We start from the raw sequence: 138304 nt of genomic DNA on the forward strand, positions 1-138304 counted from the left end.
TCGACCACCGAAAAACCGCTTGTTTATAACTTGAAACAATCTTGTCAGTTGTATATACAAAAAGTAAATTGTTCATTATCTGATAAATGTAGTGTTGCCACCTTTACAAAATCGCTGACCCGGACGGCAGGTCAGGCTTGTTCGAACAGAAGTTCCTGACGCATGCGCAATGTCATTTTACAATGCGAAGAATAAAGTGCATGTCAGTTCTAAGTCAGTTACAGTTAGGGACTAGGATTTGCGTAGGAGTAACATATGTAACCTAAATTAAGAAAGAAAGAACAGATAATTTAGCTCTATAGAAGACGTGTACGGACGTACAGTACAAGCAAAAAAAAAAAAAAAAAAAAAAAAACAAGGTCGAGAGGCAGGTTGCGCGTCACACGTCGGCGTAAACAGCGTAACATGGCGGAATGGCAGATGAGTTTCCAGTGAGTGTAACGTCTTTCGCTGTTCAAATGGTGTAAATTTATAAAAATATTTTAAAAAACTTTGTTTCATCGTAATTTCACAATTTCTACGAAATTCTCGGACAAAATTAATAGTTCACCCGGACAGTGAGGCAATTCCCGGACTGTCCGGGTGAAAACCGGACGGGTGGTAACACTAGATAAATGTATACTTTTATTTCTTCAATTGTTCACGATAGCAGATGTTTTTTTTTGTGTAGAATCCAAGTCGGACGTATGTAAGCTAATAAATATTCTCGTTAATTTTATCTCGTCTTTTGATTCGTTTTTTTTTTTTTTTTTTTTTTTTTTTAACTCTTTCCGCCCTGTGGGCACTAAGAGGGCCTCTTTTAGTAGGCCCATTATGGGTTCGGCCAGGCCCACAATGGGGCGACCGGGTGGTGAGGGACGGGGCCCGACATATCCGAACGGACCACCCCCCGAAAAATTCCTGGGGATTATTCGACCCGTTCGGATTCGATCCCGGGTCCCCCAGAGCGGTAGGCTGCCACCTTTACCGCTCGGCCATCCGGCCGTCTTTTGATTCGTTTACGGTTACAAGAAATCACTACAGATTCATTAAAAAAATCTTCTTTTAATTATTGCGCGCTTAAAAAGAGTATATTTCTGGCGATTTCTGTTATAATGTAAGTAGTGATTATGTTACTACATAATAGAGGGCGCTAAATAGATCGGCAGAAATAACTTTGTATTGCAATAAAGTCTTTTATATATAAGACAATATATAAGAAATGAAGGTGCAAAGAAATGTTTTATTGATAATTTTTAGATACATTGAAAATAAAAAATTTCTTTCGTGAATTATCGCCAACTTTTCGGTAGATTTGGTGCTTCAATCGATAGACCGGTAGACCAGACCCAAAATCAGTAGATCTACCGAAAATTCGGTAGACATGGCAACAGTGCGCGCCCAGTCGCTAGACGCTTGTCAAAATTACTCGGTGGGGGCCGGGGAAAAAGCGCCACCGTCTATTTCGCGCGGTCGATCTGGCAACACGGTAGTAGCAGCTGCGCCGACATCTCGGGCGCAGGAGTCGCGGATCGGTCGGCGCGCCGTAGTTTAGCGGCAGTTTCGATCGCGACGTTGTTTCCGTTTTTCGTCACCACGGAAGAGAGTCGCCCGGAGGAGAAGAAGAGGGCCCGGCAGAAGGGCCCCGGGCCGACGGAGGTCCCGGTGAGTTGCCTGTCGGTCCTCTGCCTGCTTCTATTAACCGGGGTGAGTTTCTTTCTTTCATTCCTTCGGACGGCGCGCGGAGACTTTTCGGATTCCGCCGCGTCCACGTCGCCGTCACGTGGCTGTCCCGCTCTTCCGGGTCCAGAAATACCAAAACGCATTTTCTTCGGGGGCCGACGGTCGGGCTTTCTCCGTCTACGCGGCTTCGGTCTTTCGAAAGAAACCGACGGGAGTCGGGCGACGCGGCCGATGACGTCTTCCGTCGCGCTCCAACGGTGTCGACCCGGTTTCTTCGCCGGGGGAAGAAATTCTTTCATCCCCGAGAAACCGTTCTTTTCTCGTCCGATTTCCGGCCCGCGGCCGGAAGAAACCTGGGGGCGGGGAGGCGGCGGGCCACCGTCGACCGGGAGAAAACCTAGGGCTACGGGGTTAAGAGTGGCCCGGACGGAAATCCGGTGCGCGATTTGGGAGGGAAGGCGAAGGACAGGGAGAGAAATCCTTGGGGAGGGAAAGGAGTGCGAGGTCGACCGGTTAATAATTAGAAAAGAAACTGGTTTCTCGGGCGGAAAGGAATGCGCGTGACGGCCACCGGATTCCCGGCTCTCCACCGGTGAGAAGCGCGCCGGTCGCGAGCGCAATGCGTAGCGGCGCAGCTTCTTACGTAAATTCGACGTTGTTGTTTGGAACGGACCGAACCGAACCCCGGAAAGGTGGGCGGCGGAAGACACGCCTGACCTACTTCTCGCCGTTGGCTCCTGGGCTTCGGGTCGAGGGATGTGCCACCAGGCAACGGAGGGGTTTTTTCTTTCTCGGACCGCTTCCGACTCCCGCCTCCATCTGATCGTCCGCAATTTCCTCAAATATTTCCCGTCTTTCTGTCGTTTTCTTCCGGCGCGCCGGGAACTTATTGACGGAAGAATCCGGTATCTAAGCGAAGGGAAATGTCGAATACCTTTACGCGCCACCCACGGGAGCCGGAGAAGCGGAGATGGCGGGTTTATAAATCTTACGTCGGCCGCGAAAAGTAGGCGACGACCAGGTGGTAAGCGCCGCGCTCCGGACGGCGTTTAATCCCCATCCCCATCTCCATCCGCCGTTTCCCGGGTGGGCGACCGGTATATTTTTCGCAATTGGCGCCACGCCTATCAAGAACGGCCGTTATCGACTCGTAATTAAAATTAATCCGGGGAGGTATTTTCCTGACGTGACGTTTTGCTGTAGAAGACAGAGAACCGGAAGGGATAATTCGAAAATTAAAAATATACCAATTCTTTTTATTTATTAGGCCATAACCTTTTCTTAACGCGGCGGACGGACCCACCAACCGTATTTATCGTCGTAAACGTTTTTAAAAACGACGTTTTCCGGTCGGAACCTTTAAATTTTTCGTCGGGGGAAAGGACCGGCCTGGTTTCCGTTCGTCGTCCCCGGTGACGGGTGACGATGCACACAAGAGAGGCTCCGTTTCTAAGAAAAAGGGAAATGGCACGAGCCGGGTGTATTTGGTATATTTATCGGAGGAATTACGGGAGGAGGGCGAATAATTATTTGGGGGCGCCGCGATCAAGGAACGGCCCGAGTAGTTTTGACGCATTCCCACGAAATTCTGCGGTTAATAGAAAAAAATAAGTTTAGAACCGATTTCCGTTTATGGCAAATCCAGTCTTCGATTTAACTTCGGAAAAAGATAAAACTAAGGATTTCAAATAAATCGAGCGCGGCCGGATAAGAGTTAGGGAAACGGATAAAGCAGTTTTCGCGTTATTTATTAAAAGTTCTTCGGTAAATTATAAACAAAGTAATAAGGTTATCCACACCGGAGATGGCGCGCCCTATCTTTTGACTTAATTAAGTCGACGCCCACAAAATTCGGTGGAAAATTATTTTTATTTTAGAAATTGTTTACGCTGCAGTTTACGGAATTAAAAACTAAAAGAGAGAGGACGGCGTCTAATTTACCTACGACTTTTTGTCCGCGGGTAATAATTGCGCCGAGAGGAGTCCGGTGGGGGAAATACCTCCTGGCTAGGGTTTTTCTTAACGGAACCCGGAATCCCGCTGCTTTTTAACCCAGGAAATATCTCTGGAGATTCTTCTTATCCCGAGAAATCCCGTAAATTTCTTAAAACTTCACTTTTTTCTTATTTCGTGTTAAGATGGAAGAAATTTTGCCAATAGAAAGTCTCTCATAAACAGTCAGAATAATTTGTATTTATTAATTTTAAGTCTACTTATTCGTTTTTTAAATTTTTGCTCGTTATGGCATGTCACGATTGTTAATAATCAATATGTAGCCTATTTTTGGCAGGACTCGGAAAATTTTTTACTTGTCAGAACCTGTAATATCTGGAATAATTGCGCTTTTGCTGACTTAATTTTAAATAGCTTCGATAACTGCATTACGTCAGGTTGTACAAATTGGGCCAGGATACAAACCAGTATGAAGTATGCAAGTATGGAGGTTTTTTTCATAAACCTGATTATTAAAGCCAAACGAACTGCCGAATTATCGGGCTATAAGCCCGATAATTCGGCAGCTCGATGTCGCTATTAAAGTAGCCGAGGTAGACATATCAAGATTACTAGAGAGCAAAAGCAGCACTGTAACGCATCTCGCAAACGAACTAGAAATCTTCCAGGCTACGGGTGAAAAAACACATAACACTTGTCTTCTCTTAAATGCGTCAACGGCGATACCACCACATTAATTGAATCGGAAAGGGCGTCGTGAGTTTGATTACTTAAAGATGAAAATAATTTTTCTGCAGCAATTACAAAATATTTCATACTTTTGTTCAGGGATGGTATGTCGCCGAGTTCAGAAGCAACAAACATTACTTAATTCGTAAAATTATCAGGATATCTGACGTTCACATTAACTTTAGATGTTTTTTTAAATAAGATTCTGTCCAATTGAAAAAAAAAATTCGAAAGCAAAATATGATTGTGATAAGGCATACTTATATTTTTTGAAATATGTTTTCTGCAGAGTTTAGTTTATCTTCAGTCACAGCAAGTAATAAATAATCGAATTGAATCTGTCAGTACTTCAATACACGAGAGTTCTGGCGTTACATCGCCACGAAAACTCCGCTAGCCATTATAGAATAGGTATGACATATGCGTTTAATAACGACAATTTTATCATTGCTAGCCAATAATGTATTGCCAAGAGAATTGTGAGATCGAACGGTGACACTCGCATTGCGTTACACATGCCCACCGCATTCGATACGGAATTTTGTAATCATTCTTATCAAGTAAATATTTTCGACATTTCTTCTGTGAACTTCACAGGATCTAAAAGTTGCGTCGCGACAGACTCATTAACACCAATATTTTTTGTTAATACACACAAACATCTATTTAAGGAAATGTCTTGTACTTTGGTCAAGCAAGATCGAGAAATTTTTAATCGTAGATGTTCACTTGAAATGTTCCCAGCGATTGAAATTGTGTTTCAACGTGGTACGATCTGTTTAAGAAATAGTCCGCTGTTGGCAAAGCGAAAATTTTGCTCTGCAAAGTAGTCTCGTGTTTCTAAATTTTTTTACTTGCTGAGGTTCCTGTCTCGTGTATGATGATCCCAGTGTTTTTAATCACTATTTAGACTTTTCACTTTGTTTTGTTTTTCTTCATTCGCATCATTTATTAATTTTAATTTCGGAATGCAATTAGGCTACATGCAATACAAAAACGTTACTTTTAGGACGGATGCGCAGGCCGCGTGGCAACGAAAAGCGGCACAATGAAGTCACGTTTTTCGCCGCAGAAGCTCAGTTCGCGCTATTTTTCTCGTACCGCGAAAATCGGCCGAATTCTGCCTTTGCGCCGCCGCGGTATCACTTTGCTAGCGGCCAATTACGGTTGGTTTGGAAGTCGCGAGAAAGTAGAATCACGTTATGTTTCAATGACGGAAAGTTCAACGCAGTTAACCGAGATAAACGACATCAGAATATAAAGAAGAGAGGATAAATATGGCTTGCGATACGGAAGCATATGTTCAAATGGTGGAAAGTTATTCATTTTTGTGCATAAAAGTAGAAACGATAAAACAATGAATCTTACTCAAAATAGTATTCTTTATCGAAAGGTCTTAATTAAGGAATAAGTGTATTTTCACACCGGTTTTTACTCGATGTAAGAAAATATCTCTAATCCAAAATCTTCGGTCAAATCATCTTCGACGACGTCTTCTAGCAAAATAAAGCAAGCCATACAAAACTAAATTTGTAAGCGCGGGGACAGCTTTAGTGTCGGTATCGTTCGCCATCTTGAATATTTTACGCATATGCTGACATCTAAACAGTATGCTGTTTGCCACTTGTCGTGCTGTGGCGCGGTGAAAATGCGTTTTGCGATGTCGCTTTTCGTTTTCGCAACGCGTGTGCATCCACCCTCACTTTTCCGCAGCGATCGTTTAAAAATGTTCTTATTTGATCTTTTACCGTTGACCTTTTCTCTGCTGTTTTCCTAACAATTCGAATTCTCGTCCTTATTAACATTTCCTTTATTATAACGTACTGTACTTTTTGTGCAACGAACCGACTTCCACTTTCTTTCTACAATAAAGAGAGTAGATAAGTTATAACGCGTCACGTAACGTAATCATGCAGTAATAAATCCCAGGTGCCTGGGAAGAGAGGATAAAGTGTAGGGCCTCGAGTCGCACTCGCCTAACGTCGGCTCCGAATTGCTTTCGTGCAAACCGATGCCATCTATCTGGACGGAAAATGTGGCGTTTGCGCGATTCCACCCGTCAGAAACGGCCCGAGATCGTTCTGATGTCGTTTCGAGTCATCAAATGCGATAAAAGCAGGCTTTACGGATGTTTGCAAAAGATGGTTTACGGCAATGTTTCGTAAGCTGTGAGAGCGCTGGAAAAAGTGTATTGTCACTCGAGGGGATTGTTTTGAAGATGGGTTTTAAACTATTCGACGCAAAGAACTATACGCCAAGTCTCCGAACTTTTGGATTCGACAATGTAGGTGTGTATAGTGTCTATATGTATACATAATAATAATAATAATAATAATCTTTTATTAACGTATATTGTATACACGCTTGGCTCCGCTATACATAACCAAGCTGATAATCAAAAATTAACATAGTAAATCAGGTACAGACCAAGTTGTAGGAAATAACAAAAAAATAAAATTAAGAAAGAGTGAACATATTTATAATAATGCGGAAACCAATTCGCATCGGTTATCTACCTCGGCAACTCGCTGTGGTAGTTAACAAAGGAGGTACTGTACAACTTGTACAGTACATAAAGTGAGACGGCCGGATGGCCGAGCGGTAAAGGTGGCAGCCTACCGCTCTGGGGGACCCGGGATCGAATCCGAACGGGTCGAATAATCCCCAGGAATTTTTCGGGGGGTGGTCCGTTCGGATATGTCGGGCCCCGTCCCTCACCACCCGGTCGCCCCATTGTGGGCCTGGCCGAACCCATAATGGGCCTACTAAAAGAGGCCCTCTTAGTGCCCACAGGGCGGAAAGAGTTAAAAAAAAAAAAAAAAAAAAGTACATAAAGTGTAGAGAATAGGTTAAGATTGATCTTCAGCTGCTTGCAGTGACTTTGAAAGCTCCGAGTATCGTTTGACCAAATTTTTGAAGAGATGAAAAAGGTCTTTGCTTTTGATCAGCAGGCCGGGCTCACAAGGCCAGGTATTGCCAGTGTCGTAGGTCAGGAGTGGGAGTTCATTTTCAATCATAATACATTTTTTAGTATAGTATTGGTACCCGTCTTCCATTCCACATATAGGACAAAGCTTGTCAGTTCTTTCGGTAAATCTGAAGAAATACGAACTAAATTTTCCATCGTTAGTGAGAAATTGTGTAAGGAAAATGTTAGGACAAAACCACTTATAGTTAAGTAAGTCGAAGATGTTAGGAAGAAATTTGTCGGTAATGACATTCTTGCTCTGATTCCACATTTCTTGCCGAGTAGTAATCACGTCCTCCAAAAGAATTCTCTTGATCATAGTAGTACCAATTTTGTAATAAGTGATTGGTAGTTTGAGATTACTAGCAGCTTTCTTTGCCAAGAAATCCGCCCCCTCGTTGCCGACGGTGCCCTCGTCCAATTTGATAGTTGTGTCGAACGCTTGAATAATATTATGCATGTCACTTAAATATATTATTTTTCTTATACTTTTTCTTATTCTCAAAACACAGTTTAAAACGAAAAACCTTACTTTTTATTATTTAACTGCGATACGAGACAAATCATTAGTATTAAAATGTAACTATAATAATACACATTCTTATTTTATGTATCAACTGTGAATAAATAATGTAAAGAAATGTTGTTAATTTACACGTGAATAAATTCACTAAGGTGCAATAAGCGACTTAAAAGTAATGGCAAATGGCGTGGTCGTCTGTTTTATTCGAGGAAGCGTCGGTTCACATTACCTCGGTTAATAGGGGTTCAGTACGAATACTGTATATTATATATATATATATATATATATATATATAGTAGAACCACGATTTTTCGAGATTATATATGTATATATCATTCGATTCAGTTCAGCGTGAAAAATTCACATTTAAATTTAATTTGGAATGCTAAGGTCGAGATATTGAGAAAGACTGGAAACAATACAAACTTCGAACGGCAGAACCGGTAACTGGTCGTAGCCAGGGTGGGGCTGGCCACCTGCCAATCTTGAAAATGCCGGAGGGATCGATTAACGGGCATAATTTTTAGAAATGTCTTGTATTAAATTTTTTTAGCTTAATATTAACGAAAGACGTTCATAACGACTAAAATATTATACTAGAATTATCAATAATTTGTTTTATTTTTCCCTTTAATTGAACGAGGTTTTCGTCGTTAATACTAAGCCAGAACCGAATTTTGTTTCCAATCATGCCCTGCTTCTAGCGCTAATTGAATTTATTATAATATGCCCGCGACGTTGGCTCCCAACAGTTTGTACCAACTACAGTAGACTCCAGCCATTCGGTTGTTCTATATCTGTACCGAATTGATTCTTAAGAATTTTTGTTTGTGTGGCATTAATTTTTTGGAAAAATCCAAAAACATTTGGGGGACAACTTCACGCTAGTCCCCGCTATTGTTTATCGTTTTGAAAATGTGTCATTCGATTGTTTGTCTGTACCGCATTGTTCTGTGAAAATTTTCGTTTGCATTGTGATATTTTGGGAATTAGAACTGAATTAATCTAATCTTCACATCTATGCGCTTTCTGCGAAGATGCCCCTCGGGTGTTTCTACCCAATAAGAATTACTGCGAACAGCTTACTCTTCGTTTGTGTTGGATTGTTCCATGAAAGGTTTTGTTTGTACCATAACATTTGGGAGATAGGCCAGTGTTACTTCAATTCTAATTTATCAGTTAGATGCGAATTTGCATCCAGACAGAGTCGTCGTGAGTTTATACGGGCCCCTTAGAGTGGTCTTCTTTAGCCATTAATTTTTTGAATAAATGAAATAGAATGTTGCTTTACTGATAAAAAGCAATCTTAAAGGTTTTATTTTCTATTAGCAAATACGACATTCATTTTATAGGCTAGGAACCACTAAAAATCCCGAAGTTTCCTCAGGGCAGGGGGGAAAAATCTTCATCTTTTCACTAGACGATTCCGAGATCCTAGGTGTTTGTACCGGGACAACGGTTAATTATTGTATATCGGAAGCGGTTAACAAAGCGCCTGAAAGAAAAGCGGTTCTTGGAAAACCAATTCTTTCGTAGAATTTTTAGACATTTTTTGTGTTAATTTATATTGTATTTAATGTATAATGTAATGTATTCTTAATTTTAAGTAATTGTCGTCTTTGTTTTTATGTATATTTGTTAGTTTTGGAGTAGATATGAAGGGACATCGTCAACTGGGTTACCGCTAAGTGGGCGTAGATGAACAATAGACAAAATACAAGTTTTTTTTTTGTTTTTATAAAAGTCATCGTTCTTTTCTATTGTTTCCCTGCCCTGTAAATTTAAATAATATTTAAATAAATAAATATAGTTGCCTTACAATCCTTAATTCCAATTTATCATTAATTGTCTACTCGGACACCACTTATTATTAGCACCTTACTACTATTACTAAATTACTACAGGTGATATAATAAAGAAATTTTGATTTTTCTGAATCAGATCTTATCTTTGTGTCAATATCCAAAAACACCAGTATAAGGTCCTAATAATAAGTGGTGTCCGAGTAGACAATTAACACCCGGACTACTGCGTTGAGTTTAGTAATGATTTTCCGACCTTGCTTCATTGAATAGAATACAGTGACATTAAGTTAACTTAAATAACATATCGTTGAAGCAACACATCAATAAAATTATTTGTTCTGTTTTTTTTTTTCTCTCGGGTTTCCCTCTGTTTCGGGCCCGAAGGCTGTACTAGTCAGACAAAAAAAAAAAATCTCTTTTTCGTTACAGTAGACCAAAATAACGCCCTCCTCGTTCCTTCTAGTTACGCTATTGGACAAGACGACAATGGAAGACAATAGCTAGTGGTTGTTTCATTAACGAAGACAACTGGCTTTTAAACGTTTTTCAAAGAAGACAAGAACGCTCGATTGCTTTATGAATTACTTGTGAATTCGCATAGGAAGTCAATTAACCTGGTTTTTAGTTTTCCGGTTGTGTTATACGTATTTTTGTGTGTGGGTGGATGGCACGATTTTGTTCACCCTCTTTGAAGCTTAATAACTTGTGCTTTTTGTCGAAAATTTCTGAAATTTCGCTAGGAAGTTTATGTATTAGGGAGATTGACGTTATTCAATTTTGGTGATTAAAAGTCGAGTACTGTCTGACTTAATGAAGATTTTACTCGTTATTATCATTTACGACTTTTTATAAACCCATCCGTATCCTGAAAATGAAGTTTTCGCCATTTTATAATACAGTATAACCTCCGAATAGCGGACACCGTCGGGACCGAAAAGTTTGTCTGCTATTTAGAGGTAAATATAATGGATGTCTTATTTGAAGGGTAAAATTGTCCGTTAAGTAGAGATATTCGCAATTCGGGAGTGTTCCTTAATGGAGGTTTCGCTGTAATTAAAAATACAAAAAGTTTTAAAATAAAATATCCAACAGATGGTTAAGCAACTCGTTGCTGGATGTTTTGATTTGCCAATACTTCGGGTGCGGTAACCTACCTGCTATTACTCGCTCGGCTGGAAAATAAATCGATCATCTTACCTTCGGCACAAGCACGAAGAGAAGCCAGAATAAATAGTAGCAGGCAAAAGGCGGCACGACGCGACACGCATCGTAATTGTAATCGGTTTCATTTGTATACGGCAAGGCCACCGGCGTGCCACGTGCCGAGGAAAATTCCTCTCGGGAGATGTTTTACGGGAAACCAGTCTCTTTTTATGCTTTACTAACGCCAAGAAAACCCAGTGGATAAAACCGGCCCGCGGTAACTATAAAGCGAGCGCGGTAAGTAACGGCGTCGACGAAAGACAAGCCAATCGACTATTTTCACACTTTCGTTATGGCCAGACTCCGATGTCTTTTTGGATGATCCGATGTCGTATTACTTAAGACTGCGACGCCCTAGGCGATTTCTCGCCCGGAGACAAAAACCCGTCGACGTTCGACAACGTTCGCACACACGAGAAGTCGCCGGATGGTACGATCGACATTCTACCCGGTAATCGTAAATTTTCGCCAACGGCGCGAAAGCGTGTATTTTTAGGTACCTGGTGGCGATGTTCTTTAATAGTGTGGCTATTGATTTTTACATCGAATTAATGAAATTAAACGTATTCCGTCAACCGGCGACCATCCTCCATTTTCATTTTTGTCTCGTAAACGAGAACTACTCTCGTGATAAATTATACGCGCTCGTCAGTTACGGCCAACGACCGGAGACTTTTGTCTGGCAAAAGTTAAAGCCATTTGGCTCCCTTACACTGCCCGAGAAACGGGTTTTTCTGTGGCCCGGCCACGTGTCTCCCCCCGAAAATCTCCCGTTGTATTACCACTGCCTTTGCTAGTTTAACCACTACCAATAAAAATAACACATTTCCGGAAGGACGGAATTGTTGCAGCATCAGTATTAAATTGCCAACGCGATCCCAAGCAAACCCATGTTACCCGGCAATCACAACTTTTCACATGTCAATCGAAAAATAATTTCCCTCCACGGGGGTTTCCCTCCGCAGATGTAAATGCGCCTATTTGCCACCCAGTCTCGCATTTTTTGCCTCGAGAATAAAATTCGGAAAGGGAGGCGCCTACTTTTCTGTGCGATTTTGGTCCTAAATTTTTGTTTGGACCATAGTGAAAGGTCTTTCGTCGGTTAGCCTAATCCCTTCTTTTCTTTTTTCTGACAGAGGTCGTGGGCCGGGAGCATCACCCTGCAGCTGCCTCCGGAAGTGCTAAACATTGACGACGCTCCCCTGCATTTGGACTATTCACCGGCTGGCGGTTCGCCCGCCCCCAACCTGACTTTCTTCACGGCCGACAAGAGGGATGGGGTTGTGGTCCAAGACGTCCTTCCCGGCACCGAATACACCTTTCATCTCTTCTACACCAACATCTCTTCCTACCGGGTCTGGACCACTAACGTCTTCACCGGTGAGTGAGCTTCCCACCTTTCCTTCTTTAAGAGCTGATGCCAGTCTATCAAGAATGCCGAAAACACTTGTTTTCGAAGTTACTAAAAACTAAAACTGGGAATACTATAAGAAAAGAATAAACATTTCACTAAATTTTAATATTGCTGGAATTTAGTGAATGGTTTATTCTTTTTGTATAGTAATCTCATGTTGTTTATTGATTTGCTCTAACTTCTGTGTGAAAAGTTTTTAAGTGTGGGACAGGAAAAATGCCAAAAAAATCTATTCGTATTGGCTGTGACTGATGATATAAATTTAAAAAATTTTTCATTTCAGAACCAGACCCACCCATCAATTTATCAGTGGATGCCAGAGAAGGAAAGGTAGCAGAGCTGTTTTGGGATCCTCCTCGAAAAGGGAACTACACGGGATTTAAAGTCAAGGTGATCCCTTTGTCGGATGACGACGAATCTGCCTCTCGGGACTTTGACTCCATCAAATCTCCCTTTTCTCTTCGAGATTTGGTACCCGGAGCCAGCTACGAAGCCAGACTCTACTCGGTCTTCCATGGAAAGGAATCTCCAGTCTTTGTTTCCTCCAATTTCACCACCAGTAAGTGTCTTTTTCTCTCATTGTTTCCTTGCAATTACTGCTTTACCTTTCTTTTGGCCAGAAAGTTATCTGATTGATTCCACTTGTTATCCTGTGAGCAAAAGGCTTTATTCTATGCATGCAAAATTAATAGTTGGTTTAAGAAAAATGAAATTTGATCTATTTTTGTCTTAGACAAACCATTGTTTTCTTTTGCCTGATGCAAATTGGTTGATGTGGTTACTTTAACTTGTAGACATAAAATGGTTTTTATGGTCAACTACATAGCCTGATAGTTCAATTAATGTTGACTCGCTTAAAATTAAACTTTTAAAAAATGTTTACAAAGTAGCCAAATTTACAAAACTAAAATTAATGAAATTACTAAAAATTAAAAATAAATTCAAATTTGATTATCTTTTGTGTGAAACAACACTACAACATTTTCTATAGTTATGTCACAAAAGAAAAAAAGTGTTGGAAGTAATTTAAAAAAATGATGCAGGCAAAATTTAATAAATAATAATAATAAATTAATTTTTAAAAATAAGTATGAAAACTGAAACTAAATTAATAATAAATAAATTAAACCTAAAAATAATAATTAAATTTAAAAATAATGAAAACTCTGGTCTTTACACTGAAACTGAAATTAAAAATAAAATCAAAACTAATTAAAATAAAATCAATTGAAAATTGAAATGCTTGTAAAAACTGTTTCAATTTTCAAAATGTAATTCAAATTAATTTTTAAATTTACATTATTTGTGTGTCGTGGTGACTGAATACAGGTATACCTCGCCTTATATCGGTAATTAGTTCCAGAAGATGCGACATAAGTCGAATTTACTTGTCACTAGGCTAAACCACAAATTACCATTCACAGTTCTGTATTTTATTTATAAATACATTTTTAATAATATATGGTTAATAAGAATACATTTTAAGCTTACAAACAAATAAATTTTAGTTTTTAATATAGTACAGAAAAAAGTAATCTAAATTTACGAATACATGTACTGTACGTACGTGCAGTACATGTAAATATACGTGTTTACAATTCGGCGATGTTTACAGTACATCGCGGACTCTTGATTTGTGAATGTGGTTTCTGTAAGATATTATAAAATAAGATGATTTTTTAAGGTTAAATAACAAATACAGTTATTAAAATTATACAACACTGTGAAATGTTTTTAGACTGTGTCTCTGTGTTACGCACTACAGTGTTACTAGAAAAAGTCGTTATTGCATTATTAAAATTATTTTGCGATAATAGAAAATAAACTAATTTATGTTAAATTTAAATTTACCAATATCGAGTGGCGCTGACAACAACGCTAAATGGTAGATATTGGAACTACCGTGGAAAACACCAATAATGAGCACTTAAAGACCGCTAAATAATACAACACAGAAACACAGATGTTTTCATGTTTTGTTCTCTAGGATTTATGATAATTATATTTACTGTAAATGGACACATTTTAATATGATTTTATGTGCTTTTAACGCTTTTCTAGTGATATTACGACTTAATATTCGTGGCGGACTTAAATAAAATGACTTAAACTTGATTTTTATTTTTCCATATACTTTTTTGACAAACGACGTATAATTGAGAACGACGGTATACCTGTATTTTGCTTTTAATATATACAGGAAATCTTCGTTAGTTCAAAATTCAAGAGACAAAATAGTTACGACTTCAAACTTTTAAGTTTTTAATATTGGAGATTTACATATATCTACACAATATGACAAATACCAAGTAACTGACATAATTATCAGGTCAGTCCATAAGTCCATGGCATTTTTATGACCTTGAGAAAAACTCTTGTTTTGCTGTTAAAAATGTCAGTCTAATGTGATAATGTTTACACTGAAGTGTTAAATTGGATCTCATTCATATAATACTGTTCAGAATTGTGAACATTTCAGTTGTTTATTTTCGTTAAAATGGAAGTAACCCATGAATATAAAAGACATGTTTTATACTTTTTATTTTTAAGTCGTGAGAATGCTACAAATGCAGCCAAAAAAATAAATACTGTACATAATCAAATTGTAATTAGTGCAAGGACTGCGCAGAAGTGGTTTGAAAGATTAGAATTAGAAACAATGATTTTAGTGTGGAGGATAAGGCTCGTACTGGAAGACCCGTTGACTTTGATGACGATGCTCTCTCTGCACTAGTTGAATTTTAAAGTTGCTGTATTTTGAACTAATAAAATTCCTTAATGTGTAAATCTTTATATTCCTAGTTGAGACAAAAGTACAGTTACAAACTAATGGAATTTTGAACTATCTGAGTTTGAATTAACAATGATTTCCTATATTACTTATTACTTCAACAAAATCTTTTTTTATCTACAGAAATGAAATCAACTAAGATCTTATCTAGAAGATGTGTAAGAGTTAGAAATTTTTGATTTTTTGTACTGAGTTTATAATGATGGATGGGCAATGCCATTTTACTGATAAGATTAGAAATCAATTTCCTATAAAAATAATCATTTTAAAGAAAGCATTTCTGAATTCATCTTTGCCTATTGACCCGAGTTATTTAACGTATTTATTTGAAATTTTTTGTTATACTTCCATCTAGTCCCAAAGATCATAACGTATAATCAGTTATTCAAAATTACTGTCAGTTTAATTATTTTGATTGAGAATGGCTGAAGACAGACTACTTTTTAAAACTGTGTTTCATAATCTGGCAATTTTAATGATTAACTGATTAAATATTGGTCTAAAACTTTGTTATTCATTGCAGAACCAAGTCCGCCGGGTCGTTTCATTGTTTGGTATCGCGACAACACTACACTTTTGGTGCTCTGGCAACCTCCATATCCAGCTGGCGTCTTTGATCGCTATCAGGTGAAAATCTCTCCGCCAGATTCCAACCAAAGTGTATTGTATGTTGAAAAGAAAGGAACACCTCCTGGGCCAGCCCAGGCTGCTTTTTATGGTCTGGTTCCTGGCCGTGCTTATAATATATCAGTGTACACTGTCAGCCTTCATACTTTTAGCGATCCTACTGAAGCTCAATACAGAACTAGTAAGTACTATTTTCACTTTTTTTAAAATAAGTAAAAATGTTAATAAAAATATTGTTGCATTATTATAATTTTTTCTTTTTTAATCTTTAATATGTAATTACTGTCAAAGCCTATTAAGACAAAGTAAAAGGAAAAATTGGCACTGTATTTACAAGATTTGTATAAAACAAATGTAACAAAGTACTGAAACTGGGGTAAATGTTGGAAAATAAATTCACACCTTAGAAATCAATTCCAGCAAAAAGTTTAATGAAACAAAAATACTATCAACCTAATTTGATTCATAATTTATTTATTTTTTTTGAAAAAAGCAAATTGCATAAAATCAACTGTCATACCATTAAATGGCAAAAGCTAAATCATCTAATTATTTCATTATATTTTAGTTTGTTTGGATATTGTTTAAAAATAAAGATTAGAAATATTTTTTGCACTGAACCTACACTTTACTGAGATATGATGACTTGAAGAAAGAAATCACTTAATCATTGTAAAAATATGCACATTTTTGACAGTGGCCTGTAGAAACCATCAGTTGTTGTTTTACATTGGCTAGAATTGATAGAACAACAATTAAAGATAATGGATACTATCTAACAGGCTGATCTAGACTTCAAATTGAATCTAGGAGTTGGATTCAAAGCACAAAACTTTACAAATTTAAAAATGAATGATTTGCTTGAATTTCAATTGGAACAGTTCGTTTTTTATTTCAAAATTTCAAATTAATTACTGTATTTAATATTATAATTCAGTTGTGTCGTTATTTCTGTTAGTTCTTATTTTTAATTAATTTAATATTTCATAAAACTATGGATTTTTAATCAATAATCTTGTTAACATCTAGTTTCCAATGTTTTAACTAGTTGTTCAGCATTGTCACAGCATACAAAGAGCTGACTATAAGAAAATGTGGAATTTTTCAAATTGGTGTGATGTGTATCTGCATTTCCAATAATGTCAATAACATTGACGACATAAGAGTTGTGGCCAGCATTAAAGTCAAAAGGTGCACTCCTGATCACCTTTTGACTCATCCTGATTTGGTTTGTGCCTTGGCTTGTGTGACTGCTACTAGTTTGGGAAGTTGGAAGCAGAGTGCTTTGTATTAAATGATGTATGATTTAATTCAATATAATTGTTATTGAAATTATGAGACCACAACACATTTTGTATTACATATTAACCAAAATTTCGTCTGAATCAAATTTGTTAAGATTGAAATTCTTAGTTCAAGGAACTGCAAATCTACTTTGCGCTAATGTAGCTTTTGCATAAACCAATAACAATAACAATCTTTGACTGTGTTTATTTTGTATGCACCTAACTATGGCATTAGATTTTTATGTTTATGTAATCAAAGGAAACAAAGTTGTTTACTTAAGCTGAGCGATCATGACATAACATTTAACACCTTTACATATTAAAATGAGTTAAAATGTTATTGTAAACACTTTGTGTTGATTAGAATTGTCTGAAATGAAATATCCTGTCTTTTTTTGCAAAATACTTTTTTATTTTATATTATCTGGTTTGATAATTATGTTTACTTAATTCGTTTGTTCACTTAAACATATGTTTACTTAATTTAGTAAATAGGCTGTTGATCATTTTTAGAATATTAATTCTTAATAGAAAAGTTTAGCTTGACTTTTTTTGATAGTTTTTTACTTGATGGAATCACCAAGGAAAGTCAGTTTGAGCCAAGAAAAAAAGATGTTAAAGATTGTTAATTTTGTAATTTGGTTTTGTGTAAGGTGTAGCATTTTTATTTGAAATGGTATGGCATTATTCAGAAAGAACATTACTAGTATGCCATATTAAACCCACAAAATATTCTTCATAATGTGAGGTTGCCGAATTCGAGATTTCCAAATGTCAGGACTTATCGTATGTGGGGTGAAGGAAAGTGAGGCAAATAGCTGCAGTGACAAACAAACCCGTTTATTTACACTAAGTCTTACAATCTAGTGTGTCTTGCGTGTCTTGTCTTCTGGTTGCTCTTGATGGTTCGGTTGTTGGCCCCGGGGCAGACAGTTGATGCTCGACCGTGGGAGGTTGTGACGAATGGTGAAAGCCCGAAGTTCAATCGGATGGTGTCCACTTGTAGAGGCAGGGAAAAGTCTGGACAGTTGATTATAGTTGTTAGCTGGGGAAAGTCTGAACAGTGGTTGACACGGACAGAAGCTGGGAGAAGTCTTCACAAGGGGAGGCAGAGAAAAGTCTGCTTTGCCCTTGAGATCCAGATTTTTATAAGATCTTTCTCCCCTGGATCTCCAGCTCCTGATTGGTCGGTTTCCTGTCTCTAGGCAGACGACCGACCATTTCGAGCTATCAAAGGTTTAAATTCGACACTGTGTTTTATTCCGATCAAGGGAATTTAATCGCAACTTGAAACCTCTGCTCGTATTCAATTGTTTCGAATTCTTATAAGTCTGATACATAATATCAGCGCTGCATCTCCTTTTAAGGTTAAAAAAAGAACATTTTTCTCTCGATTAATAGTTTTAATATTTCCCGATTTAAAGTATCCTTCCAATTTCTACGAGCATCAGAATCAAAAGCTTGTTCCCTTGATTTGACATTTTTATGATATCAAAAACACATGAGCTCGAGTATCGCTCGGGCTTCACAATATAAGCAGCAAAATAACTTTTAATCACGAATGTTTTCAGTCATTTTCAATGACTACCTTCAGTAAACATAGAATAAAATTTAACAATAAAAATATAATGTAAGTGTTTAGAACAATGGAATGCCAAATTGAAATTAAAATTAAAACAAACTGTAAAAAAATAAAAAAAAAACATAAGCAGGAAAAAATATGTGAAACATACAAAAATAATATATATAATAAGAATACATAATAAAAACAGGATAATATATATATATAAGCAAAATTAACAAAAATACAGGAACAAATAGAGGTAAGGACCCCAATTCAGTGAGCATAGACGAAAAAATGCCATCCTAGTTAGTTTGTACCAGGCTCTACATGCTGTAGTGTTGAGATCTTTGTAGTTTATAGAATGTTACTGTTGTACTGATTTGTGGATGGCATTTTTCATCTCTGCTCATTGACATTGGGTGTGCTTATTTGTTTGTTCATATATTTTTGTTAATTTTTTTTTTTTTATCACACCTTTGCTTCAAAGTGAAACAAATAAAAAATGTAGGTTTCTAAAAACATACAAGAAATTGTTTTTAACAAGAAAAATGACAATTAATCCTGGTTTTATTAGCATTATTCTTATTGCTGAATAATTTGACTAACAATACAGTCAATTTGTATTAATATGAATCATTAGAGGAATAGTAGTAAGTTTGTTTTATCAAAAAATTGTGTTAACAATTTACGGGTCAAGATCAAGGTTGCATAATTCAGGCTTAGTAGACAATCAAAATCTCTAAATCATAATATTTGAATTAATTTACTAAGTAAAGTTAAATAAAATTAAATTTATTTACAAAAGGAAATTAATATTTAAAAAAATTTTCAAATCCCACAAAATGAGGTGGAGATGGTATTTGCCATTTAAATGTGGAGCATTATATCAGAGTGATTAAACAAAACAAAGCTAAATGAAATCCGTGATTTTTTGAAAACGTAGAAAATATTTTTGCACTGATTTTGTCTTCTTTTTTATTCTTTTAGCATCAAAAATAGCCATACCTGGCATCACTATATGAATGCCCTGATATGCAAACTAACATGTTTGCATGGGACTGCATCCATTTAAAGGGGTGGACATCCTTAAAGTTTAATCACTATTTTCTGAGTACAGTGGAATGGTTCACTTAAACCAGATACTTGAATTGCTCTACAATTAGAGGTAGAACCTGTCTTTGTTAACTAGGAAAACAAAGTCTATTCTATTCAAAATGGAACATTTATTACAATATAACTTTTTATTGTACACATCAAACAATATAGAAAGCAACCATTATTGGAAATAGGGTTATTTGTGCCATATCTGATAGCAATTGCATCCATGTGGTGATAGTATTTCCAATTAAAGAAAGTACATAACCCTTGGCCTTTCTATCATTATACTGTGCCTTTCTGTTCCCACACATATGATATTTTTGCAAATGTTTGTGTAACTTGCATACTCTTTTGAGAGGTTGAAACAACAATGTGTTTTCTGTCACCAGATGCAAGAATAATTATCACTTCCATAGAAAAGTTCTTATTCTTTGAAACAAGAAGCTGAAATATCAACAAAGATTGAAGGAGGTTTAATCCTCCCTTCATACCTGTTGGCACAATATATGACAAAGGCCAAGGGTTATGCACTTTCTTTAATTGGAAATACTATCGCCATATGCAATTGTCTTCAGATATGAAGGAAGGATTGAACCTCCTTCAGTCTTTGTTGATATTCCAGCTTCTTGTTTCAAAGAATAAGAAGGCCCCCTTTTCCCTTGAGAAAAAACTTTGTTTTCAGATGGGAATAAAGGTTTTGTCAACCTTTATTCCCAAGTCGTTTTGAGTAGACATAACCTCTGCCAGCTTGTCTTTACTGATGGCCACATAGACATTGAAAATTATAACTCGCGAAATGTTGCTTCTTGGGCGATTGACACATGATTGCCATATTCAGTGCCTTCCTTTCTGTCAACTCCTCTTTGAGTTCTTGGATGTCTTTTTGGAATGCAACCTCAATAAGGACTCCTCATAATCAGGTGGATGTTTTCCACCCATACTTTTAGCTTAGTAGAGTTGATATTTCTCTTTACGTGGTTTTGGACTGCGCCAATTGCTTTCCTTCCCATCCTTTGGGTACATGAGAATGTATTCTGTCAAGGGTTGGGTAGGCTGCTGAGATCCCCACTTTGGCATCTCAGCAGGATGCTGAGGAGGTTTACTTGCACCCTATTGCGTATGTTATCCTTCTTTGCCGTAATTCTTTTGTCTCTACTTTAACTAGGTCTTGAATGATCTGTTGTAGGGACATGTGCCACCTCCTTGTCAATAAGGGCTTTGCCTGTTCTTAGAGCACTGAGATTTGCCAATCATTTACTCCGAAACCAATTATAGGTGCACATAAAACAAAACAAAAACAAACAGTTTCAAACTCCACCCGAGTTCTTCATCAGGCTTTGTTACGATTACCTGATGGATCTCCATAAAAGCTTTTGGAATAAAAATTTGAATGCTTGTCCAAATTTTATTAAAAGTATTTTATTAAACTGAAAAATTAATGTTTCAGTTATATTTAATGATTTTCATTAGAATCAACCTTCATGAGAACCTTCATCATTAAATATGACTGAAAACATCAATTTTCATACTTCGGCTGTTGAAAGAAACATCAGTAATTACATTTTTTACTGCATACTATATGAATAAAAGGAAAATAACTTTCCAGTCATCAAAATAATGGAAAAATATTTCATGATAATTTAAATAAAGCCTTCAAATTTTGTTCAATGAAAAAATTTCTTTTCAGATAAACTGTTTATTTTAATTTAGAATAAGTATTATAAGTATTATAAATATGTAAGTATTTAAACTGTATTTTGTCATTTGTTCAATAGAAGTTTAACACCAAAGATTTAAAAGTTTTGGTTCTCTGGTGTTAAAATGGTATAGTGGGCTATATTCTCTCCCAGTACAATAAAACCTCATTATTTTGATATCAGGTAATTCAAAGTAAAGTCTAGTCCACAGCCAAGAGAATAGGATTTTGCATATATTTTAGTTTGGATAATTCAAAATATGCATACAATGAAATTTGAAGTCATTATCTGTTTCGTTGACCCACAAAAATATTGTTTAATTTGAAATCTTCCATCATATTACGTGTTTATAGAAAATTTCCAAGTGGTGATTTCGATTTCAGTTTTACGAATTATACATTGTTGATTTATTGGATGTTCATTCAAGGTCATTCGGACATTGTATGCATTGACAATGAAGAGAGAATTTTTCTATTTTTATGGAAGAAATCTGTTTGTCATTCAATTATTTCGGACATTTTTCACAAAAAATCTATTGTTTCAATAATTTCAAAGTTTATTAAATACCCATGTGTATTCGTGATAGAATGTCTACATATAGCTTTAGATGTTAATAGAGCTTGTTTTCATCAGATCACATAATTTTCGTAGTCTGTAACTCAAGACATTTGCAGTACTTCATATTGAAGCACTTAAGCTTCTTTCGTATTTTATTTTCAGGTCTTGCTTTGAATGTAATTTGATTACATTTTCATTGTTTCCATTAAGTGCACTCTAACTTATAAATTTTTTGAAATAACTTAAATTACTAAGAATAACTTGTAATATTAATGCATTTGTAAATGAACAGGTAAAATTATATAAGATAATGTCATAATTTTATTCAAGAATTACAAAAATATTCGGATAATTGAACCCAGATAATTTGAAGTTTTTTTTTTGGTCCTTTCAGTTTCAGAGTAATGAGATTTTTATATTTTTAAATTATTCAGACAAAATACTTGATTTGGAATTTTTAAAACTTTATTTAAATTTATCATATTAATTTTGAAGATAAAATAAATATATCTTGACTTTTTGTAAAATCGTAAATAATTGCTTCTCATTTATTTATGAGAATATACTTTGATAATATAAGAATATACATTAAACTTAAACATTGAAGTTAATGACTAAAATTGTTTGTTAGTTTCAGCTATTTTAAACTTGCAAAATATATTAATTTAAAACTAATATCACTTATTAATATTAATCGTAAATATTTTTTCATTATTTAGTTCCATTGCCTCCGACAAATGTCACTGTTAATTTGGAATCCATTACTCCATATTCTTTTACTGTTGAATGGTCACCACCAAAATCTTTATCTGAATTTGATAAATACCAAGTATCTCTTGGATCTCGGTCACAGATTGGACAGATGATTGATCGTAATGAAGAATGTATGGTAGTGTTTGATAAGGATTTAGACCCTGGACATACTTATGAGGTTATTGTGAAGACAATTAGTGGCAATGTTAGAAGTTGGGAGATCACTAAAAATATCACTACTAGTAAGTTAAAATGTATTTAAATTTGCATTTCAGTTAAAAAATATAAATAAATGATATGTTTTATATATTTGTTATAGTATTGTTTATATATTAATATTGAGTGAGAAACATCAAGATTATTTTGAATATATATAATACAAATAAAAAATTTACCCTAAATTTTGTTATCTGTATAGAAAATTTAGAGTAAATCTGTAGAAAATAAATGATAAAAAATTTAGAGTCATTTATTTTCTGTGAACAGGAACTTTCAATCCTTTTAAAGAATCATTTTCAGGTTCAACAACATTGTAAAAATTTTATTTTACAATATTTATTGATGAACCTGAAGATAATCTTGTAAAAGGATGGAAAGTACTTGTTCACACAAAATAAATGCTGGAAAACTAAAGATGAATTTTTTATTATAAATTTAAGTTAATTTATTAATTATATCATACAAATGAAATGGATTTGAATTTATTAATTAACAGTCTCTATAACATTAAATATTATTTTACACGTATACTTCACATTATCAATACAAGCCATATGTCTGTTTTGTTCTTTGTACAATCTTTCCTTGTTTTTTTGTTCTTTCTTCTTTCTAAAACTTTCTAATCTCTTTAATTCTTCCTTCTTGGAGGTTAGGCCCACTTCTGGGAATAATCAGTATAATGAGTGAGAGGTTACCTGAGGACATATGAAGTGAAGAAATGTGACTTTTGAGCTGGTGCTGAAAGAGAGAGAGGATGAACTTGAGGGAGAGACGAGAGAGAGGATGAAAGATAGAGAGGATGAGGCACACTTGAATCTATAATTAAATTTCCACAGCACAAATTTACACAGAAAAAAAATCATGTGATTTAAAGATGTCTTTGTAAACATTCTATTGCCATATTACTTGCCACTTAACCTAATTCTTTTCTCTATGTTTTTTGTAAATTAAACAAAAGATTATTGTTGTTCACTAAAATAGCAGCAAGTTACAACCATAGTTATTTAAATTAATAATTTTCATTTACATAAGAAAAACAATTAACAATAAGTCTTAGTTTGCATTTAAAAGTGGCACAATAACTGCAGTTAGAAACCTGCCCACTGTCCTAAGTTAAAATAATTTGAATTAAATATGGACAATTATAGATATATTTTTGATTTAAAGAAATTTTCATTTTAATGAAATAACCTAGTGTTATGCATGTATAATTTTGCTCATGAATATATTGTTTACTACATTATGTACAGTGGGTGATTAGTTAACGAACATAACCCGTTCCAAGACTTTGTTCACTATTCGAATTGTTCGTTACCCGATTATGGATTTACCATAGGTTTTTATGGGAATTTGATTAATTTGTTCTGGAGACCCCAAAAAATAAAAAATATACAATAATAAAAATACCTATATACACAGACTTGCATTTTTATTAGTCATGTTTATTCTGTTTATGGGGGTTAAAGAATCTGTCCAATGTTGGTTGCTTTTCTCTCTTCTTCAGGATTTTTCAGAAGTAATTAATAGCATTGTAATTGTAGAGATCCCCAAGCGTATTAACCTCAACCTGGTTTGGATGCCATTCTAAGACTGTTGTTCTGACATCGTCCCACTTCTTCAAAAGATCTTTAATAGCAGATATCAGCATTAATCCTCTTTTTCAGAAGAAAACATATCTTGCCGCGTTTCTTGGTGTTCTTCTGTCATCAGATCAGTTTCAGGTTCCATTATGAGCTCTTCAATGTTATTTATTTCTCAGATGTGATTTTTCTTGTTCCTTTAGCTGCTTGAGTCTTCTTGATTATACTGTATCTTTCTTAGATAAGATTGAACTGTGGCCTACTATAGACCTGTTTGAACCATACTGCCTGGTAACATCAGACATCTGCCCACTCTCTACCTTTGCTGTTATACTTTCACCTTTTGAAAATAAAAACCGATGCAAAACTTAACGAGTGTCCGCTTGACAGTCTCGCGAATACTATAAAAGAATTGTTTCTGTGAGAAAAATAAAAGGCTGGAATTACAAGGGTGAGTTTGAAAGTTTGGAGAAGTACTATTTGATCAGTATATACCGGGTTGAGCGTCGATGTCGACATCTTCCCGCTCCAAAAAGTTTCAAATTATTGCCCGAAGACAAGGGAAGACCAATCGGTATTCATTATTTTACGTTGCTTCTTGTGTTTGTTCCGTGAGGTGTTCTTTATTGGAACATGTGTTTGTTGTCAGAACATAAAAATCTTTCGCGAAAGCGTTCGTTATTCGATTTGTTCGTTAACTGATCACACACTGTATATGTTTATTTATTATAACAATGAAAAACTTATATAATCAATTTAAAGAGGTTTTAATTAATTTTGACAGGTACACTTATTGTTCTTTGGGCTTCTTTTGAAAAGAATTTATTTAATAACTTTCAAAAATTTTTTCCTTTAACATACTTCATGCAGAATTCTATATGCAAGAGAGCTTTTATATTCTGATTTTCTAATAAACAAATAAATTCAAATTTTTAAGAGCTTATAATTTTTTTATTAAGACTGTTCTGAGCTTTAGTTTTTCATCTCCCTATTTTAATTATTTCAATTTATAAATTAAAAGTTTAGAAAATCTGAATACAGTACATTTGTATTTAATTTTAATTATGAAAGAAATAATTATTTTTCTCATACCAGATTCTTGCTAGAAAAAAGTTTATTAGCATTGTCTATCAGTGTAAATAAAGTTTTAGTGAGTAAAACATGAAAGCAGAAAAATAAACACAAAATATCTTGCAAACACTTTCAACATGTATTAGAATGCCTTCAGGTGAAATAAAAACAAATTTTAGAACATTGATATAAATTTTACCATTAACATGTTCTAATTGGAACACCTGTTATTTTTAAATGCTTAATGTTATTATGTTTTAATTGGAATGTATGTGTTAAATTTAAATGGTTTGCTATCAAATATGCTTTCGTTTCACCCAAAGAAGACATTTTATACATGTCGAAAGTGCTTGTGAGATATTTTGTGTTTATTTTTGGTTTTTTTATGTTTTATTCATTAAAACTTTATGAGCACTGTCTATTGCCATTAATAAACTTTAGTTTTAATTTAATAATAGAAAAATAAAATATGATTTTTAAAAAATTTTTAAATTTTTCTAATTTCTAGGACCTCTTCCAGTTATGTCAGTTAATTCTTCACTGTTAGCTACAAATGTTTTAGTAGAGTGGCTTCCTAATAATAAAAGCAAACAAGATTCTTATATGGTATGGTCTCCAAGTTTATTTTTTATGCTAAGATATAAATAGATTATATGACTTAACTATCAGCAATCGTGAGCATTTGAAATGAAAACTAAAATCTTAATACATTATTAAAAGAAAACAATTATGAGTTGGATAAACATAACAGAAAACTACTAGTATAGATACCAACAACCTTGATTTGGTCCAACAACAGGTACAATTTTTAAAAAAATTAACATTTTGATCTTCTCATAAGATTGCTTCAAGTGAAATGTAAATTCACTTAAATAGTGTATTTTATATTATGATTTATTTTTGTAATTTTTAAGTTTTATAGTTAAAATTAATATGCCTTTGTGTCCTTAACTTAATTTAAACTTATCTCGCATACTAGTACTTTATCAATTAACAGGAGTTATTATACTGGATTTATGGATGCAGCAATTAGGTCTTACAGATCAGAAATGATATTGTTTATTTAATATAACCTTCCAACCAAGCTCCTAGATAGCTGTTTTTTTCATGTTATTGGAGTGTCAGTGTGCATTATTGTGTTACAGCAGCACTTGATACAGTCTTTCTGGATGTTTTCAAATGCAAATGCTGCTTAATGGTTGACTGGTTACAGTTCATCACATTTGCCAATTCTCAGGTTGACTGATATGGATCATCATGGATGAAAGCATTTAAATTGTTTTCATCAAAGCCCAGTGATTTTCCTGAATGTGGAGAAACACTCAGGTCAAAGTAGTTCTGTTTGAAATGACAAGACCATCTTTTTGCTCTGCTTTCCCCTGTGGCATTCTCCTTTCACAGCAAAATGTTTTGAGCTACTTCTGCTGCTTCTACACCTCTGTTAAACTCAAACAGAAGAATATGTTGGAAGTATTTTTTATCCTACTTGACACTCCATCTTCTTTAGCCCAGAAATAGCATCAACTTTCTTTAAAGCTGTAAAATGCAGGGTGTATTCAAAAGCACAGCATTGTTGCTACAGTGACAAACAATAAACGAACTTTTAACATTGCAGTGTTGTCATGCCAAAAACAAATGCTATGAACTTAAGCATTAACCCAATATTACTTACATCACAATAATTTTTGATTTTCTTATTTTCAGGTGAAATATAGTGAATTTGATACATTTAACAGTGATAACAACATTAAAGTTGTAGATGAATCACACATTAGTCTTATGGATTTATTACCAGGAAGAAATTATTCAATTCATGTAATAGCTATGAGCAAAGGAATATTAAGTGATCCAGTTGTTGTTTATCAAGCTACAAGTAAATCCTTATTAATTTTTATTTTTAATTAAAATAAATTATAAATGCTTTAAATTATATTTATAATCAACTTTTTCTGAATTAACAGAACCAACTCCACCTGTCATTGAAAGTTCAGATTCACTCAAGCAAAGTTTAAATATTTCATGGAAAGCAGATGTCACAAGTCTTCAAGAATGGTATTCAGTTATATATAGTAGAAATGACACAAAAGAAAAGGAAGAACACACCACTACTCAAACCTGGATGATTGTTGATGATTTATATCCTGGTGCCACATACAAGTTTAATGTTTATGCTGTTAGTAATGGTCTTTGGAGTGATCCAGTTACTTATATGCAAACAATTGGTTAGTTTAAAATTTTACTTTTATTTTCTAGTTTACAAAAATTTGCAAAATACGATGTTAAAAACAAAAATTGTACTTACTTTAATTAAATATTGTAAATACTTTCATTCATAATTAGATATTCATACATTCAAATAACTGGACTTGTCCAAGCTTTTGAAAATTACAAAAAAACTTTCAAACGAATTTGAAGAGAATGTAGAACATGTACATGTTTACAGGATACATATTAAAAACCCTTCCACTCATCCAATGCATTTGCTTTTACATTTCATTTCAGATGCACACAATAGATCCATCTTCCTTTCATTCATCATGTTCAATAGCTGTTGCTCTTTCAACTTAGAGAAGCCCTGAACATTCCATACAATAAACTTCATCTCATATTTACATCTTAAACATGAGGCATAGTTCATCCACTTTAGTCCATCTTTAACAAGAGCTTTGTTTTTTGCGGAAGGGATTGTTAGCACTGCCCAATTCCCAGACTGGAAGATCAAGGTTCTCCTATAGTCTGACTTCTCACTTACAACTTTTCTGGCATGCGTGACTCAGTCAGTAGCTATGGCTATCACCAGTTAAGCCCTCAGGGTCATCATGGCACACAAACCCCACCACCAGGATAAAGTGGAGATACCAGGATGGGGACAAATATGATATTGACAATAATAAACTAATAACTACTTTGGCACAATTTTCAATAGAGCTCAGGATGACCATGATACTAAATGAAGCTAAGATTATGAAATCAGCCTTGGATGAGCAACATTTAAGATTACTTGAAACACTAGAGATCTACAGAGCAACATTAAAAAATGAATGCATTAATTATAAAGACACTTATTTCCTTTCCAGTGGCTGGAGGTCATTCTTCAACAATCCCTAGATACAAAGGTCAAGTTTATATGGAGAGAGAATGTAAATTATTAGGGCTCAGTTGTGCTTAATTATATTCAATAATAATTTTGCAGTATATAAATTATATGTTTTAAAATATACTTATTTTTATGGATTGAAAATTTTAAATATAAACATTAACATCATGTAATGCATTTAAAATTTGTTTGTAGAATTTCAGAATGATAAATGTGAGGCCCGGAAATAGCCCCCCAAAGGGGATATGTACAAGTTTGTTAAGTCAAACCCTAAAATTATAACTTTTATAAGTGTCGAGTCAGCGACACCGGACTTTGATGCCGACGCTCATAAAGAGTAACGGAAAAAATAAAATTTTAGGTAAAGAAAATTTAGAAAGAAAAATATTAAAAATTTAAGACGCAGTTTAGAAAGCAAAACGAAACTAGAAAGAAAAAAATATCAAAATGAGCGTAGGTGTCATAGTCAACGATTAAACGCGATCATAGTCTAAAAGACGGTGTCGGGTAAACCTTCTCTTGTCGACCTTTCCTGCGACCTAACGAAGCTCCATTTACACCTGGAGACAGGTGGGATACCAATTGGGAAGCGAGGAGGAGAAGAGTTAGCCAATTAGCGATGATTCGATCCCGAGAAAATTATAAAGCCTTCGATGTCAAGGACAGAAGAGCTTCCTCTAGACTACCTGTTGTGTTCATTTACCTCCAATAGTAGTGTTTCCGTTCATCTTTTGTGCACTGTCTCTTCAGAATTTCGAACTTTTAACTTGACGTTGCTACGGGGCCCCTACAGCGTAGGACCAGACCGAAACCGAAAACAACCTAAAGCTCTGAACTCAAGGACCATTGCTAAATTTATGTAAGCATTTTCGGCTAAAATAAATGGTTTCTATGTGAAACGCTTGTTTTTCTGCCTCCTCAAAACCGCCACCCACATGCGAAAAGCCCTTAGCCATCCCGACGGTTGGGAATAAAAACTCCCCCCATTTCGGCGAACTTACATAAATGATCAAAAGCACACTGCAATAAATAAGACTTACGTCCACAACAAACCAAAAATGGTGCGTAACTCAACTATACAGCTTTCAGTAACGTTTTTGAACCAACGGTTCTTCTTCGGGTGAAAAAACAGACAAAAGAAATAAAATTTGATGAAACAGTTCTTTTTGAAAGAGTTCTGAAATGGAATTCGGAGGAAACCTGTGCAAGCGTCGTCATCGTTTGGGCATGTGCCTTTGTCAGAAGTAAAAAATTCTGTCTTGTCATCCATCATATGTAAGAGTTTGCCATGCTACTGATAAGAATAACTCATCTTTACTGTTAATACACTTATTACCCTGGGCTGTTTTGTGTATATAAATCGTTTCCATCCAGTGCAGTTGGTGTGGCTGGTGCATGGTGTGGAGGAAGCCAAGATCATCCACACCACACACCAGCCACACCATCTGCACTGGAAACAATTTATATACACAATTTATATACAATTTATATACAATTTATAAACAGCCCAGGGTAATAAGTGTATTAACAGTAAAGATGAGTTATTCTTATCAGTAGCGTGGCAAACTCTTACATATGATGGATGACAAGACAGAATTTTTTACTTCTGACAAAGGCACATGCCCAAACGATGATGACGCTTGCACAGGTTTCCTCCGAATTCCATTTCAGAACTCTTTCAAAAAGAACTGTTTCATCAAATTTTATTTCTTTTGTCTGTTTTTTCACCTGAAGAAGAACCATTGGTTCAGAAACATTAGTGAAAGCTGTATAGTTGATTTATACACCGTTTTTGGTTTATTGTGGACATAAGTCTTTTTTACTGTTGTTTATAGTTTATATACATATATATATAATTGTTTTAATAAAATACTTTATAATTTAAATTTTTGTTTCATTTAATTTTTGTATTAATTTATATTTAATATGTTTGAAGTTTTCAAAGGTAATTAATCTTATTTATATTTTCTTTCAGCTCCAAAAGCACCAGAAAATGTAAAAGTTATTTCATTTGACAATTCTTCTTTGTATCTGTCGTGGGATTTTCCATCAGAGTCATTAGTAAACTATTTTATTATCAGATATCGTCCTTCAAATTTTTATATTTGGAGTAATTCAGGTAGGAACATAAAAACTTTGATAAGCCTTGAAGTTTTTATTTAATAATAATGATAATTTTTTAATACAAATGTATATACAGTGGAATATATAATTTATATGTTTCTCAAGAGACAGAATGACTGGACAATAAAATAATAACTAAAAAGACATATTCAGGTCTGGTGCAAGCAATTACGATTAATGTAACATTGATAATAAATAATTGAATTGTAATGTATTTTATTACAGCATCTTTAAGCAAAGCACAAATAAATCCATTTTAACAAAAAAAAAAACATTTTAGGTTCAGTTTTCAAAAATATATATTTCATAATTCAAGTTGCTGATTTGAGGCTTTGTAAATATTATTTTGGTAAATATAATTTTAAAAATGGCTCTTTGTGAAAAAAGGTTGCCGACCCATGGCCTAGGGGCATCAAGATATGGGGGTGCCAGCCTTATACATAAATGAAGACAAGATAGATCATCAAATCTTTTTGATTTTTTAATTCTAGCAAAGTACTGTTTAATTTAATGCTAAATAAATATTATTTGAATATTATAAATAACTGCACTTTAATATTAATTTAATTTACTTGTACAGATTCTCAGAAATAATAGCAAGGCAAATTCCAGAAAGTACTTTATTAGATGTCCTGTCATACACATGAAAATAATGTAGAATGTGTTCTAAATGTGTTTATTGCTCAGAATTTTTGTGCATTGCCAGTATTGGTAGTCAGTTCAGAAATGAGTTTTTCAAAATTAAAACTTGAAATAGTATACTTGCTGTATGATGGCTCAGAAACAACTCACTAGTCTAGTAGTATCATCTTTAGAACATTAATTTCATGTACAATTGATGTAAATCAATTAATTTAAAATTTTGCTGAAGCAAAGGCCCAAAAACTTAATTTTTCACTTTTTTAGTGACATGAGATCTTATGGGATGAACCCAACAGTATGTAAAAACACGATGTTAAATGATTGGAACTTATCTCATTATTTCAGCTGGTTCTAATTCATATATATATAGATGTTAAATGATATGAAGTTATACAAACATCTCTAAACCAATATATTATTAATAAGCCAAACAACTACTGGATTACATCAGGTTATTTTTTCCATGATTATTTAAAATTAATTTCTAAATAATTTTTCACTAGAGGGAGGTATTAGATGCCATCTCCAGTAATCATTGGATATAAACCAAAGCGTTTGAATTGTTTTAATCTGTAACATCTAAAATTAAATGATTTGAATAGATCTATAAATTCATTTTTAATGTTGTACAGTAGACTCCCCTATAACACGGAACTTATCTACCGTGTTATAGGGGGGTCTACTGTATTAACAAGTCCACTGATATCATCTTATATCTACTGTATTCCTACAATTTTGCATCATTTTATTTATGTCAAATGATGTCATTTGATATTTTTATTAGGAAAATATTATTTATATTTTACATATGTAAATATTTATTTAAAAAGTAAGATTAGTGATATAAAAAATAAAATCTAATTTTATTTTATTTTCATTACTATGAACTCAAAATAATAATTTGTTTTTCAGAACAGACTAATACAACAAGATATGAAATAAAAAATTTGACAGCTGGAGAAGAATATGAAATTGAAGTGACATCTGCAAGTGGTCATAGTGAAAGTGTTCCAATAAAATTGAAACAGACCTTATGTAAATAATATTTCTTGATAAATATTAATTTCAATATCAAAAATATCTAGAAATTAAACATATTAATTGGGATTTATTTTTATTAAAATCTTTATTTTATAATCAGTCAATAAACTCACTTTGATAGTGTTCATTCTTAGTTAACATCATCAAACTGAATTTCTTAACTGATTGTTTTCATACTCGTGTAAGCTATCATTATTTTATAATGTTATAATAGCATTGGCTCTATCCCCATCCAACTTGTAGATCTTCCATGCCACCAAGAGGGCATTAATAGCATTAAGCACGTAGAAAAAATAGAGATACATAGAGTGCAATTAACCACACAATGCATCAACCACAGGGATGCAGATGGCCTATCTTCTGCCTGGAAGTCCCTTGTTGAATAACGTAATGTAAGATCTTACACTTCGGCACAAAAAACTACACCTATTATGGTTTTTTATTAGGTTTGTTTGTTTGTTGCCTTTGGGTTTTTAATAGTTTTTGTATGTGTGTAGCATAGTCCCGACTATGCGCAGTTGCAGTTTTGTAAATTCAAATTTGATTCATTTTTTGTTATTCGATTATCTGAAGAAGGCTGATCAACTCAGTCGAAAACGTTATTAAGCAATTAAATTTATACTGGAAGTTTTAAAGGTGTCGTTCGTTTTATTTATCAGTTCCAGTAAATTTGTGTTTTATTAATATCATTATAGTTGATGGAAAGTGTATAGAGCTTCCAAATAACATATGTGATTTCTATTTCCAATACTTTAAAAAAATTGGTCTTTAAAAATGACCAAACACATTTTTATAGTTAAATTGTGTTTGTTGCTTACAAAGATTTCTTGAGTGCCTAAATTTTTGCACCCCTGGAGACAATCCTTGTAGACGTGTCCAATATAGGTTGATGGCCTGGGATTTTTTTCATTTTTCAATTTCTTATAGTATGTCAAGCAGTGATGTGAAGTTCAAAATGATTCAATTTATGAAGAGTGGTCCAGGTGGATGGGCACTTGGCACTGGGCCTATCACTAACTCTTACCATTGAGAGAGAAGTAGCACAGCTGTGGCAGTTTGCCATAGTGTGTGAAAGATTGTGAAACACGTGATAAAATGGCAATGCAAATAACAATCAAATTGTTTTATTGGTCGACTGAGGGAATAGAGATCAGAATGCCCATCACAGAGACAATTATATATAGATATATGTACAACGTCCCCACTCTTGTTCGAACTTCCCGCAACAATTAATGTGTATACAATCCCTCTTAAAAACTTAGATAATTACAATTCAACTTAAACCTAATACTTATTACTACTTACAACTAGAAAGAGAAAAGGAAGGATGAAGGATAGTTGGATAGTCTACTGGAAGCTTAGATTGGTGGGTCTTGATACTGGGGTCAACGGTGGTTCCTTCATGGACTATGAATGTCCAATCTGTTAACATCTAGGGGAATAAAAAACAGTTACTCATAAATGGTACCAAGGCAGGTCCTTGGACTTTTACGGAACGGCTGGCTTAATTATTTTTAAGTCTTCATTCCTACATAGTCTATACTAACCCTCTCTCTCTTTTGTCCTAAATCTTGTACCTTGTCTCTCAGTCACTTTCGCCTGACCTCTCTCCTCAGTGGCGAACCCAAAAAGTGTCTCTCGTCCTCACCTGGTGTCTGTAGGCCCCCTTTGGGTAGGATCCCCTTCCTGTCCATTTGTGAACTGGCCAATCAGGACCCACAAATAGTACAGCTCCTGTCAAGTGACAGGAAAGGGTTAAAAACAGAAGGAAGAAGAATTACAGGAAAGAAGAAAGGAGTTCTTATTCTGTATACAATTATACAAAAAAAAAATATGGCAGACAGCCACAGTGTATGTTTCCTTCTTTCTCTTTCTCTGTTTTTTTTGTTCTTCATTTTCTCCTACCATTTTAGAACTGTCTTTCTTCTTCACTGAAAGGCGGTCTATGCCAATGTTGGGGAAATGCCATGCTTTTGTTCAAGAGAACCAGTTCAACGGTTTATGCAGACAGTATATGTAGGATTGAAGGAGCCTTGAAAAGGAACTTTTCAACAAATGTTTGCACAGGAGTGAAAAGAAGATGACAGATTACTAAGTGTGTTGGAAAAGTGAGGATTGTTTGGCAAGAGGTCTACATGATTGGAGAAGCCAAGAAGATTAAACATGGAGTAAGACACTTTGGATAATGGAAGTTATTTTGTGAGAAGTCTTTTCAGTCAAGATTGAAGAAATCATTCTGTATATGAACACTTATTTTTTAATGGATTTGAGCAAACAAAGTATTGTAGTACTCCTTTGTTCCATTTCAACTATTCTTCTATCCGTAACTGTTGCCCTCTATCAGTAAAAATTCTTTCAAATATTAACATTTACATTAGTATTAGTTAATTTTAATTATTCAGTTTATTTTTTCATCCTAGCAGTAGGTTAAACCTTTTGTATTGTTTAGAACTTGTGTTTTTGTGTTTTTAGTTAGATATTTTTGTATCATGCTGAGTGTTTGTCAGGAGCATGCTCCTCAGCTGACATCATGGGTTGTGTTGTTGCAGTTGGTAAGAATTCCAGTGTCAGTTCAAATAAAATTTTATTTGTTGTCACAATCTGTTATTTAAAATCATACATCTCACACAGCATTTTTTGGGAGCACATGGAATTTCAAATGGGATCTTGGAAGATGGATTGGATCTTTTAGAAAGAACAGATCTTTGCAAAAGAACAACAGAACCAACAGACCTTGGGAAAAAACTTCATATCCTTGGGCATGGGTTTTTATCTATTGTTTCTGATTGCCCATTTCAATTGTTTCAGTTTCTCATCTACACACTGTAATTGATCACTATTTTTTTACAAGTGTAACTCAATCAATTCAGGTTGTGGGAGAGGTCAATCATTGATGTTTAACATCACACTGAGTTCTGATCACAACTGGAGATAGTTGATCTTTTATATTTTATAAACTACTTTCTGTCTCTTTTTTTTTTTTAAATATAAAAACATTTTTTGATACGTTCAGTGAAGGCTTGGACTCTGTTCAGAGTCTCATAATATACAAGAAATGTTCCATTACTCTAGTTTGTAATATCCTGAAGATTGTTGCAATGATGCTGAAAACATTAGATATAGTAAATATTATGCTAGTCAAAGTTGTACTATTTTACTTTGTAATCGGGCAAAAGCTCCACTTTGTAAAATATACAAAAATGTATAATATTGATTAAAAGTTAATGTGAAACATGATATAACAAGGATCATTCTCTTCCCCTTGTCACATTGTGTCACATTCTGAACTACAGTATTCCCCAATCCCAGAGGTCGGCAACCTTTCAACGGTGTTGTGCCGAATGTCAGTTATAGTGTTATTCCGAGTGCTGACATGGTTCTACTAAGTTTATTATATATCTTATAAAAATTATTCTGGTTGTAACAGACTTCAAAAATGCATAATTTTAAAGTTAAATTGTTAATTGAATTATGGTCTTACATGTGAAGTGCTTACATAACACGTAGATGACAACATGGAGCGTAAATGCATATGCTATAATAGAAATATACAAACAAGAGATTTGTTTTTAATGTACCATGGCCTTTGCTGAACTATCACTTCCATTTAAATGTGTAATTAATAATTAAAATAATTTTTACTACATTTCTATTCAGAGTGACACTGAAAATTGTCCCATGTGCCATAGGTTGCTGACCCCTGCTCTATTCCATGAGATGTGACAATATTTATGGACATTGTGTAGGTTTTGTTAGTATCCAAGTGTGATTTTTTTTTTTTCTCCCCTTTTCTCTTTTTTGACCTTATAAAAGCTAAATTGGTCATTTTTAATTTATTTTTATTATTAATTTCAATTAGCATATTTTTCTTTTAGTTTTTCTTTATTTCTTTTTACTTTGCATTTGTTATCATTTGAAGCAACCCTTTAATATTGGCAAAATATATTTAATGTTCTTCTTCATTAATTTTATTATGTAGTATTAACTCAAATCTAAATATTGTAAAAGTTTTTATTTTTTCTCAATTCAAATTTGTAATTTTTAAATGAAGAAGTATTTGTCAGTTCCTGATGGACTACAATTGTCAATTGACTTTACCATTGTATTTTATTATTGTAATTAGTTTTAATTTAATATTTTATTTAGTTAATGGGATAATTGTATACACAAGGCACTGTATCATTTGTGATATTTTCAATTTTTAAACTGTGCTTGTTACAATATTTTAGATGTTTATTGTGTTTAATAATATATGTCTAACCTTTAATGGGCCAATGAGAGATTTAATACCCAAAACATATTCCCTATACTATAGCTATATGTGAGGAATTTATATTTGGTCATTTAGTGATTGTATTCCTTCTCATGTTGATGTGATAAGCTCTTTTAATTATAGCCATAGTTAATAGGTTAACTGTGTAATGTATAGTTAATTTTGGGGCTAGAAGCATACTTAATTTAGTAATTTTGGTTTATTTTATTAGGAGCTCAAGTAATGACCAATTACACGTGCACGAATTTGGCGAAACAACAGTAATTTATTCTAACAGTACAATAACCGCGAGATGCTTCCTAACCCTCAAGTTTACACGATACACGACTTAAAACTAACGAAATTTACAATACTCTATATACATATATACATACACATTTTCCTTCTATACAATAATTGCATATATTAGCCTTCGACGAATCACGGTATTATGTTAAGTAAATGCAACACGATCTCGAGTTCCAAGCGTTCCTTTTCTTTACGTTAATTCACAAAACTAATAGTTCTTTCCGATACCTGAACGTAATTTACGTCACCAGAAGTACGTCCCTCGTTGATACTTCTCAATTACACTACGATGGAAACGGATTGTGCTTCCCGACTGAAAGTGGTCGCCCTTTCTAGACTCCTGTTCTCCCGGTCTAACTCCGACGTCCTTGCTGACCCTTCCTCGGCAACCTTCCTCGACGAATCCAAAAGCAGCCAAAAAGTGTCCTCAATCGTGAGAGTCCCTCAATTTATATTTCCCGCTCTCCGGAAGTCCGCTTCACTTATTGTCCCACTCTGGACCAATCAGAAAGCTTCTCACGTATCCTAAGGTGACATCATAAGAAAATTCCACGCGACACGGTACAAACCAAGAAAACCCGATACATACAAAAAGGAAACCGAGAAAATAATTAATAATAATAATAATAACAATAATACATAGTTGCGTAGCACTACATATCTCCCCCCCAAGCGACTCACTTCCCGTAGTGCAAACTACGGAAATCAATTTTGCGTTCACGTAGGTTATAAGGTTTCTTACGCACCTCAAGGTCAGTGCACTTCTGCACACCACTTGTGTCAACACCTTGCGTGTTAGTGACCACCCCACGTCTCCTCACCAACCGATCATCCAGGACTTCATCATCATCCTCCAGTACAATTCCTCTATCCTCCCTCTTTTTTTTCTTATTACAAATCGGATAGCCATAGCAAGGTTTTAGGCGATCGACATGGACAGTCTCCTGATCCTTCATATTGCAACCCTCCACACGATACGTAGTTGGGTTTATCACCTTGGTGATCCGAAAGGGTCCTTTATAATTATAAGAAAACTTATTCCCTTTAACACCTTTCTTTCTCACCCAAACCCTCTGCCCTTCCGAAAAACTTACTAATGTTCTCCCTTTGCTTCGATAATCCCTTCCTTTCTTGTTGTAATTTCGCGCATGGATACTCGCATTTTCCCGTAATGCACGGAGTTTCGTGACCAGGAATGCCCTACGCTCATCGGTAGACATATCATCAGGCAGGTATTCGATATTAGGGGTACGGGGATCAACACCATACAAGAGGAAGGCAGGTGACTCATTTATGGCAGTGTGGTGCGAATTGTTATAGGCAAAACATGCAGAAGGTATCATTTCATCCCATTCGACTCTCCCATCGTCAGAGGATTTAGTTATCATTTCGACTAACGATCTGTTCACCCGTTCGCACGTGCCATTCGCACAAGGTCGATAAGCGGTAGTAATGTTCCTCCTAATTCCTAACCACTTGCAACAGTCCGAGAATAAAGATGATAGAAAGTTGGTACCTCTATCGGAAATAATTACTTCTGGGGCACCGTACCTACAAACGATTTCATTAAATATTGTATTACTCACAGACCATGCAGTTTGGTCCTTCAAAGGGTGTGCTTCGACGAAACGAGTGAAAATATCTACTATTACAAGGATGAATCGGTTACCGCTGCTCGATGTGCGGATAGGTCCTACTATATCCACAGCAATCTTTTGGAAAGGTGCCTCAGCCGTCTCGTTTTCTTGGAAAGGAGCCTTTCCTTTGTGTACATTATGCCTCTGGCACCTTTCACACGTCTTAATGACACCTTCGACCTTCTCTCTCAAATTCCGAATATAATAGTGTTTCTCAATGTTAATTATAGTTTTTCGCACGCCCCAATGCCCCGACAGATTGTTTTCGTGAACAGCCTTAATCACTTCCCTAGCAAGATCCTCCCCTACGCATAATTGGCTAACATACTTGTCACGGGACTTCAAGAGGCTTCTTCTATACAGGCATTCGCTTATTACTACATACTGGTGCATATAGCTCCCAATATTTCTATTCCCGGGGCTTCTCAGTAAATCCCTTTTTATGGGGCCAAAAGTTTCATCGCGATCCTGTGATAAACCAATCTCGTATCTATTAGGGATTACAGCCCTTGTAGATTCAACATCGAAGTGATGAACCCCGTTAACGTTCCTCGAAAGGAAGTCCGCTACTTTATTGTCAACGCCTTTCACATGTTGGACTTCTATATGGTAGTCCATAATCTCCATTATCCAACGAGTCAGACGCTTGCTCCCATTTTGAATGTTGCTAAGGAACACAAGGGGTTTATGGTCAGAGAGTATTATCGTTTTTTGGCCTAGAATTAAAAATTTGAAGTGTCTTAAGGCTAAAACAATTGCTAGACATTCTTTCTCAATTGTGGAATAATTGATTTCTGCCCCTTGAAATCTCCTACTAAAATAGCCTATCGGAGCCAGTCCCTTTTCGTGCCGTTGTTCGAGCACCGCAGCTGCCGCGTTGTCAGATGCGTCAGTGTGCAAATAGAATGGTCTATCAAAATCCGGGTGAGCTAGAATTGGTGGGCTTGCTATTGCCTCTTTTAACTTTTCAAAACCTCTCTGACATTCTGGGCTCCATAAAAATCTCTTCCCTTTCTTGGTGAGTTCTGTTAATGGAGCAGCGATATCGGAAAACGACGGGATAAAATTCCGAAAAAAACCAACCACACCGAGAAAACTGCGGACCTCTTTTACACTACGAGGTGTTTCCACTTTCTTGATCGACTCAACATTGTTGGGATCAGGTCGCACACCCTCGCTATTAATAATATGTCCTAAATATCTCACCTCCTTTGCTAATATTTGGCATTTACTCGGATTTAATTTTAGGCCCTCATCCCTTAATGTACTAATTACTCGATCGACAAGCTCAAGATGATCCTCCAAACTTTGTGAAAATAATACAATATCATCTTGAAACACAAAGCAGCTATTTCCGACAAATTTTGCTAAGATCTTCGTCATAATGTATTGGAAAAAACCTCCCACTATTCTTCCCACCCTGAGGCATCCTACAAAGTTGGTATTTTCCCCATGGTGTGGAGAACGCAAATATGTGTCTTACCTTGGGATCTAGAGGAATCTGGAAATACCCTGCTTTTAAGTCCAATACCGAGAAATATCTGTTCCCATTAAGTTGGGATAAGATGTCGTCTATTCGAGCCATCGGGAATATTTGGGGTTCTGTTATATCATTAATTTTTCGCAGGTCCAAAGTGATACGAATCTCACCAGAGCTTTTAGGAACAACATGTATAGGAGAGTTCCACTCCGATGAGCTCTCCTCACATATACCTGCTTTTATCAGCTCACTAACTTGCTTCTTAAGGCCAGGTAAGTAACTGTACGGAATTCGGTACTGTCTAACGTTGACCGGACGTTCCGACGTCAGGCTAACAGAGTGCATATGTCTGCTAGTGCCAGATAACTCGGCAATTTCGCTAGCAATAGCGTCCGGATACTTTCTCAAAATATTTATTATTTTCCTCTTAACCGGTTCATCTAGGTGATCCAATCTCCACACCTCTCTTTCTACCTCTGCCACCCCTACCTCACTATTTATATTAATACAAAATCTCCCTTCACGACCTTGCTTATCTGCCTTAACCACTGATTCGATCCCCACCAACAGCCCAGGGTGCTGGCAAATAATGTCCATCCCGATGATCATCTCGTAACCTGCCCTTTCAGGAAACCCAACACTTGGTGTTGTCGTGCATACCTTTTTCCCATCGTGGAAACAGCACTCGATTGCTACGGCCTCATCACTGTTTATGAGTGCTCCCGACATCCCACTAATACATGAATTGTTTGGGACCACCCAATTCCTATTTTCACGCCTGATATATTCAGTCAATTCATTCTTAATTACGGTCCTTTCTGCACCTGTATCTACTAGACCAGCAATTTCACGTCCTAGGATTACACCTCTTACAATCGGTAACCCCCGGTCTGACAAGTGGATCTTTCTGGTCAGTTCTAATTTAACTAACCGGTCATTCGCCTGACCTTTCAAATGACCTCTGACTAGTTTAAACCTCTTCTCTTGTTGCATTTTCTCGAAATATGGCCTATTTCACCACACGTGTAACAACGGCGCTCTTTTCCCCACCTCTCGCGGTTATTGTTCCCCTTCATGTGCTCGAGTAAAGATGCCATGGACTCGGTCAAACTCCTTATTTGAGTCTCCAACTCCTCTACACGCTTACCCAATTGTACTTCCCTTCTCTCCAACCCCCTTTCATGCTCAACATTTGCGCATACCTCACTTATCCCACCTCGTTTGTTGCAGGCCGATTCGATTTCCTCTTCTTCTTCGGCCTTTACTATCGCCTCATCCAAGGTGTCCGGCCGCCTCTGCATCACCTGCCTCCTAATCTCCGCTAGTAGTCCTTTTATAAAGCATTCCTTAACAGCATTGTCGCGAAGCGTCGCTAAATTAGAATTGCGCGTCACCGCTCGTGAAAACAACGACTTAATCCTAATCCCGTATTCGCAAACCCTCTCCCCTCTTCTCTGGGAGATCTTTAATACCTGATCAAACGGGTCCTGTTCTTTTTCTTTACGACCAAAGCACTTTATAAGAGCCCTCCTTATTTCATCATAGCTCATGACGCCCTGGTCCCTTAAATCGAAAAATAAAGACAAGGGCTCACCTTTTAGGCGGGCTTGAACTACGGTGACCTTCACAGTCTCATCCCAGCTTGCCAACGACGCGACGTTCTCGACGGTTTGGAAAAACCTACTCACATCTAAAATATCTCCGGGCAGGTTCGAAAAACATGGGATCATGCCCATAAATCCCGTTACAATAGGCACATTGCCCAATTCCCCTGCCCCTGAAGATCCGCTGGTAATTTGTTCATCCATAGTTTACCGAAACCTTTTGGTTTTACAATAATATAATTTACAATTCCAATGGCTATAATTACAGATATAAGCGGCAGTAGGATGAGGGGTTAATACAAGATGCACGTTTGGTCGGTCCTTTTACAACAAACAACCCGATCAATATCCTGTCGCGGACGCCAATGTTGATTATCCGATGGATCTAAGTCCACGGATGTAATAAGGATGTATGTTAAGGACTCAAGTAATGACCAATTACACGTGCACGAATTTGGCGAAACAACAGTAATTTATTCTAACAGTACAATAACCGCGAGATGCTTCCTAACCCTCAAGTTTACACGATACACGACTTAAAACTAACGAAATTTACAATACTCTATATACATATATACATACACATTTTCCTTCTATACAATAATTGCATATATTAGCCTTCGACGAATCACGGTATTATGTTAAGTAAATGCAACACGATCTCGAGTTCCAAGCGTTCCTTTTCTTTACGTTAATTCACAAAACTAATAGTTCTTTCCGATACCTGAACGTAATTTACGTCACCAGAAGTACGTCCCTCGTTGATACTTCTCAATTACACTACGATGGAAACGGATTGTGCTTCCCGACTGAAAGTGGTCGCCCTTTCTAGACTCCTGTTCTCCCGGTCTAACTCCGACGTCCTTGCTGACCCTTCCTCGGCAACCTTCCTCGACGAATCCAAAAGCAGCCAAAAAGTGTCCTCAATCGTGAGAGTCCCTCAATTTATATTTCCCGCTCTCCGGAAGTCCGCTTCACTTATTGTCCCACTCTGGACCAATCAGAAAGCTTCTCACGTATCCTAAGGTGACATCATAAGAAAATTCCACGCGACACGGTACAAACCAAGAAAACCCGATACATACAAAAAGGAAATTCCTTCTCATGTTGATGTGATAAGCTCTTTTAATTATAGCCATAGTTAATAGGTTAACTGTGTAATGTATAGTTAATTTTGGGGCTAGAAGCATACTTAATTTAGTAATTTTGGTTTATTTTATTAGTAGCTGAAGATGATCTAAATTAAGGCCAAAAACATTCTGAATTAAATATATTTTGGTAACCTCAAATTTAGCATGTTTTTTGTTTTGATATTAAATGTAAGTTGCTTAATGTTGATGTTTGTAGAGATTTTATCATAACTTTCATTTGTATAATGTTTTTACATTCAGTCAGTTATAATACAATAAAAACTAAGAATGATTTAACTTTTAATTATAATTTTCATTAAGGAGTTCACTATTAACAGTATAAATTTTTTGTTTTGAGTACAGTATTTTAATTATTTTATCATATTATTTTCAGATCCTAATTCAATTCAAAATGTTAAAGCAATTATTGATGCTTACAATATAACATTTAAATGGGCACCTCCAGAAGGCGAAATAGAGTTTTATGAAATACTTTATCAACCTGTTAAAAATAATTCAGAACAAAAATCACAAGTAAGATTTATTTCTTGTTATGCAAATATATACTTATACTTTATTTTATGCATTTGAAATCAGAACACAAATTTTAATTTTTTACAGAATTGTAATGCCTTTAAAATATAATTTATTTTTAGATTACAATGAAATGTAAAATATATATAATATTTATCTTTAATTATATTTATTTAGTTAAATATTTTAATATATTTGGACCCTGCCATATATATATATATATATATATGAAACCAATATAAGTGTTTTAAGTGTTTTTTAACCAATATGTTCCAAGACCTATTGCATAAGCAGAAATTCATATAAAATAGTGAACCAAGTAGTTATTAATTATTTCCTATACTAACATCCTGTCACACATTTATTTGTATTGTAGTGCTGCGCTACTTTATTGTTTTGTTTGTATAGTTATATATTATATTGTGTATATAAAACATCGTTCGTTACGTGTCGGGATCTACTTTTTGTATGATTGTTTGCGGAATAGTATACTGTATCGCTGTTCCTGTCTACACTAGTCAGAGTGGGCTAATTGGCCAAAGACAAGTTATGTGAGGAAGGGAGCATTCATGCAACGGGTAATATAAAAGGGACCGTCGCACGTGCTGAAGAACTTTTTTCTGGTTTTTCTTTGTGGAAAGCTAATCCGTTTCCATCTGTAAGAACAGCACATCCTCGACCTCGTGGTGTGTATCTATGGACAGCATATAGTTTACGGAACAAAGTAAGATTATTATTGTAAACGTGGTATATTCGTTTACAATAATTTATTTGTTTGTAGTATTATTGTTCGTCAGTTATTGTATTGGTTATAATTGTTTATTATTATAAATGTGGTATGCCCATCAACCATACTGTTGTTGGCCCTGATCCTTGATTTTATTAAAGTCGTTGTCGTGTGTTTCAATTAGTACTGTACAGTCCTTTATTTCATTTACACCCAGACTCAATATATTCCGATGTATTAGAGATCAAAACAGTATAAATAAGACAAATAAACACTATATTAACAATAAATAGCATGGTATCATAAATTATAAAAACAACTTTAAAAAATTTTCCAAAGCAGACTTTCTTTTCTCTTTAAATGTAAAATTTTAATTTTTTTTCTCTAAACTAGGCACTTAACAGCTTTTCTTTGGCCTATCAGAGCTATCAGTATCACTACCCTTGCATTTGGAATAGAGTTTGCAAAGTAATTAGCATAAATGAAAACAAAGAGAACCGCTAATGTTATGAAGAGACAATGGGATACAAGTGAGAATTTCAAACTAAGAGTGAAGATCCCAGTGTTCTGTGCAAAAGAAAGAAATTAGTTATAATAATATTTTCCCAGAATGAGAATTAGAGACTTCATGCACTTGAAAAAAATGGTTTTTGTAACAATTTATATTTTCAGTTCCAACCCTGAAGATGGCCTATAGAAATAGGTCGAAAGCATTTGTAAAAACAGTTGAATAAATAATTTTTCTCAGCAATCATTAGGTGCTATAGTACAATTGTTATATCTCTCTACTGAGTGTGAATTATATTGTAAACATAAAGCTATTTTTATTTTAGCTTGTTATAATAAGTATGAAATTTTATAGTTTCATAACATTTATGAGAGTAAGAGATAAACATTTCAAACTAAGTTTAGCGTTATCTAAACTAGTCATGAGCAACTTACAGGCTCCATATGATTGGTGAGGTCGTAATTTACAGTCCCCAGGGCTTTGCCAATATAATTTTATTTTCCTGATTTCTGCTGTGTGCTTATTATGCAACTATAGTTAAGTCAATATTTGCAACAATGTTCAAACTAAATTTGGCCAGTAGAAAGATGATGATAAACAATATATTACTACTTTGCATATGATTAGCATATGTTATTTTAGTAAGTAGTCTCTACAGGAAATGGAATATATTGGTACTTGGCAGGCTTAAAGTTTGCAATGCCACAAGAGAAAAGTACCTGCAGCCACTAGAAACATATGAAGTTCACTTGAAATCCACATCCAGAAGTAGTTGTTCGTCACTAATTTAAACCTTAATAGTTCTCTAACAGTATGAAAAAGAATAAGTAAAGTTTATTATTTTGAGTTATTTAATTTTATAAACTAAAATAAATTATTTAATAAAATTATCTCTTTCTCAGTACTGGAACAAATTAATAAAACACATTTAACCTTTAACTTTCAGTAACAAAAATTTTTAATGTAATTTCTGACAAACATTTTTGACCTTAACCAAGGTCTGCATTAGGTCATAAACTATATTTCAAAATTGGAATGCGTAAAACAAAAATTTTTCAATATATTTTTAATAATTAGAACAAAAACTGGTGATAAATTGGTGATAAATATAAAATTAAACAAGAAATAAATATAAGAAATAAAATAATACGAAATGATAATAATAATTGATAATTTATATTGGCAATTCCAGCTTTTCGTAAAAGCATTGCCAAGCATATAAGAAGCTTTTTTGTCTTTAAAGTAAATACGGTTGCTGGTCACATCAGTCTTGTATATTTCCAAGGCTTCTAGAGCTCTGATGTGATCGGTTTGAAATTATTGCTTAATTAATGTGGCATTCTGGAGATCAGCTTGCACGTCTGTCTCAGTGGTGTTAAATGGACAGGGCGGTAGTGTGCCTTTTATTGAAAATGGTGTAACAATGTTCCTGCAAACTTTTGTGTATGGAGTGCTTATATCTCTCTGAATCTGTTGTTCCTCACAGGAACATTGTTCAACCTTGAGACCCTATGTTCATTGGCCCTATGAAAATTTTTTACATTAAAAATTTTTGTTACTGAAAGTTAAACGTTTAGTTAAATGTGTTTAATATATTTTATTAACATATTAACTTTCTATGCAGATTTTGAATAGTGACACACAACTTGGAGATGCAATAAATACCATCATATATAATTTGAAGCCCGGAGAGTTGTATAAATTTCATTTTTATGCTGTTAATCATAATTTGAAAAGTAAAAGTTATCAAAAAGTGATAAGAACATGTAAGGTCCAAAAATTGATAGTAAAATATTTCATTTTTTATTTTAGTTGTTATGTGTAAAGAAAGTAATTTAATTTATTAATTAAAAATTTTCATTTTAGTACCCGTAATTGATTCTGTGATCAATATTGTAACTGACGAACACACAACAAGAACGCTGGGCATCAAATACACTCCAACTCCTACTCGAAATGTAGTGTTTGATCGTTACAGAATACAACTGAATGATGAATCAGTGCCTGCAAAAGAAAAATCTTTTGATGATCCAAACAGGCTGATTAAATTTCATGATCTGGAACCTGGTCGATTATATAATATTAGTATCTGGACAATTAGTGATAACATTAGAAGTATTCCAATTCATAGACAAGCAAGATTGTGTAAGTTTCTTTTTCTGTTGTGTCTTAATACCTATTGTGCAAACTATTAATAAAAAAACAAAATGCGTTGTTTTTAAATTGCAATATCTCGCTTGAAAATTGCGATAGATTCAATCTGTTTTCTGTTTTTAATCACAAACATTAAAGTTTATGATTGTTTAATTTTTTGTGTAATACAAATTTAAAATAATATTCAAATTTTAAATTTTACAAAAAAAAACGAAAAAAAAGTAATTTAAACAGATTCAGTGAATGTTTTACATTAATTACTTACACACGTTTTTTTTTTCAACAAAACAAACCTCAGCGACAGCAGTCTAGCTAGAGTGGGAGAGAAGTTATAGCCATTATTTACACTACATCTCTAATTAGAGGAGTGAGAGCGGGGTGGATGAGTTATCTGAGGGTCAAAGTCAATACAAGTTTTTTTTCAGATAATGAATAATAAACATTATTTTTACTGTTACAATAATGGACTATACTATACAATGTGATTTGCATGTGATTATTTACGTATTTTCTCATATTATGTAACAGCAGGGAAGAATTGATTGTCCCAGAAAATTTATTGCTTGACGGTTCTAAAATGATTTTCATTCTTCAAAATACTGTCTAAGAACATTAAATTAGCTAATTAGAACTAAAAAAACAATTAAAACAATCAAATTTATAGTGATTATTTACACTTTATTTCCAAGGTCATAGTCAGAATAAGGGGGCTTTCTGTGACAATTTATAGCTTTCACAAGTCACTGATTCGTTAAAGTAATGTCTGTAAAAACAGAAAATAGCCAATTAAAGTTTAGAAGGAGTTTTCCTTAGATTGTTCTAAGCCAATTGTACAGATAAGTGCATCTAATTGCTGTAGAATGGTAGGGGATGTCTTTTCCAAAATATTTATTGCTTGCGGGTGGTAACAAAACAACAATTATTGGCTTAAACCAAAGTCAATCCACAAACAGAAGAGCAAATCAAAGATTAAATCGTTGAAAACTAGAATTAATTGAATTTTTAGATTAATCTAATTGCATTAACATCAAATGTCACATGACCTTAACACGTTGTGGTGGATGGTCTCATGATAAAGGTTAATTAATGAGTTAATATGATTCAGTGACCAGGGATGTTTGGGCCATTAGGAAATTTCCAGAGTGCCAGTAGGACTGATCCCTTTACATTCATAGGTGCCATTGCCAGTCCTTATATTTTTTCCCCACTGCTTTAAAGAAGTTTAATCCACCCATGTGCTGAAATAAGGGTGTGTCCTATATGCATATTATGTTGTAAAATATGGTAATTGATGTCTCAAAGAAATCTGAGTCTATATAAAAATCCTTCCATAAGACAACCTTCTTACTCATCTTGTTTTAAATTCACTAGAAACTGTTGCATCAATGAAAAATATTTAGTAAAATAAACTTTGTCACCAGAAACAGCTAAAAGTTTACATATACAGTTAATTCCGTTTAATTGGGCCACCAGTTAATTGGGGCAGTTACTTTATTGAGCCAAATCTCAAAGAACAGAAACCAAACAAATAAATTATTACATAATTTAAATGCTTAATTGGACAGTAGCAGAAAAGAAATTTAGCAATTTTTGATATATTTTAGGGATCTTCTGAAAATCTGTCAACACTATGTACACTAATGTTGTGTAGGCCTAATGGTTGGAGGAGACAAAGCAATTTTGTTTTTTGCTCGGGCAGTTTGGTTTTTCTGGAGGGGATCAGCATAGCAGGATATATCACACTGGAATCCCATCTGAGGCGGACCTGAATGGGAGCTACTGACTGCTCCAGACTGGACCGGACAATCCCCTTAAAAGTAAGGGGACAAAGACACCTCCCAGACAATTTTTCGAGGTCTCTCTCAACCAAGTTGGAAGACACTAGAGTTTCATTGAAAGATGTTGTGTGCATGATTACATCTAAACCCAGAAAGGAGCCATCTGATCATTGGGACCAGCATCCAGAGCTGGCAGATTCTACAACATTCCCAGCAAAGTGGCCCATCTCCAAGTAAAGGAAACTGTCCTCAAAGTAAGGTCATAAGGTGACTTTTGGACGAACCCAGACATGTTCTAACTAAAAAGAGAGAAAGGAAAGATCGTTTGATCCATTCCTGATTGAACGGTCAACCCTTGTTTACATCCCTATTAATATTTGGCAACACTAGTGTGATGAAAATCAGTTATCTATCAGTATCTATGAGTTTCGCAAATTTATAGTACAAATATTTTCTATATTTTGGTTTAATAAAGCATTAAAATAGGTACCTAATTATTATTTTTTTTTTTACATATATATTTATTTACCTACGTTTTGTTTGTTTATTTAGTTAAGTTATGGCAATGCAACACTTGGGTGATCTGCATAGGGAAATGCCTTCCAGGAGGTCTTTTTAAAGGTAACTGGCCCTATTCAGGAGTTACAGATGTGGAGAAAACCCAGAAAACTCCACCTGGCCAGCTTGTCCTGACAAGGTGCAAACCCATGATTGAACTCTCAGTGTTCAGGAAATGGAACCACTTGGCCACTGGTGGGATCTATTTACCTATGTATTACATATTTTATTTTAGAATTTATTATTATTTCATTTAATTGGGACAGCCACTTAATTGGGCCAAAATGGATTAGTCCCAACGTGTCCCAATTAGGCAGAATTGACTGTACTAGCACTTACTTCAGTAGATAAAAAGTAATATAGTCCCAATATGGCACAGATGTAAATGAAAGTAAGACATCTGCAATTTTAAAAGGATATTTTTTCATTCTTTATAAAAGAAAATTTTTAAACAATTTTAGCAACCAAAATAGCCTACAAAGAAAAGTATTCTGCTGTATTCTGGAACAGTGAAAGTAAATAAATGGTTACTGTTCTCTGATAGACTTGCTCTTCAATATCAGTTTTAAAATACACTTGTAAAAACTCTCTCTGATTAACAATATCAGATTCACATCTGAATGCTTTGTCGATCCTTGCATGTAAGAAAGACATTTCAAGCTAAATTTGGAAGAGTCCATTGTGCATTTCAAACAGTGTAGGATTAAAACAGAATCATTCTATTTATGACTATTCTTTGTTCTGTGATTTAGTCATGTTGTTTTTCTGTTATAAAGAGATTGCTTAAGTTTGGCAATTGTCAATGATTGGCATATTTGACTCAAGAGAAAAGTTTACACAAAAAGGCATTAAGGAACATTTTATTTTCCTGCAAGCGCTTTTGACACCCATTACTGCGTCAAAAGTACTTGCAGGAAAATAAAATGTTCCTTAATGCCGTTTTGTGTGAATTTGTTCTCTTGAGTCAGTACAAGTATTGGCGTGACATCCACTGAATAAGTATTAGATTGGCATATTTACTGTATAAATTTCATGCAAGCTTTTCCTATTTCCTGAAAGCAAGTTCTATTTGTTATTTTTTAATTTGTAAACAGAAAATTATTCCACATTGCAAAGCAATGAAAACTGTAGCATATGCAATAGAACCGATAGCAATCATAATTGTAACTAACCCTTTTCAATATCAAACAAAACAGACACCAGGTTCTTAATAATATATTTAGTAATTAATAACTTTCTTTTAATTCTTTGATTTTCCAGATCCCGAACCAATAAAGGAGGTATTTCCAGTTAGAATTACAGATACTGAAATAACACTAGGATGGGATGAACCTTTGGGAGATAAAGATAGTTATGAAGTTGAATATCAAGATCATCAAGGACATTTAATAAGAAATGTTACAAATAATGAGCAAATATCGTACAAAAATATGAAACCTCATCATAATTATACATTTTTGGTAACGGTTATCAGCGGTTATAACACTTCAACCATAAAACGTAGTCGTCCAATTTCTCAAACTTATCAAACTCAAGAATCTGGTAAGTTACCATAATATATGTCTCTCCATATTGCATTTAGAATCAAAATGTTAAGCCATTTAAAATATGTTATAGTACCTGGGAAAACTCACAAGTTTGATACTATTAATATTAAACCTAATGAAGTTACATTGAAATGGATTCTTCCTGAAGATGAACAAAATGGAATAATTACTGGATTCAAGATAACATATTATGTTAAGGTACAATTTTATCAGTATTTAAGAATGTAATACTTTCAGATTTATATATATAGATGAGTCTGGCATTGCTTGGGAAAAAAATAAAAACAGCAAAGATTAAGATTATTAGATTATTTTGAACTTCTAACCATTCTATTATATCATATTGTAGTATTTGATTAATATAACTACAAATGTTATAGATTAATATACAAATGTTTATCATACCGAGTGACCAATCTAATGCATTTTAAAAATTCTTTAAATTGTGTACAGTAGAAGAATAAAGAATTTTTAAAATATGTTAGATTGGTTACTCACAAGTCAGTGTGATAATCCCTTATGTAAGATATCTTTTTTATGAGAATCGAGAATGTTGCAGAGTTATTTACTTTTACAAGCACTATTACTGTGACATTTTGAGTTGCATTTTATGTTCTTTGAGCAAAATTTGAATTTTTTATCAATACTCAAATAAAAATGTAGTTTGACCTTTAGCACTTTTAAGCAAAACAAGAAAAACCAACTGTGTGTTTTTTTCTGTACATTTTATTTCTTTGAAATTTTTTTAAGTACGAAAATTTATTTTCTAGGAAAACTTGTAGAACTAATGTTGTTTAGCATTAAAAATTGTAAATAAAAATGTTTCAAGGTTAGAACATATATTTTAAAGTTAGAAACTACTGTGTGTCATATCACCTTCTATTGTGGTTGATCAGCTAATGTTCAGAATGCGTTATGGCTTTTCTTAATCACCGCATGGCGTAGTGGTCAAATATCATGAAAGCCACGATGCAAATTTTGCTTTGAGGTCTTTTTGAGTTAGTCACAATGTGTTGTGAAAGATTTAAATGAGCCACAACATGTTGTGGAAGTTTTTCTTTTTCGCTCAATGAGAGTTTACGTTCTTTTAGCCTAACATATATATAAATACAATGGAATGAAGGTTAATTTTTTAAGCTCTAAAAACTCATTCCATTTCTGTTGCTAATGTCTAAATTGTTTTTACTCCGTAGGATACGAGGGAAACTTGTATAGAGAAACTAGTCTAACATCTTTTCAATTGGCTGATTTTGACTGATTTCGTGTTTAAAAAGTTTAATCGTTTTTCACTTCTGTTACAATTGCAGAGTAGTACCTCTCTTCAAAAATTATAATTACATGATTACCTTTTTCTCTTGTCTTCTAGGTTTAATATTCTTTATATGGATGTAATCAACTCATAGCAACCTTTGATTATCCAGTACTATATTTAATTGAAACAAACGTTTTTGACCATTTACTCGGTCTTCTTTGGGTTATACAGTCGAGATTCGAATAACTGTTGTGCGTATGAAACTTTAGAACGTTTTTGGAACTTTTTAATTTTGCGCGCACATTACCATGGCAGCAGACATATCGCTGACAAATGTAGCACATATGGCACAAAATATAGGATATAAATATTACATACACTAACAATATACAGTCAAACCTGTTTTTATGCGGTGGATAGGGACCGCATAAAAAAAAACGCATAAAAAAATCGCACGAAACTTCACGAGGGGCTATACAAAATAGTTTTCTCAACACAATTAAAAAAATATTTTTTTATGCGGTCAATAGGGACCGCATAAAAAAAGTCTCACATAGAAAATAACTCAAAACCGTACGAAATAGAATTTATTGACAACAGATGTCAGCACTTGACTGCATCGTCTCGTCTATCGTCTGTTTTACATATTTTTGTCCAGGTGGTGTTTTGTTGACTTAAAAAATAAATTATTTCATTTTTTGCATATTCATGCACTAATATTACTATAATAAGTTCATTTATGCTATAATAAGTTTATTTAGCTATAATAAGTCAACGTGAGACATGACAAATCACACGAGACTAGTCGCCAACTATACCGCACAAACAAAAAATCGCACAAAAAAAGACCGCATAAATACAGGTTTGACTGTACTTTATATGGATGTTTTATTTTCTTGTCTGCATCTCATAATTCTGGAGTTTCACTTCCTACACTTCCATCAGATTCTCATATGCTATCATAAATTAACTCCCCAATTGTGCAAAATTTACTTCTATAACTTACACTAGCTAAACCAATTAATAAAAATTAATTGTATTTATAGATAATTATAAGGAAGAGTAATACTTTTAACTTAAACATACTTTTAACACATCAACTGTTTTAGTTATTTTACGTCCGAAAATTATTGCATCGTTCACACATCACTTGATCTTTTGGCTACCAGAAGGAACAAGAGTAGTGAAAAATATAATGTCCTATACTTTCCAACTTTGGCATTAAGTAACTTCACTGTACAGGCTATTTTTATCTTACTGGCAAATAAATTTTGAAATGGATATAAACCTGCCATATTCAAAATAAGTTGTGCTAGTGTAATTTCAGTTTATCCTGCAGTCACAAAGTAACCCCAGTTTATGGTACTTTTTATTTTGTTAGTTTTTATAAAATAAATTGTATTATGTAAACTTATGATTTATTTATAATAATTTAATTGTAAATTTAGGGCTCATCTCTTTTGCATCATGAATTATTTGACTCAACAGATACAAGAGGGATTATCGATAATCTAATTCCAGGAAAAATTTATATATTTCAGGTAATACCAAATAACCATTCTTATATTTTTAGTATTAAAATTTAAATTTAAAATCAAAATGTTAATAGATTCAAGCACATACTAAAGTAGGACCTGGAGTAAAATCACAAATTGAATTCAAGACACCAATATGGGGTTAGTAAAATAACTTCATTAAATTCATAAATGTATAATATAAATTTATTTGTGTTTTTTATAAAACAAATTTTTTTTTTAGCTCCACCTTCTCCAGAAAGCCATATTTTTCCTATTGAAGTAAGCCATAGCACGACTTCAATTACAGTTAGATTTCGAAAAAATTTCTTTTCTGAAATATTTGGACCAATAAAAAGTTATGCAATTATTGTAGCAGAAGATGAAACAAAGAAATCAAATACTTTACAACTTCCTTCTTGGAAAGATGTACAAGGGCAATCAAAGTGGCCACCATATCAAGTATGTTACGTTTGACGCTTTATGTTTTCCTTAGATTTACTGTAGAGACTGATTTTTATTAAAATTCATAATAAATCTTTAATAAGAAATAGTAAATAAACAAAAATATGTAGAGTATAGCAGAAACCAAAAATTAAAAATTAATCTGTTCTTTTTGTTCCATGAATTAATTTATTGAAAACGTAACAAAACTCTATGAAGATGCAGAATAGAGTTTTCATAGATGAACTCTGTGAAAACTCTATGAAAATTATATGATCTTTGACCTTGTATCTATCACAGCTTATTTAGATAAGTGGGAAATAACTACACAAAATTCAAAATGTAAATTTTGTAAATATACTATATCTGTGGTCATCAATGATGGATACAGTTCTCATTTCGACTGCAAATATGTTTCTTTTTACTATAAGAATAGATATGTATTATATCAATGGTTCAGTTTTCTTTATATTGCTTTAAAAATCAATTCTTTAAATATTTCTTCAAAAATATTCATGAGACTTCATAGTGATTATTACGGTAAAGTTGTAATTTTACCGTAATAATCACTGTATATAATTGTATTTATACCATTGTGTAGAAATGTAACACCCGATGAGGGGTGCAAGTTACACAAAAAAATCTTGCACCCGAAATGCATAGTGAGTAAAGAATAACAAAGATAACACTCAGAAGTTTTTGTCTCTGATGAAATGCGGTCCAGACAAAAAAACATCGGTTAACTTCTTCGGATTTAACCTATGAAGTCTCATCAATTTTTTTGAAGACATATTTAAAGAATTGAGTTTTAAAGCAATTTTTTTTTCTTTTTTTTTGAACCTCAAAAAGATCTGAAGTCTAAACATTATTTTTTTTAGATTAATCTAATGTTAGCGGTGTGTTAATGAAGATAAAACACTTATAACAGTTTATTTGTGTAAAACCACAGAAAGTAATGAGATAGTGATAAACAGATAAACTGCTCCTTAGAAAAACTTTCATGCCATGTGTACATTATTGAAGCTGTTGGTTAGAAGAATACAGATAGCTCTTAGAGTATGAGGTTGTAAATTAAATTAATTTTAGTTTTCTGGCTTTTATAACACAAGAGAGTCTTGTAATTGTGTCAAATTTCACTTTCTGGGTTTTCTGCAAATCTTGATATTTTGAGTATTTTAATACCTCCTGTTTACAAAAATATGGGGGAAATTCTCTTTCTCTCTGTGTGTGTGTGTGAGCTTGCCGACTCGAAAGGGGGAGGTCTTTAAGCCCACGTCAGGATGAACAAGGCATTCAAAACTGTAGGTGGGTGGTGGTGTGGGAAACACCGATGCAAGACACATTTACAAAATTTTCCCGTTTATTTGAAATGAAAAGTTGGCTTACATAATATTAAAAAAATACAAGATTCCTTCTCTGATTGATGATTATATGAAAAAGAGAGTTTGGGGAGCTCGCTTTTGAAGGTGAGTCCTTGACGTGCGTTTGGCAGCCCCAGGGCAGTGTGAAAGTTCATACGAAAGTACATACACTGGTGAAAGGAGACATATAAATACAGTTTAACCCAATAAAACGTCATCAGATGTAACAACAACCCTAATATAACATTAAATTTTTATCAGTCCCACAATTTTACAATACTAGATGATGTTAAAAAACACTTGTAACGACATAAAACCCTGTTTTAACGTCATTTTTAAAGCACTCCCAAATTTACAAAATTAGATTACGAATTTTATTTAACAAAGAAAATATTACATGTTCAGTCCCTAGGATCAGAGTTCATTTCTTAGAACAACTATTGGTGGTACTCTCAGCACCTGACTTCGGTGGGGTGAGTTTGCCACACCTTTAAATGACATGACAATCAGTTAGTCTGCATAGTTACTCATGTTATTTCATACAGATGCAGACAAAAGAAATTTTCAGACAAAAAAAAATGAGGATGATGAAGATGAAATATCGAACAGAGAAAATGAAGTGCTGTCAAGTACATAATGCAATAAGATTATTGAAAATGTTTTATAGGTCTTGGAAAACTTCATCGGAAGTAATGAACAAAATGTATGATTTAGAAAGTGACATGGATAAACAATTTTTAGGTGAAAAACACCTACAATCTAAAATAACTGACTTTTTGTAAGTGAATATTGTTATTGTCTTTTTAATTGGCATAAATGCTGCCTTTTGATTTGATATTATTCTCAAAACTGGAAGTGTCACCATTGTCAAAACTTAAGACAAATAGAAATTTCTTATAAAAGGTAATCTTTGAAATTTTTAATTACATTGATTGACTTAGACATAATAACGTAAATAAAGTTGATTTAAACATTTACTTTGCACTTTACATACGATAATAAATTATTATTACCATAATAGATACAGTTTACTGTATTACCATTAAGGAAAAATTTTATGGTAATATATATGATGCTAAATTAGAATGGATTTTATAATAGATTCTTAAACGCACTTGGTACTTCTATTGTAAATGGACATCATCAGCCTATGTTGTTTGATCTCTGAAATGTGTAGATTCAAATTTGTGGCAGCTCATTGTTTGGAGGAGTCAGAATTGTGGTCGTCTCATGGATGCCGAAGATTAGTTATGAAATGGCAGTTATGTAGGCAAATTTTCCACACGGGTGAAAAAGTTTTGGTGTCATTAAAGTTAATGGCATCTCAAAGTAGCCCTGTGTATCTCCACAAGCTCCAGGTATTGGAGTTGTGTTCTATTTTGTATGTGATAGAGAATTCTTACTTGGTCAAAGTGGACCAAGACATCAGGGTTCAGGCATATGCTGCAAAGGCTGTGGAGATGTGACCCTTATTTATATTCATCTGATGTTCTTTCAAACTGATGGTGATATGTTGGCTAGTGGCCCACATCTATTGCATGTATTGTCCTGAAGTGGGATGGAATACACCCTAATAAGTGTTGCCAGTTGGGATGGTCCTTGACACTTCTGATAAGAGACAATATGGTAGGAGTCCTTTTGAAAGCCAGTGTGATGGAATATGTTGTTGTGTCTAGTGAAATTGCCAGACACAACAACTTGTATTCCATCTTTACATTATTATTATAATTCATTTTGTCTGAAAAATCTTTTTAAATCTAGCAGAAAATATTTAATATTAAAATGTGTTTTTAATATTTTGCTTGTATACAGTTAATAATTATATTAAAATAAAATTTTTTTTATAGAGATGATATTTTTATTTAACTATTTTATTTTATATTTAAATGAATATAAATTTATTTTGGAGTGGAGAAAATATAATTTTTTAATTTTTTTTAGACTGTTAGACCTTATTATCCCTTCAGTAATATATTAGTGGAAGATTTTACAATAGGATCAGAAAATTGTAAAAATGTTAAAGGATATTGTAATGGTCCACTTAAATCCGGCACAAAATATAAAGTGAAAATTCGAGCCTTTGTTTCACCTACAAATTTTTCCGATACCGTCTTTTCACCACCAATCCAGACAGGTTTGTTCAAATTAGTTTAACAGTTAAATTATTAATGTTTTAATAAATAAATAAATATTCATTTACTTTTTTTAGATACAGATAATAAATTATTGATTATAATAGTATTGGTAACACTTACATTAGTGCTACTTATTATTCTAATAATTGTGATGTTAAAGAGAAGAGGAAGTATATTTTCAAGAAAACAACGAAATTCTGTAAGCAAAGAAGACAATTTATCAATCACAGAAAGTGAATTAATTACAAGGTAAGTTAAAACAACACTTGATGTGAATTTGATTTGTTCGCTTTTTGTTGATTTCATATCATTGTCTTTTTTCCATATTTAGTCGACCGATCAAACTGAAGGATTTTCTTGACCACTATAACATTATGTCAGCAGATTCAGATTTTAGGTTTTCTGAAGAATTTGAATTACTGAAACATGTTGGGAGAGAGAAGCTCTGTGCAGCAGCTGATCTACCAGTTAATCGTCCGAAAAATAGATTTACAAATATACTTCCATATGACCATTCTCGAGTAAAATTGTTACCTACCGACGACGAAGAAGGTTCTGATTATATAAATTCCAATTACATTCCTGTAAGCTTTTTTATTTTTTGTAGCATAAATTTCAAATATTATACATATCAGTTATATATAATAATGTAAGGGATAGAATAACTTTTCGATATAAGAACTGTTTCAAGATTTGCCTATTTGATAACTTTAGGATGATAACTTTTTTTAGAGAGCTGGCAAATTTAATCTACATGAATGGGTGGTTCCAAAAGAAGAGACAGGCGACCAACTCTTTTTTAAAACTAAATTTGATGTTAAACTTAATTGTTATACATTGAAGAAGTTCTTGTTTCTTTCTAATGATATTACAATAAGTTTTTTGATAGAGAAAAAGAGAGATTCAAGAACTGGTGGTGAAATACTTGTCAGTCTCAAAAGGATATTGAGTCAAATTCAGCAGAGTTGAATAATTGTTTAGGTTCAGATGGGGAAATAATATTTACCTATTAATTCATATGACTCTATGTTCTTATTTTCTATTCGTTACATATTTACCTGTTTCTTTTCAATGATTTCAATGATTTGAATTGGGAGAGATTTCTTTTTTCATTGCTTTTTGTCAAAAGATGATTCTATGGGTAATGAGTGAGAGGGACTTTAATTGGTGAAGATGGAAACTACTAACTTATTCCTGGTTGATCACTTGATTTTAACTTCCTAGATAAGTTCAAAGGGAGCAGTAAGAGGACTGTTGAAGTTGTGATAACACAGATGACTGTTTCACCTTATGATAAAGATGAACAACTCTGATGCAAAGGGATGAGGAACTTCTATTTAACATTTTTCCTGTCTTTGTTCTGCCAAACCACAGTATTTAAGTAAATTAATGTAGTAATTATATGATGTTGATTACTGTCCATTTGGGCCTTTTTTACATTATATGTCTATAAATCTCTTTGTACTTTTTGAGTAATGAGAGATTCCTGATTTCTTAACCTTACTTACTAAAATATAAGAAATGTTTTGTTAAAAATATGATCATTCCTTTTATTTTGATAAATTTGAATTGTTTAGAAAAATTCACATTGATATTCCTGCAAATAAAACAAAAAAGATAATGTCATCTTTAGTGTTGATTTTGCAAATTATTATTTTGAATTAAATTTAATAATTATTAAATAAACCTGAAATAAAATTATTAAATGTTATTCAAAAATTTTGTAACTTATTAGTTAATGTTAGTATAAGATAGCAGTCTAACCACTTACTCTAGGAAAAATTATTTTATTGTTGTTGTATTAGTTTTTGATCCAGAATTTGGGTATTTCTGTAATAATTGGACACTTTTTTACAGAAATTATTTTATGTTAATTATTAATAGTTACCCAGACTATAGTCAAATAACGGTCTAGTATGTTTTGGCAAAAGAAGAACTTTTTCCATCAATTTGCCATTATCATTTGACATTAATGTTACTTGATGTCAGTGTTGTTGTAACAGTGATATGTAATAACAAGTCATCTCAAAATTTCTATAAAGTGTAGACGAAGCTCCACTTATAGTATGAATTGGCATATATAAATTTTTAAAACATTTTGCAACTTTAAAATGCTAAAAATTATAAATTTGAACTCCTAATAATATAATGTCAATAAAATTTGTTTTTGAAATATTTTAATTGTTTCCAAACTCCCATGTAATTACACTTCCCACTCTCAGTTTGAGGGCAAGTGTTAATGAACTAGTCTAAAAATGAAAACAAAATCAAAAATGAAAAAATTATATTGTAATATAAATGGTACCATTTATCATTTTTCAATTTTTATTTTAATAATCTTGATTGTGTAACAAAAAATTGTGTACTCTCTGCAGGATAAAGAACAAAGCCTCATTACTTGCACATTTGTATCTCAACCACAAAATTACATGATTCTTCATGTTAAACTATTTTTGTTCTTGTATAGCAGGCTATCCTGGCAGAACTGATTATTTAAAGCTGTTTCTCTTTACCTTAGTTCTTCTAATATACATTGTTCTTTCAGCATAAACAAACAGCCACTGGACATGGCAGCAGAAGTTAGGATCGAGCATGGCTAATCTGGTACCATGTGTTTGTATGGATATACTGTTCGCCGAATAGTGTCTTGCTGCATGGGATCATTCCTCATGTCATTCTTTGAGAAGGATAAAACATACACAATGCTTCTGCTGTTAATAGGTATTTTCACTTAGAAGCTGAATATGAATAAGCAGCTCTTATTATCAGGTGTGAAATTGGAGTGTGCCACTTTGTGCAATTTTCTTAGGGTTTCCTTACTATCGGAAGTAACATGAGGAGTGGCTCACTCTCTTACTGTACCAACATCAGTTGTTAGCAATTGATTTTTGGCATCTTTGAGCATTGTTGCCAGCGTCGTCTTCCCTGCCTAGATTTGTCTTGATGGGATAGTCAATCGATTCTCTGGCTTAAAGATTATATCTGGGACTTAGAGCTCACTTAACTGACTTTGAGTACTGTCTGAGTCTCATTAATGCTCACATACATTACTTTATCTATTCTATTTGCCATGATAGCTAAGTTTTCTAACCGATCATCAGAGACTGCCAAGATTCCCTGGGTCTGTTGTAGCAGTTTCTGTAGCCATAAAGTTTTTAGCAAATCTCCCAATTTATTGTTGGTTAATTGCCTCATTTTTCTCAGCAAATGAGATTGTTTTTCATCTTGCAATGTAAAATCTAAGATGTAGCACTTTTATTTGCCTCTGTTCCAAGTCTGAAAAATCTTCAACCAGTCTTGCCTTGAGTGTATTATAATGGTTTTCACTGGTGGACTGAGAATGATGTTGCTCACATAGTTCAATATGTCATAGTTGAGAGCAGAGAAGACCAAGTAATATCAGGTAGTCCTTGGTGGTGACAGAGATGGCAAACTGGGCATCTATATTCCAGGGATGGAGAGCTGATGGAAAAATATATGACTCCCGACTCAAGTTAGTATTTTTTAAAATTGTCTTCCAACTCCGACTCTCCATCCCTGCTGTATTCACAAACTATGGCTCTAGAGTCTTGTCCTGAAATGACAGTAATTTGAGGGCCACTTTTCTATTTGTTTCTGTGATGGTTTCAGTTTCCAACATTTCATTCAGCTGCTTGACTGGTATAGAGGAAAAAATGAAGGCCTACCTGAACTCTTGAAGGTGAAGTCCAAAGTTTGGTTTTTTTTAATTGGTTGACGTTGCTGGAATCATGCTGTTCAGATCACTACATCGTGAAAATCATGTATGGGTCACCAGTGAGGTGCCTGCTACAGCGTGCCTCTTTTCAAGATATTGATTAATTCAGTCACATCCATGCATAATGTCATTATTGTAATGGGTAAACAATTCAGATGGGATGTTATGTTTCCTGGACAGTTGCAAAGTATTTATTTTCAAGTCTCTATGTACAAATTTAGAATTATACGTAGACCTCAAGACAACAGCCAAAGCTCAAGGCAAAGACATGACTAAGCCTGGGCACATCAGCCAGAAAAGCGAAAGTTAGCCTTGATCTGACATCACATACGTTGGGAACAGCTTTCCAGTGTTGTGTTGCCACTGTCACAATACATTACCGTAATACTACAATACAGAAAACTGCAATACAGTACAATTAAAATCAATTAAGCAATCTGTAAAGGGATATCCAATGTTCTGAAGTTAGACAATTGCAAGGTTCTTTGCTGTTAATAACTATCATTTCCTGTGTATAGAGTAATGATTTTTGTAATTGATTGATATACCTGTATATGAATTTTTATTTGGTTGGCAAATTGTTCACTATTTGTTAATATTCTTACTTACGTTGCCTCTCCTGGAACCAATTACCGACGTAAGGCGAGGTATACCTGTATCTGTTTACTAGTATAAATTAATCGTCTTTGTCAATAAACTGCAATTTTAAGCAAAATCTTTATATGACATGATCATATATGTACATTTTTTACCTATTATTAAACACTACAGTTAAAGATTCATTTTGGATTCAACATAAAATCATGCTAAAAATACTAAAGTGCCATGTCACAAAAATTGAGTTTATTAGTTAAATGATTATGGTAACTGACACCAGTGCCTAATTAAGCCTCTAGAGGACTCTAGACAAAATTTAAATTGGGGCTCCATTTAAATAAGTTGCTTCTAAAGAAATCTTAAATAATGTCACTTAAAATTTTTTTAATAATAAACAATACAAATACTAATACAATGTTTTTTTATATATTTTTTAAAATGTATTATTTATTTTTTTGTTTATTTTTATTTTTTTTTGGTACTGAAACTGGGTCCTCTGAATTATGGGCCCTAAACATTTGTCTTATTTGTCTATTGGTTAATCTTGAACTGACTGATATAATGAAGTTTTAGTATAAAATCAAATTTTTACAAAGAAAATCAGTTTTCTTTGTCTGAAATAAGTAAAATAATTTATTTTATATTTATTTAAACAAAAAACAATTATTTTCTATTCAAAAATTATTGTTATTAAGTCTTTGAGGATAAACAGTAATATGATTACTTTTAAGGCTAATTAATAAGATTATTTGTATGTTATAAGTTTTATAAGATTTATTTAAATACTTATTTTATTGTGTAGAATAAATTGATATATAAGATGAATAAGTATCCAGTTTTGTATTTAAGAACTAATTTTACATCTAGGGATTTAATTCTCTAAGGGAATTTATTGTTACCCAAGGACCTTTACATAGCACCAGAGATGATTTCTGGAGAATGGTTTGGGAACAGAATTGCAGGGCTATTATTATGTTAACTCGTTGTATTGAAAAAGGAAGAGAAAAATGTGATCATTATTGGCCTTTTGATACACAACCTGTTTATTATGGAGATATCCAAGTAACTATTTTAAATGAATCTCAGTATCCTCATTGGACCATATCAGAATTTAAAGTTTGTAGGGTATGTTTAAATTTAATATATCTGATTGTACAATTACTAGCTATAGTAGTCAATTTTAATATTATTATTATTTGTTGTTTTACATTGAAGGGAGAACAGTCAAGAATTGTACGACATTTCCATTTTACAACATGGCCTGATTTTGGAGTCCCCGATCCCCCACAGATATTAGTGAAATTTGTAAGGGCTTTCAGAGAGAGAATTATTCCTGATTCAAAACCAGTTGTTGTACATTGCAGGTACTGATACTTATTGAATGTAACATAATAAAAATATAAAATACTTATGACGAATTACAGGAGTTAAAGTATAGAATGACTTATCTAAATTAAATGAATTTTGTCACAAATCTAAAGAATAACTTAAGCCGCTTTCATTGCACAAGATATTTTAAAGTGGCATGTGGCTATCAACCAGTTAAATGAAAGATTGTTACTGAATGGACATATTACCTATGGCAATATAAAATAAGGTAAAAGAATGGAAAATGAGATTAATTGAAATGGACGTAATAGAGAATAAAAATACTAATGCAGTTTTGGAAAAGAAAACAAAAAATGATTAAAGCATTTGGCTAGGGAATTTGAGTTTAATAGTTAAACTATAGTGAAGAAAGAGAGGGTGTATAAAATAAGCTCATATACAAATACCTTATATGAATATTATCAATGTTAAAGAATCCAATCTTTTTAAAAATATTCCGTCGCGACAGAAATGATGATCTACATTAAAACAGTTTATGTCAGTAATCATAATAGGCTACATAATAACTTTTAATTACTCAAAATTGCCTATTCTTGAAAGTTTGGGATGACATGCCAGCTAAGTTAAATATTCAAGCAATGTTTCAAGAGTACAATACTTCTGTAGGTTATTGTGTAACCTTGAGAAAAAACTTTATATAAATGACCCTAGATAAATTAATCCATGTACCTATACTATAATTATACAGTAACATACTCTTTCTTTGCTATAATATGTTACTCTTTTATATATATATATATATGTATGTTAAATTCACGCAATCCAAAAAATAAGCATATGAAATGAACTGATGAATTGAAGTATTGAAGCATATTTTGGTATTTCAAAATCAAAGTTAAATATATTGTTATATACTATAATACAGTTTTCTTAATAAAGCTTTTTTCTATAAAATAGAAATCTGCCAAAACAGAAAACTCTGATTGGTATTGTGACATTTTGTTTTAAACAGGTTTTACTATGTTTATATTTTTCAGAAGTGATATGTTGTTTAATTACAAAATTTCAATTATTATGTATAGCTGTCTGATTACAATGATTTAATTGAAACTTTTAACTATAATTTTTAGTGCGGGTGTAGGACGATCGGGAACATTTATAGCTCTGGATCGACTTCTTCAGCATATTCAAAAATATGACTTTGTCGATATATTTGGTATTGTTTACGAAATGAGGAAAGAAAGAGTTTGGATGGTTCAGAATGAAGTAAGAAATTTTTATTTCATTTATTTATGTAATAATGTAACAAGTAGTTGGTGAGATAAATATAGTGATTTAAAGTTGAAGTGAAGAATGATACATTACTTATATTTTGCATTAATTTAATGTTGATACAGATGAATTCATAATAAACTAATATATATATATATATATACAGTAAAGCATTGTTTATCCGAAAGCCGGTTAACCGAAAGCTTTCCAGTCGGACTGTGCCGTGCTGAATCCAATGTTTTTGATACTAGATTAACTTCTAAAGTATAATTTTTTTGTTTTTATATTTTTCAATATATATATTTTGTTTGTACAAAATAAAGAATAATTTTTAATGATACAATAGCCTCAATGATTATTATAAAAATTTTTGTTAGGCTTAAAATCGACGAAAATTCAACACGAAGCGACACACAATGGAGAAAAATTTCAGCATCGGATAGGTTAATATATTTTTTCATACATAATCGGTTATCCGAACAACCCCAGTCCCCAATTGATTCGGATAAACAATGCTCTACTGTATATATATAGTGTTTTGTATTCAAAACTATAGTCATAGATTCTGACAAAACAATGTTTATTCATGAAACGATAATATAAAAATAGTTTTTCATCAGAGGATGTTACAATAAATAAAGATAAGATCCTAGTACTTTTGAACATGAACTTTTCATTATCAGGAACACAATTAGGAAACAAACACAAAACACATAGAACATAAATTTCATTAAAAATTAACAAATAACTAAAAAATTACATACTTAACAATAAAATAATGATCTTATTGAGGAGATCTTATTCAGAAAAATAAAGATTTTGTTTTTCTGAATAAGATCTCCTCTATTTACAAAAACTGAAACAACACCAATATAATAAGTCCTATTAATATACTAAGTCCAACGTAAACAATGATATAATATTAAATGACTAGTTTGCAAAGGGCGCCTGAGAGGGGGCTACTCAAGGGGCCTACCTTGTAGAAACATAGTGCTTTCAAAGGCAAAGAAGGAAGTGTGGCATAGGAGATAAGCCAGTTCTAAAATGTTATGATGATGCTTAGCCGAGTATTGGATATTTAAAAAGAGGAAGTTATAGAGAGAGCAAAAGCATGTTTCAATATGGATGGATGGATACAGAGATTGGAAGTTACTGACAGTGAAGTTTACTGGGTCCTAAACCTTGAGGTCTTCAAGGTGTTCAATTTATGCCAAGGCATTGGTGATGGAGTCTGGGTAAGGAGGGAGGTCAACAGTTACATTATAGACCACTTCCCTCTTTACCCATACTCCCATTTAGAAATGTCACTCCCACTCCAACATCCAGATGTTGGAGTGGGAGTGTATTGTGAATTACAAGAAAAATAAAACAATAAAGACTGTTGTTAAAGGTTTTTGAAATGAATTGAGTGGTACCTATCCTAAAGTAATGATAATTAAGGGAAAACTAATTTATAATAATTGGTGCTATTTCTCTGAATTTAGAAAGAGGAAAAAGTGGAATTTACTATTCCAGACCGAATACAATTCATCATGGAAAAAGTTTTGTTTAGTACTTATTTAATTTTTTAGTATATTGTAATTTATTGTTTTTATATTATGTAAACAGTGCACTTTACTTATATGGAAAAAATTTTTTAGTCTGGAATTGCTACTTATGACAGTCTTGAAAAATTTTTGTTTCGTACTGTATGGATGTATGTAGGCTGTTTAGGGGTCTGTGTATGCATTCTAATCCAAAATGCATTCTAAAACTTGATTGTGAGTAATTAAAGGCTACTTTGTAAAATATTTAGTGAAATTTCCTTCCAGTCATTTCCTGATGTGATAATCCTTCCAATTTATTATAGCTATATTTATTAGGCTAATCAATTTATACTCAATGGAGTTAAATAAATGAAAGATGGTACCAGATTGGAAACCTTAGGGGCAGGAGGCTCTGATTAACTATCAGGTCAGTCCAAAAATTCGTGCGCATTTTGGCGAAATTTTTAAATGGTGTAAATAAAACACAATTTAACATTTTAATCTATGATATATTTTCCTCCGCTATCTACAATATTTCGCCATCTTTCTGGTAGCTTTTTTATTCCATTGGTGTAAAAAGATTCTGGTTTTGAAGCAAAAAAACTTCTGAGTTCATTTCGTATATCCTGTTCAGAATTGAACTTTTTGCCTTGGCAAAAATTTTGCAAAGCACGAAATAACTGAAAATCACTTGGGGCAATATCCAGGGAGTATGCAGGATGCGGCAAAAGCTCCCAATTCAGTTCATTAATTTTTTGCATCGTTGTTCGAGCCGTATGTGGTCTAGCGTTATCATGGTGGAACAACACTTTTTTCATATTCACCAATCGCGGGCGTTTTTTAATCAATTCTGAATTTAAACGGCAAAGTTGTTCACTGTATACATCTGCATTAATGGTTTTATTTGGTTCTAACAATTCATAATAAATGACACCATACATATCCCACCACACACTTAGCAGAACCTTTTTGGGATGTAAAGACGCCTTTGGTGTTGGAATTGGCTGCTTATCTTTGTCTGTCCACTGTCTTTTTCTGGTGACGTTATCATAAACAATCCATTTTTCGTCACCTGTTACCAAACGGTCTAAAAATGGCTCTCTTTCAAAGCGCGATAGAAGGGAAATGCAGATGTTTACTCGCTGCTGGCAATTGGCTTCGGACAGCTTGTGCGGTACCCACTTTCCAAGCTTGGATACTTTTCCAATCTCCTTTAAATGGCGAAAGACTGTCCCATGAGATGAATGCATCTTTTCTGCGATCTGATCCACTGTTAAATGTGGCTCTGAAGCCACAAGATTTTTAAGAACGTCGTTATCAAAATCGCCAGGACGTCCTGAACGGGATTCATCATTAATGTTGCTTTTTCCAAGTTTAAATTTTTCAAACCATTTCTGGGCAGTCCTTACACTAATAGTATGTGCACCATGTACACTATTAATTTTTATTGCTGCAGATCTGGCAGTTTCACCACTCGAAAAGAAAAAATATAACACAGCACGTTTATATGCGTTATCGATATTCATTTTTTATCAGTACTAGTATGCGTCTGATCTTTACGAAATTTGGTGACAAACTGACGAATACATCATTCAAGCGATGACAAGTTTCGACAGGTTCGGAATCTTATCGATCTGGTAATGAGTTATCGCGAATCCCATACATGCTACTAATGCGCACGAACTTTTGGACTGACCTGATATATAAGAACATTCAATTTAAACCCGAAAGCCACGTTATTTCAATTCAAAAATTTTTCTCCCGAAAGATGTTAGATAGATGATCGGCACAACTATTGTTAAAGGAAAAGTATGATGTACAGGAGCAAGTCGCTTCTAATTTGAGGTGGAGAGAATATATCTTAAATTAAATTAATTAAAAATATGAATAAAAATAGCAGCATTGTTACAATGTCACAATAAATGTTTGCTTGTTGTTTTATAGGATTATATAAAAACTTTCCAATAAGAATTTTATTTTTGTTAAACAAGTACGTTTTATAATAAATATTTCTTTTTCTTTTATACAGCAACAATATATTTGTATTTATCAATGTTTGTTATGCGTATTGGAAGGAAAGGAAGATATATTAGATTCACTAAGACCTGAAGTTCACGATAATCAGGCTTTCGAAGGTACTATTTAGTTTCTTCTGTTTTAGCTCATTATTGAATTAACTAAAAATAATCTTTTTACAGATGATGAAGGAATTGCTGAATCTGGAATTTAACTGATTTTTATACTAGGTTACAAAGTAAAGAAATTTTTAGCTGTAAAAGTGCAAGTTATTTTTTAATGTAATGAAACCATTGTGATTTTATTTTTATACAAATATTTTTTTATTAAAAAATGACAATTTCTGTAATTTTTACAAAAATGGATGCTACAGAAATTTCATTTAAATTTCAGGGATGACAGATTTATATATATATATATATATATATATGAAAAGTGTATATATTTAAAATTTTTAATCTATTTATGTATTTATTTGTTTCTTAATGCAATACAGTTTTGTTGATATTTTTTTTTTTATAAAATTGGTGTTAAGGGAAGAAACCTATTCATATTTTCCAGAAATGTTAAAAATGAGAATGAATATTCTACTGTTAAATTTATTTGTAAAGTCATAATTATTGAATAAATATTTTATTTAATTTATTTTGGCTTGTTCAGTTGATTGATGGAATGATTCATTTCATTGATACTCACTTTGCAAATATTGGGTGACTAAAGAAGTTCACCTGGTTTTGCAATAGCCGCTATTGCTAAACCACACAAACTAATTTGATCACTTGATAATTTTTAGTATTGTTAAAAAGTAGTCAGATCTATGTCAAATTACTAATTACAACCATTCCGGAAAAACCCTGGAAAATCTTGCTAGTGATGTTGGTGATGTGTTCAATATTCAGGGTCCACAGAAGTTAGGATGACAGGATCTAGGATGACACTCAAAATAGCAAATGGTTTTAACAACTTTGATAGAGGTGCCATTGAGTTTAATTGTTGGGATTCTAGAGTATAGATTAGGGATGGGAAAACAAGAGTTCAGTGGGAGCCGAAATGTACGTTTTGCAAAATGCATGGGAGCCGCGGTTCTGTACTGTCATGGTGGATAGTGTGGTAAGGCATGCGATTTTATTATTTAATATAAATATAATATAAAACAAATATTGAATTTTTTTAATAAATATATTTTCACAAAATTATAAAAATAAAATTGTAAAAATAATAATATAAAACAGAAATGAACACTTTCAGCAAGAGCCGCATGTAACTCAAAAAGAGCTGCATGCGGCTCTCGGAGCTGCATTTGCCCATGTCTGGTATAGATGCTTGCCACCTGGACTACTGAAGACAATAGCTTGTGTCTTGCTGGGGCTTATATCAAGCTTGTATTTAGAGCACCAATCAGAAATGTTGTTGAGAATGCACTTAGCTTTATCGTTCTAGAATTGCCACTAACCAAGACCAAGGCATCATCAGCATAAGCAGCAGCAAAGTCAACCAAAATCTTGTAAAAAAGAAAACAGTGGGTACAGTGAGACCTCACCTAGTCATCAGTAGGTTCTTGGAAATTGCAATGTTAAGTGAAACAATGTATAACAAAACTAACATTACCGTAGGCTAAATGACACAAACAAGATATAATTTGGTTAATATTATGCTAAAATGGATTTCATTTGCAACCTCCGACATTTCTATTTCACCTCGTAGAATTAACTTACTGTTTATAAAGAAATCTTGACAACAATAATTATAAATAATTACAAATGTACTTGTGTCTTACCTCTGTGGCTGTATGCCATATTGTCTGTTTTTGTCTTTTTTTTTGGTTATATTTTTACCTATTTTTTGTTCTTTGAGAATTTTCTAATTCCTTAATTTTTTCTTTTTGGAAGTGAGAGCCAAATCACCAGCCAATGTGATTTGGCTGGTGATTGTGATCCAAAAGTGAGAGCCAATTTCCAGAATCACCAGCACAATGAATACAAGGTTACCCGGAGGGCATACGAAGCGAAGAAAGGTCACTTATTGATCTGGTGCTCATCGAAGAGAGAGGATGATAAAAGGAGAGAAGTGACAATGCCCGGTGCCCGAGTAGACAGGTAAAGTCATAACTTTGAGCGGAAACCTTGAAATTCCTGGGCCAAAGTTAGTATGGTGGAGTTGGCATTCAATTTGGCCAGTTGTGAGTTTCGAACAAGTGACCGACAATTTGGACACAAGAAAAAACTCCCTTGGACAGAGGAAAAGTGGACGGAAGCATGTATTGTGTGCAAAAGTAGCCACGTGGCTCCTTATGGCAACAGAAAGACGTTTGTATCGTCATCCTGAATGTTATATATAGTGAGACGTTACCTTGACAAAAAGGTTTATTCGTGTCTAAAAATATACTACAAGAAGAACATGGCAACTGCCAGTTGAAACATTGCAGTTACAACTAAATGTGCAGGGAACAGTGTTGCCATACTACCCACTTACATTACACAATATAATCCTTCAAATATATAGGCTGATGGTACTGTCTAGCAGGTTGAAGTGACTAGTTTACTAGATTGGAGCTGAGGAAGTATCTTTTTTATTTTTAACTGGAGAGGAATGCAAGTCACTTTTGCCAACTGAAGAAGCCACAGGAACACCCAAGGTTGTCTGTTCTGGAACCAGGCAGAAGTATTAGGAAGAACAATGTCTTCACTAATTTGTTTGAGCAAAGACTTGCTTCATAGAACAATGTGCTGAAGGGTAACTGTTTATGTTCGCCCATCAGGATATTGGACATGGGCATATCTGGGATTAGTCTTTAATAACAGGACTTTGTCAGTATTTACTGGTATGGTTATTTTCGTTTTGCAAAATGCAACGAAAATACAAAACACGGTTTCCTCAAGATAGAACTGGTATGGTTATGTAAACGTAGTAAAATGGGCCCCAGGGATAACACCATGTAGGAAGACAAATACCTGTTTTCATTTTTCTGGAATGTTTCAAAAATCTTTCATGAAGCATAGATGTAGTAGCAGTGCTTAGAAGAAACCAAATGGTATGTAAAGCATCATATAACACATTTTCCCATTGGTCAATACTCAGATTAGCAGAGTGGAGTGCCAGAGAGATTGTTTCCTAAATAATATCATTGAAGCATTCAATGAGGACATTGCCCTGAGGAATATACAGAGTTGAGAAACTAGAGGCAACACCAAAGAGGTAGGAAAGGAACGGAGTTCACAAGATAAGAAAGTGGCAATGTCTAGTCATTCAAATTGAGCCATAGCTTTAATGAGATAAGTTTGAAGACCTATGAAATTTTTGTTTTATTTCTGCACAGACAGGACAAGATGTTAGTTTTTTTTATGTATTCTACTAGTATCGATTAGGGCAGCGTTTCTCAACCTGGGGGTCCAGTGAATCGGGAATGATTTCATTATTCCCTATATTGTTTCACGAAAATCGTGAAACAATAATGAAATCATTCCCGATTCACTGGATGTAGATTGCTCACTTCGTTTTTACACAAATTTATCCATTTCGCATTAGAAATTTTAAAAAAAAAATTCAGTTTTACGGTTGACCGCACACTAAAATAAAAGCACCAGTCGCACGCTTCGCATTCGAAACTTAACTGAAGTGGTGCAATCGCCAGCGCCTCTTTTATACTAGTGACAGCACGACTTGTTCAAACGCATCCTTATGCATGTTGAAACATGCTCTCACAGCGAGTATTATAGAAGATCAAATTACAAAGAGCACGTACCCATCAAGTTGGAACTTGTAAATTGCTCATATATGTACACGTCATACATTGCGTGTGTTCATACCCGTCGCTATAAACGCAGCGACATAAAATAATAGGAATAGTTGTATTACATTTTTTATACTGTCGGTATTTTCTTAATGTATAAAATTAGTGCAATGTGATTATGTAATATTTTAAAAAGTTTACATTTATAATTACAGTCAAAATTCAATTAGTAATAGTAAGGCTTACTGTTATTATTCCTTTGGGTGGGGGTCGCGAAACATTAATTTTATTTATATTTACTATTTGGAGGTCGCGGAGCTAAGAAGGTTGAGATTCGCTGGTATAGAGTATGGCGGCGCGAGATATAATGTGTTTTTAAACCATAGCAGGGAATAACAATTTAATGTATTTATTAATTTCCATTTTACTTTAACAATTCGATTGGATTTAAGCTTAACGAAAATTAACGATAGAAAGGGTGGAAAGTATCTCCCAAAATAAGTGGAAAGACTCCATTCGTCGTCTCTGTGACAAAACCATCAATTGTTATCTAAATAGAGCTTTGTCGGAAAATCATTGCCACCAGTTGTGATATTCGGCTTAACAATGTTCAAAAATACCTAAATTTAGAAAGTTCGTGGTCTGAACTTATCGATAAAATGATGCAAAACTCAGAAAACGCTTGAAAGGAATCAGTTTTAATCGGACGAACAGAAAATCAAGAACAATAATAATCGACCGCTGGCAACGAATTGTCAGAGTTTTATTGTTGCGTCGCCACGAAATTTAATGTAAAACTTTTGTTTTTCACCGAATTTCGTGATTTTTCTCCTCCTTGTCACTGAGAAGACGGGTCATTCCTTGCATATACATTCGAGTTGAATTCAAAATCTAATATTACGAAACGATGACGTCATTCATGTTTATATCAAAGTATATTTGAAATTAACATCGTATTACTGAACGCCGTTTAGTAAAATTGTTATAAAAAGTTTTAATTGGCAGAAATTTGAATTCTTGTGATTCTGAGCAACATTTTGAATAAAATTCATTTGTTTCCATGCAATTTTATTCTTATAAGCATAAAATTAAGCCGTAAAACTGAATTAGCTTAAGGAGAAATTAATGAGGAAACTTCTGTCAACTTTGACCTATCGATTCGGAAGTTTTGCCAGTACCTCACTGAGAACGAGAAAGGCTTAATTCTTGCCAAGCGAAATCGATATTGCCTAGGGCAGGGGGTGGCGAACCTATGGCACGCGTGCCCAAAGTGGCACGTTAATGTATCATATGATTTCTGTCCTTTTCAATCATCCTTTCTGTTTATCACCTGATCATCCTTTTTCCAATCAGATTTTTTACATTTATTCGAATTAAAGCGTATTCGTTTAATTTCTTTAAATATCGTTATTCGAAGAACTTTGGCACGCATTAACATATTTAAAGCTAAGTATGCTTACAATATGGCACGTGGACTCAAAAAGGTTCGCCATCCCTGCCCTAGGGCAGTGTTCCGCAACCGGTGTGCCGTCACATATGAAAGTGTGACGTAAACTTTTACATATTCTGTTAATTTCAAGTTTTATTTATATATTTTTATCACAGTTGTTGTGTTTCTTACGCTTGTATTTCGTTCTCTGCCGCAGTACTGACGAAATAAGACGATGTTTGTTTATTCTTTATTACAAGCCACGCATTTTTTTTATATTCTAAGAAATTATATGTAAAATAAATTTGCTCACAGGTGTTTATGTCCGTTTAATCATAATGATAATAGGTTAGTGGCATTACGTAATTCTATTAATAGTATCACATCATACCTTTTTGAGGAGAATAACATCTTGGTGTGCCGCGTTGAGTCACGGGTGTGCAGCAAGTAGAAAAAGGTTGCGGAACACTGGCCTAAGGTATCCATGATGACGGCCGGATGGCCGAGCGGTAAAGATGGCAGCCTACCGCTCTGGGGGACCCGGATCGAATCCGAACGGGTCGAATAATCCCCAGGAATTTTTCGGGGGGTGGTCCGTTCGGATATGTCGGGCCCCGTCCCTCACCACCCGGTCGCCCCATTGTGGGCCTGGCCGAACCCATAATGGGCCTACTAAAAGAGGCCCTCTTAGTGCCCACAGGGCGGAAAGAGTTAAACAAAAAAAAAAAAAAAAAGGTATCCATGATGCTATATTTTTTCCAAAATTGCACAGAACAAACATAGACGTAAAAAAAATACAGCGCTAGGGCGAATTACCACCTTTTGCTGATTGGTTCGTGTTCGTAAATAATTGTATTATATCAATACAATTATTTACAATCAATACAAATATCAATGAAATGCCGCCATAATTTGAATCGGCGTAAATTTTGAGCGGTTGTTTTAGCCTTCGAGCAGACCGCGTTATATCGATTAAGCGTTAATCGAGGCAACGTTAAGCGGGGTCTTACTGTACATGTACATATAAATTATCAAGCACATGTCAGCGCTCCATCTAATCCGAGCTCAAACACGTACTTGAATGTGCATGTGACAATGAAAGAGAAAGAGTATGTGTGATCAGAAGAAAACAATTGGTGGCCACGCGAGAAGGCAATCTTTAAACTTCACTTTGTCCGGCGATCCGAACGGAACCACATTTTTTGACGGCCGGATGGCCGAGCGGTTAAGGTGGCAGCCTACCGCTCTGGGAAACCGGGATCGAATCCGAACGGGTCGAAAATCCCCAGGAATTTTTCGGGGTATGGTCCGTTCGGATATGTCGGGCCCCGTCCCTCACCACCCGGTCGCCCCATTGTGGGCCTGGCCGAACCCATAATGGGCCTTCTAAAAGAGGTCCTCTTAGTGCCCACAGGGCGGAAAGAGTTAAAAAAAAAAAGATCCTTACATTCACTGGGAGTGGATTGCTTTGTGTTTGTTTAGCCATACATAGCCATTAAAATATTGATTTTGAGCAAATGAATCATAAGTTGTTTGTAAGTTTTATAAATAAAATTAAATGTAATATATTATTTTATAAAAGCGATTAATATAAGTTTTAAATAAATAATCGGCTTGTTTACAAAAACTAATTTCGACCAATAGGTGGCGTACATAGGCTTATCACTTAATGCTTTGTTTTTATTGGAAAAAATGGAGCGGAAATGATAAATATTGTTCGAAATTTAAATTCCAGCGCGATGGCAGCTTCGGAAGAAGCTTCTTTAGCCGTGATGAGTATAGTTATCGAGTCATTCCTGGACGATCAGATCGAGAGAGCCATCCTCGATACTTGTCAGGACACCGAAGACGGTGAAGTGCTGCTCGTATACGAAGCTATGAGAGAAAAAAGAGAGAAATTGAAGACTTACGTCGAAGAATACATCCCTAAATTCGCACCCAGCGTATTTAAAGATTATTTTAGAATATCTTCGACTACCTTCGATGCTTTTGTAAATTCTCTTCGTATGTGTCCGAGTTTGGCCAATGGAGAAACTGTTAAACCTGGAAGACCGAGAATCTCCCTGATTCGAGGCGCCCTCATCACTCTTTGGTACTTGGCCACTAAAGAGACTGTCATAAAAATCGCGCACAGATTCGCTGTGGCCGAAGGGACGGTCTGTAATTACGTGTCCATGATATGCGATGCCGTGACCGAAACGCTGGCGGCCCAATATATTAAGTGGCCCGGGAGTTCGGATATCGGTGACGTTACCGAAGGCTTTGCGGAGAAGAGCGGATTTCCCGGAGTGATCGGTGCCGTCGACGTCATTCACGTGCCCATTAAGGCGCCCCAACAGAGTCCCGAATTGGGAGACGATTACGTTAATAGGAATCAGACTTATTCTATTCTTTTACAAGCAGTTTGTAGTCATGACTTATCGTTTATAGACTGTAGCTGCGGTTGGCCCGGTAGTACGCGCGATGCGCAGGCCTTTCAAAGTTCTGGTCTATATCAGGTATGGTCATTTATAAAGTTTGGTACGATAGGAAATAATTTTATTATTTTCGTTCGGTTCACATATAATTTCCGTAATACGCTTAAAATTGTATTATCCTTGACTCTCGTGAAAGACTGAATATTCCCTATTTTTCTAACTTTGTACTGACGTCTACTTGCTGATAGAAGCCATTTATGAGGCTCAATTGATTGGCCAGATTTCATGTCAACTTTGCCTTGTATCGATGCCAGAGCCATCGTATTGTCTTTTGGTGTTACGTGGGTGCCGGAACGAGGACCCGGCCGGCGTTGGGAGTAAAAAGAAGTGAGAAGTGATGTCGATGTTGAGCTTCCCACCATGCAAGATCCCCAACTAATGCAACCCAAGGAACGCTCGTGTGGCTTTTTGTGGTAGACGACTCTTCCGAGCCTCCGGTTGCCCAAAGGCAGTTAATTGTTGTTACTGTTGTCCAACAAATTCCAACATGTGCTGAGCAACAACCGGCCAACTCACTTTTCTCTCTCTCTGTACAATGTGTATGGAATTAATCTGAGGTGTTCCAATGCAGAGTGAATAGAGATAATTCTGTCTCGACACCTATCGACCTTTAAAATGCAGCCTTCTAATTGTAATTCCAATAGGTATGAAAAAACAAATAATGGAACTAGCACATCTTGCTACTTACTCATCGATCTTTAAATTTAATGGAATTACATACACGCAACATAGAGGAGTGGCAATGGGAAGTCCTATTGCAGGAGCTTTATGCGAGATGGTCGTAAGGACTTTAGAAAAAGAAATATTACCGAAATACGCAACACACTTGGTAACATATGCACGCTACGTTGATGACGTATTGATTATTTGGGATGAAAAACCAGACATTCAACAATTTACAGGGACATCAATTTCAACAAATTCGGCCTAGAACTAGAACTAGAGCAAGAGGATGGCAAAAGTGTGCACTTTCTAGACATAGAAATAGAAATAGAGAAAGGAGGAGAATTCATAACAAAAGTGTACAGAAAGACAACATATAACCCGCTATTTATACCATGGAACTCACACGACCCAGCACCTTATAAAATAGCAGCATTCCGGGCATTAATAAAGAGAGCCTACACACACTGTAGCAAACCACAAGACAGAATTAAAGAATTAGAGTACGTAAAAGAGCTAGCCAGGTAGTGCGGTATCTACCAAAATATGATAAGAGCCATCATTAACAAAACAAGAATAGACGATATAGATAAGGATGAGCGGAAAAAAATGAAAGAATATACGGTTATGGACTACATGGCTCTTTTAAGCAATATTTACAATGAAATAGGAACAGCAACAAACAAGAAAATAATTTTTAAAAGGAATTCCACAGTTTACCAAATACTACACAATGACAAGGAAGAATTAGACCAGAGCTCAATTCCAGGGGTATATAGGATTCCGGTACAAGATGAAAGGAGACATACAGAGCTATACTACATTGGGGCAACAGGAAGTTTGTTAAAAGAAAGACTGAAAGAGCATGAAAGGAATGTGCGTAATGAGCAACGTTCCTTTCATGCTCTTTCAGTACGTAATAAGTCACAGCCCTAGCTACGTATGCTATTGCAGACCCGGCAGAAGTCACTGTGGATTGGCAAAGGGCTAAAATAATACAAAAGATCTAGGACAAGAGACACTTGAAATATGCGGAGGCATGGCAGATATATAAGACGTACCAAGAAGGACTCGCAATAAATTTTAGAGAGTCCAGTAAAATATCAGCCGCATGGAGAGCAAGCCTAATTTTGAATAATAATTAAGAGACGAGTGGCTAATTATTTATTTATTTATATATTATTATGTATATTGGTACGAGTAACATCACCGTTTATAGGTATTTATATACGAGCCTGCACAGTTAAATTTAAAGTTAAAATTTATAACGTTCCAGAACAAACAGTTAGTTAAAGAAAGAATCATTTCGATTTGTATTCCTGAAGAAGGCCTTTTAAAAAGACTGAAAAAATTTGGAATTAGAATTAGAAGGCTGCATTTTAAAGGTTGATAGGTGTCGAGACGGAATTATTAAATAGTGCAGTTAAAGTAGAAAGTGAATAGTCTGTCGCTCCCACTTATAGTCTATCGCTCCCACTTATAGTCTATTTTGTCTAAAAAGTTCATATAAACAAACTATATGCTATCACATTTAAATTATAACAATCATTGAAATGTAGCATTTTCTGACATAGAATCAAATTCTATATAAAATCAAAAATAACAAAGTATATAACTAAATCTATGAATTTCAATATGTACAGTATATGTTACAGATAAAGCCAGAATTAATGGCTGATGCTAGCTTTATCCGAGTCTCCTGGTAAAAGCAAGTAACAGTCTATTAATTTTGAACTTTATACAGCACGTTTTATCCAAGTTATAAGTGAATAAAGCCAATATTATCGAAAATTGGATGGATGAAGCAGGGACAAAACTTAAGACTCATATCTGAATAAAGTGTAAATTTTATCTTCCTGTCAGCTGAGTTTATATATCATCATTTGAATAGAAATCAAAGATATTGATCAGAGTTGCCTTTTTATAGGCATGAGCATTTAGTTTTTAGTTAGTACATGGAATATTGGAAACAGAGCAATGTTGACAGGTCTGAAAATTTATCACCAGATTTCAAGCCACTTGGCAATACAGTGGCAATTTTTTCAATCTGTTGAAGTTTTCTTGCTTATGCCAAGCATTTTAAAACATTTGTAAACTCCAAGACTACATTATATTAAAATTATACAGATGGTTTTTAGACCCTTTGCATATACATATGTACATGCAAGTATATGAAATTATCTCATTTAATTGTTTTTAAGAGAGAGAGAGATTTGTTTATTCATTAAAAATTCACATAAAACGATTATTACTTTTATAATGTATGCATAGTTTGATTTTTTTCATTTTAACTTTTATTTTCTATTAACTAATCATATCATTAAGTGTTTAACTGTAGAATTCTTGAAAGAATAATATTTTATCTTTAAAACAGCCAAATAATGAAAGCTCAACATTTAAATATGGTTTACAGTGCTCTGAAAATCTGTCGGATTCTAATTTCTCTAATGGTTAAAATAGATTATAAATGTTCACAAGCATGTTTAAAAAATTTACTTTATTAATATAATTACAGCTGATTAAAATAATGTATGTTTATTTAATAATAATAATCCAAATTTTATTAATAAATTCTACATTTTATTCAATATGTTGAATAGATGACAAAAATAAATGCAGTTTGCATTTTGGATCTAATACAATTTTGAGATTTAAATGTTCATGGTTTTCTATACAAAAAACACGAAAGAAGTGTTTAATGACGAATTTAATAATGTTTATTCTACAAAAGTATTTATTTTTAATGCATGATGAGTTGTTAAAATTGACTTTCATGCAAACAAATGGTAGATACATCTCATCAGAAAAATTCAATTTTTTTTCACTTCATAAATTAAAATTTATGATATTTCAATGCTCATTTAATAAGTTAACTGTGATTTATATATAATAATTATGAATACTTATATAAAATTCAATCTGATAGAATACAATAAGAAGTTAAGACATTCTATAATAGTTTTATTAAAAATATAGAGAAATGTTATCTAAAAGGTTTAATCAATGATGATGATGTGACATATTTATTTTACCATTTGGTATCTTTCCATATGCATATGGAAATATACCAAATGGTAAAATCACCGATTAAATCTTTATTTAGTTAGTTATTTTTTTGTTTCTAAGTCAGTGGTTAGGGAAACTGTTTGGAAAGTTAAGGCTGATTGTAATCTTTGATTATGCATGCAATCTCCAGCAGATATCATTAAATTTTTATGGACTGCAAGAAAATTGTTGAAAACGGAAGAGATAGAACCAACAGTTTTTGTTAGAATTTTATTTAATTCTATTAATATATGGTTTAGAATTTTGAAAATCAAATTCATTAATTTTCTACAACTTTAAAAATTCATTCTGTAGAAAACTAACAAATTTGATTTTCATAATTCTGGACTGTACTGTACATTAATAGAATTAAATAGTTTTTTTTTCTGTTAGAATTCTATTTGGTTATATGCTTTTGTTTTTGAGAATTTTTGTAAAAGATTTACCCATAGAAAAAGCATTAATTGTAAACTCCAGTATAGTTTCATATTCTTTTGTTGTAACAATATTATATAAATTTATTAGTGGAAAAATAATTTAGAATATTTAAGCCATAAGAGTAATATTTTAATTTTACATTATTATGTAATGATACATTTAATAATTTGCCTATAATTCACTTTCTTTACTAGGGTGCCATCGAGGATCCAAGTAGGATGTTTCCTAGCAATACTCACATTGTTGCAGATTCTGCATATCCATTAGACGAATGGTTAATGACGCCGTACGAAGACAATGGATTTTTAACGGAAAAAGAAAGGATTTATAACGACGTTTTGGCAAGATCGAGAAGTTACATCGTCCATGCTTTTGCCATGCTGAAGTCCCGCTTTTGTAGATTAAAACGTGTAGAAATAAGTAATGTTGAAAAAGTATCAAAATTAGTATTGACTTGTTGTGTCTTGCACAACTTGTGCTTACAGACAGAGGATGATGTTGACATCGACGAATTTACTGAAGATTACACTGACGACGTGGAAGATATAATTATGAAAAGAAATATCTTCGGGTATCCGAGACAAGAGGCAATAATTAAACGCAATGGCATTGCAGAAGCATTTTATCAGCAACATCTAAGAAATACATATTCTTTGTAGTACATTTCAAGGGAGCAAAGAAAAATATAAAATGCTATTTGAACATTTTCTATTAATGCTGTATGTTTTTTGTTTCTGTGAATGTTCTGTGATCCAAATATTGCTCTGAAGAAGTGATTTTGATGACATCTGTTCAATTGAAAGTTTATTTAACTTGTAAAGTTTGTCTGTTCTGATATGTTAATATACTAATGTCAAGAGTTTTTATCATGTTTTGTAAATAAAGTATTATAACTATGATATGATTTGTTCATTAAATATACAAAGATACATAATTTTATAAGCATACTTTATATAAAGAACATCTAATTTAAAAAATATCAGTTAAGTAACAAATGTTTTTACTTAAGACAGAATAATAAACTCTAGTTTATTTACTACATTATTCTAATCACATAAGGAAGTGTCTAACTTATAGTAAGGTGTTTAGTGTATTCTAAGCTATAAATTAAATTGTTTTAAAATTAAAGAATTATTTTAAGTAAATTTTAAAATATCAAAAATTCCAAATTTATTGTTTGCATTCATTTAAATATCAGCAGATTCTTGTGTGTGTAATTTAAAATGTTTTATTATAATTGCATGGAACTAGTTCAATTGAACAATTAATCATTGCATCATTCATTCTAGCAGTTACATAATATTGATTAATGGACAAGATTATGAGATTATTTTTTTTCAATAAAAAATTAAATGAAATACATACTTATTATAGTGAATGATAAAAGTTTAAATACAATATTAAGTCAGCAAACAAAATAATGCTGTTATGTTTTAAGGACTTTTATAATTGTTAAGAATGTAGTTAAGTTGCTTTATCATTAAAAAAGTTTTTGTTTACTTTTACATATTTTTCATTTTTTTTTCTTTTTTTGAAAATTGTTCTTTGGAAATTTACTATAGGAAAGTTCGGAACAGAGTACTGCATAAAAATCATTGAATTTCATTTTGAAAATCAGTATTCCATTGCTTGGAGCACATATACTTGCTTGATTTGATAGACCAGTTTTACTTTGTGGTTACTTGAGTGGTACTAACCATACAGCCATTTAAGGACAACATTCTGATAGAAATTCAAACACATGCCAGACATGATGAGAGCCATTATGGATACCATAGAAGGAGTAAATATTAATACTTTCAAAGCAAAAAATGGGAGTTATTTACACGTTATTTTCCTTTTAGTTACCTTCTAAGAAGTTTAACATATATCAACGCTATCTGCAACCTATTAACCGGAGTAAAATTTGTTCTAAAATTCGCTAACGTTTTCGTCGCCCCTTCCGGGCACTTCCTCGGGCATTCGTTAAAAGACCATTGCGAGCTGTATATTGACCTTCAAACCTCCCTTTCGAAGTTGTTCGATTACCTAATTCCCTAAGCGCATGCGTTTCTCCGTACTATAATTCTTCAACCTGTATAACCGCTTGACCTCCTAACAGTAAAAATCAGAGACAAGGTGTATCAGAAGGATTAGAAAGTATATTTAACCACTCAGCAGTGAGGGATGTATATATACGTCGAGGGCGATCATGTGGCAGTGGCGAGGGACGTATATATACGTTAAATTCTTTTGGGGGTATCACCAAAATCTAGCCAAAAACTACCGCAAAAAAAAATTCACATAAAAAATGAATTATGTAACAATAAAAAAAGACTTTTCTTTACTAGACAACTGTTTACAAATACTTTTTCTAAAACGGAAATGAGAAAAATTGCGTGAAAAAATACTTTAAAAATTTTTCGGGTATATTCTCCACTACTAAGGGATAGAACCATACCTGACTCTCCCACTGCTGAAAGGTTAACATATAATTGAATTTACTTTCTCATTCAAATGTGCCTTATATTTTTTCCTAAGAAGTTATCTTTTAAATATACAGTAATAAGTATTTTTGTTTTTCTTTAAAATTCTGAAGACATGAAATAATTGATTAAATATACAAGTGATAAAACATATTGCCAGATAACAGAATGGATGGTTAACCTATGGTACACATATGCAAAGTGGCAAGTTTGGAGACATGATCTGGCACAGAAAATACGATTTCAGTTTATCACCTGTTTTTTCAATCATCCTTTCAGTTTATTACGTGATCATCCTGTTTTCAATCAACTTCTTTACATTTATTCTAATTAAAGCATATTCCTTTCATTAATTTAAATGTTATTCAAAATGTTTATGCAAGCGTAAGTCTAAAACTTCACTATGCATAAAGGTATATGGATTCAGAAAGGTTCACTATCTCTAACATAGAACATTTTCATCAATGTAACATATATAAAAAGTATAAATTTAAAGAAAAATGAAAAATTGAATTATAGTTCACATTAAACAATGAGATAAAATTCTGAACAAACTTAAAAATTATTGAAAATAAGATGTGTACATTACTAAATCTTAACTTAAGATTGATTTAACCTCTGAATAGGCATGTGTTATCCAGCAGAAGGTATTAAAACTTTGATGCTCTTTCTAAGGGAAAATCCATTTCAAAAAGTGATTAAAAAAGGAAGTAGATAGAATCAAAAAGTTTATTATATTAGAATAGTCCAGAATTTTGAAAAGCAAATTAATTAATTTTCTACAACTTTAAAAATTCTGAACTGTATGTTAATAGAAGAATTAAATAAGATTCTAATGCAAAGGATTCTTTGGATCTATGTGTTTTCACTTTTCAAGAATTTTTTTAAAAGGATTTCTTGTAGAAAAAGTATTAAATTTTTATGCCATTTGCTAGAAATTGCATGCATAACTAGAGGTTACAATCAGCCTTACATTTTTATTGAAATTAAACATTACATGAATATCATGTATTAAATTTCATTATTTCACTTTAAAAGATCTGACTATATAAACTAGATTTATCATGATCACAACTTTTAAATTCATATTTTGTATACATAATTGATTATTTTTCTAGAAGTGTAGAAAGATATGGCATATAGTCTTACTAATGAAAATAAATCTTCATAATTTTATTTTATATGAGAGTTGTTTTGTTTTTATTTTTTTTTTTAAATTACAAAATAATATATTAAATTTTCTTTTTTGACACACTTAAAACCATGTCGGTAATTGTTGTTGTCACCTGAGCACTATAAAGTGCAGACACATGAACACTTGACAATCTTCATCTTAAGTTTATTTCAGTTGATACATGCACCTGTGTTTTGTACAAGTTTCGGGCTTTTTAAGGCCCCTCAGGAGAGAATGCATATGACTAATAATGATAACAGATACGTTGGAAAAAATGCAAGTTGGCTGAGGAGGGGCCTTAAAAAGCCCGAAACTTGTACAAAACACAGGTGCATGTATCAACTGAAATAAACTTAAGATGAAGATTGCCAAGTGTTCGTGTGTCTGCACTTTATAGTGTTCAGGAGACAACAATATTTAATTTTGTAAACACTATTTTCTTAACTTAATTTTAAAATCCAAACTTTTATTAAGTATTGAGAGGTCAAATTGCCAGTTTAATTTTCGCATCTTGTTTTTGTTTTCTGATAGAGTTTATATTAAAAAATTGTAACAATCACACACTTTGAAGACAGAATTGCACCTTCTCATAGAAAATGTTTTACAGGAAAAGCCTACCATTCTGAGAAAAATCCAACCTCTGGTACATCTGCCCTTTGAAAAAGAAGAATGACTTACTACATATTGCACCAGTGTAACCACTCATACTGCAAGGAACACCATGCAAGTCAATGTGTCAATGGTTGCAAACAAATTTAATAATTATAATTAAATGTCTGAACTTCTATCAAAACTAGCATACCGTATTTTCCAGCATATAAGATGACTTTTTAACTCAGGAAAATCTTCTGAAAAGTCAGGGGCATCTTATACGCCCAGTCGTCTTATATGCTGGAAAGTATGGTAATCTTATACGGCGAGTATATCCCAAACTCTATATTTTAACTGTAAAAGTTGGGGGTCGTCTTATACGCCGGAAAGTACGGTATTTCATCATGTTATCTTTCTGTTAGTCAGTATTCTGACATGAAATTAATTAATAAAATAAATAGTTGTAAAATTTACAAAGTTTTGTGTTCCTATACTAATGATTTACACTTTGTGATGAAGATTGTTGTTGTTAATGAAGATATTATCTATTACAGTAGAGAGTTGTAAATCGGCACCCTGGTAATCGGAATGGCCGGTAATCGGCACGATTTTCAGTCGGACTGTGTCGTGCTGAATCGAACGTTTTTGATACTAAATTTACTTCTAAAGTATAATTTTCATGTTTTTATATTCTTCAATATATTTATTTTTGTTTTGTACAAAATGCAGAAATAATTTTTAACGATACGATAGCCTCGATTATTATTATAAAAAATTTTCGTTAGGCTTAAAATCGACGAAAATTCATCACGAAGCGACACGCAACGGAGAAAAATTTGAACATCGGACAGGTTAATATATTTTTTCGTACATAGACCGTAATCGGAACAAATCCCTAATCTGAACAACCCCAGTCCCCAATTGATTCAGATTTTCGGTTCTCTACTGTATTACTTATTGAATACAGACATGATTATTAATATATATTTATTCTATTTAAAGCAAATATAGATGTAATTAAGTTTCTAATTTTTAACGTGTGGATATTATAATTAAACAATTACATTCATAGAAAAATGCTTTGTGTTCAATTGTAAACCTGTTTGAATTTTTATAATTTTTAAACAAATTTAACAGCTTTCAAAATGATCAAACATCATAATAAGTGATATATTCAATTTTGAACATTTTACCATTAAATATTCCAGCAAAAAGCAAAAAGAAATCAGATTATTTTCTTAACAACATGACTAATTTTTAAGATTAATACGTACTAAGCATTTTAAGAAATATATCTGCTTCCTTATAGTCATACTAATCTTCATCCTATACAATAACTACTAGTACAAATTTGTGAGATAACACTGTATAGAATTTGCATAAAAAATAATAAAATTTATTACTTTATTTGATAATTTTTATATTATTTTGTTTTATTCAAATCTGAAAAATTGATATAAATAAATAATACACAACTATACTAGCTACCTTTATCTAAAACATAATACATTTTATATTTATTAAAAATTACATTATGCTCGATGCTTTCTGTGCAGCTGCTATAGCAGCTTCATTTGTCAACATTTGAAATTCTTGAAATCTTTGGGATATCCTTTGATTCATTTTCAAATATTTTTCTAAACAATTCATGGCACATCTGTCCTAAAAATATAAATTTTGAAAGATTCTCATTTGATCTGTTTAATTTATATTGAATCCATTCAATTTATTTTATAAGAAATACAATAAAAATGAATATTGTATTAGAATTTCTTATATTAAACCTAAAAATAACTCACTTCTTTATCCCATACTTTTCTAACAGTAAAGTCATGAACGCAATCAACAAAACACAATTCTGATAATTTATTGTAGGAAATCAAAAAGTCTTTGAACTGAAATTACAATTAAATTCAAATTCTTTAAATATTTTTTTAATAAATTATAATATATAATATATTATTGTTTCTTAAAAACTATTTACTTAGTCTGCATATATTCATTTACACCTATTACAATTAAATAATTCTAGTAAAAAAATGAGGAAGGAATGAATAAATGTAAACCTGATACATTTAAAGCATTTTCTAATATCTAAAAACATTTAATAGCTACAATATACAATGGTTTGATAGTTGCAGAAGTAGCATAATTTAAAAGTACTCCTGGAGGAAATTTAAGAAATACAAAAACAGTTAAACTGCATTTGAAGTTTAAACATTTTAAGAGGTAAACAAACTATTGCACTATAAAAGAAATATTTTATTACACACACACACACACTCAAACAAACAAACAAAAAAAAACCAATATAACAAAGGACTATGAACCCAAAGTTGAATTTTAATTAAACACTTGGCTTTATTTAGTTAAATAAACAGAACAACTTTACTTTAAAGCACACCTAAGAGAGAATAGACCTTTAAGAACACTCTCTCTCCCTAAATCCATTGCAGAAGCAATCCCTACAAGGGATGGGAAATATTTCAATCTCAAAATATTGCAATCGGCTATTAAGTACAAATACATTAAATTAAGATGACTAAAGCGTGAACTTAAAAAATCTAAAGGTAAAAATACTAGATACGAACCAAAAACTAGAAGAGACCAGATACAGGATTTACGGTCTTATGAATTTAATAAGTGTAAAAAACTTGAAAAAAGGTTCGATTATCCAACTAATGCCGAAAAAAACAAATGGGCACAATCTCTAATCATAAACAAAACTCAAGTAACAGTCCCTGATGATATATTGGACACTATAAATAAAGGTCTGGACTTTAATGGCCCTAATAGATGGAAAATGTTAATAATAATCCCAAATCTAGATCGAGTTTGTAATAATTTACCAGAAATGGAAGCACAAATTGCAAAGGCAACTTTAAGTAATAAGGAAATACATAAAAAAAAGAAAAAGACAAAACAGTTATAAAGGATAAGGAATATTATAAATATAGAGATAAAATTATTAAAGCGAAAAACTTCTTAATTAATAACAAATTACAGATAATCAAAGCAGATAAATCTAAGCAGATTATTCTTGTGGATAATGATTGGGTAAAAGGCAAAAAACAAGAACTGGTAAATGATAATCATTTTCGAAAACTCCCAATAGATCCAAAAGAGATTATAATCAAAGAACTAAAGAGTAGAATCACACTTTTACAGAAGACGGAAAAACTGACGAAAAGAGAAATCAAATTTATTTTGAATAATGACAATGATCATACACCCAAATTCAACATCCAACTTAAAACTCACAAACCAAACGAAAAAGTGAGACCCATTATAGACTTTAAATTCACTCCGCTACACAACCTCGAAAAATTTTTAAAACAAAAACTGAAAGCTTACCAAAATTCAAGATTTTCAATATACAGTACGGAAGAACTTTTAACAGATATAAAAAATGTAACAATACAAAATACCTTTAAAATAGCCAACTTAGACAATATCAATATGTAACCCTCAATGACATGGGACATTGTGGAAATGAAATTAAAACAACTTAACGTAGAACAAGAAATGATAGACTTATTAAACTTTTCGTACAGAAGCAACTACTTTGAAATGGAAAGCAAATATTACACTCAAAACGATGGGATTAGCATGGGTTCTGTTTATTCAACGAAATAAAGATGGAAATAAAGCCAAGTATTTAATTAAAACTCAACTTTGGGTTCATAGTCCAACAATCAACAAAACACAGTTTCAAAGAAGGAATATAACAAAGCTTAAAAGCATTTTTACCTTTGGCATTGGAAGTCTTAAATAAAGTTTAAAAAGAGCAAACTTAAAAGAAATAAGAAAAAGAAAAAACTTAAAAGAATAAAAACTTCAAGTTTGTAGATTATTTGATTCTTTTCTAACACCTTCCAAACAAAATTGTCTATTAGCAGTGTCAGAAAGATCATTTATGTTATGTTTTTCAAATCTGACCGTAGGGCTCACGTCGGTAGTATAGACATCATCCCCACGACCGTTCTAAGCCATTACTAAATTAATGTTAAAAATTTTTATTGATGCATCTACAGTAATTCTGAAAATTTATTTAAGTTTATTTTTTGTTACTTCTTCAAATTTGTACATGCCACGAAAGGCACAAATGTTGAAGTAGCTTAGCATTCTGTAATACTGATTGTCTACACATAATAAAACTTTATGAATTATGCACAATTGTTTTTACATGGTAGATACATTCTTGAAAAATCTGTGCCAAAAACATACTGTCAACAAGAAGAAATAAAAGATTGGTTCCAGACCTTAAAAGCAGTAGAAATAATATGATAAACCAATTTAATAAAATGTATTTAAACAAAATATTTCAATTTTAGATAATAAATCAAAGGAAGAACAATTGTAACTTATCATCAAAATTGGGTGTACTATAGATTACCACCTATGGAATTTCAGGACTTTGATTATATATTTGAACTCAGGGGACCAAAACGAGTTCAACAGTACCCTATTTTTGGACCGGAGACAAAAAATAAAAAAGTTATCATACTTTTTTAATGCTCTCATGAAGACGGCACCATAGTTGCTAGTACTGCCATCTTGCGGTAAAGTCTGCAAACCATGACGTCAGACTACGGTCATCTCCAGTAGGGTTAAACACGCGATACGAGAGCAGAGAGAGCGACGCGACTTCCGATCATCGCATGATTGCCATTTCGGTTAATGTTACTTATGGCAGTGAACATGGCAGCCGTTCCCACTGTTCGTGCTCCCGACTGACCTCCCGGAGGAGAGCCACCATGTGCTAAACGTCACTAGTTATTGATTCACGGTAGTTCTTGAACAAAGTAAAAAGGGGGGAGGGAACGTCTACTAAAGGCAATTTTAACGGCAAGCAACGTGACTCCCGATTGCGATAGCGAGGCTGACTTAGCGGAGAGAGCGATGCGACTCCCTATCATCGCGCGATTGCTGGAAAAAAGTACAATAACTTTTTTATTTTTCGTCTCTGGTCCAAAAGTAGGTTATCGTTGAACTCGTCTCGGTCTCCTGAGTTCAGATATATACCCAAAGACCCGAAATTCCATAGGTGGTAATCTATAGTATCCCCTCAAAATTTAATAACTTTTTATTATTTGCACAAATTTTATTTTTAATTGAACTTCTTTAATTAAACTGAATCTTTTAATATCAATTGACACGAAAAAACTATTCTATATTGAGAGAAACTGGAAAAAAATGAAATTAAATAAACATCTTAGATCAAAACAAGTTCACAATATACACACTGTTCACTTACGTGACGTAAGTGAACAGTGTGTATATTTTTATATTATTTAAGCAGTTTTACTTTGTTGTTTCCAGTTGGAGAAGAGTTGAACATAGAAACTGTGACAATTTAAAATCATCCTGTGTATTATCATTAACTGCCAATTAATTTCAGAGAAAAATATACTTTCAACCATTTTAGCACATATTGTGACTAACCAACTCAGTTTATCTCCAATATTATATATTTTAATCAAGATTTGTAATGATTTATGAAAATTAATTAGTTTATTTGCTTAACAAATACCTGTTTTATCTGATCAGCTTCTACTTTTGATGGATCCAACTGAGTTTCTGCCATTTCTTATCTGAAATAAAATCAAGTTCTATAATTAATAAACTGTTTATTACATTAAGATTTACAACACGGTCCATTTCAAAGTCAAATAAATAAATATATCTAATTCTTATTTTGTTTTAAATTAACCAATACATGCCAACCTATCTCACGTTGTATGTATACAAATATAACAGTGTTGCCAATCAATATTACCGGTAATCGATGTAATTTTTAAATAATTTAATAAAATACAAAAATAAATTTGAATTACAAATTATTAATAAAAATATATAATCATTTATTAATAAAGTATAAATTTATTTATTATTGTATTTTTCTTTTTTTTTTTTACTTTTTATACTTTTTATACCCCGTGGACACTGAGGATATTTTATCGGAATCATTCAGGGATTTGAGGTTTTGATCAAGCTCACAATGTTCGTGTGGAGACAGACAAATCCCAATGCACTAGAAACAAACCACTCCCCAAAAAGTTTCTAGTGTTACTCGTCCGAATTTGAACCCGGGCTCTCAAAGCGGTAGATTGACACGTTACATAATTATGACTGAAAACGTTTGTTTTAAAGAAATCTGATTTGCTGAAATTAATGAAATTTTTTATTCTGAGAATTTTAAATAAAATATTTTAAAACTGAATGTTTAATAAAACTGGAATTAATTATAGAACTGACTTTTTGTTAAACTGTGGGCACTAGAAGGATTATTTTATCAAGCCGGTCATAAGTTCGCACACAATGGGGGCGGCCAGGTGGTGAAGAACTAAGTTCGACGTAATTATTTGAAATGAACCACCTCAAAAAATTTCCAGATTTTTTCATCCGTTCGGATTTGTTTCCGGTCCTCCAAAGCAAAAGCCTGACACCTTACATTTCATATTAAGTTTATTAAATATAAAAATTTATTTACAATTAAGACAATTCCATTTTCAAATTTTTAATTGTTGAAGTCACTATTATTCAAGTTTGCACATCTACTGACTACAATGTGTTTTCTTTGATTTTTTTATTCAAGTTTAACATTTTAAGTGTCAAATTGATTTTTCTTCAAATTTTCATTTTTTAAGTTTAATTAACTTGATGTTCTGCATTGGAAGCGTCTCCCCTACATATTGGACAGGTGCGATTTATATTTAGCCATTGAACTAAACGTGCATGAAACTCGTGTCCGCATGGTAAAACTGTTAGACCTTCTCTTCCTTGAAAATCACACATGCATACCACACAAGATTTAAAAGCCTTTTATTGGAAATTAAAACCATAAAATTTACAAGTGTATAAGAGAACAAGATTAAATTGCACCGCGTTATCACGGGCACAAAGCCAGCTATAATTAAAAGTTTTCCGGCGCGATCCAAGGGCTCGTAGCTTGCTCAAGAACTATGTACAAGTAGAAAGTGGTGTATTTTACAAAACAGGGGCGCTAGGCCTACTGGAGGATACAGCGGTGAACTTGTTGACATTAGTAAGTACCTGTACATGTTGCCGAGTGAAGAGGTCCATAGAAATTTAGTGATTGTATCTGTTTCTGTTGTTACTGACGTTGTTGTCGATGATATTGCGGTGTCGTGGTTGACGAGTATTGCCGGACAGGTGATTGATGTAAATTTCTCTGCTGTGGCGAATGTTGTCACTTACCATCAATTTTTTCATTAACTTAGAGTAGTTTCGATGAATGGCAAGCCTTCTTAGGACCGATTCGTTTGCAGGATCATAGCCACCAAGTGCTCCAACGATGAATGCGTCGATGAACGTATGAAATCCCTTAGAGCGGTAGAACTCTGCGACGTCGCTGTATTTGTTGATTTTTTCTGCGCGGGCCATGGCAAATGCTTCTTCACCGTTTTCGAACGATGTTGTCACATCGATGATTGTTGCAGATTTGGAAACCTCGTCGATGATGGCAAGATCCGGGCGGCAATTCCTCGGGATTTCTGGAATGCGTTGATTGATGTACACTCTTGCATTGCCCTTCTCCGTGGCGTTGACAAGTTGCTGAAGGATGTTTTTGTGGCGTCTTGCTACTGCGGCCAGGTTGTTTAGACAGTGGCACAGGACGTGGGGCAGCGTCTCGTTGGGGTAATTGCAGCGACGGCAGTTCTTCCTGCTGTTCCCGAACCTCTTGTGTCCTCGTAGGGGGACAACGCTGAGTCTAGCCCGATGGACGAACCTCCAATCTGCAAACTGTATACTTACCTTCTTTCAAGAAGTGATTGCTTTCCCAGTTGGAAACCGTTGCTCTGAAGACTTTGCTCTGGTCCGGTTTTTTTTTGAAGGGATTGTAGATGCTTTAGGTGGACCAAACCATTGAGGTTCCTGGAGCAAGTTGTCTTCCGGACTGGGTTGCCGCAAATGGTGAGGATGGGGGATTCTTCGCCCGGGACCCATTCAATGGGCATCCATTTGCGAAGCCGACGGCAGGCGGCCCGAAGTCTGGTCCACATGGAGCGGATATCCGGATGACCTTACTTCCAAAATCTCCTTCCATTGAGCCGTTGAGGTATATGCTGTTGTCTGAAGTTGTTGAAGTACGTCCGATTCTTTTCTGCACAACGTCAGAAAGGGTGTTAGAGGCAGTGGCACGGACTCTGGGATCTCTAGAGTCCAGGAGGCGTACAGCATGCGTAACCTGGGCTATGTCAGTGAGAGTGTTGCAGGAGAGGAGATTTGCCCCTCCCATGCTGTGAGATAAGTAGAGGATTTCAGAGCTAGCCCGTAAGGGGAGGTTAAGCCACCTGCGAGCCAGACGTTTAATTGCTTTTCCACTTTGTCTATGGTTTTTTTGGAAGTGGTGCCCAGGGTGAGATAGAATATTAGTCTGGGAATTAAGAACGTATTTACAGCATCTATCTTTTGCCATGGGGCAAGTTTGGAGCAGTTGATTTTGTCTAGATGTTGGAGGATGGTGTCCGTAAGGTTAGGATTTGTCCAGCCCGTGGCAAAACCCGTGGAAACACCAAGGTGATTGTAGACGTCTTCAGGTCCCAGAGCTGGAATGGACTTACCTTGGATTTTGTAGCGGGTGTTGCTGGTCGTGTGGGCTTTGCCGTCTACGGTGAGGGAGGCGCACTTTTTCGGGTTGAAGGACACGCCAGCTCACTTGGCCCATGTTGACATCTGATGCAGTTGGTCTTTAAGGCCTATGGTGAGAGTCGCTGATGAGAGTCACGTCATCTGCATAGGACAGGACGTCGAATTTTCTTCTGTGGAGGTCGTAGCCTGCGTCAACGGCATTGGTCATCCGAATGCCTACTTCGAGGGCGATGTTAAAACAAGATTGGGCTGATAGGGCAGCCCTAGCGAACCCCGGCAAGAATGGGGATGGGTTCTAGGTATCCAGAGGAAGATCTGATGCGTGTGGAGCCCCCAGAGTAAAGTAGACTAATTGCGTCAATGGAATTAGGATGTAAGCCAATCCATTTTAAGCTTTTCCATAGGGTCTCGTGTGGAATTGCAGCAAAAGCGTTACACAAATCTAGCCATGCGATATGGCAGGTGCGACGGCGACGGCGGGCATCTTGGATGACAGACTGGAGTATATAGTTGTGATCCTGGCACCCCTCATAGTGGACGAAGCCTTTCTGAGCAGGTGACAGGCGGTCGTTGTCTTCACACTATTTTAGGAGGCGGTTCGCCAAACATGCTGTGTATAGCTTGCCCAAAGTAGAAGAGAGCGAAATGGGTCTCCAGTTGTTTCAGAACGATCAATGTTATTTGTTGCAGAATATATTTGTCTACTTCTCTGGCACTCCTATAATTTTGTAAGCTTTGATGTGGCAAATTAGTTGAAGTAATTGGTGGACCACGACGATCGTGATGGCTAGTTGTTGATTAATTAAATAATGACGGTCTACGTTCAGCAGCAGTTTCAAATCCTGCATTCTGGTTTAGCAGCAGACGAGAAGGTGATAAATACTGCGTCGTCTGTCCAGAAGTGAAAACCATATTAATGGAAATATCAAGTTGTAAATGATGTATTTGAAATGGTGGCCCACCAGGAGGTCGATGAAAATAGTATTCATTTCTTCCATTTAGAAATGAAGCTAGATGGTTCAGGGAAGTTGGTAATGAGATTGCCTTCTCCTCCTCCTCCTTCTTCTATTTGTTTCTGTATCAGGCATTACTTAATAATTATTTAATCTTTATCTGCAGTAAGTTCTATTTTCTTTCTTCCCTTAACAAAACGACAATCGAATTTCAACGTCTCTTTGAAAAATTGTTAGCACGCATTGTTGAATGTTTTAATTGTTGGCCCCGTTTTGCTGGAAAAAAACGAAAAGTTATTTTTCCAGCAACACATTTTTCTGACAATTAAAATTAGAAAGAAATAAAATTAGAATCAACTTTAGTTTACAATAGACAACGAATCTAAGGTATTTTTTCTACATTTTTTTCCAGCAAAATCATTTATTAAATCATCGAAATTTAATTTGTTTAATAAATCAGACTCACTATTTATGATTGAAAGATAGTACAACCTATCATGCAATATTGTACTTCGGTAATTATTTTTTTTCGTACTTTAATTAAGAAAAAGAACGTTTCTTAGTGCAATTCATAATCAGAAAACATAAATAAATATGTCGGGACAAGTTAACCCTCCATTGCGAATTCCTTAAGGGAGCCTTCAAGCTATTCTTGGCCCCGGGCCTCGCACGTACCAAAGACGGGTCTGATCTAATTTATATTTAAACCTTATGAGGTGCAAGATATGTGTTAGAAAACATCGGCGGTGTGATCTGGATAGTGTTTAAAAAAGATTCTCTCTACTTATACAGGCACGATTTTGTTCTACCTCTTTAAAGCTTATTAACTCCAGTACATATTGTCAAAATATTTATGAAATTTTGGAGGAAAATTTGTTTTTTAGGGAATTAGAGCTGCTAAATTTTGGTGACTAAAAATCGACAGAGGGGGGAAATAAATGTGGTCCGATATATCTCAAGTAGGGTCAGACTTATTGACGATTTCACTTCTTATTAGCATTTACAATGTTTAGGAAATCCATACCAATTTTCAATAATAAGCTTTATACAATTTTCTAATAGTTAAAAATATTTAAAAAATTTAAATAAAATTTGATAACAGATGACGTTACCAAACGTTGCCTAGAAAGATAAGCAATAATAATAAGCTGATGAGATAAGCTAATTTGTACGCTTCTGAGGGGTCCTTGTACCCGAAATGCATCCTTACCTAAACTTGAAATGTGATTATTAAAGACTAACTTTTTTGTAAAAGATCTGGTCCTTATTTCTGATTTTTGTGTATATTTTTAAACAGGCAAGTTTAGTTCTATTAGATGTTGTCGGACCGTTTTAAAAGGATTGTCTTCACTATTTTGTTTTGATGACTCATCCTCCTCTTACTCTATAATGGTTTATAATACTTTATTTTTAGAACAAGACAAATTTTAAAGATGCACATACCAGACTTTCACATGTGAAAGTCTGGCATGTGCGTTCTAATTTATACTTTATAAATTTTACTCCAGTACTTACAATCTCCATACTAGCAAATTAATCACTACCCTGTAATTGAAACTCTATCTGTCATAGTGTTTTGTTAATTAGTTCGCTTTTAGATTTTTATCAAGTAACACTTTCAAGCAGCTGGAAGCAGCGTTTTCTCTATAATTTACTGCCTGCTCCTATCTGTTAAGCTTATGAATGTGCCATGCTTCCACGTATTTAATACATCATCTCTTCTGAACCATTTGAATTATTTCTGTTTGATTCCAGTCTATTGCTACAGAATCTGGATCTGCTATTGTATAGGCCACTAAAGCTGCAACTGGCTGTTCCTTCCAGATGTTATCTTTATGCTGTTTTATCCTGTCTAGTGGCTCTTATTTAGCATAAGTTATTATGCTTCCTGCTTTCTTTTACTGGTATTCTATACATCTCAGAAATGCACATCAGGTCAATAGCCTCTGTCATTCCATAGCATCTTGTATATACCTTTTAACTGTATTTAAAAGGTACCTGTGATTACCTTTTAAATAGTTTTCCTGTTAGTAACAATTCCTATTTCTTTATAGACATTGCAGAGGGGTGTCATGTATTCCACGACTGCATATCCATCCTGCTTGTGGTGTCTTCTTGTCCCTCTATCTTCTGTCCTCCATTCTTTTTATCGTTTTATGCTCGACTCCAAACTGATGCACAATCACTTTGATGTACTTTAACTCTCTTATCCTGTCCTGTATGTTAGTGCAATGTATGTATGCTTGTTTTATATTGATAAGAGCCACAAACCTACAGCTTACTGATCTATGTAGCTCAGGTTATAAATATTATAAGTCAGCTTCTTGTAAATATCTGTAGTAACCCTTTTAATGCGAACGAGATGTCGAGAAAGTGCATAGCACCATCACTTTCATGCTCCAATTCTATTTTCAAGCCAAATGGGTTAGAATTAATGTCTGTGACAAACTGCCTGATATTAGGTTTTTTCTTCCACATTAATAATACATTGTCTACATAACACACATAGAGAGCAACACTATTTCTATATTTAGGTACGGTCGCACTCGCCAACGACCTGATGATAATCTCACAGAGGGTCCTGGATATGAAATTGTCCATGGGCAACCTGTTCTGCTCGTAAACCAGCCCATTGAACATGAAAAATAACGAATATGTAGTTAGGTGTGCCAACTCCAGCATTTCTGTACGTACGCTGTTTGAATTGCTGATTTTGTTCATTGGAAAGTCTCTGAAATGGCAAAAGTGGTTCCAGCTTGATAGAGGAGTACAATGTTTTGAAATCCATAACCATAATAAATCCTCATCTCTCAGCTCTAAATTCTATAGCTTCTGGATCAGATCTAGCAACTGCTTTATGCGGTATTCATGCACTGACAAATTCCTGCTGACAAATCTGTTCAGCATGTGTCCCGGCAGGAATGTGGATGAACAACACATATTTATAACTGGCCTTATGCTTTTCCAAGGTTTGTCACTTTTTGCAAATCTGGATAATCTTGGTATTGAGAGAGAGGCAACCACTATTTTCTCCATCCTAAGTTTTCTCACTAGGGTCATGATGGCAAATCTCTTGACCTTTGCTTGTAGATGGTCAACAGTATGTAGATGGCATGCTGTGCATTGTCTCTCATTGATGTATTTTGTTACAAGCTCATTATGTGTGAACTGTGCCATTATAATCATATCTTTCGATTTGTCTGCCCATACTAGCACTACATTATTTTCTGCCATACCTTTCTTTCTATCCCAGACTTCCATATTGAATTGTGGTAGACGTCACGGGGTCATTCCTCAATTTAAACGTCTTCCATTGGAAAAAAAACTGCTTATTTATGTTGCTTAACACTTCTATTGCTCATTCAACATCGGGGACAATCTTCACTATCCAAGGCTCTGGCTGCATTACTAATTCAGGGCATATATGTGAACATGCCATTATAACCACATCTTTTGATTTATTCAGAGAGCTCCTGAAGGTTGATTAAAAAAATTGAAAATGCTAGAATAATAAACATTTACAGCATGATAAATGGTTGTGTTTTGTGTTTAAAAGTCAGTCAATTCTGAAAAATGCTGAAGATCTCTTGCATCCCACAGTATCAAATATTCAGCTAAGATTTAGTTTTTGTATGTAAAAATAAACATGCACATTTATCTCATCAGAATGCAAATTTGCTTTTGTCTTTAATAAATAGTAAAATAATTTTTATATAAAAGAACTGTTTTATGATTTATCATCAGTGAGTGATTTTATTTGTATGACTATTTTATACCTATATACCAGAAGTCATGTAAAATTTTCTCGGGTAAAAGAAGGTTACAAATAGAAAAAGTTTAAAAGCTTTGATGTAATGGAATAAATTCCTGTAATAGTTTGTATTGCATAGGCCTATATTTTTGTATGGTTTTCATAAAAAAAAAAAAAATTAAATGATACATTACAATTACCTTTGCAAATAATCGTGCAAATTCAGCATTCTGATCATCGACAGTTGTCTTCCTTTCTTTTTCAAACTAGAAATTTTTAAAAATATTTGTAAGTTCATATACAATAAATATTATATAATAATCGGTGGAAAATCAAAATAGTACGTAAGATTTACAGAAGAAAATATATCATTTAAATTTAAAAATGCTACTGTATTTCCTCAAAATATATTTATTTATCATTTGTTTTAAGGAATATTTATCGTCATCAGGAAAATAACGTGTTCTTTTTCCACCAGCATCATAAGTATCTACCTGGAATGAAAATTATACTTCAACGTTAAGAAGAAAATGGTATTTAACAGATAAAAATTAATACACTTCTGAAGCATGGTCTGTTTGATCATTATTAATTATCTTAAAATATAGAATACCGTGTATAGTGTAATATTTAGGATAAAAATTAAAAACAAAATGAAATAAAGAATATATTGGAACTAGCATTGTGTGACACACATACCACAAAATCCAAAACAAAGCAGCCATGTGGCAAACTATAGCTGTGCTATAGTCCATCAAATTCAAAACTAGCTGGTTTTATGGTAATTCTGATTTTCTAAATGCCAGATAATTGACCCATTACTGTATATTTTCCTCAATAATTACCACTTAAAGCAAAAATCTTTGGCAACTTGATCAAATAAACAATTTAGAATATTCTGGAATAAAGAATTGGCCCGGAGAGAGACTCGAATCCTCAACTCTCACTTACCATGAAGATGCATTGCCAGTTATTTTACCCAGACCTATGCCCAATCTTCCCTATCAGATGTATTTAATTTAGATATCACCATCCTTGGTTACATACGGCACTAACTGGAGATGCCTTCAGCACTCATGTCCAATAATCACGTACTACGGCACTCGGCCAGCCATTACTTAACCCCGACATGGTGTATATATACATACATGAACATCCCGAAGCCCAATATTTTAGTAATATGCCAAACGACTGCCGGACCGGTGATTGCATCGTGGCATTCCTCGAATGAAACGATGCAATCACCCCATATACCGAGGCTACTTGGCTATGCAAAAACCCATAAACTAGGCAAACAAATACGGCCTGTTTTACGTGGACAAATCGAGATCCTCAACTCTAGCCATTAATTAACAATTAATAATTGATTGTTCTTTTTAACAATAACTGAATGCTTCTTTATTGAACTGTAGATGTAACAAGTGAGAAATTAACTAATATTAAGTCATTTAATATTGATAAATTTATCTTATCAAAATCCATGTTCAATGTCCAAATATGAGAAAAACTAATTTCAAAACTGATAGTTTTGTTATTATTCATAACAATCTTATGACTATTAGATTGTTAGAACAAGATAAAGGTTATCTATGTCAGAAAAATAATGTAACTATTATCTAATATGCTATTAAAAAATGTATACTTTAATGATTAATTAACATGTTGACAGCAGAAATCTGGCAAAACGTACACTTTAATAGAGGAATTAACATTAAGAGAAATAGATGCCAAAACACACACTCATGGAATTTTTGCCGTTTTTTTTTTTACTTTTTTGGATTCAGACGGTCTCAAAACGTGGAGATTTGCAAAAAGCTCGGAGGGTCAAATTTGACACGATTTCAATAATTTCCTTTGTTATGTATAAGTAACAGCCAGAAAAGTAAAAGCGCCTTATAAACTGATTATAAAGTTTTACCTTTGAACGGCAAAAAAACTTTTCTCTAATTTATGCTCGGAAGAATTGGCCTATTTCAAAATGAATTAACTCCATTAATTACATCTTTTAATATAATCGAGATGGGTTGATAATAACGACAATAATAATAATAAGAGAAGAGCCCAAACGGTTAAGAGTTGAAAGTTGAAATTTGGTACACAGTTAGAGTACGTCAGAGAACGTACACTAAGAAGAGTATTTTCGAAATTCTTCTCCGCGGGGAGAGGGAGAGGATTAAGGCTTACCCTAAAAATCCCGGCTGCAACTGTACTATTTTAGATGGCATTTCTTTGCATTTTTGCGGAAAATTAAACATATTTTCAGACTCTTTTAAAAATTCTCAACGATACTTAGTGCTCCATCGTATTCAAAGTTGACACGGAGAGCGTATGAGCATATGTTCTCTTTATTCGAACTCTAACAATTAATAATACCTAAGAATTAATAAACCTGAAGAACTCAGAAAGTGTTACGAAAAAGTTTGTTATTCATCATTTAGTGCTTGCAGTGAGTCTTAATTATCGTTATCCCATTGTGGTAAGCAGATATATAAAAATTCTCTAATTAGTCTCGGAAGAGGAGGGCCTAATTCTTGCACCCGTTGAAAAAAACGGGTAAGATCGTCTATAATGTAATAACCTTTATCTTTGTAATCGTTACTTTTTGCCCGAGCAACGCCGGGCTCATCTGCTAGTAAACTATGCTTTATCTTTTCTGGTCGTTAACTCAATTGGCTTTTCAAACTATGGTTGTAACGGAACATTATTCAAATTTAAATAAATCGAATGGCCCCATCTGCAAATCAAAATGAAAAAACTTCCACTTTTTAATTGTTTTTTATCGTAAATGAGTGTAAAATTTCCAAAGAGCCGCTGGTTAATTCCTCAACATAGCGATGAGGATCACCTCGATTTCCATGTTGTCCCAATCTTCGTCTGGGTCGAAAGTGCTCCAATCGAATAATTAATACATCTAACACCGACTCGTAAAATCAATAAGAAATATACGACTAAAATTGTAAAGAGGCCAATTACAAACAACCCCTCTTATAATCCTAAACCGCGCATCAAGACTGTTATAAAAAAAAAACTGGTGTTTTAAACCTACACGAGAAAACTGGGCTAAATACGATTAAACGCCATTTACTGGCAGAAAGAGGTACATTATCGATTTTATAACAGTGGCATGACCATGGATATTTATTTCTTCTCCCTCGAATCCTCACTTGCTATTCGTCTGTCCCTCATCAGGGATCTAACCCCGATCTATTGGCCCTCCACATCTACAACTCCACGCTACCATATCAAGGCCCTAGAGGCCTGCCTACGTTACACCATACGCTTGGAATAACCAGCAGAGGTGGCTCTATCAAAGGAACAAAGCCGTTAGGCTAACACCTCCATATGAATTGATAAGAAGAAGAAGAAGAAGAAGAATATTTATAAAAGATAGATAATGGTTGCGTTGAAGTGCAGCTTTGAAGTAGAGAAATGTTAAAGTATGTTTTTATTGTAATTATTTAATAGAAACGAGGCAGCTGCATAGGTTCAACCTGAGGACAGCCTACACTGAGAATGCGAACTGCACAACGACCAAACGCCTATCCACTTAATTTTCAATTGCAATAGATACATGAACATTAGGGTAGCTTAATGAGAGCAGAAATTTTGGAGGAATACAACTGTAAGGTGACCAACCTTTTTACAATGAAAACGAAGACACAAATAAATTGAAGAAAAAAAACATTGTAAATAAAAGAAACATTTTATTCATTGGAACAATAATACACAAACAATAATATCACATTTGAAAATGTCGATGTAATTTCTAAGCTTTTACCGTAATTATTCTCACATACAGACAGAAGTTTATTGGAAATTAAATTCACGGAATGCAAAGCTTTTACCAGATTAGTGCCATTTTGTTACGTTGGAACATTTACTTTCACCTTTCGAGATACCTCTAAGTTTCATAAATGCCGAGAAAAATGAATGCAAAGTACTTGCAACCTGAAAAAAAAACAGAATTAATATATAATAAAATGTATAAAATATTTCTATGTTCAAAAATACAAACTTTGAAAGGGATTCGCTTTGTCACAGTATAAATTCCTCCAATAGTCAAGAACAAAGAAACATTCCCAAATCTTTTCATAAAATTTAGAAGCTGCAGAAAAAGATCACACATGTATTTCAATCTTCTATAATCAAAAGTACAAAGTACTTACTTTCAATTTTTCTTCCATACAGAAATTGCAGACAGCAAATTGTCGGATATCCTGAAAGGCATTTTGCATCTGTAAAATAAAACAATTTAATGTCGACAATCCTTTATGTCAATATTTTATAAACGATGAATATTTACATTGAATGCAAAACTGCACAATAAGCAAGCATTAATGATACAGAAGAAAACGAATAAGATGAGTGCTGCCAGCAATGCAAAACGAAATGTATCGTTTACATCGAGATACAAAAATGAATAGTAAATAAAACTTGTGGTGAAAGTGATGGCAAAATAAATACTCATTTCAAGATAACCGAATCTGGTGTTAAATTGATCGACGATTATACAGAGTTCTTCGTGACGCATCATCAAACATTGCAACTTCAAACATACATTTCGATCATTTCTTCTTATTGTAGAAAATTCTTCCAAGAGTTGTTTGAATTCCATTTCAATTAGACTTAGTACTAATGCAACCATTACTAAGCCGTAACCGATTAAGCCAGCAAATAAAGCGAAGTCTAACCCTAATTCAACGGTACAAAATAACGCTTCGCCCTGATATTTTTCTGCTTGTTTTACAGCAGGAAAGAAAACGATAATATTTATGATTTGAAAGAAAACGAACGCAAAAATTATAGCAGAAGAAGCGAGAAGGCTAAAGTAATTCATTATGGTATTTGATTCGTTTACTTTCTTCACAAAGTATTCGTTTCTTAACATTATTACAAGACTGATTTTTCTGCGTTTTAAGAAACTGAAAATAAAAGCGCAAAAACATTGTAAACACATCACTGCCATTTTGATTACCACGGTATTGTTTTTCACTGTATTAAACCATCCCGTGCAAATTGCATTGTTGTTCCATTGTGGTATAATCTGTCCGAATAGAATTACAATATGATTCTAGTAAATGAACTCAATAATTTGAATGTAGCAATGTTTGAGTTTACTATTGAAGTAATTACTAATTTGGCAATTACAAGTTAAAAATGGTTCCAAACCATAGATTAGAGCTGTTGTCCAAAAGGGTCTCAGCAGACAACTCATGCATATTTCATCCATTACGAAGCTGCGAATCAGTACCTTATATCTTGATTGAATAAGGCGAGAATAAATGATATTGCATCGTTGTCTTTGATGTATGATGCAATTCCCTAAAGTAAATTATTTGACATAGCCTAGAGCTTGTAACATATAATTGGTTTGCATAATTTTATGACAAGAAACATATGTAAATTTATTGATCCCTCGCCCATTATCTTCGTTTTGTGTACTCAGTAGTTAATTTTCCATTAGGTTAAGCTGATTTACTGTTTTTATAGTGTTCTAGAATTATTGAAATTTATGAAATCTCGGATCTACCTCACATAAATTCTGCAAGATATTTACAGATAATCTGTAAAATTAATGGCAATCTGCAGTTTATCTACAATATTAGGCCTACTGTAGTCCCAGCATTGAAGTCTCTAATAAATATATTATTTAAAATCGGTTTTAATGATAAATTATTTTAAAAGGTACCAGTTGGTGTAGATTATCAGACAAGAATATTAAAGAAGAACAAATGACCAGTAATATGGCTAAAATTTACGGACTTATACATACCTACCGTCGTTGTCTGTCCAACTTTCTGTCCACACATCTATTCGCCTGTCATTCGTTAATCTTGAGAACGGCGTTAGATAGGTCAAATTCGAAACCAGATATGGAAAGATTAGGAGTCTGTGACCCTAATTAACTGTATACGAACTTCCGGTATGAGTCGGACTTCACGTGATTCTTAAACATAAACTATGATCGAAAATTGCAGCTCGGCATCGTGGCGACGTCACGTTAATTAATATGGATATTTAATAAAGATTGGAGTTAATACAACTTCAAGCTGTCTACAGGTTCCCGACACAGTATATAGTGTTTTCCATATAATGTTTTGTTAAGTGGACATTGTCGGTACTTTTATGTCAAACCCACCGCCATTTGATGGATCCGTGCTGTTTATTTTCTCTTATATTTTATGGTAATATAGAAAATTAAGATAAACAAACACTAATATTCAATGTCGAACACAACATTGCTCCATTACAGCCTCGTGCTGACATTGGATTTAAAGGGGTGCCTTAACAGCCATAAATTGTACATATTTTTGTAACCATTCTGTGAACATAAACAGTGATTTAAATCCCAGATAAACGGATTGAATAGCTCTTCATGATTATGGAGTATTAGACAATGACAACTCAAGAGTTCTGAACATACTGTACGTGATTCAGAATTCTTGAGCTGTTTAAAAAATTTTGACGGCATCCGGGCCATCAAAGTTAATTTCATATCCGTAATGGTTTAAAGCTTAAGTGGTTTATATGATATTTTTACTGCCTTTATCTTTCCTCACATGCTATCTCATTCTGTACAACATAATACCTCATCTTCTGTCAGAGATTTTCCATATACCACAGAAATTACATATACTAACATAAGATCTCATCACCACGACAAGTCACACTATCAAACCAATTGTAGCTGAAATCTTTTCTCACGTACTACTAGAAGATTTACAGCATATATAAACTTTCGTAAGCTATTTTTCACATAAATTGAAATAATTATAATGTTACATTTGTTTATTTCAACGTTTGTAACTACGTTTGTATCCTGCCACTTGTTGTGGGCATGAAAAAAAACCCATTTAGTGCCCTGGGCACTAAATAAGTTCTTTCTCATGCCCCAAATGGCAGGATGGTAAAAGACAAAGCCAGACATATTCGCAACACACCACCTCTAAAAAATTCCTGGGCTACTGGTCCAAACTGTAGTCCGGATTCTTCGAGGTTGTAAATTGAAACCTTAATTAACTGCGTCTATCGTTTACAAAATTAATTTGTCTGAGATAATGTTTGAAAATTTATTGAACGTTAGTATTGATAAACAATAAATAAGAGTAGATTTTTTCGCACAAATTAGTGTTTACTCATTGAATGTAAGCCTAAAATCTTATGGAAAATTAATTGCTAAATACACAAAACGAATTTAATAGGCGAGGATAAACAATAAATTTACTCGTGTTTATGTCAGAAAATTACGTAAACCAATTATAAACCGGTGCCAATTATATATACAGTGGTGCCTCATATAACGTACTTAATCCGTTCCAGGTGCACGTCCGTTAAGTGAAACGTCCGTTATACGAAACGCATTTTCCCATAGAAATACATGTTAAAACATCTAATTCGTCCCGCAGCATAAAATAACCGTACTGTATCATAAAAAAATGAACACGGGGTGCGTTCATTTATTCCTCCGCGTAAACTCTGTGCGAGCGACATCCGTTTAAAAATTCCCGCGGAACGCGTTCCTAAATTTTTTCGAAAATTTCGAAAATTTTCGTTAGGCTTAAAATCAGCGAAAATTCAATACCAACCGACACGCAACGAAGAAAAATTCAACATCGGACGGGTTAATATATTTTTTCGTACGTAATCGGTTATCCGAACAACCCCAGTTCCCAAATGATTCGTATAAATGACTCTCTACTGTATATACATGTAGTTAATTACACATACAACGAAGAGAAACATTCTATTGGATCACTTTATATTAAGGCAGTTTCAAGTATTTAATATTTATAATTTAATTTTTATATAATAATTAGGCTATATTATTTGTTTTAAAGAAAACTGTTACATTTCTGAAAATACAATTTAATTACTTGAGATATTTACATTAAATTAAAAATTTGATGTAAAAATTACGTAACGCGTGACGTCTTCTAGTGACGTCATTTGAAATCGTTCTATTTTCAACGGCCGGTCGCCATCTTGAATTAAGCAAAATTTCGGAAATTTCGCCTTTTTCTCGCTCCAATTCGTTACTTTTCGGCATAATTTCGTCTGAGAAAACTTCGGAAGAGTAATTAAATCATTTATTTATTTATAAAAGTTAAAAATCGCGGTGAAATATAAAATTGAATATTCGGATTAAAATCTTCATTAAGATTTCCATTAAGGCATAATTATAGTTTAATTAAATTAATTTGTCAAATTCATAAGTTGAATTTAGTGAAATTTAGTCAAATTGCATACATTTATATTAATTCGCTAGTCAATGTTCTTAATTTGCACAAGTATGCATTTTGTAACCACATTGAGTAAAAGTTTCTTAATTAAAATATTTCCCATTTCAGGTGTTTGAAGTTTATCGAGTTCTTGTTTATTGTAAAATCTTTATTTTGATAAATTTTCTACATCACAAGAAAAATCGTGGTAAGTACGTGCTACGGCATTTCGTAATAAACCACATTTTATTATTAATTGTAAAAGACAGGTTACTTGTAATTTTGTCGTATGTAGATGCAAAAAGACAAGCTTTACAACAAAAGAAAAACAAATTGATAATTACGTCAATTCTTTGCGAAGCAAATGCCTTAAGTAGATACAAATGATATTCCCAATGATGGATTGAAAATTTGAATAATTTATTCAGGCCTCGGAGTCGCTCACTTTTCTCACTTGTACTCACTTTTCTGAAGTATCCTCACTTTTCTCACTTTTCAGGTCATTTTCTCACTTTTCTCACTTTTTTGGTCAGTTTCACGTGCTTAATTAAGATGTGGGGCAAGCCAAACGAATTGCCGAATTATCGGACTATCAGAATAGAATTTTTTAGAAGAAAATACGCGGCCCTGAGCAGACTCAAAATTGCAACTGCCCGCTCAGTGTCGTTAGGTTATAGAAAACAAAAATTTATTTAACGTATTTAAAAAAATCTTTTATGCACTTAAAAAATCCCTCTCATTACAAATTCAGAAGCCAGTGTTGAGTAAACTTATGTATTCATGCCATATTTTCATTATTCGCCAAAATCTACCTTATCCGAATTGCATTTCCTTCTACAGAGTTTAAAAATAAGTATTCTAAGCATCCCTGCGGTTTTGGCTGTTTTCTAAGAAAATCACTAAAGTCCTTTTGCAGCGGAAAACACATTACGCAGAGGGATTAATCTCTCAAGCTGACAACACTGCTGCCGCTTTTAAATTCAAAATATATAATTATTAAAATTAACACGAGATAGTAGCGTAACCTCCTACCACTAAACAAGATTTCGTTTCTGACCATTTAGTTATTCTGGTTATAGCCCAATAATTTGGTAGATTATTTGGTTTTAATTAACAATCGGGTTACGGAGTTGTCGTTTACAAAAATATTTTTTTACTTGATTTATCTTTAAATAATTTCATAAACTTGAGTTTAATAAAATTACTTTAATGATTTCATAGCATATTGTTAACGTTAAATCACATCTACATCTTCCCATAAATGTATGTTTAAATTGACTACAAGTATAATTATTCCATATAGTAAGTGTTATTTTCATAAAATGTGTGATTACTTTCCTTGTGAAATATCCATTTTTTAATCTTCTCTTATGCCGATTATAATTGTGCATTAATTGAGAAACTAAAAAAGTAAACGAAAATGTAAATTCATATTTACATATAAAATTTACCAAATAAATTAGCCTAAAATATTCGAAGTGTTGTAAAAAGTACAACACGTAATTGCTTGTGAGAAAGATTTTCATACGCTTCCCAAAGGTTAACAACTTTGCAACGATGTTGGTTTTTATTCATCTGCAGGAAAAAGTTTTTTGTTATTTATGAAATCATTAATAAAATATTATTTTACTTATATTATTTGGAGTATATTTATTTCAGATTTATTATTTTATTTGGAAATCAATATTTACACATCTCGAAGCATTAAAAAATAAACAGTTTCTGATAATGATAAATATCCGAGAATAGCCAAATTAGTGAAATCAGCATCGAAAATCCCGTTCCCATGAATGAGAGGATCAATTTTATGCCGGGCACTTTCTCCTGATAGAGCATCAGTGTTGGAAAGAATGCTTAATTCACTTTTGATTGTTAAGGAGGGACTAAACATGTATGACCAAAGCCCACACCTTGTACCTATTGCAAAGGACGACTGAAATTAGCTTCCTCGGTGCATAGAAATTATCAAGAACGATTGGAAAATGAAAAGAAGTTAAAAGAATAAGAGAAACGGAAAAAAGAGCACAGAAATGTTTTGAAGAACAACAAAAGAAAGCTGTTCGTAACATGAAGATTATGGAACGGCAACTGAGTTTAAACCAGAAAAATGTAGAAGAAAATGAAATACATGCGACAGTCTAAGTTTTGTTAGAAGCAGCAAACAAAAAAACTGGAGAAGGCTATTAACAGCAAGAACATGAATGAAGTACAAGCAGCACGTGTGATGCTTATTAGTGTTAAGTGTTCAAAAGCAAGAGGAAGCGAAATAGAAGGAAGTTGATAACATGCAGAATAATCTTAATAAAAGAACATCATCTTTCATGACTGATTATTTACAGAAGCCAAAGACTTTTCAAGTATTCATGGTTTACTGGAAATACAGAAGCCACTGGTTATCGGGAAACAGAAAAAAAAACGCGATATAACCGAGTAATAAAAATTCTGGGCTTTTACTAAACAGATTATACATGCTATGGAATCTCTGTTCTTTCATCAGCAAGTGTTTCTGATATAAAATAAGCTTAGTTTTTCAATCCTGAATTTTATTCGTAGGTTATATCGAATTAATTGACGTTTACGTAAACATCGAAACCATGAACGCCCATTTAGCATTGTTTCTTTAACAATGACATTGAAAGACAAATACTGTCGATATAAAAACAAAACATCAATTGCGATTTTATTATACAGTACTATATAAATCGCTTATTAGAAATTCGTGTAGTTTATATTTTTCAATAAAAATTATAAATGCTGTAATTGAAAATTTAAAAAAAAATGAATATTGAATATATAATAGAACATCAAAACTTATAAAATTACAGAGTAAAAATTCTCTAAAAAGCAAAATGAAGTTACTACTGTATAAAAATTTTAGAAGTTTTCGTTCAGAATTAGAGAGATCTTTTCCTTACACGTTATGCGGTGAATTCGAAATTTCACACCTTTATGTGAATTGACGCAATACCGTTAATTCACGTAAATGTATGAAATTTCGAATTCACAGAAACTTGTAAATGAGGAGACTGTACTTAAAACTAATAAATAAACAACTTTTATATCAAAAGGAAACAAATGACAATCGATCTATCCACCTGTTCTGCATATTTAGCTCTTTCTCGTATTTCGTTGCAAATAGAAATTCAGTGGTAATTGGTAATTTAAAATTAATTGACTCAAATGCTTTTAAAATTTGGGGGACCAAAAAAACGCGATATAACGAGTGGCTACTATATTACAGTATATACAGAAATTTTTAAAATGTGTTTAACCATAACAGAATAAAAAGAAATAACAATTTTTACTGCTGTTTTGCTGAGTTTTCCTTCTGTGTTTTCACTTTGTTTTGTCACTATTGCACTCACTTTTTATTCACTTTTTCTGTATTTCAACTCACTTTTCTCACTTTTTCAAAGGGGAAATAGCACTCCTAGGCCTGTTTATTGGCAATTATAGAATATTGCCACATTCCTAGAAAGCTTGTTGATGACCTGCTGTATTGTGAAAATTGGATTGAAAACCGTCCTTACTTTATGCAAACAAATTATTTTGTTTATTGTTTGTTTAACATATAATTAAATATTACATTATTCATTTATTAATAATTTATTACTTTGTTATAATATATTTTAACAGTAAAGGAATATACAAAAATAAAATATTAAAATAATTGTTTCGTGCAGATAGTTTTCCACGAAGCAAGAAAAAGAAGACAATATCGGAAATTACCGCAATGTATCTTTCTTGGTGTGAGAACGAATGTAACACTTTCACAATTCAATGTATGAGAGCAGTACATAGGTATATATATCATTAAAAATTCAAAAAATTGTTTCATTTTCTGCTATTTTATGATGTAACATACAAAAATTTAATGATAATGTAAGAAAAGTAAATGTAGAAATTATAATTAAAATATTTTACTTGCGCCATTGTCGGTGTCCTATTCTCGTCGGAAACTCAAGAACGACAGTAGTCATATATTTTGAACCCGTAGAAGAGCTTAGTGCATGGTCATTGATAAAGGAAAACGTAAAACCAACTTTATTTTATTTTTAAACTAAATTTAACTTAAGAGATTAAAACAATTACTTCGCGAATATTCACCAGACCTCATGCATTTTTCATGTTCAAAGGGCTGGTTTACGAGCAGAACAGGTTGCCCATGGACAATTTCATATCCAGGACTCTCTGTGAGATTATCATCAGGTCGTTGGCGAGTGCGACCGTACCTAAATATAGAAATAGTGTTGCTCTCTATGTGTGTTATGTAGACAATGTATTATTAATGTGGAAGAAAAAACCTAATATCAGGCAGTTTGTCACAGACATTAATTCTAACCCATTTGGCTTGAAAATAGAATTGGAGCATGAAAGTGATGGTGCTATGCACTTTCTCGACATCTCGTTCGCATTAAAAGGGTTACTACAGATATTTACAAGAAGCTGACTTATAATATTTAAAACCTGAGCTACATAGATCAGTAAGCTGTAGGTTTGTGGCTCTTATCAATATAAAACAAGCATACATACATTGCACTAACATACAGGACAGGATAAGAGAGTTAAAGTACATCAAAGTGATTGTGCATCAGTTTGGAGTCGAGCATAAAACGATAAAAAGAATGGAGGACAGAGGATAGAGGGACAAGAAGACACCACAAGCAGGATGGATATGCAGTCGTGGAATACATGACACCCCTCTGCAATGTCTATAAAGAAATAGGAATTGTTACTAACAGGAAAACTATTTAAAAGGTAATCACAGGTACCTTTTAAATACAGTTAAAAGGTATATACAAGATGCTATGGAATGACAGAGGCTATTGACCTGATGTGCATTTTTGAGATGTATAGAATACCAGTAAAAGAAAGCAGGAAGCATAATAACTTATGCTAAATAAGAGCCACTAGACAGGATAAAACAGCATAAAGATAACATCTGGAAGGAACAGCCAGTTGCAGCTTTAGTGGCCTATACAATAGCAGATCCAGATTCTGTAGCAATAGACTGGAATCAAACAGAAATAATCCAAATGGTTCAGAAGAGATGATGTATTAAATACGTGGAAGCATGGCACATTCATATAAGTTGACATCTTATGTAAATAAATGTCACCTTATATAAAACAGACGAAAAAGTCACGTTATTTCAATTCAAATATTTTCCCCTGAAGTAAGTTACATACATGACTGGCATGACTTCATTACTAACAGGAAAAGTATGTTGTACAGGAGCAACACACTACTAAACTTAAGCGCATTATGACGATTTTACAATAAATAATTGCTCGCTCCTTTTAATCTTAAATTCAAAATTGCTATCATCATGTTATGACCACCCCGATGGCTGCGTCTGGAAAAGTTCTGTTGGTGATAGGTTTATTGAAGTTTTATGAATAGTTTTAATTAAAATTTAGTCAGTCTGATTATGGATGGACCCATCAGTTGTCCAGATCTATTTCTTACATTGTGTAGCTATAATGTGTTAACAATCATTAGATCGTGTTAGATTACAAACTCAATTACTTTTTGTCTTCTGTGGTTGGTATCTCTCAGACCATGCGCACCGCAGAAAGGGAAGTAATTTCTTCCTAACTCCGCTCCAATTTTAAAGCTTCAATTTTCTTGGACCACCAAGCAGACTTTCGAAAAAACTTCACTAATGACGGCACTAATTTTAGTGTAGAACTCATCCACTTATTTGCCATCGTACGAGAATGCAGGTGCATATATTTGCACTACTATTTATCGGTTTACCATCGAAGGGAAAAATTCTATTCAATCACGTTATATTAAGACAGTTTCAAGTATTTAATATTTATAATTTAATTTTTATATAATAATTAGGTTATATTATTTATGTTTTAAAGAAAACTGTTACATTTTTGAAAATACAATTTAATTACTTGAAATATTTACATTAAATTAAAAATCTGACGTAAAAATTACGTAACGCGTGACGTCTTCTAGTGACGTCATTTGAAATCGTTCTATTTTCAACGGCCGGTCGCCATCTTGAAATAAGAAAAATTTCGGAAATTTCGCCTTTTTCTCGCTCCAATTCGTTACTTTTCGGCATAATTTTCGTCTGAGAAAACTTCGGAAGAGTAATTAAATCATTTATTTATTTATAAAAGTTAAAAATCGCGGTGAAATCTAAAATTGAATATTCGGATTAAAATCTTCATTAAGATTTCTATTAAGGCATAATTATAATTAAATTAAATGAATTTGTTAAATTTATAAGTTGAATTTAATTAAATTCAGGTGTTTGAAGTTTATCGAGTTCTTGTTTATTGTAAAATCTTCATTTTGATAAATTTTCTACATCACAAGAAAAATCGTGGTAAGTACGTGCTACGGCATTTCGTAATAAACCACATTTTATTATTAACTGTAAAAGACAGGTTACTTGTAATTTTGTCGTATGTAGATGCAAAAAGACAAGCTTTACAACAAAAGAAAAACAAATTGATAATTACGTCAATTTGTTTTCGAAGCAAATGCCTGAAGTAGATACAAGTGATATCCCCAATGATGGATTGAAAATTTGAATAATTTATTGGCAATTATAGAATACTGCCACACCCCTAGAAAGCTTGTTGATGACCTGCAAACAAATTATTTTGTTTATTGTTTGTTTAACATATAATTAAATATTACATTATTCATTTATTGATAATTTATTACTTTGTTATAATCTATTTTAACAGTAAAGGAATATACAAAAATAAAATATTAAAATAATTGTTTCGTGCAGATAGTTTTCCACGAAGCAAGAAAAAGAAGACAATATCGGAAATTACCGCAATGTATCTTTGTTGGTGTGAGAATGAATGTAACACTTTCACAATTCAATGTATGAGAGCAGTACATAGGTATATATATCATTAAAAATTCAAAAAATTGTTTCATTTTCTGCTATTTTATGATGTAACATACAAAAATTTAATGATAATGTAAGAAAAGTAAATGTAGAAATTATAATTAAAATATTTTATTTGCGCCATTGTCGGCGTCCTATTCTCGTCGGAAACGCAAGAACGACATCGGTTATAATCTCTGAGCCTGTAGAAAAGAGCTTAGTGCATGGTCATTGATAAAGGAAAACGTAAAACCAAGTTTATTTTATTTTTAAACTAAATTTAATGTAAGAGATTAAAACAATTACTTCGCGAATATTCTCCAGACCCCATGCAAATTGCACGTTTGGAAAGAAAATTTCGGAACTACCGTGAAGATTTCAGATGACAAATATCCAGAAAAGTTGAGATAAATACTGGAACTGTCATCTAAAGTTTACCAGTGATATCCATACATCAACTCCTCTCGGGGAAGTTTTCTCCCGTCTGTGTCTCCCACAGGGTTTATTGTTTTGATACTATTGACAGCCCGATTAGCACTAGTAGACTAACTAGACACGTTCAATATAGAGATCAATGATGTAATAGACCTATAACTATTTTAGATAAAGACTTAACAGTTTCTGTGACAAGATCTCATACGAGCTCTTGGCATGAAGTTCTTTCCTCGGATGGGAATAGACACGAAGGCACAGATTGTACCAGACGTTACTTCGAGATGTTACCCGAGACCTTACTTTATCTTTGCTGCTCATTCTCTATTTGTTGTTTTTCGTAAGTAAATCATTGATTCCAAAATGTTTGTTAGCCTCGGGTTTTACATCAGAGACTGGCAAGCATTATTTACTAGCATATTTTTAAATTTAAACTGAAGAGAATATTCTAAATATGTATTGCAACATTATTATCGTGACGGACTGCAAAATGGAGACAATTTTTATATAGTCTATTCCATATAAGTTGACACCTAATGTAAATAAATATAGGATTGAGTGATTTCGGCATCACTCCTCCAATACAACGTTATCGGTTGGCGTTAAGTAAAATTACTTGTAAATATAAAAATCTAATTAAAGAGAATTACTTTAGGACGACCATTTCACAAAACACAAAATCTTCTGATCACTTCAGACTTCGGGCTTCTACAGTAGAAGCCTGCAAACAAAGGTCTGAAGTTCTCTGGATGTGCACATTTACTTACTTAAAATACAATAATTTTTAACACTGTTGAATCACAAGTTTTGTTTCGGTATTTAAATTATCTCGTAGATACTATCCAAATTGTATTTTTATATAATTAACTATATATATAAGTTATAAATTTTAATTTAACTAATCTAAGACTCTAAACTCTGATCAAAAAGGTCTCTAATTTATTTTATCAAAATTGTATTTTCATAAATATATATTTGAATCGATTGAAATGTAAACCCTTAAATATCTGGATACGAGAAAAAAAATGGATTTACATACGCGAGTTATCAAAAATACGATTTTTTAATGCCAAATCCCACAACTTTCAACTTTAGAACAACCCTCAATACAAAATTATCTTCTTATATAAACTATGGCTTTCATTTTTATAAAATTACGCAAATCTCTTCAAACAAAACAAGGAGGGGGTCTGACACATGGCTTAGCTTACTCTAAAACAAAGGATTGCTTATGCACTCGATTCCATGATTTTATCCAAGGAATAAGTGAGAAAAAACAAGGAAGTTAGAACAGTTTGCACACATTTTTCTTATTAAATATTTACATTGTGTTTCTATTCCTCATTGGCACAAATGGCACAAGTAAATGTGATACTACCCGAAATTTAAATATAATTTTCATTGTTATACGAGATTTCCAGAAAATTTCTCTAATAAATCGTTTGTTTTTGTATTGAAAATTCTCAAGAATTATCTGGAAATAGACAATATTTCATATTTTCTGAATATTTTTAGCATTAATTTGTCTGTTTCGAACCATTTTTCGCAATTTTCACGCAAATTTCGCACCATTTTTCTCACTAACATTTTGGCATTAAATAAACTTTTATATTTATAAGAATTCAAATTGCGCTTGAACAGAATAGTGCTTCATTCAAAAAAAAAAAAAAAAAAAAAAAAAAATTTGTGTGTTTATTCAAAGATTATCTTTCATTTATAGCTAAAGTAAACTAAATTATAAAATTTACAAACAGAATATAGTTGACTATATAACTATATTAATTTAAATGTAATAATATTATAGTTTGATAAACTACATATTTCTTCCAAAATAACAGGTTATCAAATATGATGATTATAAGAAGCACTAATAAAAAAGATTTATTAGAAGAAGACGGCGTCGTTTATAGAATAGAATGCACGTGTAACAACTCCAGTTTTTACATCGGTGAAACAAAAAGAAGACTGAAGATCAGACTGTCAGAACACTTGGCTGCTGTAAGGTTAAAAATTAGTAATTCTCCTATCTTCCAACATTGTAATATTAATGATTGTCAGATCAATGTTAATAAGTTAAAAATTCTCTTTAGGGAAAAAAATTATGTCAAACGAAAAGTAAAGGAACATTTTGCTATCGTTATGCAAAACATCAATGTAAATTTGAATACGGGAATGCTAACAGCGGAATGCTGGGAATTTTTTGTGAATTATACAAGTGGTTTCCTGTAACAAGTTATTGTCGGAATATGAACTGTGTAGTCAAACCTACTGAAGAGGCCTTTTATAAGAGGCGAAATGCATATGGGAAGTTTGTCAAAGAAAATAAAAAGTTTTCTCTGCAAGTTGATTTTTTTTTACCTTTTTAACTGTAATCTTTTTTATTTATTGTTAACACAATGTTTTAGAACATTTTCTAGTTATACAATATCCATAAGTCGGAACGGGAAAAAAAAAATATTTTTTCGTATAAGTTAAGAGTAAAAAGTAAGAAGAATAAAAAGTCTGACTCCATCGTTTTTTATAATTATTTTAGTACATATTCCTTGAAATTTGTATAAATATTTATTCTGTACTAAAAACAAGAGATTCTTAAATAACGAAGTTTTTGTTTTTGCACTACAGAACGAGTGCATATAAAAACGATTTTCTTTTCTCATACCTTGAACAAAATAAATTCGTTTATCTGTATAAACCCGTATATGAATTTATAGAACAGCAATTTTCATATTTAACACATATACATGTTCTTGTTCTTGTTCGTGGGTTTATGTTGGAAGGTATCACATATACATTGCCACAGCGGTATGTCAATTCCTTCACATTTCTGTAAACACACTCAAACTAACAATTATCCAAGTTAGGCCTAAATACAACGAATTGACCAAATAAAAACTCAAATATACTATGTACAATGTTCCAGTCTAGAAAATAACGTCAATTATTAAATAAAAAATCAGTTTTGAGTATTTTAAAACTCCAATGTTATTTAACACATAGAAACGTTTTAATTCAAAATATAACAAAATATAACGACGTAGTGCTCACGCAAAAGTATACGATTCTTTGTAAATTTCATTTGAACATTACACTGCAAATTTTCTTTTCATAAAATTTAAATTCTCAAATAACTAAAATTACACAACGTATAATGCTTCATCACTTAACACATCATAATATATAAGTGTAATATCTTTCATTTCTTTTCGAAAATTTCATAATACAATCCAAAAAATAAATAAACAAACTAAAAAAATAACAAATAAACACTAGATTCAAGATATGTCAACAATTCACTTTCATAATTATCAATAACTTTCAAAAGCTCCTTACACTTTAAAAGTTGAGCAGCTGAAATTTCTGAAAAGCATTCAAAAGCAATTCACGAATAAAATGAAATGTTTCTTCAGCTTATAATTTTAATAAAATTTGAAGATAAATTATAATTTTGATCATTGCTTACAGTTTTTTTTAAAGTAATTTATTTGAGCTCTGTTACAAGCATTGAAAGAAAACTGACGACAGAATTTTTAAATTCAGGTGAGCAGTTTAACTAAAATTTCAAGATAAATTATAATTTTGATCATTGCTTACAGTTTCTTTTAAAAGTAATTTATTTGAGCTCTGTTACAAGCATTGAAAGAAAACTGACGACAGAATTTTTAAATTCAGGTGAGCAGTTTAACTAAAATTTCAAGATAAATTATAATTTTGATCATTGCTTACAGTTTCTTTTAAAAGTAATTTATTTGAGCTCTGTTACAAGCATTGAAAGAAAACTGACGACAGAATTTTTAAATTCAGGTGAGCAGTTTAACTAAAATTTCAAGATAAATTATAATTTTGATCATTGCTTACAGTTTTTTTAAAAGTAATTTATTTGAGCTCTGTTACAAGCATTGAAAGAAAACTGACGACAGAATTTTTAAATTCAGGTGAGCAGTTTAACTAAAATTTCAAGATAAATTATAATTTTGATCATTGCTTACAGTTTCTTTTAAAAGTAATTTATTTGAGCTCTGTTACAAGCATTGAAAGAAAACTGACGACAGAATTTTTAAATTCAGGTGAGCAGTTTAACTAAAATTTCAAGATAAATTATAATTTTGATCATTGCTTACAGTTTTTTTAAAAGTAATTTATTTGAGCTCTGTTACAAGCATTGAAAGAAAACTGACGACAGGATTTTTAAATTCAGGTGAGCAGTTTAACTAAAATTTCAAGATAAATTATAATTTTGATCATTGCTTACAGTTTCTTTTAAAAGTAATTCATTTGAGCTCTGTTACAAGCATTGAAAGAAAACTGACGACAGAATTTTTAAATTCAGGTGAGCAGTTTAACTAAAATTTCAAGATAAATTATAATTCTGATCATTGCTTACAGTTTTTTTTAAAGTAATTTATTTGAGCTCTGTTACAAGCATTGAAAGTAAACTGACGACAGAATTTTTAAATTCAGGTGAGCAGTTTAAGTGAAATTTCAAGATAAATTATAATTTTGATCATTGCTTACAGTTTTTTTAAAAGTAATTTATTTGAGCTCTGTTACAAGCATTGAAAGAAAACTGACGACAGAATTTTTAAATTAAGGTGAGCAGTTTAAGTGAAATTTCAAGATAAATTATAATTTTGATCATTGCTTACAGTTTTTTTAAAAGTAATTTATTTGAGCTCTGTTACAAGCATTGAAAGAAAACTGACGACAGAATTTTTAAATTCAGGTGAGCAGTTTAACTAAAATTTCAAGATAAATTATAATTTTGATCATTGCTTACAGTTTTTTTAAAAGTAATTTATTTGAGCTCTGTTACAAGCATTGAAAGAAAACTGACGACAGGATTTTTAAATTCAGGTGAGCAGTTTAACTAAAATTTCAAGATAAATTATAATTCTGATCATTGCTTACAGTTTTTTTAAAAGTAATTTATTTGAGCTCTGTTACAAGCATTGAAAGAAAACTGACGACAGAATTTTTAAATTAAGGTGAGCAGTTTAAGTGAAATTTCAAGATAAATTATAATTTTGATCATTGCTTACAGTTTTTTTAAAAGTAATTTATTTGAGCTCTGTTACAAGCATTGAAAGAAAACTGACGACAGAATTTTTAAATTAAGGTGAGCAGTTTAAGTGAAATTTCAAGATAAATTATAATTTTGATCATTGCTTACAGTTTTTTTAAAAGTAATTTATTTGAGCTCTGTTACAAGCATTGAAAGAAAACTGACGACAGAATTTTTAAATTAAGGTGAGCAGTTTAAGTGAAATTTCAAGATAAATTATAATTTTGATCATTGCTTACAGTTTTTTTAAAAGTAATTTATTTGAGCTCTGTTACAAGCATTGAAAGAAAACTGACGACAGGATTTTTAAATTCAGGTGAGCAGTTTAACTAAAATTTCAAGATAAATTATAATTTTGATCATTGCTTACAGTTTCTTTTAAAAGTAATTTATTTGAGCTCTGTTACAAGCATTGAAAGAAAACTGACGACAGGATTTTTAAATTCAGGTGAGCAGTTTAACTAAAATTTCAAGATAAATTATAATTCTGATCATTGCTTACAGTTTTTTTAAAAGTAATTTATTTGAGCTCTGTTACAAGCATTGAAAGTAAACTGACGACAGAATTTTTAAATTAAGGTGAGCAGTTTAAGTGAAATTTCAAGATAAATTATAATTTTGATCATTGCTTACAGTTTTTTTAAAAGTAATTTATTTGAGCTCTGTTACAAGCATTGAAAGAAAACTGACGACAGAATTTTTAAATTAAGGTGAGCAGTTTAAGTGAAATTTCAAGATAAATTATAATTTTGATCATTGCTTACAGTTTTTTTAAAAGTAATTTATTTGAGCTCTGTTACAAGCATTGAAAGAAAACTGACGACAGAATTTTTAAATTAAGGTGAGCAGTTTAAGTGAAATTTCAAGATAAATTATAATTTTGATCATTGCTTACAGTTTTTTTAAAAGTAATTTATTTGAGCTCTGTTACAAGCATTGAAAGAAAACTGACGACAGGATTTTTAAATTCAGGTGAGCAGTTTAACTAAAATTTCAAGATAAATTATAATTCTGATCATTGCTTACAGTTTTTTTAAAAGTAATTTATTTGAGCTCTGTTACAAGCATTGAAAGAAAACTGACGACAGAATTTTTAAATTAAGGTGAGCAGTTTAAGTGAAATTTCAAGATAAATTATAATTCTGATCATTGCTTACAGTTTTTTTAAAAGTAATTTATTTGAGCTCTGTTACAAGCATTGAAAGAAAACTGACGACAGAATTTTTAAATTAAGGTGAGCAGTTTAAGTGAAATTTCAAGATAAATTATAATTTTGATCATTGCTTACAGTTTTTTTAAAAGTAATTTATTTGAGCTCTGTTACAAGCATTGAAAGAAAACTGACGACAGAATTTTTAAATTAAGGTGAGCAGTTTAAGTGAAATTTCAAGATAAATTATAATTTTGATCATTGCTTACAGTTTTTTTAAAAGTAATTTATTTGAGCTCTGTTACAAGCATTGAAAGAAAACTGACGACAGGATTTTTAAATTCAGGTGAGCAGTTTAACTAAAATTTCAAGATAAATTATAATTTTGATCATTGCTTACAGTTTCTTTTAAAAGTAATTTATTTGAGCTCTGTTACAAGCATTGAAAGAAAACTGACGACAGGATTTTTAAATTCAGGTGAGCAGTTTAACTAAAATTTCAAGATAAATTATAATTCTGATCATTGCTTACAGTTTTTTTAAAAGTAATTTATTTGAGCTCTGTTACAAGCATTGAAAGTAAACTGACGACAGAATTTTTAAATTAAGGTGAGCAGTTTAAGTGAAATTTCAAGATAAATTATAATTTTGATCATTGCTTACAGTTTTTTTAAAAGTAATTTATTTGAGCTCTGTTACAAGCATTGAAAGAAAACTGACGACAGAATTTTTAAATTAAGGTGAGCAGTTTAAGTGAAATTTCAAGATAAATTATAATTTTGATCATTGCTTACAGTTTTTTTAAAAGTAATTTATTTGAGCTCTGTTACAAGCATTGAAAGAAAACTGACGACAGAATTTTTAAATTAAGGTGAGCAGTTTAAGTGAAATTTCAAGATAAATTATAATTTTGATCATTGCTTACAGTTTTTTTAAAAGTAATTTATTTGAGCTCTGTTACAAGCATTGAAAGAAAACTGACGACAGGATTTTTAAATTCAGGTGAGCAGTTTAACTAAAATTTCAAGATAAATTATAATTCTGATCATTGCTTACAGTTTGTTTAAAAGTAATTTATTTGAGCTCTGTTACAAGCATTGAAAGAAAACTGACGACAGAATTTTTAAATTAAGGTGAGCAGTTTAAGTGAAATTTCAAGATAAATTATAATTCTGATCATTGCTTACAGTTTGTTTAAAAGTAATTTATTTGAGCTCTGTTACAAGCATTGAAAGAAAACTGACGACAGAATTTTTAAATTAAGGTGAGCAGTTTAAGTGAAATTTCAAGATAAATTATAATTTTGATCATTGCTTACAGTTTTTTTAAAAGTAATTTATTTGAGCTCTGTTACAAGCATTGAAAGAAAACTGACGACAGAATTTTTAAATTAAGGTGAGCAGTTTAAGTGAAATTTCAAGATAAATTATAATTTTGATCATTGCTTACAGTTTTTTTAAAAGTAATTTATTTGAGCTCTGTTACAAGCATTGAAAGAAAACTGACGACAGGATTTTTAAATTCAGGTGAGCAGTTTAACTAAAATTTCAAGATAAATTATAATTTTGATCATTGCTTACAGTTTTTTTAAAAGTAATTTATTTGAGCTCTGTTACAAGCATTGAAAGAAAACTGACGACAGGATTTTTAAATTCAGGTGAGCAGTTTAACTAAAATTTCAAGATAAATTATAATTCTGATCATTGCTTACAGTTTTTTTAAAAGTAATTTATTTGAGCTCTGTTACAAGCATTGAAAGTAAACTGACGACAGAATTTTTAAATTAAGGTGAGCAGTTTAAGTGAAATTTCAAGATAAATTATAATTTTGATCATTGCTTACAGTTTTTTTAAAAGTAATTTATTTGAGCTCTGTTACAAGCATTGAAAGAAAACTGACGACAGAATTTTTAAATTAAGGTGAGCAGTTTAAGTGAAATTTCAAGATAAATTATAATTTTGATCATTGCTTACAGTTTTTTTAAAAGTAATTTATTTGAGCTCTGTTACAAGCATTGAAAGAAAACTGACGACAGAATTTTTAAATTAAGGTGAGCAGTTTAAGTGAAATTTCAAGATAAATTATAATTTTGATCATTGCTTACAGTTTTTTTAAAAGTAATTTATTTGAGCTCTGTTACAAGCATTGAAAGAAAACTGACGACAGGATTTTTAAATTCAGGTGAGCAGTTTAACTAAAATTTCAAGATAAATTATAATTCTGATCATTGCTTACAGTTTTTTTAAAAGTAATTTATTTGAGCTCTGTTACAAGCATTGAAAGAAAACTGACGACAGAATTTTTAAATTAAGGTGAGCAGTTTAAGTGAAATTTCAAGATAAATTATAATTCTGATCATTGCTTACAGTTTGTTTAAAAGTAATTTATTTGAGCTCTGTTACAAGCATTGAAAGAAAACTGACGACAGAATTTTTAAATTAAGGTGAGCAGTTTAAGTGAAATTTCAAGATAAATTATAATTTTGATCATTGCTTACAGTTTTTTTAAAAGTAATTTATTTGAGCTCTGTTACAAGCATTGAAAGAAAACTGACGACAGAATTTTTAAATTAAGGTGAGCAGTTTAAGTGAAATTTCAAGATAAATTATAATTTTGATCATTGCTTACAGTTTTTTTAAAAGTAATTTATTTGAGCTCTGTTACAAGCATTGAAAGAAAACTGACGACAGGATTTTTAAATTCAGGTGAGCAGTTTAACTAAAATTTCAAGATAAATTATAATTTTGATCATTGCTTACAGTTTTTTTAAAAGTAATTTATTTGAGCTCTGTTACAAGCATTGAAAGAAAACTGACGACAGGATTTTTAAATTCAGGTGAGCAGTTTAACTAAAATTTCAAGATAAATTATAATTTTGATCATTGCTTACAGTTTTTTTAAAAGTAATTTATTTGAGCTCTGTTACAAGCATTGAAAGAAAACTGACGACAGGATTTTTAAATTCAGGTGAGCAGTTTAACTAAAATTTCAAGATAAATTATAATTCTGATCATTGCTTACAGTTTTTTTAAAAGTAATTTATTTGAGCTCTGTTACAAGCATTGAAAGAAAACTGACGACAGAATTTTTAAATTAAGGTGAGCAGTTTAAGTGAAATTTCAAGATAAATTATAATTTTGATCATTGCTTACAGTTTTTTTAAAAGTAATTTATTTGAGCTCTGTTACAAGCATTGAAAGAAAACTGACGACAGAATTTTTAAATTAAGGTGAGCAGTTTAAGTGAAATTTCAAGATAAATTATAATTTTGATCATTGCTTACAGTTTTTTTAAAAGTAATTTATTTGAGCTCTGTTACAAGCATTGAAAGAAAACTGACGACAGAATTTTTAAATTCAGGTGAGCAGTTTAACTAAAATTTCAAGATAAATTATAATTCTGATCATTGCTTACAGTTTTTTTAAAAGTAATTTATTTGAGCTCTGTTACAAGCATTGAAAGAAAACTGACGACAGAATTTTTAAATTAAGGTGAGCAGTTTAAGTGAAATTTCAAGATAAATTATAATTCTGATCATTGCTTACAGTTTTTTTAAAAGTAATTTATTTGAGCTCTGTTACAAGCATTGAAAGAAAACTGACGACAGAATTTTTAAATTAAGGTGAGCAGTTTAAGTGAAATTTCAAGATAAATTATAATTTTGATCATTGCTTACAGTTTTTTTAAAAGTAATTTATTTGAGCTCTGTTACAAGCATTGAAAGAAAACTGACGACAGAATTTTTAAATTAAGGTGAGCAGTTTAAGTGAAATTTCAAGATAAATTATAATTTTGATCATTGCTTACAGTTTTTTTAAAAGTAATTTATTTGAGCTCTGTTACAAGCATTGAAAGAAAACTGACGACAGGATTTTTAAATTCAGGTGAGCAGTTTAACTAAAATTTCAAGATAAATTATAATTTTGATCATTGCTTACAGTTTTTTTAAAAGTAATTTATTTGAGCTCTGTTACAAGCATTGAAAGAAAACTGACGACAGGATTTTTAAATTCAGGTGAGCAGTTTAACTAAAATTTCAAGATAAATTATAATTCTGATCATTGCTTACAGTTTGTTTAAAAGTAATTTATTTGAGCTCTGTTACAAGCATTGAAAGAAAACTGACGACAGGATTTTTAAATTCAGGTGAGCAGTTTAACTAAAATTTCAAGATAAATTATAATTCTGATCATTGCTTACAGTTTTTTTAAAAGTAATTTATTTGAGCTCTGTTACAAGCATTGAAAGAAAACTGACGACAGAATTTTTAAATTAAGGTGAGCAGTTTAAGTGAAATTTCAAGATAAATTATAATTTTGATCATTGCTTACAGTTTTTTTAAAAGTAATTTATTTGAGCTCTGTTACAAGCATTGAAAGAAAACTGACGACAGAATTTTTAAATTCAGGTGAGCAGTTTAAGTAAAATTTCAAGATAAATTATAATTTTGATCATTGCTTACAGTTTTTTTAAAAGTAATTTATTTGAGCTCTGTTACAAGCATTGAAAGAAAACTGACGACAGAATTTTTAAATTCAGGTGAGCAGTTTAACTAAAATTTCAAGATAAATTATAATTTTGATCATTGCTTACAGTTTTTTTAAAAGTAATTTATTTGAGCTCTGTTACAAGCATTGAAAGAAAACTGACGACAGAATTTTTAAATTAAGGTGAGCAGTTTAACTGAAATTTCAAGATAAATTATAATTTTGATCATTGCTTACAGTTTTTTTAAAAGTAATTTATTTGAGCTCTGTTACAAGCATTGAAAGAAAACTGACGACAGAATTTTTAAATTCAGGTGAGCAGTTTAACTAAAATTTCAAGATAAATTATAATTCTGATCATTGCTTACAGTTTTTTTAAAAGTAATTTATTTGAGCTCTGTTACAAGCATTGAAAGAAAACTGACGACAGAATTTTTAAATTCAGGTGAGCAGTTTAACTAAAATTTCAAGATAAATTATAATTCTGATCATTGCTTACAGTTTTTTTAAAAGTAATTTATTTGAGCTCTGTTACAAGCATTGAAAGAAAACTGACGACAGAATTTTTAAATTCAGGTGAGCAGTTTAACTAAAATTTCAAGATAAATTATAATTCTGATCATTGCTTACAGTTTTTTTAAAAGTAATTTATTTGAGCTCTGTTACAAGCATTGAAAGAAAACTGACGACAGAATTTTTAAATTAAGGTGAGCAGTTTAAGTGAAATTTCAAGATAAATTATAATTTTGATCATTGCTTACAGTTTTTTTAAAAGTAATTTATTTGAGCTCTGTTACAAGCATTGAAAGAAAACTGACGACAGAATTTTTAAATTCAGGTGAGCAGTTTAACTAAAATTTCAAGATAAATTATAATTTTGATCATTGCTTACAGTTTTTTTAAAAGTAATTTATTTGAGCTCTGTTACAAGCATTGAAAGAAAACTGACGACAGGATTTTTAAATTCAGGTGAGCAGTTTAACTAAAATTTCAAGATAAATTATAATTTTGATCATTGCTTACAGTTTTTTTAAAAGTAATTTATTTGAGCTCTGTTACAAGCATTGAAAGAAAACTGACGACAGAATTTTTAAATTCAGGTGAGCAGTTTAACTAAAATTTCAAGATAAATTATAATTTTGATCATTGCTTACAGTTTTTTTAAAAGTAATTTATTTGAGCTCTGTTACAAGCATTGAAAGAAAACTGACGACAGGATTTTTAAATTCAGGTGAGCAGTTTAACTAAAATTTCAAGATAAATTATAATTTTGATCATTGCTTACAGTTTTTTTAAAAGTAATTTATTTGAGCTCTGTTACAAGCATTGAAAGAAAACTGACGACAGGATTTTTAAATTCAGGTGAGCAGTTTAACTAAAATTTCAAGATAAATTATAATTCTGATCATTGCTTACAGTTTTTTTAAAAGTAATTTATTTGAGCTCTGTTACAAGCATTGAAAGAAAACTGACGACAGAATTTTTAAATTCAGGTGAGCAGTTTAACTAAAATTTCAAGATAAATTATAATTCTGATCATTGCTTACAGTTTTTTTAAAAGTAATTTATTTGAGCTCTGTTACAAGCATTGAAAGAAAACTGACGACAGAATTTTTAAATTAAGGTGAGCAGTTTAAGTGAAATTTCAAGATAAATTATAATTTTGATCATTGCTTACAGTTTTTTTAAAAGTAATTTATTTGAGCTCTGTTACAAGCATTGAAAGAAAACTGACGACAGAATTTTTAAATTAAGGTGAGCAGTTTAAGTGAAATTTCAAGATAAATTATAATTTTGATCATTGCTTACAGTTTTTTTAAAAGTAATTTATTTGAGCTCTGTTACAAGCATTGAAAGAAAACTGACGACAGGATTTTTAAATTCAGGTGAGCAGTTTAACTAAAATTTCAAGATAAATTATAATTCTGATCATTGCTTACAGTTTTTTTAAAAGTAATTTATTTGAGCTCTGTTACAAGCATTGAAAGAAAACTGACGACAGAATTTTTAAATTAAGGTGAGCAGTTTAAGTGAAATTTCAAGATAAATTATAATTTTGATCATTGCTTACAGTTTTTTTAAAAGTAATTTATTTGAGCTCTGTTACAAGCATTGAAAGAAAACTGACGACAGAATTTTTAAATTAAGGTGAGCAGTTTAAGTGAAATTTCAAGATAAATTATAATTTTGATCATTGCTTACAGTTTTTTTAAAAGTAATTTATTTGAGCTCTGTTACAAGCATTGAAAGAAAACTGACGACAGAATTTTTAAATTAAGGTGAGCAGTTTAAGTGAAATTTCAAGATAAATTATAATTTTGATCATTGCTTACAGTTTTTTTAAAAGTAATTTATTTGAGCTCTGTTACAAGCATTGAAAGAAAACTGACGACAGGATTTTTAAATTCAGGTGAGCAGTTTAACTAAAATTTCAAGATAAATTATAATTTTGATCATTGCTTACAGTTTCTTTTAAAAGTAATTCATTTGAGCTCTGTTACAAGCATTGAAAGAAAACTGACGACAGGATTTTTAAATTCAGGTGAGCAGTTTAACTAAAATTTCAAGATAAATTATAATTCTGATCATTGCTTACAGTTTTTTTAAAAGTAATTTATTTGAGCTCTGTTACAAGCATTGAAAGTAAACTGACGACAGAATTTTTAAATTAAGGTGAGCAGTTTAAGTGAAATTTCAAGATAAATTATAATTTTGATCATTGCTTACAGTTTTTTTAAAAGTAATTTATTTGAGCTCTGTTACAAGCATTGAAAGAAAACTGACGACAGAATTTTTAAATTAAGGTGAGCAGTTTAAGTGAAATTTCAAGATAAATTATAATTTTGATCATTGCTTACAGTTTTTTTAAAAGTAATTTATTTGAGCTCTGTTACAAGCATTGAAAGAAAACTGACGACAGAATTTTTAAATTAAGGTGAGCAGTTTAAGTGAAATTTCAAGATAAATTATAATTTTGATCATTGCTTACAGTTTTTTTAAAAGTAATTTATTTGAGCTCTGTTACAAGCATTGAAAGAAAACTGACGACAGGATTTTTAAATTCAGGTGAGCAGTTTAACTAAAATTTCAAGATAAATTATAATTCTGATCATTGCTTACAGTTTGTTTAAAAGTAATTTATTTGAGCTCTGTTACAAGCATTGAAAGAAAACTGACGACAGAATTTTTAAATTAAGGTGAGCAGTTTAAGTGAAATTTCAAGATAAATTATAATTCTGATCATTGCTTACAGTTTGTTTAAAAGTAATTTATTTGAGCTCTGTTACAAGCATTGAAAGAAAACTGACGACAGAATTTTTAAATTAAGGTGAGCAGTTTAAGTGAAATTTCAAGATAAATTATAATTTTGATCATTGCTTACAGTTTTTTTAAAAGTAATTTATTTGAGCTCTGTTACAAGCATTGAAAGAAAACTGACGACAGAATTTTTAAATTAAGGTGAGCAGTTTAAGTGAAATTTCAAGATAAATTATAATTTTGATCATTGCTTACAGTTTTTTTAAAAGTAATTTATTTGAGCTCTGTTACAAGCATTGAAAGAAAACTGACGACAGGATTTTTAAATTCAGGTGAGCAGTTTAACTAAAATTTCAAGATAAATTATAATTTTGATCATTGCTTACAGTTTTTTTAAAAGTAATTTATTTGAGCTCTGTTACAAGCATTGAAAGAAAACTGACGACAGGATTTTTAAATTCAGGTGAGCAGTTTAACTAAAATTTCAAGATAAATTATAATTCTGATCATTGCTTACAGTTTTTTTAAAAGTAATTTATTTGAGCTCTGTTACAAGCATTGAAAGAAAACTGACGACAGAATTTTTAAATTAAGGTGAGCAGTTTAAGTGAAATTTCAAGATAAATTATAATTTTGATCATTGCTTACAGTTTTTTTAAAAGTAATTTATTTGAGCTCTGTTACAAGCATTGAAAGAAAACTGACGACAGAATTTTTAAATTAAGGTGAGCAGTTTAAGTGAAATTTCAAGATAAATTATAATTTTGATCATTGCTTACAGTTTTTTTAAAAGTAATTTATTTGAGCTCTGTTACAAGCATTGAAAGAAAACTGACGACAGAATTTTTAAATTAAGGTGAGCAGTTTAAGTGAAATTTCAAGATAAATTATAATTTTGATCATTGCTTACAGTTTTTTTAAAAGTAATTTATTTGAGCTCTGTTACAAGCATTGAAAGAAAACTGACGACAGGATTTTTAAATTCAGGTGAGCAGTTTAACTAAAATTTCAAGATAAATTATAATTCTGATCATTGCTTACAGTTTTTTTAAAAGTAATTTATTTGAGCTCTGTTACAAGCATTGAAAGAAAACTGACGACAGGATTTTTAAATTCAGGTGAGCAGTTTAACTAAAATTTCAAGATAAATTATAATTCTGATCATTGCTTACAGTTTTTTTAAAAGTAATTTATTTGAGCTCTGTTACAAGCATTGAAAGAAAACTGACGACAGAATTTTTAAATTAAGGTGAGCAGTTTAAGTGAAATTTCAAGATAAATTATAATTTTGATCATTGCTTACAGTTTTTTTAAAAGTAATTTATTTGAGCTCTGTTACAAGCATTGAAAGAAAACTGACGACAGAATTTTTAAATTAAGGTGAGCAGTTTAAGTGAAATTTCAAGATAAATTATAATTTTGATCATTGCTTACAGTTTTTTTAAAAGTAATTTATTTGAGCTCTGTTACAAGCATTGAAAGAAAACTGACGACAGGATTTTTAAATTCAGGTGAGCAGTTTAACTAAAATTTCAAGATAAATTATAATTTTGATCATTGCTTACAGTTTTTTTAAAAGTAATTTATTTGAGCTCTGTTACAAGCATTGAAAGAAAACTGACGACAGGATTTTTAAATTCAGGTGAGCAGTTTAACTAAAATTTCAAGATAAATTATAATTCTGATCATTGCTTACAGTTTGTTTAAAAGTAATTTATTTGAGCTCTGTTACAAGCATTGAAAGAAAACTGACGACAGAATTTTTAAATTCAGGTGAGCAGTTTAAGTAAAATTTCAAGATAAATTATAATTCTGATCATTGCTTACAGTTTTTTTAAAAGTAATTTATTTGAGCTCTGTTACAAGCATTGAAAGAAAACTGACGACAGAATTTTTAAATTAAGGTGAGCAGTTTAAGTGAAATTTCAAGATAAATTATAATTTTGATCATTGCTTACAGTTTTTTTAAAAGTAATTTATTTGAGCTCTGTTACAAGCATTGAAAGAAAACTGACGACAGAATTTTTAAATTAAGGTGAGCAGTTTAAGTGAAATTTCAAGATAAATTATAATTTTGATCATTGCTTACAGTTTTTTTAAAAGTAATTTATTTGAGCTCTGTTACAAGCATTGAAAGAAAACTGACGACAGGATTTTTAAATTCAGGTGAGCAGTTTAACTAAAATTTCAAGATAAATTATAATTTTGATCATTGCTTACAGTTTTTTTAAAAGTAATTTATTTGAGCTCTGTTACAAGCATTGAAAGAAAACTGACGACAGGATTTTTAAATTCAGGTGAGCAGTTTAACTAAAATTTCAAGATAAATTATAATTTTGATCATTGCTTACAGTTTTTTTAAAAGTAATTTATTTGAGCTCTGTTACAAGCATTGAAAGAAAACTGACGACAGAATTTTTAAATTAAGGTGAGCAGTTTAAGTGAAATTTCAAGATAAATTATAATTTTGATCATTGCTTACAGTTTTTTTAAAAGTAATTTATTTGAGCTCTGTTACAAGCATTGAAAGAAAACTGACGACAGAATTTTTAAATTAAGGTGAGCAGTTTAAGTGAAATTTCAAGATAAATTATAATTTTGATCATTGCTTACAGTTTTTTTAAAAGTAATTTATTTGAGCTCTGTTACAAGCATTGAAAGAAAACTGACGACAGAATTTTTAAATTAAGGTGAGCAGTTTAAGTGAAATTTCAAGATAAATTATAATTTTGATCATTGCTTACAGTTTTTTTAAAAGTAATTTATTTGAGCTCTGTTACAAGCATTGAAAGAAAACTGACGACAGGATTTTTAAATTCAGGTGAGCAGTTTAACTAAAATTTCAAGATAAATTATAATTCTGATCATTGCTTACAGTTTTTTTAAAAGTAATTTATTTGAGCTCTGTTACAAGCATTGAAAGAAAACTGACGACAGAATTTTTAAATTAAGGTGAGCAGTTTAAGTGAAATTTCAAGATAAATTATAATTCTGATCATTGCTTACAGTTTTTTTAAAAGTAATTTATTTGAGCTCTGTTACAAGCATTGAAAGAAAACTGACGACAGAATTTTTAAATTAAGGTGAGCAGTTTAAGTGAAATTTCAAGATAAATTATAATTTTGATCATTGCTTACAGTTTTTTTAAAAGTAATTTATTTGAGCTCTGTTACAAGCATTGAAAGAAAACTGACGACAGAATTTTTAAATTAAGGTGAGCAGTTTAAGTGAAATTTCAAGATAAATTATAATTTTGATCATTGCTTACAGTTTTTTTAAAAGTAATTTATTTGAGCTCTGTTACAAGCATTGAAAGAAAACTGACGACAGGATTTTTAAATTCAGGTGAGCAGTTTAACTAAAATTTCAAGATAAATTATAATTTTGATCATTGCTTACAGTTTTTTTAAAAGTAATTTATTTGAGCTCTGTTACAAGCATTGAAAGAAAACTGACGACAGGATTTTTAAATTCAGGTGAGCAGTTTAACTAAAATTTCAAGATAAATTATAATTTTGATCATTGCTTACAGTTTTTTTAAAAGTAATTTATTTGAGCTCTGTTACAAGCATTGAAAGAAAACTGACGACAGGATTTTTAAATTCAGGTGAGCAGTTTAACTAAAATTTCAAGATAAATTATAATTTTGATCATTGCTTACAGTTTTTTTAAAAGTAATTTATTTGAGCTCTGTTACAAGCATTGAAAGAAAACTGACGACAGAATTTTTAAATTAAGGTGAGCAGTTTAAGTGAAATTTCAAGATAAATTATAATTTTGATCATTGCTTACAGTTTTTTTAAAAGTAATTTATTTGAGCTCTGTTACAAGCATTGAAAGAAAACTGACGACAGAATTTTTAAATTAAGGTGAGCAGTTTAAGTGAAATTTCAAGATAAATTATAATTTTGATCATTGCTTACAGTTTTTTTAAAAGTAATTTATTTGAGCTCTGTTACAAGCATTGAAAGAAAACTGACGACAGAATTTTTAAATTCAGGTGAGCAGTTTAAGTGAAATTTCAAGATAAATTATAATTTTGATCATTGCTTACAGTTTTTTTAAAAGTAATTTATTTGAGCTCTGTTACAAGCATTGAAAGAAAACTGACGACAGAATTTTTAAATTAAGGTGAGCAGTTTAAGTGAAATTTCAAGATAAATTATAATTTTGATCATTGCTTACAGTTTTTTTAAAAGTAATTTATTTGAGCTCTGTTACAAGCATTGAAAGAAAACTGACGACAGAATTTTTAAATTAAGGTGAGCAGTTTAAGTGAAATTTCAAGATAAATTATAATTTTGATCATTGCTTACAGTTTTTTTAAAAGTAATTTATTTGAGCTCTGTTACAAGCATTGAAAGAAAACTGACGACAGAATTTTTAAATTAAGGTGAGCAGTTTAAGTGAAATTTCAAGATAAATTATAATTTTGATCATTGCTTACAGTTTTTTTAAAAGTAATTTATTTGAGCTCTGTTACAAGCATTGAAAGAAAACTGACGACAGAATTTTTAAATTAAGGTGAGCAGTTTAAGTGAAATTTCAAGATAAATTATAATTTTGATCATTGCTTACAGTTTTTTTAAAAGTAATTTATTTGAGCTCTGTTACAAGCATTGAAAGAAAACTGACGACAGAATTTTTAAATTCAGGTGAGCAGTTTAAGTAAAATTTCAAGATAAATTATAATTTTGATCATTGCTTACAGTTTTTTTAAAAGTAATTTATTTGAGCTCTGTTACAAGCATTGAAAGAAAACTGACGACAGAATTTTTAAATTAAGGTGAGCAGTTTAAGTGAAATTTCAAGATAAATTATAATTTTGATCATTGCTTACAGTTTTTTTAAAAGTAATTTATTTGAGCTCTGTTACAAGCATTGAAAGAAAACTGACGACAGGATTTTTAAATTCAGGTGAGCAGTTTAACTAAAATTTCAAGATAAATTATAATTCTGATCATTGCTTACAGTTTTTTTAAAAGTAATTTATTTGAGCTCTGTTACAAGCATTGAAAGAAAACTGACGACAGAATTTTTAAATTAAGGTGAGCAGTTTAAGTGAAATTTCAAGATAAATTATAATTTTGATCATTGCTTACAGTTTTTTTAAAAGTAATTTATTTGAGCTCTGTTACAAGCATTGAAAGAAAACTGACGACAGAATTTTTAAATTCAGGTGAGCAGTTTAACTAAAATTTCAAGATAAATTATAATTTTGATCATTGCTTACAGTTTTTTTAAAAGTAATTTATTTGAGCTCTGTTACAAGCATTGAAAGAAAACTGACGACAGAATTTTTAAATTCAGGTGAGCAGTTTAACTAAAATTTCAAGATAAATTATAATTTTGATCATTGCTTACAGTTTTTTTAAAAGTAATTTATTTGAGCTCTGTTACAAGCATTGAAAGAAAACTGACGACAGGATTTTTAAATTCAGGTGAGCAGTTTAACTAAAATTTCAAGATAAATTATAATTTTGATCATTGCTTACAGTTTTTTTAAAAGTAATTTATTTGAGCTCTGTTACAAGCATTGAAAGAAAACTGACGACAGAATTTTTAAATTCAGGTGAGCAGTTTAACTGAAATTTCAAGATAAATTATAATTTTGATCATTGCTTACAGTTTTTTTAAAAGTAATTTATTTGAGCTCTGTTACAAGCATTGAAAGAAAACTGACGACAGAATTTTTAAATTCAGGTGAGCAGTTTAACTAAAATTTCAAGATAAATTATAATTTTGATCATTGCTTACAGTTTTTTTAAAAGTAATTTATTTGAGCTCTGTTACAAGCATTGAAAGAAAACTGACGACAGAATTTTTAAATTAAGGTGAGCAGTTTAAGTGAAATTTCAAGATAAATTATAATTTTGATCATTGCTTACAGTTTTTTTAAAAGTAATTTATTTGAGCTCTGTTACAAGCATTGAAAGAAAACTGACGACAGAATTTTTAAATTCAGGTGAGCAGTTTAACTAAAATTTCAAGATAAATTATAATTTTGATCATTGCTTACAGTTTTTTTAAAAGTAATTTATTTGAGCTCTGTTACAAGCATTGAAAGAAAACTGACGACAGAATTTTTAAATTCAGGTGAGCAGTTTAACTAAAATTTCAAGATAAATTATAATTTTGATCATTGCTTACAGTTTTTTTAAAAGTAATTTATTTGAGCTCTGTTACAAGCATTGAAAGAAAACTGACGACAGAATTTTTAAATTCAGGTGAGCAGTTTAACTAAAATTTCAAGATAAATTATAATTTTGATCATTGCTTACAGTTTTTTTAAAAGTAATTTATTTGAGCTCTGTTACAAGCATTGAAAGAAAACTGACGACAGAATTTTTAAATTCAGGTGAGCAGTTTAACTGAAATTTCAAGATAAATTATAATTTTGATCATTGCTTACAGTTTTTTTAAAAGTAATTTATTTGAGCTCTGTTACAAGCATTGAAAGAAAACTGACGACAGAATTTTTAAATTCAGGTGAGCAGTTTAACTAAAATTTCAAGATAAATTATAATTTTGATCATTGCTTACAGTTTTTTTAAAAGTAATTTATTTGAGCTCTGTTACAAGCATTGAAAGAAAACTGACGACAGAATTTTTAAATTCAGGTGAGCAGTTTAACTAAAATTTCAAGATAAATTATAATTTTGATCATTGCTTACAGTTTTTTTAAAAGTAATTTATTTGAGCTCTGTTACAAGCATTGAAAGAAAACTGACGACAGAATTTTTAAATTCAGGTGAGCAGTTTAACTAAAATTTCAAGATAAATTATAATTTTGATCATTGCTTACAGTTTTTTTAAAAGTAATTTATTTGAGCTCTGTTACAAGCATTGAAAGAAAACTGACGACAGAATTTTTAAATTCAGGTGAGCAGTTTAACTAAAATTTCAAGATAAATTATAATTTTGATCATTGCTTACAGTTTTTTTAAAAGTAATTTATTTGAGCTCTGTTACAAGCATTGAAAGAAAACTGACGACAGAATTTTTAAATTCAGGTGAGCAGTTTAACTAAAATTTCAAGATAAATTATAATTTTGATCATTGCTTACAGTTTTTTTAAAAGTAATTTATTTGAGCTCTGTTACAAGCATTGAAAGAAAACTGACGACAGAATTTTTAAATTCAGGTGAGCAGTTTAACTAAAATTTCAAGATAAATTATAATTTTGATCATTGCTTACAGTTTTTTTAAAAGTAATTTATTTGAGCTCTGTTACAAGCATTGAAAGAAAACTGACGACAGAATTTTTAAATTCAGGTGAGCAGTTTAACTAAAATTTCAAGATAAATTATAATTTTGATCATTGCTTACAGTTTTTTTAAAAGTAATTTATTTGAGCTCTGTTACAAGCATTGAAAGAAAACTGACGACAGAATTTTTAAATTCAGGTGAGCAGTTTAACTAAAATTTCAAGATAAATTATAATTTTGATCATTGCTTACAGTTTTTTTAAAAGTAATTTATTTGAGCTCTGTTACAAGCATTGAAAGAAAACTGACGACAGGATTTTTAAATTCAGGTGAGCAGTTTAACTAAAATTTCAAGATAAATTATAATTTTGATCATTGCTTACAGTTTTTTTAAAAGTAATTTATTTGAGCTCTGTTACAAGCATTGAAAGAAAACTGACGACAGGATTTTTAAATTCAGGTGAGCAGTTTAACTAAAATTTCAAGATAAATTATAATTTTGATCATTGCTTACAGTTTTTTTAAAAGTAATTTATTTGAGCTCTGTTACAAGCATTGAAAGAAAACTGACGACAGAATTTTTAAATTCAGGTGAGCAGTTTAACTAAAATTTCAAGATAAATTATAATTTTGATCATTGCTTACAGTTTTTTTAAAAGTAATTTATTTGAGCTCTGTTACAAGCATTGAAAGAAAACTGACGACAGGATTTTTAAATTCAGGTGAGCAGTTTAAGTGAAATTTCAAGATAAATTATAATTTTGATCATTGCTTACAGTTTTTTTAAAAGTAATTTATTTGAGCTCTGTTACAAGCATTGAAAGAAAACTGACGACAGGATTTTTAAATTCAGGTGAGCAGTTTAACTAAAATTTCAAGATAAATTATAATTTTGATCATTGCTTACAGTTTTTTTAAAAGTAATTTATTTGAGCTCTGTTACAAGCATTGAAAGAAAACTGACGACAGGATTTTTAAATTCAGGTGAGCAGTTTAACTAAAATTTCAAGATAAATTATAATTCTGATCATTGCTTACAGTTTTTTTTAAAGTAATTTATTTGAGCTCTGTTACAAGCATTGAAAGAAAACTGACGACAGAATTTTTAAATTCAGGTGAGCAGTTTAACTAAAATTTCAAGATAAATTATAATTTTGATCATTGCTTACAGTTTTTTTAAAAGTAATTTATTTGAGCTCTGTTACAAGCATTGAAAGAAAACTGACGACAGAATTTTTAAATTAAGGTGAGCAGTTTAAGTGAAATTTCAAGATAAATTATAATTTTGATCATTGCTTACAGTTTTTTTAAAAGTAATTTATTTGAGCTCTGTTACAAGCATTGAAAGAAAACTGACGACAGGATTTTTAAATTCAGGTGAGCAGTTTAACTAAAATTTCAAGATAAATTATAATTTTGATCATTGCTTACAGTTTTTTTAAAAGTAATTTATTTGAGCTCTGTTACAAGCATTGAAAGAAAACTGACGACAGGATTTTTAAATTCAGGTGAGCAGTTTAACTAAAATTTCAAGATAAATTATAATTTTGATCATTGCTTACAGTTTTTTTAAAAGTAATTTATTTGAGCTCTGTTACAAGCATTGAAAGAAAACTGACGACAGGATTTTTAAATTCAGGTGAGCAGTTTAACTAAAATTTCAAGATAAATTATAATTCTGATCATTGCTTACAGTTTTTTTTAAAAGTAATTTATTTGAGCTCTGTTACAAGCATTGAAAGAAAACTGACGACAGGATTTTTAAATTAAGGTGAGCAGTTTAAGTGAAATTTCAAGATAAATTATAATTTTGATCATTGCTTACAGTTTTTTTAAAAGTAATTTATTTGAGCTCTGTTACAAGCATTGAAAGAAAACTGACGACAGGATTTTTAAATTCAGGTGAGCAGTTTAACTAAAATTTCAAGATAAATTATAATTCTGATCATTGCTTACAGTTTTTTTTAAAAGTAATTTATTTGAGCTCTGTTACAAGCATTGAAAGTAAACTGACGACAGAATTTTTAAATTAAGGTGAGCAGTTTAAGTGAAATTTCAAGATAAATTATAATTTTGATCATTGCTTACATTTTTTTTAAAAGTAATTTATTTGAGCTCTGTTACAAGCATTGAAAGAAAACTGACGACAGGATTTTTAAATTCAGGTGAGCAGTTTAACTAAAATTTCAAGATAAATTATAATTTTGATCATTGCTTACAGTTTTTTTAAAAGTAATTTATTTGAGCTCTGTTACAAGCATTGAAAGAAAACTGACGACAGGATTTTTAAATTCAGGTGAGCAGTTTAAGTGAAATTTCAAGATAAATTATAATTTTGATCATTGCTTACAGTTTCTTTTAAAAGTAATTTATTTGAGCTCTGTTACAAGCATTGAAAGAAAACTGACGACAGGAATTTTTAAATTCAGTGAGCAGTTTAACTAAAATTTCAAGATAAATTATAATTCTGATCATTGCTTACAGTTTTCTTAAAAGTAATTTATTTGAGCTCTGTTACAAGCATTGAAAGAAAACTGACGACAGAATTTTTAAATTAAGGTGAGCAGTTTAAGTGAAATTTCAAGATAAATTATAATTTTGATCATTGCTTACAGTTTTTTTAAAAGTAATTTATTTGAGCTCTGTTACAAGCATTGAAAGAAAACTGACGACAGGATTTTTAAATTCAGGTGAGCAGTTTAACTGAAATTTCAAGATAAATTATAATTTTGATCATTGCTTACAGTTTTTTTAAAAGTAATTTATTTGAGCTCTGTTACAAGCATTGAAAGAAAACTGACGACAGAATTTTTAAATTAAGGTGAGCAGTTTAAGTGAAATTTCAAGATAAATTATAATTTTGATCATTGCTTACAGTTTTTTTAAAAGTAATTTATTTGAGCTCTGTTACAAGCATTGAAAGAAAACTGACGACAGAATTTTTAAATTCAGGTGAGCAGTTTAACTAAAATTTCAAGATAAATTATAATTCTGATCATTGCTTACAGTTTTTTTAAAAGTAATTTATTTGAGCTCTGTTACAAGCATTGAAAGAAAACTGACGACAGAATTTTTAAATTAAGGTGAGCAGTTTAAGTGAAATTTCAAGATAAATTATAATTTTGATCATTGCTTACAGTTTTTTTTAAAGTAATTTATTTGAGCTCTGTTACAAGCATTGAAAGAAAACTGACGACAGGATTTTTAAATTCAGGTGAGCAGTTTAACTAAAATTTCAAGATAAATTATAATTCTGATCATTGCTTACAGTTTTTTTAAAAGTAATTTATTTGAGCTCTGTTACAAGCATTGAAAGAAAACTGACGACAGAATTTTTAAATTAAGGTGAGCAGTTTAAGTGAAATTTCAAGATAAATTATAATTTTGATCATTGCTTACAGTTTTTTTAAAAGTAATTTATTTGAGCTCTGTTACAAGCATTGAAAGAAAACTGACGACAGGATTTTTAAATTCAGGTGAGCAGTTTAACTAAAATTTCAAGATAAATTATAATTCTGATCATTGCTTACAGTTTTTTTAAAAGTAATTTATTTGAGCTCTGTTACAAGCATTGAAAGAAAACTGACGACAGAATTTTTAAATTAAGGTGAGCAGTTTAAGTGAAATTTCAAGATAAATTATAATTTTGATCATTGCTTACAGTTTTTTTTAAAAGTAATTTATTTGAGCTCTGTTACAAGCATTGAAAGAAAACTGACGACAGAATTTTTAAATTAAGGTGAGCAGTTTAACTGAAATTTCAAGATAAATTATAATTTTGATCATTGCTTACAGTTTTTTTAAAAGTAATTTATTTGAGCTCTGTTACAAGCATTGAAAGAAAACTGACGACAGGATTTTTAAATTCAGGTGAGCAGTTTAACTAAAATTTCAAGATAAATTATAATTTTGATCATTGCTTACAGTTTCTTTTAAAAGTAATTCATTTGAGCTCTGTTACAAGCATTGAAAGAAAACTGACGACAGGATTTTTAAATTCAGGTATGAGCAGTTTAACTAAAATTTCAAGATAAATTATAATTCTGATCATTGCTTACAGTTTTTTTTAAAGTAATTCATTTGAGCTCTGTTACAAGCATTGAAAGAAAACTAACGACAGGATTTTTAAATTCAGGTGAGCAGTTTAACTAAAATTTCAAGATAAATTATAATTCTGATCATTGCTTACAGTTTGTTTAAAAGTAATTCATTTGAGCTCTGTTACAAGCATTCAAAGAAAACTGACGACAGGATTTTTAAATTCAGGTGAGCAGTTTAACTGAAATTTCAAGATAAATTATAATTCTGATCATTGCTTACAGTTTTTTTTAAAGTAATTTATTTGAGCTCTGTTACAAGCATTGAAAGAAAACTGACGACAGAATTTTTAAATTCAGGTGAGCAGTTTAACTAAAATTTCAAGATAAATTATAATTCTGTTCATTGCTTACAGTTTTTTTTAAAGTAATTTATTTGAGCTCTGTTA

At 32.1% G+C, this 138304-nt stretch overlaps 3 protein-coding genes and 1 long non-coding RNA gene across 5 annotated transcripts; 2 read left to right on the forward strand and 2 right to left on the reverse strand.

Annotated features, from left to right (window-relative positions):
* The first annotated feature begins 405 nt into the window (after positions 1-405).
* Positions 406-68450, forward strand: LOC136990618 (tyrosine-protein phosphatase 10D-like). The gene is made up of 27 exons (XM_067289013.1): positions 406-431; positions 1362-1686; positions 11980-12223; positions 12541-12816; positions 15572-15856; positions 22598-22873; positions 26010-26107; positions 27206-27374; positions 27463-27723; positions 30574-30717; positions 32277-32399; positions 43212-43351; positions 46211-46352; positions 46453-46731; positions 50337-50618; positions 50694-50821; positions 53324-53416; positions 53485-53551; positions 53634-53851; positions 57136-57328; positions 57404-57578; positions 57661-57913; positions 62530-62787; positions 62878-63026; positions 64122-64257; positions 67819-67924; positions 67988-68450. Exons 1-27 carry the CDS (start codon positions 406-408, stop codon positions 68017-68019), a joined length of 4878 nt encoding a protein of 1625 aa, XP_067145114.1. The 3' UTR covers positions 68020-68450.
* A 6137-nt stretch (positions 68451-74587) lies between these two features.
* On the forward strand, positions 74588-80486 carry LOC136990583 (uncharacterized). The gene is made up of 2 exons (XM_067288975.1): positions 74588-75462; positions 79782-80486. The coding sequence occupies exons 1-2, from the start codon at positions 74668-74670 to the stop codon at positions 80244-80246; spliced, it is 1260 nt and encodes a 419-aa protein (XP_067145076.1). The 5' UTR covers positions 74588-74667; the 3' UTR covers positions 80247-80486.
* A 4816-nt stretch (positions 80487-85302) lies between these two features.
* Tim9a (translocase of inner membrane 9) lies at positions 85303-89586 on the reverse strand. 2 transcript variants are annotated; one of them, XM_067288963.1, is made up of 4 exons: positions 89545-89586; positions 89351-89411; positions 85617-85712; positions 85303-85479 (listed from the first exon to the last, which is right to left on the reverse strand). In XM_067288963.1, exons 2-4 carry the CDS (start codon positions 89402-89404, stop codon positions 85345-85347), a joined length of 285 nt encoding a protein of 94 aa, XP_067145064.1. In that variant the 5' UTR covers positions 89405-89411; positions 89545-89586; the 3' UTR covers positions 85303-85344. The 2 variants fall into 2 exon arrangements, with proteins under 2 accessions (XP_067145064.1, XP_067145063.1); XM_067288962.1 differs by lacking the exon at positions 89545-89586 and having other exon boundaries at positions 89351-89533.
* An 11296-nt stretch (positions 89587-100882) lies between these two features.
* On the reverse strand, positions 100883-101400 carry LOC136990603 (uncharacterized). The gene is made up of 3 exons (XR_010883084.1): positions 101304-101400; positions 101153-101242; positions 100883-101085 (listed from the first exon to the last, which is right to left on the reverse strand). It is a non-coding gene; the product is annotated as an uncharacterized lncRNA (long non-coding RNA).
* Between the last annotated feature and the right edge of the window lie 36904 nt (positions 101401-138304).

This window comes from Centruroides vittatus, unplaced genomic scaffold (genome assembly GCF_030686945.1).
Source record: "Centruroides vittatus isolate TY-2023 unplaced genomic scaffold, ASM3068694v2 scaffold_946, whole genome shotgun sequence".
NCBI classification, from domain to species: domain Eukaryota; kingdom Metazoa; phylum Arthropoda; class Arachnida; order Scorpiones; family Buthidae; genus Centruroides; species Centruroides vittatus.

What these genes read in the sequence shown, in the direction of transcription:
- LOC136990618 (XM_067289013.1), top strand. Translation starts at nt 406, where the DNA reads ATGGCGGAATGGCAGATGAGTTTCCA. An exon ending in GAAAGTGAATTAATTACAAG is followed by an intron (nt 57,579 to 57,660) that starts GTAAGTTAAAAC and finishes TTCCATATTTAG; the next exon opens with TCGACCGATCAAACTGAAGG. An exon ending in CCAGTTGTTGTACATTGCAG is followed by an intron (nt 63,027 to 64,121) that starts GTACTGATACTT and finishes TATAATTTTTAG; the next exon opens with TGCGGGTGTAGGACGATCGG.
- LOC136990583 (XM_067288975.1), top strand. Translation starts at nt 74,668, where the DNA reads ATGATAAATATTGTTCGAAATTTAAATTCCAGCGCGATGGCAGCTTCG. An exon ending in AAAGTTCTGGTCTATATCAG is followed by an intron (nt 75,463 to 79,781) that starts GTATGGTCATTT and finishes TTTCTTTACTAG; the next exon opens with GGTGCCATCGAGGATCCAAG.
- Tim9a (XM_067288963.1), bottom strand. Translation starts at nt 89,404, where the DNA reads ATGGCAGAAACTCAGTTGGATCCATCAAAAGTAGAAGCTGATCAGATA. An exon ending in AAGCTGATCAGATAAAACAG is followed by an intron (nt 85,713 to 89,350) that starts GTATTTGTTAAG and finishes TTGTAATTTCAG; the next exon opens with TTCAAAGACTTTTTGATTTC. An exon ending in GAAAAGTATGGGATAAAGAA is followed by an intron (nt 85,480 to 85,616) that starts GTGAGTTATTTT and finishes TTATATTTTTAG; the next exon opens with GACAGATGTGCCATGAATTG.